General features: G+C 39.7%; 2 protein-coding genes and 3 pseudogenes across 2 annotated transcripts; 2 read left to right on the top strand and 3 right to left on the bottom strand.

Annotated features, from left to right (window-relative positions):
- Nucleotides 1-20,079: 20,079 nt before the first annotated feature.
- On the bottom strand, nucleotides 20,080-24,154 carry LOC138839390 (homeobox protein goosecoid-2-like). Its single transcript, XM_070038959.1, has 3 exons — nucleotides 23,162-24,154; nucleotides 22,022-22,067; nucleotides 20,080-20,254 (listed from the first exon to the last, which is right to left on the bottom strand). The coding sequence occupies exons 1-3, from the start codon at nucleotides 23,824-23,826 to the stop codon at nucleotides 20,165-20,167; spliced, it is 801 nt and encodes a 266-aa protein (XP_069895060.1). The 5' UTR covers nucleotides 23,827-24,154; the 3' UTR covers nucleotides 20,080-20,164.
- A 1,652-nt stretch (nucleotides 24,155-25,806) lies between these two features.
- Nucleotides 25,807-26,256, bottom strand: LOC138839389 (large ribosomal subunit protein uL11 pseudogene; annotated as a pseudogene).
- A 24,225-nt stretch (nucleotides 26,257-50,481) lies between these two features.
- Nucleotides 50,482-51,309, top strand: LOC138839760 (autophagy protein 5 pseudogene; annotated as a pseudogene).
- A 910-nt stretch (nucleotides 51,310-52,219) lies between these two features.
- Nucleotides 52,220-52,532, bottom strand: LOC138839388 (cytochrome c, somatic pseudogene; annotated as a pseudogene).
- Nucleotides 52,533-72,413: 19,881 nt separating this feature from the next.
- LOC138839759 (double-strand-break repair protein rad21-like protein 1) lies at nucleotides 72,414-143,922 on the top strand. Its single transcript, XM_070039321.1, has 20 exons — nucleotides 72,414-72,440; nucleotides 73,076-73,136; nucleotides 74,011-74,167; nucleotides 75,354-75,483; nucleotides 78,703-78,796; nucleotides 80,941-81,047; nucleotides 90,054-90,224; nucleotides 90,899-90,994; nucleotides 92,393-92,566; nucleotides 95,122-95,348; nucleotides 95,784-95,883; nucleotides 97,316-97,419; nucleotides 103,218-103,340; nucleotides 118,502-118,540; nucleotides 120,453-120,671; nucleotides 121,851-122,045; nucleotides 124,912-125,057; nucleotides 131,380-131,817; nucleotides 135,482-135,675; nucleotides 143,915-143,922. Exons 2-20 carry the CDS (start codon nucleotides 73,111-73,113, stop codon nucleotides 143,920-143,922), a joined length of 2,748 nt encoding a protein of 915 aa, XP_069895422.1. The 5' UTR covers nucleotides 72,414-72,440; nucleotides 73,076-73,110.
- The last annotated feature ends 257 nt before the right edge of the window (nucleotides 143,923-144,179 follow it).

The following is a 144,179-nucleotide window of genomic DNA, read 5'->3' as shown; positions in this document are numbered from 1 at the left end:
TCTGTTAAGTCCATTTGGGTTATGGTATCATTTAGTTCAGAGGCTTCTTTGCTTATCTTTTGTTTGGGTAACCTGTCCTTTGGTGAGAGTGGAGAGTTAAAATCTCCCAGTATTATTGTGTTTGGTTCTATCTTGTAAGTATGAGAATATTTGTGTAATGTATTTATGTGTTTTATTGTTTGGTGCATAGATACTGACCACTGTGATTTTCGGTTCATATATTATTCCCTTCGTTAATATGTAATGACCTTCCTTGTCTTTTTGTACTGATTTTAATGAGATGTCTATTTTTTTATCAGATATTAATATGGCTACTCCTGCCTTCTTGCAGGATAATTTGCATGGAAATTTTTTTCCATCCCTTTATATAGACTTTGTTTTTATCTTTGGCTATGGGATGGATCTCTCAGAGATAGTAAATGGATGGATCTGCTGCTCCTTTTTTTTGATTGGGGAAATTAGTTCATTAATATGTAGGGTAATTATAAAGAGATGTGTTGTGTTTCCTGCCTTTTTCTTGTTTTCCTGTATTTTGCTTCTTTCCTCTTCCTGTGCTTACTAAATGTAGGGATTTTTGTCTGATGTTTCCTTGATTTTGTTTTCTTCAGATTGTGTTCCTCCCTTTAGTATTCTTTGTAGTGCTGGTTTAGTATTCATCAATTCCTTTAATATTTGTTTGTCATGGAAGGTTTTAGTTTCACTGTCAAATGTAAATGATAGCTTCACTTGGTACACCAGTTTGGGTTGACAGTTGCTGATCTTCAGAGCTTCGATAATAACATACCAGGGTTTCCTTGTGTTGAGGTTCCATTGTAATTTAGCTACTTCTTTGGTTTTGCAGCATTTAAAATAAATTCCTTGATATTGAAATCTACTGTTTTTACTATAATGTGTCTAAAACTGTTTCTTCTAGGATCCTGTCTACTACATGTTCTATATGCTTCTGTTAGGTGGGTGAGATTTTTCTCCCTTGAGATGGGGGGAGGGAGTTTTCTCTACTTATCTTACTGAAAACTGGTTTTCCATGTCTCTACTTTGAAATTCTCCCCCCTCATTGATCCCAATTATACATAGATTTGATTTCTTGGTTGAGTCTGTCAATTATTTGATTTTCCTTTGGTAATTTCTGGGTGTTTTTTCCATACCTTTGACTTTCTGTTCCAGCTTCTCTGTTTTATCCTCGACTCCTGCTATACTATTTCCATATCACTCATTCTGTTCCTTATGGCTTCCACTGTGGTTTGCATTGTGGAAATTGACGCATTTATGCTTCGAATACCAATTCTCATTTTTTTTTTCGGTCGTGGGGCCTGAACGCTGGGCCTGGGTGCTGTCACTCAGCTCTTCAGCTCAAGGCTAGCACTCTACCACTTGAGCCACAGCGCCACTTCCAGCTTTTTTCTTATGTGGTGCTGAGGAATCGAACCCAGGGCCTCGAGCATGCAAGGCAAGTGCTCTACCACTGAGCCACCTTCCCAGCCCCTGTCATCGTTTTTTTAATGTTTCTTTTGCCCTCTGTTTCTTCTTCACTGTCACTGGAGTTTTTTCCTGGATTGCTATTGGCTTTCGAATTTGGTTTGCTGTCTTGATTGCTGGTGAATCTTGTAATCTTTCACTGTGATTTATGCATTTGGGTTTAGGGATTGTCAGGGCCATGGCCTGAGTTTGGCCTGTTAATGCTCGACAGGTGGCAGTCTTCATTTGTTCCAGGATACTTTCACTTGGTAGGCTAACCCACACGGGGTCCCCAGGACAGCCAGGCTAGCTGAAAGGAGCCGAGTCCAGTCTGCAGTGGGGTGGCGGGGGGGGGGGGGGGATGGGAAAATTAGATTCAGGCTCCCAGGATAGGCTTTGGCTTCAGGAAGAGTTAGGATCCTCACGGGTGCACAGTATTTTGTTTGTGCCTTGACTCCAGGCTGGTTCTCTCTCCACAAGTGGCAAGCACTTGACCTGCCCCATCTTGTGCATGGGTGCGTGCGTGCGTTTCGCGGCTCCCAACAGGGGCCAGCGCATGCACACATTTCACGGCTCCCAACAGGGGAGTGCTTTGTCAGTGACTGGCATGTATCTGTGATTCCTGGCTCCCAACAGGGGCTGATTTGCAAATGATTCAGGTGCCTGCATTTCCCAACAGGGGCCGGTGCCCAGGCAATTCGTGTGCACTTGCTTAGCGGCTCTGGTTGGGGAATGCTCTGCCAGTGGCCGGCATGTACATGTATTTCATGGTTCCCGGCAGGAGAGCCCACTGCCAGTAGCTGTGGGTTCAGACTAGTCTGTTATGGAAGGCTGGGAGGTGGACTCAGTCTGGGATCAAAGGGCGGGTCCCCGCAAGTGTGTGGACTTTTGTTCTCAGACTGGCTCTCCTGATAGTCAGGGCTGTGGAGGACACAGGGTCCTCGCGCATGTTAAGTATGAAAATCTGTGGCCTCACACTGGATGCTAACAGGTGGGGCGGAGCGGAGTGAGGAAGAGATCTGGCCTCCTTGTCTTCTTCAAGTGTGGTGTTCGTTCTTGAGTGGGAGGGAGAGTGATCCCGGTCAAGCCCCTTGGGTCACTGCCAGCGCTGGTCTCCCATGAGGATGGGGGTCATCACTGATTCTAGAACTGATTGTGGACTGACGGGTAGTCCTGTGGCAGATCTCTGTGTCTGTACGCTGCAGCTCACCAGTTTAGTGTGTCAGGCCACTGTAGGGTTGCTCTCATAGCATAGCTGTGGTGGTTGTGGGCTGTTTGGTGGCCTGGGGGAGCTCTCCAGGTCTGGATGTGGCAGTGTCTTGTTTCTGGTCTCTGTCTCTGTCTGTGATGTCCTGGTTCAGGCTGTGGGAGCTTTCTGCATCTAGATTCTGGAGTCCACTGGATCTCCTGGAGTCTTAGCAGCCATGGGCCACTTTAGCGGCTTATAAGTGCTGTTAGAGAGGGATGCGGGAGAGGCCTTCATGATTTTCCATTCTTACCTGTGTAAATTATGTTTTTTTTCAGTTCCTGTGATTCTCTGCTTATTCATTTATTTGTTGTTAATCTCTTGGAAGAACTGAGTGTTAGCACACCAAATCTTGTTCGGTTACGGAGAGTCAGGGTGTTTCACTATTGTTTCAGCACCATCTTCCCCTGAATCCTCAACAGCATTCTTTAATGAAATAGAAGAAGCAATCTAAAAATTCATATGGAATAATAAAAAACCCCAAATAGCAAAAATAATCCTGATCAGAAAAAAGTGTTGTAAGGAATATCAATACCAAACTCTGTTATACAGCCATAGTTATAAAAACAGCTTGGTATTGACACATGAACAGGCCTCAGGACTAATGGAATAGAATTGAAGACTCTGAAATGATCTCACAGACCTATGGCCACCAAACTTTGATAAAGAAGCCTAAAACATAGGAGGGATGAAAGACAGCCTCTTCAACAAGTGCTGCTGGCAGAATTGGCTATCCACTTGTAGAAAACTGGAGTTAGATCTTTCTATATCACCCTGCACCAGAATCAACTCCAAATGGATCAAAGACCTTGAGGTAAGAGCAGATACCCTGAAAATATCACAGGAAGGGATAGGGGATACACTAAGTCTCCTTGGAACATGTTGAAATTACCTTTAAAAAGATCCAGAAACACAACAAATAAAATAACAGCTAGATAAATGGGGTTCCATTAAACTACAGAGTTTCTGCATGGCAAAGGACATAGCTAGCAAAATCAATAGAAAGCCTACGGATTGGGAGAAGATTTTTATTAGCCATACAACGGACAAGGGTCTCATATCTAAAATATACTTAGAATTCAAAAAACTAAGTCCCCCAACAAGAAATCTTTAAAGAAACAACTTCCTGATAAATAAGTGGGCTAAAGACTTAAAGAGCAACTTCTCTGAAGAGGAAAGAAGTATGGCCAAAGACACATGAAAAAATGTTCAACTTGTCGAGTCATAAAAGAATTGGAAATCAAAACAACATTGAGATTCCACCTCACCCCAGTTAGAATGGCTATAATCAAGAACTCTAATAACAACAGGTGCTGGAGGGGATGTTGCCAAAAGGGAACCCTACTGTATTGTTGGTAGAAGTGTAAACTTGTTCAAACACTTTGGAAAGTAGTATGGAGGTTCCTCAAAAGACTCCACATAGAGCTCCCCTATGACCTAGCAATCTCACTTTTGAGCATTTACCCAAATGATCACAAACAAGGCCATACTAAAGCTACCAGTACAACTATGTTTATTGCAGCATTATTTACCATAGCTAAGATATGGAACCAATCCAGATGCCCTTCAATAGATAAATGGATCAAGAAAATGTGATATATATATATATATATATATGTATATGTATATATATACACATATGTATATATATACACATACATACACACACACACACAATGGAATTCTATGCCTCCATCAGAAAGAATGACATCACCCCATTTGTTAGGAAATGGAAAGACTTGGAAAAAATCATATTAAGTGAAGTAAGCCAGGCCCAAAGATAGGTCCCATGGTTTCCCTTATTTGCAATAACTACTACAAGTCTAGTACAAAAAGAAAAGGTCAAAATCTATGTACATATGACCATATAAAATTATGTTAAGTTAAATGAGCCCCAAGATATGGACACGAGTGTTTTTTTCTTTCTTGCTATTGTTTTTAACATTTAAAATGTACTACATGATTTTTTTTGTCTCTTGCATGTTCTTCCCCCATGGTATAACCCTTGTTTTCACTGTATTTGATGTTGGTGCCCTTCATCGTGTATATACATTTTTCTAATTTGGGGAGGGGAAGGGAAATAACAAAATGCTGAAATAAGGATACAGGTTGACCTATTGTAACAATGAGATGTACAAGACACTATGTTTAAAACGAACTTTACAATTTTCCAACTTAGGTGGGGGAGGGAATAGGTGGGGAGGTGGGGAGGGGAAGGGATGGTAGGGGCAAAACAAAGGAGGAGGTAACAATGCTGGATAGGAAATGTACTCATTACCTGTACTCATGTAACTTTAACCCCTCTGTACAGTATTTTTACAATAAAAAGCTTTAAAAGAATAGCCAATAGAAAAATGAGGAAATGTTCAACATCTCTGGCCATAAAATAAATGAAAATCAATAACTACACTGAGAGTCCACCTCAGCTCAGTTACCTCCACTAAATTTTTTGCTAAGTGGGAAGTGCCTTATCTGGTAACTTTCTCTACACCCATGGCTGTGCAGGTTCACTGTCATCCTCACTGGAATCACCTATGCCACGTTAAGCATCACCTGTTTGACCAAAATTCATGCACCCCTGAGCCCACTGAATCTCTGTTTCTCCAGATAAAGAAACTTGGATCCATCCTTCCCCAAGTCATTGAGGATCCAGAGGTCCTCACTGGGGGTAAGTAATGCCTCGATGACAGCTCCTTTTGGACACCAATCATCACTTGGCTTATGCCTTTTTGGGCCCACTAGTAATTTTTTTTGTCTTGCCTGTTTATGTATTTAATATTCTCAGAGAGGATCTTGACCAAGATGGCGACGAGGCAGTAGGGAAATGCCACAGCTCTCCCAACCAAAAAGAGAATTCGAGTTCCAACGCTTACTCTCCCCAAGAGACCAAGACAAACACCCAGAGAAAAACAGGAGGTGGAAAAAAAAGAGAGAAAAAGAAGAATTTCAGAACAGAGAAGCATGAAGACCCCTCCCCCAATCTTTACTGGCCACGCGGCAGCGCACCAAGCCATGGCCAGCCTGGTCCGGCGGGGGCTGCCGGAGTCCCAGAGACATAGGGGGTTGTCTGCAGATCACCTGTGCAGAAGCTGCCTGAGGTACTGGTGTTGACCTGCCTGATCATGATGAACAGAGAAACCTCCTAGCCGGGAGCTTGCACAAAGACCCCACCCCCACCCCTCACTCTCCATCTGAGCAGAGAGGCTACATCCTGCCAAAGCCACTTGACCCCACTGGGGGGGGGCAGGGGGCAGAGACAGAGGAGAAACACACAGAGCCATCCCCACCCAGCCCAGCCTGCAACCACCTCAACTGAACTCTGATTGCAATGGCAACCAATGACCTACATCACACAGAAACAACAACTAGCTCCAGGGTGAGTACCCTGCAGGGAACAGTGTATCCCTCAAGGGAGACCAGAGCTGGTGGGAATCCCCAGACCCTGACCCAGAACCCCTACCCCAACACCTGGACCCCAGGACCCACTAAAACTGGGAACTGCTCGAGAGCTCCACCAGCCCGCGGACCACACCCAGCTGGCCAGACTAGAGCAGGAGTGCCCCTGGAAAGGAGCTTAAATGCCCAAGCCAGGAACAGCGCCCCTGGGTCAAAACACCCAACAGTGGAAGAAATTTGAACTGTGTACTCCAGGCTGCATAACCTAGGTGGGATACACAGCAGCACAGGTCCAACTGGTGTGCCCCAGGCTGGGGGCTGGGACCAGGCCTGGGGATCCAGTGCCTGAGCAACACAATCAACTCCTCCCAACTGAAGTCAGAAGCTGAGCATATGCCTCAGCAGAGGGGGGGAAAAACAGGAATCTGCACCCCCTGGGAATCACACTTGTAACAGCAAAAGACCCAGGGGTTCAGGACAAGAGAAGCCCAAACCCCACCAGAACCCAACCCATATATTCTAGGCTGGGAATTGGACAACACAGGCCACCAGCACCTGATAATAGTCAGGAGCTCAGGCTGGTAAGGTGGCTCAGCAGTAGAGTGCTTGTCTTGGGTGCATGAGGCCCTGCATCTGATTCCTCAGCACCACATAAGCAGAAAGGGCCAGAAGTGGTGCTGTGACTCAAGAGCTAGGGTGCCGGCCTTGAGCTGAAGAGCTGAGGGACAGCCCCCTAGCCCAGAGTTCAAACCCACAACCGGCCAAAAAAAAAAAAAAATCAGGAGCCCATAGCAGACTCCAGCATCTGGGAGAGTGCATCCAGCACATCTGATCTCGCCAAGAGCACCTGTAGGAGCAAACAGGAGCAGTCTAGGCTGCTCAACCCATCTAAAGCAGGAACTGCCAGTGATCTACAGCAGAGAGCTGAGAACCCTATGTGGGTCAGACCAGCAGCTGTAGGTCGGCCCCCAACAGAACCCAGCTCAGGTACAGACTCTCTCTACCAGCACAGAAACAGCAACCAAGCAAAGACAGACACCTATTGACCAAAACAAAATTAAAGATTAGTCTCCAATAATCTCTGAATCCCCATGCGAAAATCAAAGGGAAAAATTACAAGGTTTATCAACACCCAGGATAGCAAGCTATCCCCAAAAGCCAGCAGCCACCCAGGGGAGAACCCCAGTGGGAGCAAAGCAGGAATGGAAGACAAAAGCTACATCCAAGAGATGCTGGAGGCAAGGACTCAAGAAATAAAGTTAGAGATGTACAAGTAGTTATGTCGAAAATGAACTTTACAACTTTGGGGGGGAAGGAGGACTGGGGGGCAGGGGGAGGAAGAAAGGGGATGGGAAGGGGAAACAAAGCAGGAGGCTACAATGCTTGATAAGAAATGTACTCATTGGGGCTGGGAAAGTGGCTCAGTGGTAGAGCACTTGCCTTGCATGCATGAAGCCCTGGGTTCGATTCCTCAGCACTACATAACCAGAAAAAAAAGCCAGAAGTGGTGCTATGGCTCAAGTGGTAGAGTGCTAGCCTTGAGCTGAAGAGCTGAGGGACAGTGCCCAGGCCCAGAGTTCAGGCCCATGACCGGACCCCCCTCCCCTAAAAAAGAAATGTACTCATTATCTTGCTCCTGTGATTGTAACCCCTCTGTACAGTATTTTCACAATTAAAAAAAAAAGAAAAAAAAAGAAATAAAGTGAGAAATAGACCAGAAATGGAAAGAACACAGGGTCAAAATATCAAAAGAGATGCAGGATATCAAACAGGAGATGCATGCAAAAATAGAGGCAATACACACCTCAATAAGAGGTGAGATTAGTGCAAAAATAGAGGCAATGCATACCTCAATAAGGGGTGAGATTAGTACTCTGAGAACCAACATCGAATCCATAAATGAGTCCATTTCCTCCATGCAAACTACAATGGAAGCCATAGTTAAAAGAGTGAACAAAATGGAATGTAGAGTGTCAGATACAAAAGACAGAATACACCAACTGGACCAAAAAATGTCAGATATGGAAAAATCATTTAAATTATGCCAAAGGGAAAATCAAGAGCAAACGGATAGTGCCAAGAAATTTAACCTTCATATAATTGGAGTGGACGAAGGTGAGGAATATCAAAGCAAGGGAATGCAAGACCTATTCAACAAGATAATCAGTGAAAATTTTCCTCATCTCAAAAATGAACATCTTACCTACATCACAGAAGCATATAGAACACCTAACAAGCAAGATCCCAGGAGAAACACTTCTAGACACATTATAGTAAAAATGATAGATTTGAATAATAAAGAAACAATCTTGCATGCAGCAAAAATGAAGAAGGAGCTATACTACAATGGGAAAAAAATTAGAATCACTGCAGATCTCTCCACACAAACACTGAATGCAAGAAAGGCCTGGGAAAGTACCTTACGAGCCCTGAGAGCCAATAACTGCCAACCCAGACTGATATACCTGGCAAAGGTAGCATTCACATTTGATGGAGAACTGAAAAAAATTTAAAAACAAAGAAAAACTAAATGAATACATAAACATTAAGCCAGCATTACAAAGAATACTAAGAGGAGGAACACAACCTGAAGAAAGCAACCAGGAACAGGGACCTGCACCCAGACAGGCATTAATCAAAGTCTAACTGAGCAAGCACAGGAGGAAAGGAAAGAAGAAAAACTTAGGAAAACAGGGAATGACAGGGACCACAATGCATCTCTGTATACTATCTCTTAATATTAATGGTCTTAATTCACCAATCAAAAGAAAAAGAACTGCAGTTTGGATCAGAAAACATGACCCATCCATCTGCTGCCTTCAGGAGAACCACCTTTCAGCCAAACATACAAACAAACTCAGAGTGAAGGGTTGGAAAAGGATCTACCAATCAAATGCCCCCAGTAAGAAAGCAGGTATAGCAATCCTGATATCTGACAAAATAAACTTTTCATTAAAATCAATACAAAAAGACAAGGACGTACACTACATATTAATACAGGGAACAATCCAAGAGGAGGATATTGCCATCATCAACTTATATTCCCCAAACATTGGTGCACCCAGATATGTTAAACAAATGCTCTCAAACTTACAGAATAAAATAGATCCCAATACAATAATACTAGGAGACTTTAGCACCCCACTCTCACCAAAGGACAGGTCTACCAACCAGTGGATTGGCAAAGAAGCTACCGAATTAAGAGAGGCCATACTTCAAGCGGAATTAACTGATATGTACCGAGTATTTCACCCTAAAACAACACAGTACACATTCTTCTCAGCAGCTCACGGAATTTTCTCCAAAATAGACCATATCATAGTTAATGCAAGGAACTTAAGCAAATACAAGGGGATCGACATATTCCCCTGTATCCTATCTGACCATGGTGGAATCAAGCTAGTTCTCAATAACAAAGCATACTGCAGAAATTACTCAAATACATGGAAATTCAACAGCACACTTCTAAGCAATGCCTAGGTAATGGAAGAGATTAAAGAAATTAAAAAATTCATACAACTCAATGATAATAAAAACACATCACAAAGAAACTTGTGGGACACAGCAAAAGCAGTCCCGAGGGGCAAATTTATTGCCCTCAGTGCCCACATCAAGAAAATAGAGACAGACCAAGTAAATAATCTCATGTTGCAATTAAAACAGATAGAAAAACATGAAAAAATGGAACCTAAAGTTACTAGACAGAGCCTGATAACCAAACTAAGAGTGGAGATTAATGAAATAGAGAATAGAAGAATCATAGCCAAAATTAACAAAACAAAAAGATGGTTCTTTGAAAAAAATAAATAAAATTGATGGACCATTGGAAAGATTAATTAAAACAAGAAGAGAGTAAACCCATATTAACAAGATTAGTGATGCCACGGGAAAAATTACAAGACTTACCCAAGATATCCAAACAATTTTAATGGATTACTTTCAAAAGTTATACTCTCGCTGGGAAGGTGGCTCAGTGGTAGAGTGCTTGCCTTGCATGCATGAGGCCCTGGGTTCGATTCCTCAGCACCACATAAGCAAAAAGAAAAAAGCTGAAAGTGGCGTTGTGGCTCAAGTGGTAGAGCTCTAGCCTTGAGCTGAAGAGATGAGGGACAGCGCCCAGGCCCAGAGTTCAGGCCCCACGACCGGACCCAAAAACACAATCAAAAGTTATACTCTCTAAAGAAAGAAAACATGGCAGAAATGGATGCATTTTTAGAGAAATACAAGTCGCCCAAACTGAGCAAAGAAGAAGTAAATCAATTAAATAAGCCAGTATCCTACAAGGAGATACAGGAAGCAATCAGAAGTCTTCCAACAAAGAAAAGCCCAGGACTAGATGGATTCACAGCAGAATTCTATAAGACCTTTAAAAAAGAACTAATACCCCTACTCCTCAAGCTCTTCAGAGAAACAGAGAAGGAGGGAGCTATTCCAAACTCATTCTACGAAGCCAATATCACACTCATCCCCAAACCAGGCAAAGACCCAACCCAAAAAGAGAATTACAGGCCAATTTCCTTGATGAACACAGATGCAAAGATCCTTAACAAAATTCTAGCTAACAGAATCCAGAAACACATTAAAAAAAATCATACACTAGGACCAGGTAGGCTTCATCCCAGAGATGCAGGGATGGTTTAACATATGTAAGTCAATAAATGTAATGCAGCACATCAACAGAGCCAAGGTCAAGAATCACATGATTATCTCCACAGATGTAGAAAAGGCCTTTGATAAAATTCAACATTCATTCATGCTAAAAGCTTTGGAGAAAATAGGAATAGAAGGAACATTTCTTAAAACAATAAAAGCCATTTACGACAGACCAATAGTCAATATTATACTTAATGGGGAAGAGCTACAACCAATTCTCCTAAAATCAGGAACAAGGCAAGGATGTCCACTGTCTCCACTCCTCTTCAATATAGTCCTGGAACCCTTAGCCAGGGCAATAAGGCAAGAAAAAGACTTTAAAGGGATCCACATAGGGAAAGAAGTTAAACTATCCCTTTTTGCAGATGACATGATACTATACCTTCACGATCCCCAAAACTCCATCCCCAAACTCTTAGAAATCATAAATCACTTTGGCAAAGTAGCAGGATACAAAAATCAACCTACAAAAATCAGTCGCCTTCCTGTACACTGACAATGTACAAGCAGAGAGGGAAATAAAGGAAGCAACCACTTTCACAATAACCTCCCCCAAAATAAAATATTTAAGAATTAACCTAACTAAAAATGTAAAAGAACTATCTAATGAAAACTATAAAAAGTTAAAGAAAGAAATTATAGAAGACACTAGAAATGGAAAGACCTCCCATGCTCTTGGACAGGCAGACTTAATATAATGAAAATGGCAATACCGCCAAAATGAATATACAAATTCAATGCAATTCCTATAAAAATCCCAATGACATACATCTCTGAAATACAGAAAACAGTCCAGAAGTTCATATGGAACAACAAAACACCTAGAATAGCCAAAACAATTCTAGGAAATAAAGACAACATGGGAGGGATATCCTTGCCGAACTTCAAACTCTACTATAGAGCCATAATAACAAAGACAGCATGGTACTGGCACAAAAACAGACCCAAAGACCAATGGAATAGAAGATCCAGAAATAAATCCACATGCCTACAGTCAGTTTATATTTGACAAAGGAGCCAAAGACATACAATGGAAGAAACACAGCCTCTTCAACCACTGGTGCTGGGAAAACTGGGCGGCCACATGCAGAAGACTAAAAGTGGACCCCAGCCTATCACCATGCACTAAAAATCAACTCAAAATGGATTAAAGACCTTAATATTAAACCTGAATCTCTGAAACTACTGCAGGACAGAGTAGGAGAGACACTTGAACTTATAGGCATAGGCAGGAACTTCCTGAACAGAGTCCCAGGGTCACAACAAATTAGAGAGAGACTTGACAAATGGGACTACCTTAAAATAAAAAGCTTCTGCACAGCTAAAGCTATAGCAACCAAGCTAGAAAGACAACCAACTAATTGGGAAAAAAATATTTACCAGCAATATGTCAGACAAGGGGTTAATATCCAGTATATACAGGGAACTCAAGAAATTAATCCCTCTCAAACCTAACAAACCAATTACTAAATGGGCAAGGGCACTAAAGAGAGACTTCTCAGATGAAGAGATAAAAATGGCAAAGAAACACATGAGGAAATGTTCACCACTCCTGGTTGTGAGGAAATGCAAATAAAGACAAGCTTGAGATACCACCTTACCCCAGTCAGAATGGCCCACATCCTCAAGTCAGCCGATGACAAATGCTAGAGGGGATACGGAGAAAGAGGAACCCTATTACACTGCTGGTGGGATTGTACACTTATACAACCACTTTGGAAAGCAGTGTGGAGGGTCCTCAGAAAGCTAAATATTGACCTCCCTTATGACCCAGTCATACCACTTCTAGGCATCTATCCTGAACAACAGGAACCAGTATACAATTGTGGACACATGCACCTGCATGTTTATTGCAGCACTGTTCACAATAGCCAGGATATGGAAACAACCCAGATGTCCTACCACAGATGAATGGATCTAAAAATTGTTGTATCTATACACAATGGAATATTATGCAGCCATTAGAAATGACAAAATAATGGCATTTGCAGGGAAATGGATGGAGCTAGAAGAAATCATGTTGAGTGAGGTAAGCCAAGAGCAAAGAAACAAGTGGTACATGGTCTCCCTGATAAGTGGATGTTAAATCCAAAATGTTAGGTGATACGACAAAATTAGCAAGACTTAAGAAACAAAGGACTTTCACTCATCTGGTCAAGTCACTATTAAATAACCCCATGGTGCTGATCACATGTATGGTATATATGCGTATACCGGAGGGGAACCAGGAAGATGACACAGAACTAGAGGGAATCAGGGAAAAACATACAACAGCGGGACCCATCAGGTGCACTGGACATTGACCAAAATGTACTAAGCAACTCAATGGCAGCGATGGGAGGGAGGGAACAAGTGGGAAAGGGAACAGCTGATGCTATGCAAAACAAAAGAAATGTACATATCACCCAATGTGGAAGAAATAACTGAATTGCAAAGCTCATAGAACTCATAAATGTTATAGACCATGATAGACAATCTACACAAGGAAAGTTAGAATGTGTTTGTGACTTTAACTGAGCATCACTATCCCACAATACTGTGAAATTTGGGAAATTATGTAACCACTTAATCACAATAAAAAATTTGGGGAAAAATATTCTCCCAGAGAGGATGAGGAGCTTAGTAATCAGACTGTCAACCAAAAGCTTCTCAGATGGTAGCTGTTGCTATTCCTCCATATTGATTAATTTGCCCCTTTTGAGCCGGAAGTAGTTTCAGAAGAAACTACCATCTCCCATGTTCTGGGCCCTGTACCCATACCTATTAAACAACAAAGGAGGGAATGTTAGTATGTCCTCCTCCATTTTGACTTAACAACCTCCATCTTAGGTCCTTAGCCCTTTCCCTGAAATCAGGTTACCAGACCAGACCTGACTGAAGTTGTTAACCCCCACCACAACACCTGATAGCCTCCAGTTGCAGCAATGGAATGCCTTCTGCTCAGACCTAACCACAATTGTTGCAATCAGTAAACCCTGCCCTGGTTATATGCTATAAACATACCCCGTTTGCACAAAGACAAATATTGCATCCAGCCTGAAAGGCACAGCCTTGTCAGCTTGCTGACAATAAACTTTGCTGACTTGGTGTCCATGTAGTCTTCTGGGCTGGAGCTTTCATACACAATGGAATTCTATGCTTCCATCAGAAAGAATGACATTTCCCTATCATAAGGAAATGGAAAGACATGGAAAAAATCGTATTAAGTGAAGTAAACCAAACCCAAAGAAACATAGGCCCCATAGTTTCCCCCTACCATGAAGACAAGATGCCAGACCTTAAATGGACATACTTAGGTACCAGTAGAACTTTTCCATCTAGGGAAGATAGGCCTTAACCTTCCATATAGGGTATGCTTAGAGGCTACTCAGAGGCTGGTGATTTAGGGAGTTAATCAATGCAGAATCAGAGCATTCTCTATTTGCAAAGCTTTCCTAAGGCTATGATTGCTGCATTTCTCTAAAGCAGAGCCCTCCTAGCTCATCTCCATTGAACCAGGCATCTGTTTTTCTCAGCTCTAGGCCTTGGAGCTGGGTGTACAGCTTAGGTACCAGGATGACTGCAAGAATTTATTTAGCTTCAGACACCATACTTCAATATGACATTATAAATGATGCTAATCAAAATGAACTCCAAGACATGGAAACAAGAGGTTTTTATTTTTGTTTTTTTTAAAATGTACTGCGTGAAGTTATTTTTTCTTTCGTTCCCCCCCCCCCTTTGGTCTATCCCCTGTTGTCACTGTTTTTGATTTTGTTTATGTGTTTTTCTGATTTGGGAAAGGGAACTGAAATCACAAAATGGTGAGACAAAGGACAAAGGGTGAACCAGTGCAACAGTGATCCTCACAAGACACTATGTTGGAAACAAACTTTACAACTTGGAGGGGAAGGGAGTCAGGGAAGGGGAGGGAAAGAGGAGGAAATAGAGAGGGGGTAACACTGTTGAACAAGAAATGTACTCATTACTTACTTATGTAACTGTAGCCCCTGTGCACATCACTTTTACAATAAAAGAAAATTAAAAAAGAAATCTTAAAATCTTGACAACAGATAAAAATAAGCTTGTAACTTTTTTTCCCATTAAAAACAACAACAAAAAAGGTGCATGGTCTTACTTGTCTGACTTATCTTTGGTTTAAGTCAGAGTTCCTCACTGAAGTGACAAGATGATTAGCATAGTTGGGTGAACATCACACTTGCCCTTGGGAGGACATCTCCATCCTCTGTGAAGTAGAAACCTAGGGTAACAACTTCTCTGTGAACCTGGTTGATATGCCCTCTTCTGCTCCTGTTGCCAAATCCAGACCCCATGAATAGGCCAAAGTCGCGGAACCCTTTGTCATCATTTTCTCCGCTGACCCTTTTTTTCCTCACTTACTATCAGCAGCCAGGGAAACTTGGTATTTTTAATTTATAAAACAAAAGCGTCTGGGTCCTCTGTCTCTGTTTCTTTTCTTTTTATTGTTATTATGAAGCAGTTGTACAAAGGGAGCAGGTGCTGGTGGTTCACACCTGTAATACTAACTACTTAGGAGGCTGAGATCTGAGGGTCGCAGTTCAGAGACAGCCTAGGCAGGAAAGACTATGAGACTTTTATCTCCAATTAACCACTAGAAAACTGGAAGTAGAGCTGTGGCTCAAGTGGTAGAGTGCTAGCCTTGAGCTGCAGAACTGAGGGACAGTGCCCAGGCCTAGAGTTCAAGCCCCAGGATGGACCAAAAAAAAAAAGTAGTTGTATAAAGGAATTACAATTATATGTCAGATTATGAAGTCATGAGCATGACGCTTCTTAGTGTTACCCCTTCCTTCCATTCTCCCCCATTTCAGATTTTTTTGAGTATGCTATTAACACCTTCCAGTTCTAGAGTCTGGCATTACATTAAAGTCTCTATGGACTGACAGGCAAGCTCTTGTCCTTCAACAAGGCCCCATGTTAATGCTGATGATAGCTGTTTGTCACTGGTAGGGCTGGTGGCCTGACTTGGTTGCCATTTCTCTTCCATTGCTGAGTAGATTCTTCTCCAAGTCAAACACCCACTTACCCAATACAACTTCCTTGATATTTAATGGGTAATTCCAAAGCCCCTTCCTTTCCAACTTGCTCATATGCATTGAACAGATGGAAAAAATGGAGGAGGACAACCAACCTTTAGTAATAACAAGACACCCCTAACTACTCCTAACAGGAACTCCTGTAGTTATTGTGCCTCCATGGGAATGTGTCTTCCTCTATCTTCCTAGCTGCTAGCTCAGGAGTTCAATAATATGATTGGGACAGTGACTGGCTTAGAAAAAGAAATGGCTCTTTGGGAGAGTTACAAGAATGGCTACTGAGTCTCAGATGGTTGACTTGACACTTCCCTGACTAGGTAGCTGGCTACCTGAAGGGACAAGGCATATCCATATGGTGGGGGTGACTTTGGTGGAAACCTCACACTCCCTTCCCTTAGGGTAAATGTAAATTGTTAACCACATGTGACATCAATTCAGGTGTCCAAGTACACTTCTGGGAAATTAGAAGTTGTCTTGGTGATGGTTAGCCATCTCTCATCTAAAGAAGAATTGCTCTTTAGGGCTTTCTTTGTGTGTGTCTACTTTCCCTTACTGCTTCCCTCATTGAAGTCCTAAGCAAGGGAATGAAAGAGCTATAAGCTTTATCATTTTTTCTATTTCTTTTACTTTTATCATTTTTGGGGCTTGAACTCAGGGCCTGAGCACTGTCCCTGAGCTCTTTTGCTCAAGGCTAGCACTCTACCACTTGAGCCACAGCTCTACTTCAGGTTTGCCTTTGGTTAATTGAAGAAAAGAGTCGAAAAGAGTCTCATAGACTTTCCTGCCAAGGCTGGGTTTGAACGGGGATACTCAGATATCAGCCCTCTGAGTGGCTAAGATTACAGGCATGAGCCACCAGCATCTGGCCTTCAGTGTTCTTTATGTGTGTTTTCCTAGTCAGTCTGATCACTAAATGGAAGGTGAAGTATGTAGTGCTGGTGGATAAAGGCAAATACTATCTATTAAGAGGCAAGGAGCTGTGTCTGAGCTATGAGGGGAAAGGGAGAAGAAAGGCACAGAGGGGAGTATATGGTACAGGATGACCCACAGCACTGGGACAGCATCAGGATCCTCCAACTACACAGAAATATGCTGTTCTCTTCTTCCAGTAACACCCAAGGTCATGTACAACATCCCAGGATCAGGACTCAGATGCTGGGGTCCTTCTGTCCTTGTTGCTTTTTACTAATGTCCTCACTGAGAAGCACAGAATGTCTTACCTGCTCAGTGCCATGCTCGGCAATGTTTCCCCCTGTAGGTGGCAAATTGAGCTGGGGCCTTGAACGTTCCTAGGCACTGACACCTTCCTTTATGTCATTTCCTGAAACATGGAAAGATTAGGCATATAAGCACATATGAACTATCCCCAGGCTTTAGCCATATCCTTAAACCCTCATGGTTCTCTATAGCCCATCCCTCTCTCTCCATTTGGACAGATAGAGTATTTTTTGTGTGTCTGTCTACCATTTCAGTATGGTGGCTCAGGATTTCTAATACATGCTTTAGACTATTCAGTCTGGCAGGTATAGATTCTGTCTTTGGATTCCTAACTGGTTCCCTGTTGCAAGTAGTCCTTTGTGGAAATTCCACCACCATTGTAGGAAAAATCCAAATGTTATTACATTAGTGACCAGTAACATGCCAGGGAAGAGGTCACCAAAAGGGTGAAGGTCTCTGCTTGGCCCTTAGGTACCAAGTTCCTGATGTTATCACAAAAAAGAATTTGAGGATACATCAAGGTATAGACCAAGGAAGTTTATTAGGAAATAAAAGCAAAGATAGACAGATAACATATCACCCAGATATGGATGTGGGCACATCTGATAACAGATGCAAAGAGTGTTCTAATGTCACAAGTATTTGTGGTTAAAAAACAAAACAAGGGCTGGGAAGGTGGCTCAGTGGTAGAGTGCTTGCCTTGCATGCATGAGGCCCTGGGTTCAATTCCTCAGCACTACATAAACAAAAAGAAAAAAGCCGGAAGTGGCACTGTGGCTCAAGTGGTAGAGCGCTAGCCTTGAGCTGAAGAGCTGAGAGACATTGCCCAGGCCCAGAGTTCAGGCCCCATGACCAGACCCTCCCCCCAAAAAAAACAACTCAAGTGGTTATGTCGAAAACGAACTTTACAACTATGGTGGGGGGGGGAGGAGGAGTGGGTAGAGGGGGGCAGGGGGAGCATGTGAAGGGATGGGAAGGGGAAACAAAGGAGGAGGCTACAATGCTTGATAAGAAATGTACTCATTATCTTGACCATGTAATTGTAACCCCTCTGTACAGTATTTTCACAATTAAAAAAATATTAAAAAACCCCACAAAACTAGGGTGGGATTTGGCTCCAATTCACCTTAGAGTAAGTGCTCCCTTTGGTTGTTAAACCTGATACATTCTCGTCATCCTGGATTTTACAATGCTTAATCAATTGGGCTCATAGACTTCAAGGTTATCTGCTAAACTTGGATGATTGATGTAGTTGGGACTTTTCTCCAAACTTGAGTCACTGATGTTAAAGGGTGGATTCTGATACACATTCCTTTCAAGACAGGTGTACATCTTCATTGCTGTTGTTGTTGGTCCTGGGGCTTGAACTCAGGTTCTGGGCATTGTCTCTGAGCACTCAAGGATAGTACTCTACCACTTTGAGCCATAACTCCACTTCCAGTTTTGGAATGGCTAATTGGAGATAGGAGTCTCACAGACATTCCTGCTTGGGCTGGCTTTGAACTACAAGCTTCAGATTTTAGCCTCTTGAGTAGCTAGGATTACAGGTGTGAGCCACCAGCGCCCGGCCAGGTATACATATTTGAGATAAATATTTTTCATAATAAACATTCTTGTGCCCAGAAAATCACTTTTCCCAGAGTAAATGTATTTTTTTCAGTCTTATAGTAATCAGATAAGAATGCAGGCAAGGTCAACTGGGAGAGAGCTGTTCTGGTTCTTTTTTTAAATGTAGCAACTTATGAGAGAATGTAAGGCTTAAGACAAAAAACAGTACTTATGTGTTTAAAGCAATCAATTCATTAATGTAGTAATTATCTCTAATTTATTAGCTGCTGTTTCCCAGGCCTTATCTTCCCTGATTATCCTGACTAACAAGCAGCTTGATATAATACAGGTAAATGTATTTTTGTGACTTTGAAAATATTTCAAAACAAACAAGTTCTTGAATTGTATGCAATCTTTTCATGTTTAGTTTTTGAGGAGCTAGGATTCATCTTAGGGCCTTGCTCATCCTAGGTAGTAATTCTATCCTTTGAGCTAGGGGATGAATTCCTTTTTATTCAAACTATCCTCTCTTCACTTCCACTTGGTTACAATACTCTTGCATTCTCCAAGAAAGAATTGTTACCATACATACTTTACTCCCTGTGCTTTGGTCCTAAATGCTTAGAATTTTATATTCAGCTTCAAACTTAGATCAATGAGGTTTAAACAGTGTACTACCTGTTGAAATAATGATCTAGGGTATGTACCTCTAGCATAACAAAATAATTATTATCTGGGTGTTGGTGGTTAATGCCTATAATCATATTCAGGAGGCTGAGATCTGAAGATTCCAACTCAGAGCCAGCCTGTGCAAGAAGGTTCATAAGACTCTTATCTAAAATTGCATAAAGCCAGAATGGAGGAGTGACTCCAGTGTCATAGCACCAAGCTTGAGTGAAAAAGGTAAGGGAGAATATTACAAGGACCAGAGTTCAAACCCCAGTGGGCCCAGTCCCATCCACTATCTGGAATTGTTATCTGGAAGTAATACACTAGTTCCTAATTACTTGACCATCAACCTGAAAGTGCTATTAAAATTTACCTCCAGCACAAGCATCCAGAATTTGGAGCAGCTTAGATTCAGCTGCCTCATTCCATGAACCCTGTTGGTAGCCTCTTAGGAAGTTCCTCTCAGAATCCAGGCTTAGCAGGAATTTGACAGCATGGACACAACTCAGCCCTGTGTGGAAACACATCTGTGCTCCAAAGAGGGCAGTTTAGAGGTTAGGATAGAGTCATGGTAGACAGAGAAGAGTGTGTAGGTCAATGTAAAGCGCCATGGCATTTGGGAAACTTCTGTGCTGTGCAGGACCTGTTGATGGTGACTCAGGGGGGTGACCTACCAAAGCAGACGTCTTTATCACTGCATTTAAATGGCATTCCCCAAACAATTTACACCATATCCTCCTAACACAAGAAGAGACACACACATATTGAGGATATGCCTCTTTATTTCTAATGAGAGTAAAAAGGATAAAATGATTTCAGGGTTAGCATAGGTGGCTCAGGTGTAGAAATCAGAAGAACTGATCTGCCTCTGGTTCCTGGAGATGACACTCTAGGGTTCCTCCAACCCCATAGGGATGATAATGTCTCAGTCGTCACTGTCATCACTCTCAACACATCTATTCATTATTCTCATCATAATTTTCCTATGTTTGACTCTCCTATTCTGAAACCAAACCTGAAATCAGAGTGAAAAATCATTGGTTCATTACATTGGACACTGAATATAATAATGGAGAAAATATACTATGCAACTTTATACATCCCTGATATTTAAACTTACACAGGGCATCTATTTTGTCATTGCTTTGATCCTTTGTCAGGGTATAAGGGTAGCTCAGTGTTGGGGACACATGGCTAGAATATGTGGGGCCATGGGGTCTATCCCCACCACTATCGCCACCACCATTGCCACCAACTCCTGTAAGAACCAACTCACCTCTCCTTTAGGTCACACATAGTGAGCACCTACTTTGTGCCAAGTGCTGGAAAAGGCTTAAGTTGAGTAATAGAAGTGGAGAAATTCTCTAATAAAGGTTGGGTATGCTGTAAGCTTCACATTGAATTTTGGCAATATATTGATAACTTCAAAAAGGAGCTGGTCAGCCTTGGCTGGTGGCTCAAGCCTGTAATCCTACTTACTGAGGAGGCTGAGATCTGAGGATCATGGTTCCAACCCAGCCTGGGCAGAAAAGACTGTGAGACTCTCATCTCCAATTAATCACCAGAAAACCAGAAGTAGCACCATGGCTCAAAAGAGGTGGAATGCCAGCTGTGAGCAGAAGAGCTCAGGGACAGCACCAAGGCCCTGAGTTCAAGTTTTGATACCAACAACAAAAAAGGAGTTGTACAATCATCTATGAAGTGCAAAGTAATGTCAGTGGGCACAAATTTAGTTTAATCATTTGTATTTGAAGTATGTTTTAAAAAATCACATATGAAGTTTTGTAACCCAAAGTTCACCTATTACTTTTTATCACTTTAGAATGTGAAAAGAAATAGCAAGCTATGCTTTCCACATGCAGTCTTCACTGCTCGTTTTCAGACTTCTGAGACATATTTGTTTAAATTAATCCACTCAAACGATGTAGAACTTCTATATGCTTCTTGATAAGTTCCTGAACACTAGTCATCATATATCAAGAATAGTTTCTGTGCAAATATTGGCAGTGAGGGAAAAATACTGATCACCTATAAAAAAATCACTTATTCATGTTTAAAAGAACAGGACCCGCACTGTTCTCTGTTAGAAAAGAGAGCATGTAAAATTAAATCATTTTATTACCTTATTAATATTATGTATGACATATTTACTCTTATTTATGTAATTTGATTATATTAGTTCATCTTTGAGAAGTTGGATAACCCCGTGAATGCCAATGGTGATTTAGTTTCTGTTGGTCCTCCTGCTCTTGGTTTGAGGAGCAGTAAGAAGCCAAGTAGTGCTAGGATCTGGTGGAGGTGATACAACTAGGAGGTAGCCAGATCTACTTGCCTAAGTAGAGCTTGATAATGCCATGGCCTATTTCAGGGCCCGAGGTGAGCCAGAGGGCAAAGGAGGCTGAGTAGCAGCTCCTCTCATCCCACACCAGATTCTACAGCCCTGTCACAACCTGATGGCTCTTGCTAGGACACCATCCCCTTCCTCCTATATCTAAGGTGCCAACATCCCATTTGTCACCATTGCCATCTTCCTCTTCCCTTCTACTTTTCTTTCCTCTATTTTTCATTTTCTTTCATTAGGATATCATATGGTCTTCAGTTGGGAAAAAATGAGAAGCTGGAGTTTGCTTATGCCTTTTTCTATCTGAAACCTTCCAAGATCCAGTGTCTATTTGCTAATAGAACTACAATAAAATCATACCAATCTAGGATATATCTGTCCTTGTTCTGAACCAGGGTTTTGATCGACTGACTACAAAATGTTTGTTTCAGGTTTACTGACCTTCACTCTGGCATCAGTCACACAGATGATTCTGGCAAGCTGACTCCTGTGAAGAGAAAAACACAAATGCTCAAGGTCCCTATTACTGATGAAAGGACAATTTGTCATATGCATAAATTTATACTTATAGTACATCCTCACAACTCCCAAGTATACTTTTCTGTAACTCTCAGAACCCATACTGCTTTACAAGTGACTCTACCTCATCACAAATCTACAGATTGCTTTGGACCTCAGAAATCAAGATAGGTGTTGTTAAAGCAATAGTCTATCCATTTATTTATTATTTATTTATTGTTACTTGTGGGCTTTTCCAGGCTGTTCTGGAACATGATACATAGACTGGGCTGCTCTAATACTTGATATACTCCTGTCTTAAACTTCCCAGTGCTGGAATTATAGGTGTGTGACACTATGCTTAGCATTACTACAAAATAAGTGCAAACAACAGCAGCAGCACACACAGCTGCAACACAGATTATGCAAGTAAAATAGACTAATTTTACTATGTCAAAACAATCGAGTATTAAGGCAAACACAATGGGTAAAATACGTGCAAAGCAGCCAGACACCTTTAGCTCAAGCTTGTAATCCTAGCTACTCAGGGAGCTAAGACCTGAAGAGTCACAGCTCTAAGCCAGCTACAGAAGAAAAGCCTGAGAGACTCCATCCCGATTTAAGCAGCAAAAATATGGGCAGGAAGTGTGGCCCAAGTGGTAGAGTATTAGCTGAGAGTAAAAAATCCAAGCAAGAGAATGAGTCACTGAGTTCAAGTCCTGTTTCAGGAAAAATAGTTACGTAGATAGATAGCTAGATATAAATAAATAACAAATGATATGACAGTGTGTTTCCAAATTAGTAACCAACCACTGCCCCCAAATCCCAACCCATACTTTGATTTGCCAGCTCTCATAAGCAAAGAAACCAAAAGCAATGGCTGCTAGTCATTTCTTAGACGTGTTTCCAGTCTATTCCTGCATGCACATACTGATTTAGCATTCCAAGGCATTCCTCCCAGGCCCAGTGCCTCGGAAGGCAAAACCTCCACTGGGTTGGGAGTAAAGAGGTGAAAGGATGGAAAATGACACTGGAAATGAGCCAAGCAACGGAGGTCGGATACCACCCAGAGCAACCACTGACCTTGTGGAGGCATCAGGATACTGAATTTCTTGGAAAACATTTTCCATTTCCTCCAGCTGCCAAGGTGAGAACTTGCGGAGTCGCCTGCGCCGGTGCTGCTCAGTCCTGCGCCGGGGCTTCAGAGTCGTCATGGCCTTGTGCATTGGCTTTGGGGCCTTCAGAGCCTTGGGAGCCTGTGGAGCCTGCATGGCCTGCGCAGCCTTCGGAGCCTGTAGAGCCTGCAGAGCCTGTGGGGCCTGCGGAGCCTGTGGGGCCTGTGGGGCCTGCGGAGCCTGTAGGGCCTGCCAGGGCTCTAGAGCCTGTGGGGACTGTGGGGCCTGCGGAGCCTGTGGGGCCTGCAGGGCTTGCGGCTGTTGAGGCACCTGGTACTTGCAAAGGCCATCGTAGGTGCTGGAGCCGCCAGTGCCACCGTCTTTGTTCACCACATCTACGCTGTTCTGGTCACCTTCATCATCCAGGTCAGCTATGAGCCTCATATAATCCTTGAAGGCCAGAGCTCCTTCTCGAAAGTGCCGGCTCTCTGCTCCACCTGGCTCGGGCTCAGCCAAAATTTCCGTCTCATAGAGCTCCCGTATGGTAATGGCTGAAGTCATGGCCGGGCCTTGTTCAGGCCTAGCCATCATCTTCATGGTGTAGGCTCCCCTGGTGACCTTGATTGGAGGCATAATTGCCACACGTTGCTGGAAGTCTGGCAAAGTCGTCGGGTGTCCACGCGATGCACCAAAGCTGTCCCAGTTGCAAATGTCCTGCCTGCACACACAGACTCTCCTTCCAGTGACTGCTATTGGCTTTCTAAACAGAAAGTCGCAGTAGGTAGGGCTTTCTTAGTTGTATGAGTCGGCAGCCTGGCAAGGGCCTGGAAGGAAACAAAATTTGCCAATCCAGGGCAGGAATGCAAGGGCTCCGTGGAGCAGAATGTCCTGTCTAGGGGACAATCACGAAATGATGCCTAACTTGACTGTGAGCTGACTACTCTACCTACATCCCAGTGAGGACCCTAAGGAAGAGCCTGTGCCGGATCCTTTGCTGTGTCCACAGGCTCTCTCCTTCTGGCCAATACTCTTGCCTTTTAAGCAGAAAGACACTTTCAGTAGGTGGGGCTTGCTTTGGGGCACAAGGAGCCAACCTGGTGATGGCCTGAACGAAAACAAAGTTTCCAATCTGGGGTGGGACTGCAAAGGCCGGGTGGAGCAGAATGTCCCCTGTAGGGAACAAGCACAGAATGGACACACTGTTCCTCTTTCTCAGCATTATCTGTTCATTTCTGTTCAAGTATTGAGATGCATGATAAAATGGAAGCTTAAGAATCTGTAGCAAGTAGCTCTGGAACAGCAGCAGTGCCAGGGAATGAGAGGATTTATAGGGGGCTTTTAAAGGTCTAGTTCGTTGTGTTAATTTCCAGATGTTGTTGTTACAGTCCAAAGATGAACAGCAAAACACCCATTTTACCTCTATAAGACAGCACAACTTAATGTTGATGTTAGGTATATGCCTAAGAGCTTGTTTCTGCGCCACATGAAAAGCAAGGGAGGGTGGACAGAAACAAGGCCATCTTCAACTTATTCTGGCTCAGAAGTACTAGAAAACATTAGTTATACCAGATAAGTTGGAAAAAAAAAAGAATACCACAAGGTTAAGACTTAACTCTCTGCTGATGAGCATACATACAAGTATAATCACAGAGAAACTGGGAAGGGAGGGCTTTGAGCAGGTTCCCTGTGAACCTTCATGGTAACATCAGTGTGTCCAGGTAACTGAGCATGGAGATTGTTGACTAGAACCATACCTATCTCACCTTGATCTTTGATTGTACTATCCCTAACTCCCTGGGGCAATGATTGATTACATGAATTGGGGAGAATATTATCCATACTTGTGAGAATCCTCACAGGATGGCATGGCATTGCCTAAGGAAAAGGCCAGGATGGGAATGGGAGCAGGAGAGATCAGATAATAGCAACTATTTAGGATGGATGTTATTTTTTTCCTGCAATTTTTAAAATATGGAATGTGAGGTCGTTGATATGGCTTGTTTCATTGCAGTTTGTGATAAGGACAGTAAAAAGGTGACCTCCAAAACTGAGTTTCTAGTTGTGTAGGTTCAGCTACCTCTTGATTCTGACAAGTTACTGAATTTTATTTCCTTCTCTGACAATATCAAAGGCAAGTAATTACAGCAATTAGTGTATCCCTTGAGGGCCCCTTTAAGACCTAAATGCTGTTCTGGAGCCCAGTGTCTTCCTGGTAGCTCCTCAGTCTAAAAAGACCTGTTTCTTTGATGCTGGTCCTGGGGCTTGAACTCAGGGCCTGGTTACTGTCCCTGAGTTTTTGTGATCGAGGCTAGTGCTCTACCACTTGGAGCCACAGCTCCACTTCTGGCTTTTTGGGGGTTAATTGGAGGTAAGAGCATCACAGCTTTCCTGCCTGGCCTGGATTTAAACCTCAATCCTCAGATCTCAGCCTTCTGAGTAACTAGGACTACTGGTATGAGCCACCAGTGCTCAGCCTCATCAATTATTTTGAATAATCGTAAGAGGAAATTCTTTTTTTTTTTTTTTTTGGTTGTCTGATTTTTTTAAATTGAAATTGTTTCTCTTGTGCTTCTTAACTAGCTGGGCATTCCACCGCACCACGGTTGATGCCATCTATGATGTCATGAGGGTGGCGACCACCAACATTTCACCCCACAGACTGGGCAGGATCTCCTTAATGGTTCCAGAAAGTTCTCTGGCTAAAGACTGGTGCCACATCTGCCGGGCAGTGTTGACAATTTCATCAAAAGAGTTGTTTTTACGGTGTTTAATGTTTTTCTTTTTCTTTCTGTCTCTTGGTGGCTCCTTTAGGGCTTTGATGATCAAGGCAGGGGCAGAAGGTACCACTTCTATCTGGGCCTGTCTGTTCCGAATGGTCAGCTTCACTGGAATCCTCAGACCCTTCCAGTCACCTGTCACCTTGGCAATGTCATCACCAACTTTTTTTGGAGACAGACCCAGTGGGCTGATCTTAGGGGCCAGGGCAAACATGGCATCCACCTCGCCAGCGGTGCACCTCAGGTACACGACTTTGATTTCATTGGGATAGAAGTTAGGTGGCATGATGGAGGTGGCTAGTGTCGGATGAACCCGGATTCGGGATAACGGAAGAAAGGTGCACCTTTGCCTCCTCCGAGCCGAAAGACAAAAAGGAAAAGGAAAATCTTGAATGCATCTTTAGAATTGTCAGGCAGGAGTTGGGCTGTCAGGGTCTTCTTGATATCATCACTCATCTAGTTGTGGGTTGGTTCCTGGATGCTTCACCAACCATGCTGAAACACATGTTCCTGGTCACTGTGAACTCACCTGACTGTGTACCCACAACTGGGCCTTTCCTAATGGAACATTTTGGATCCTGTCTGCTTGTACTCCTGCTCATTGCCTTGCATGCATACATTTCCCCCATATGCATATATATATATATATATATATATATATATATAGACAAAGGTTTTGACTTTTCCAACAAGTTGTTCTCTTTTCTTTTCATTTTTTTTTGGTGAAAATACCATACAGAGGGGTTACAATTACATGGGCAAGGTAATGAGTATATTTCTTATCAAGCATTGTTGTCTCTTCCTTTGTTTCCCCTTACCATCCCTTCTCATCTCCCCCCGCCCCGCCCCCCGCGTGCCAAAGTTGTAAAGTTCATTTTCAACATAACATCTTGTACATCTCATTGGCACAATGGGTCTGCCTGTATCTCTATTTAAACAATTAAGTTGCTCTCTTTTCAAATGCCCTCATCACACTTGAAATTGTGATAATTGTGCTTTTGTTTTTTCCTGTTGTTCCTTGGTATGCATCAAAAGCATATCTTTTCCAAACAGGGAGATGGTGCCATGTGACTTTGTAAGTCCAGGCGCCTGGCCAGGACTGTCAAGTGGGGTCATGGTTCACAAAAGAGATACTGGGGCTGTTTAAACCTTAATGTGTTCTTCTCCACTCCAAAAGCTCAGCTCTCCTATGGCAAAAGGAACCAAACATAGACCTACAGTAGGTTTGCTGACTGGTCACCTGAAAAGCTCCACAGCCTGCCTCCCTGACCGCCAAGATATGTACCTGCCCCCTTTCTTCTGTCTGTGGTCCTCAGTCAGTCATGGAAAAGGGTGTCCTATGCTGCATGTCCTCTAAAATTAACCCTTCAGTTAAGATCTCTTCTACTTTGCCAGACTAAATATGCCTTTTGTGTTGTGCTTCTCCTTTATAACATTCATGAGGCTAGGAATGCCAGTTATCAGGAATGAGAGCAGCCTGATGTTTGAGAATGGTCACATTTTATCTAATGGTGAACTACCATGAGATGAAGGTCTGAAAAAGACCTACATAAAGCCAGTGCTTTCCTTAGCTTTACACGAATGATGACTATCATTACATTTATTAGTCACTGAAATGGTAACAGCTGAGTCATAGGGTCCAATTAGTTCCTATAGATTTTTTTTTTAAATTTTATTTTATTTTATTTGAGAACATACTATACAGAGGGGTTACAATTACATGGGCAGGATAATGCATACATTTCTTACCAAGCATTGCAGCCTCCTCCTTTGTTTACCCTTCACCTCCCTTCCCAGCCTCCCCCCTCCCCCCCACCCAATCATACCCCCCTCCCCCCCCACACCGACATTGTAAAGCTGGTTTTGACATGACATTTTGTACTTCTCATTGTTGCAACAGGTCCACCTGAATCCTTAAACGACTTGTTTGTCCCCATCTCCTCCACATGTTATACTGACATCAAATATAGTGAAAGCGGGGGTTACACTGTGGGGGAGGGACATACAAAGCAACAAAGAAATAATCTTATAAATGCGTTAGAAACACATGCATGAAAGAAACGAAAACATTAAAATACATATTTAAGGGTTCATTTTCCTAACATCACATTATCTGACCTTTTCCGCTTGACTCATACCTATACTAGATATTGCAAATAAGGGAAACCATGGGACCTATGTTTCTTTGGGCCTGGCTTACTTCACTTAATATAATTTTTTACAAACCTTTCCATTTCTTAACAAATGGGGAAATGTCATTCTTTCTGATGGAGGCATAGAATTCCATTGTGTATATATACCACATTTTCTTGATCCATTCATCTACTGAGGGGCATCTGGGTTGGTTCCATATCTTAGCTATGGTAAATAATGCTGCAGTAAACATAGTTGTACTGGTAGCTTTAGTGTGGTCTTGTTTGTAAACATTTGGGTAAATGCCCAAAAGTGGGATTGCTGGATCATAGGGGAGATCTATGTGAAGTCTTTTGAGGAACCTCCATACTGCTTTCCAAAGTGGTTGAACAAGTTTACATTCCCACCAACAATGAAGTAAGGTTCCTTTCTATCCACATCCCCTCCAGCATCTGTTGTTGTTAGAGTTCTTGATTTTTGCTGTTCTAACTGGAGTGAGGTGATATCTCAATGTTGTTTTGATTTGCATTTCTTTTATGGCTAGGGATGTTGAACATTTCTTCATGTGTCTATTGGCCATCCTTCTTTCTTCTTCAGAGAAGCTTCTCTTTAAGTCTTTCGCCCACTTATTTATTGGGCAGTTGTTTCTTTGAGGATTTGTTGTTGGGTGGTTTAATTTTTTGAGTTCCAAGTATATTTTAGATATGAGACCCTTGTCCGTTGTATGGCTAGTAAAGATCTTCTCCCAATCGGTGGGCTTTCTATTGATCTTGCTAGCTATGTCATTTGCCCTGCAGAAGCGCTGCAACCTTATGCAATCCCATTTGACCAACCTTTCTTTGATTTGTTGTGCTTCCGGGTCTCTATTCAGAAAATTTCGGCCTGAGCCAAGGAGACCTAGGGTTTCTCCTATTCCATCCTGTAATGTTTTCAGAGTGTCTGCTTTGAGTTCAAGGTCTTTGATCCATTTGGAGTTGATTCTGGTGCAGGGTGATATATAAGGATCTAGCTTTAGTTTATGAAGTTGCTGCAGGTCTTCTTAAATAGTGGGTAAGTAGCAAAGGTGGAATGACAATGCAAGATTGATTGCTACATGGTGAGGACAAAGTGGCCTGTGATTATAGCAGGGAGAAGCATAGTGAGAGGGGAGGTAACGATGTGTGGCATGAAAGAAAGAAGCCTGGTCACATGTTCAATTTAGAATACACACATTTACTGATGAAATGATGTAAACTTTATGTTCTGTATCACAGAAATCCAGGGACAGATGGGAGTACATTGAAGAATTGATTAGTTTCTTCATGTAACAAAGTATCTTCATGAATAAGTGCTGAACCTGGTAACAAGTATGTGAGCTTCATCTTATAATCCTCTCTGCCTTTCATAGAGAAGGAATCATGTGGCACAATTTAAAAAGTTTTATTATTTCAATCTCATTGCTTGCTATAGTTGTTTAAATGTTTTATATCTTATTGGCTGCATTTTGGTAAGCCATACACATCTACATATGTATTCATTTTGTTCTTGATTTTCCAGTGTATTTGAAAAGAGCTTTTCAAAGATCACTGTGGCCTGGATGGAATTGTCTTGTTATTGTTCGGAGCAGTGGGACCTCTGGGCTAGAATAGCTCTTGGTGGCCTGGTCACTCCCAAGAAAAGGATGGCAGGGAATAGAATTTGGAGCTGCCTAGATTACTGTACAGCTGCTTCCTACCATGGATACTATGAGTAGCCTCTGGAGAAGTTTCTCTCTTCAGTATTGGACTGAACTTGGCAGTGTTGAAGGGAATGTAGCCTGTGTGGAAGCACACTATCCTCTCACTAAGACTTGCCCTGCCTTTCCTTGTACATCATATTTGTGGTCCCAACGAGGAAGACCACAGGCAAGTAAGGCAGATGGAAGGACAGAGAGAAAGTATGAGTCAGTGAAAACCATCATGACACTTGGGAAACATCTGTTCTGTGCCAGATGGTGGCTCAGATGTTACTTCACGAAAGCAGACCATGTCATTTTGTTTCGATGGCATTTTATGAACAATTTACCTTCATCTCTCTCCAATTCCAGAAGAAATAGACGTGTACAAATACACACAAAGACACAAACACTTTCATCTCTTTAATGGTCATATAAGTGCCAAGCCAATTATGGCGATAGGTTAGTATGGGTGATACATATGTTGGCGGCACTAGAAGAAATTATCTTCATCTGCATCTTGAAGGATAGCACTTTAAATCTCCTCCAAAGTTGCATTCTGGGGGTGAATTTGTTTATCATCACTGTTCATCGCTTCCTGCATCATTTTTCTATACTTCACTCTCCTATTTTTGAACCAACTCTGCAACCAGAAGGGAAAAGGATTGGTTTAATGTGCTGTACAGTAAATATAAGAAATAAAAAAAAGAAATAATACACATCATGTAACTTTATATGCCACTGAGTTCTTAAATTGCATAGAGAAGCTATTTGTCACTGCTTTAATCCTTTAAGGGGCTGTGTGGATTAATGATAGAGTCAGGGCTGGACTGTGTGGGCCCATGAATTTTATTCCTAGAATTACAATCACAATGACAACAGCAAGAATAACTACTTTAGGAACTACCACAAGGTTTCTCTCAGTTCAGCCACAATGAACACCAGCTATGTGACAGGCTCTGGAATAAGTTCAATACTTTCCTCCTTCTCCTTTTACTTTGACTATTTAGGACATAACGTCTTCTGCTTATATGATTTAGGCCTAGCTTATAATTTGTTTCACGTTAACTCAACATCTGGCAAGTAAAGGAAGTTCTGTATCCCGAAAAGTTCCATAGGATGTCTGCCTATTCTCAGGAATACTTTCATTTTGTTTCTGGGGAATTGAGAAGTCCCAGACTGTACGATCCATTGAAAGGGAGCTCCTCATCTTTAAAGCCAGTCTTAACATGAAGTCTGTAATAAGTAAGAGGAGCAGTTGCGAGTTCAAAGAGAAGACAACCTTCAAGGGTATCTAAGTGATACTGATCCTCTAAAAAGTCTCGAGAACTAGAAGGAAGTCTGGCAGGGGAAGCTTGCACACTGTTTTGACGTTGTAGTCCATAGCATTAGAAAAAGTTGCAACCAACTCAACCTAGATGAATGAATGGAAAATCTCAAATATCTTTCCTTTCTCAAAATTTAGGGAAAGTTAGAGGAGAGTACTTTTTAAAAAACTTTTTATGGCAAGCCTACACTCTCCATATCTTGCCATATTCTCCAAACATTTTGGACAAAGCTGATTGTGTTTCAGTTACACACCTGGAATCCTGACCCAGTACTCCTTGCCTAGTATCTAGGACACCCAGAGTCCTGCTGCTTAAGCAGCACATCCAAAGTCCATCCCTTATTCTAGATGCAAAATGGTGAAAATGGCATTTTAAGACGGTGGCCACCGATGTGGAGGAGTGGTCACACATATAATCCATATATCCTCTAAAAACTGCTATCTATGAAAAGGCAAATGGAAAATTACCTGTCAGGTGTTACTATTCTTTTAATGTTCAGCCTCCTAGTAATTAGGCTTCATTATATTTAATGACTTTGGAAAATTTCAAACTAAGGGACACAAAGGGATCTCCCCCCTCTCTCTTCTGATACTTCCTTCTGCTGCATGCTGCATGAATATGTAGTATGGAGAAGGCCAGTAGACCCTCCCATGGAGGGGAATTGAAGCCTACAATTGGTAAAATCTCCATGAACATAGAAACATGTCAGGTGGCTAAATTTTATGGCTGATATAATGCCTGTTTCCACAATGTTCAATACTTAATATGGATCTAATATTATGCTTGCCTATTATTATATACTATTGCATACGGATATTATGTTTTCAAAACAGAGGGGGAAGTTACACAATAAAGTTGTTGGGAAATTCATAGTGTAGGTTGTGGAAACAGGTAAGACTGAAAGTTTTTCATGTGTTTCCTGTGGATCATATTCTCTTCAGAAGTCCTGTGAGAGAACAAGGAAATCCAGGGAAAACCATTAACAGTCCATCAGTTTTCTTTTTCTTCTGTTCTTTTCTTACCAGCCTTGAAAACCTCTCTACTTTTCTCCATTGGAGCTAGACCTAACTTTTTTTTTTGGTTGGTCATGGGGCTTGAGTTCTGGGCCTGAACGCTGTCCCTCAGCTTTTCAGCTCAAGGCTAGCACTCTATCATTTGAGCCACTTAAGGTTTTCTGATGGTTTATTGGAGATAAGAGTCTCATAGACTTTCCTGCCCGAGGCTGACTTTGAACCTCAATCCTCAGATCTCAGCCTCCTGAGTAGCTAGGATTACAGGCATGAGCCAGTAGCACCCAGCTCAGACCTAACTTTTGATTGGGACCTGCTGTGTTAGGACACCAGTACTCACTGGCCTGGCTTATTGGAGGACTGCTGTTCTGGAGGCCCCACAACCAGATCTGCAGCCGGTTGATATCCCTGAACTCACACATGCACCTGAGCAGAGGGAACAATGAGGTCATCCTGATATTTTTTCTTTTTGCTGGTCCTGGGGCTTGAACTCAGGGCCTGGGCACTGTCCCTGAGGCTCTTTGTGCTTAAGGCCAGAACTCTACCACTTGAGCCACAGCTCTACTTCTAGCTTTTTCTGAGTAGTTTAATGGAGATAAGAGTCTCATGGACTTTCCTGCCTGGGAAGATTTTGAACAGTGATCCTCTGATCTCGGCCTCCTGAATAGCTAGGATTACAGGCGTAAGCCTGGCTTTTCCTTCTTTTTAAAAAATGGTGCCAGTTCTGGAGCTTGAACTCAGGGCTTGGGCACTGTCCCTGAGCTTTTTTTTGTGCTAGCATTCTACCACTTGAGCCACAGCTCCACTTCTGGCTTTTTTTGGTTCTCAATTGGAGACAAAAGTCTCAGGGACTTTCTTGCCTGGGCTGGCTTTGAACTTTTATTCTCAGTTCTTAGCCTCCTGAGTAGCCAGGATTACAGGTGTTGGCCTTCTTTTTATATTTGCTATTCTGTACTGTGCTTTGTCATCACTGTCTGGAGCAGTGAAAATTCTTGAAGACAGGAGTAAATCCTGAAATGAAGACCATACCCAAAAACATATTCCAAAAAATGCACAAAGGATAGAAAAACCTTTCTGTATTAGAAGTTAATGAGACAAGACTCACATATATTTCATGATGAATCTACAGGTTGTCTTTTGACTATGTGTAATTTCATCCTAATCTTTTTAGCTTTCTTAGATCAACTGAGTGTAATTCAATATGACTCTTTTTATTTGGCTCACTCTTTAGACACATTGTCAAAAGTATCAAGGGTGGTCCTCTTCAAAATATGTCACTTTGTGGGCAAGGTTTTCTTTTCTTTTTTTGTTCGGTCGTGGGGCCTGAATTCTGGGCCTGGGGGCTATCCCTCAGCTCTTCATCTGTAGACTAGCGCTCTACTACTTGAGCCTCAGCCCCACTTGAGGAAGGTTTTCAAGCAGGCACAACACACCATGATAGAAAATTAAAATTCTTGCCTGTCAATTTCTGTATTACATTACCAGAAACAAAGGAAAGGAGAAGCAATAAACATTTGGACTTTTAAAATTTCTGTCTCAGTCTTACATGAACTAAATGCTCAGTAATCCAAAGTGTGTGCTCTAGGAGTGAATTGTGTTCTTTTCTCAATATATCTATTACCTAATTCCTCAAGCCTGGCTTTAAATTACTTAGTAACATTGAATCCTCTTGTTATCTTGTTCCTCCTGTTCCCTGTGGGAATCTGAATACTTCCAAGGTCATACTGAGTTGCTGAATTCACATTGCAAAGCACATCTGGTTTACATACAACACTTGAAATTTAATCAATAATGATTAAATGTAATTATCTATTAAATTTAATTATTTAGTTACCTAGATACATATATGTATTATAAATGTATATAATTATGTTTTATGTTGCATATGTGTATGTGGTATAATCTGCATACAGAATAAAAGAAGCAACTTGTTACTTTTGCTTTGCTTTTTTTTTTGTTTTTTGGGTCCAGTCGTGCGGCCTGAACTCTGGACCTGGGCGCTGTCCCTCAGCTCTTCAGCTTAAGGCTAGCGCTCTACCACTTGAACCACAACGCCACTTCCGGCTTTTTTCTTTTTGCTTATGTGGTGCTGAGGAATCGAACCTAGGGCTTCAGGCATGCAAGGCAAGCGCTCTACCACTGAGCCACCTTCCCAGCCCCTTGCTTTGCTTTTTTACAAGGAAATTACAATCCCTCCAATAATGGGAAAGAACAAAGAACAAATGTGGAGTTTTACTTTGTTTTATTCCACAAAAACTCCAAGGTTCAATATTTCTCTGTGAATGTAAAGTAATAAAATACAATATACAACAATAAAATGCAAAATAACAATAATAAAAACACATGGACTTAAAAATGCCTTTGACAAAACTAAGTCTTGAAACAGGTTTTTTTTTTTTTTTGTTTTGTTTTGTTTTTTGTCAGTTGTGGGGCCTGAACTCTGGGCCTGGGCACTGTCCCTCAGCTCTTCAGCTCAAAGCTAGTACTCTACCACTTCAGCCACAGCACCACTTCTGACCTTTTCTGCTTATGTGGTGTTGAGGAATCGAACACAGGGCCTCATGCATGCAAAGCAAGCACTTTACCACTAAGCCACCTTCCCAGCTCCCAGGTTTTTGATTGACTTATTACAAAATGCTTGTTTCAGACTTACTGACCTTCACTCGTAGTTCAGTCACACTGATGATTTCTGCAAGATAGTTCCTGTAGGGAAAAATACACAAATGTTCATATTCAGTGTTATTGACAAAAATGTAATCTGTGACTCCTTTTTTTCCAGTCCCAGGGCTTGAACTCAGGGTCTGGGCACTGTCCCTGAGCTTCTTTTTGCTCAAGGCTAACACTCTACCACTTGAGCCATAGTGCCATTTCTGGCTTTTTCTGTATATGTGCTACTGAGGAATCGAACCCAGAGCTTCATGCATGTTAGGCAAGCACTCTACCACATTCCCAGCCCGGCTCAGTGGTAGAGCACTTGCCTTGCATGCCTGAGGCCCTGGGTTCGATTCCTCAGCACCACATATGCAAAAACTAAAAAACCAGAAGTGGTGCTGTGGCTCAAGTGGTAGAGCGCTAGCCTTGAGCTGAAGAGCTGAGGGACAGTGCCCAAGCCGAGTTCAGGCCCCATGACCGGACCAAAAAAAAAAAAAAAAGTCCCACATTCCCAGCCCTTCCTTCCCACACTTGGTTTTACACTTACAGTATCTCAAGTATCAAATCTACATTTTTATTTCCTAGAATCCATATAGCTTTAGAAATATTTCACTTCATCACAAAATTTAAGGTTGTTTAAGAGGTTGGTAGTCAAGACAGTACTTACTTTGTTGTTAAGGCTTTGTTTTACATATGAATTGTTCCAAGCTATCCTGGGACTTGATACATGGACCAAGCTGGCCCTGAATTCCTCTCTTAGACTCACTAGTACTGTGATGACAAGTGCATGCCACCGTGCTTAATACTATCTAAAAATAACAAATGCACAAATCAATGAAGTACTAATTTATACAATGTTTACATACAGGACGATACAAGGTTGTGGTTATACAACTGGATTTCATTCCTCTAAACATGATTCTAGTAAAATGTTACACACAGAGCAAACCAATAGCACAGGCAATAAAAGTAGAAATAAATACGTCAGACTATATCAGAAGTGAAAAGTGAGCCAGCGCAAGTGCATGACTCTGAGGTCAAACTCCAGCACTGCACAAAACCCCGAAAACTTCTGTGTACCAAAGAACTTGATTAGGACAATGAGCAAAAGAGCTCAGGGACAGCACCCAGGCTCTGCATTCAAGCCCTACAACTGATAAAAAAAGAAAGAAATATCAAATTGGGTAAATTAGGCCCAGAGATTCAATGAATATATGTTTTTTTCATATGTGGAAGCTAGAATTAATTTATAATGTGTTAATAAACCCTTTGGAGTGCTATGCTAGTATAACTGAAATAGAGTATGTTCAGGCTAAGTCACAGTCCAACAAAATATCAGAAAATGGGGAGCATGGCCAAAGGGATGGGGTAGACAAATGAAGAGAAAAAAGGGGGCAAGAATTGAGTCACAAAATTCATGAGGGATACTCACTAGACACTATGTTGGAAATAAATTATACAACTTAGGAGGAAGGAGGTCTGGAGGGGAAAAACTTGGAGAAAATGAGAGAAGGGGTGACACTGTTCAAAAAGAAATGTATGCATTACCCGACTTACATAACTGTAACCCCTCGGTACATCACATTTACAATAAAATATAAATTAAAAAAATTCAGCTAAGACAAGAGCCAGTGGCTCATCTGTAATCCTAGCTATTCAGGAGACTGAGATCGGAAGATCATGGTTTGAAGCCATCCTGGGCAGGAAATTGAGACTCTTATCTCCAATTAATCACAGATAAAGCTAAAAGTGGCACTGTGGCTCAAGTGGTAGAGTGCTAGCCTTGAGCAAAGGGAGCTCAGGGACAGTGCCCAGGCCCAGTCAAGTCTCAGGACTGGCAAAACATTTTAAAAAATTAAATGTATATCTTACAAAATTAAGAAAATTGGGGGAGGGAGAAGTTTTGGAATGATGGCAGGTACTTATGAAATACATTGTATTAATAAACTGCTTTGTTGAATGATAACTCCTTTGTGCAATTACTTAAAGATAGTAAAAAATAATTTTTTATTGTGAAAATACTGTACAGAGGGGTTACAATTACATGGGCAAGATAATGAGTACCTTTCTTATCAAGCATTGTAGCCTCCTCCTTTGTTTAAAGAATAATAAAAGGTATCCAATTGGGTTGCCACTAGGATAAAGGGTCTGGAGGTTCTTCAAAACACTAAATACAAAATTGTCATGTGACCCAGTTATTCCATTTCATGCTATACACATAGAAGAACTGAAAATTTGGACTTGATTAGGTATTTGTCTATCCATGTTCACTGAAGAAGAGCCACAAGGCAAACAGCCCAGATGACTCTCCACAGATATTGATGAAAGCAAACATGCTACAGCCATGCAGTGGAATAATAAGTCATTGATAATCTTCTGTGTGATTCCCTTTTGCTGCAATCCTATCAACTAGTAGCCAGAAAACAGAATGAGCATGAGTTTTGAATACAGCCCTAGAAATGTGGCCAAGAGCTTATCTCAGAAGCAAAAAACACAGAAGGTATGCAGGTGTGGCTCAAATACTTGTCTAGCATGTGCAAGGTTCAGGGAACAATCTCCAGTAGTACAAAATTAAAAATGAAAGGATGGAAACTCAGGAAATAGAAACAAGAGTTTTTCTTGTTTTCTTTTTGTCTTGGTTATCTGTCTTTGGGAGGGTAAGGGGGGCACAGCAATGGAGGGATAAGGAGTGAACAAATGTGGTAGTAGTACTACTGTTGAAAATGAACTATACAACTTGTGAGTGAGGACTGGAGGGAGAAAATAGGGGAGAATGAGGGAAAGGGTGACATTGTACCAAACGAAATGGACTCATTACCTGATTTATGTAACTAACTCCTCTGTGCATCACCTTTACAATAACAATAAAAACATTTACAAAAAAGGATGGAAATTTTATCAGTTTACAACAAATATAAAGTATCAGGACATTATGCTTGGTGAAGTGATTCTGTGATAAAAAGCACAAATACTATGTGACTGCTCAGGTATGGGCATCTAGAATAAAATTCAAAAAATGAAAATATGATTGATGTTGTCAGGGATTGAGGTAGAGTGGGAGAAAGGGATTGCTATTTAACGGGTATGCTCAGGTATGAGGTACCTAGAATAAAATTCAAAGAATGAAAATGATTGATGGTTGTCAGGGACTGAGGTAGAGTGGGAGAAAGGGATTGCTGTTTAATGGGTATGGAGTCTCTTATTGGCAAAATGAAGAGAATTATGGAAACCTGACCTCCAACAAGATGAAAATACTTTATAATAGTATGTTCTATGCTTCAAAAGTTGTTTAGAGGGGCTGGGAATGTGGCTTAGCAGTAGAAGTGCTTGCCTAGCATGCATGAAGCCCTGGGTTTGATTCCTTAGTACCATATAAACAGAAAAAGCCAGAAGTGGCACTGTGGCTCAATTGGTAAGCCTTGAGCAAAAGCAGCTCAGGGACAGTGCCACACTCTGAGTTCAAGCCCCAGGTCTGGCAAAAAAAAGTTGTGTAGAGAGTAAATATTGCTCAGTGTTTTTTTTAAAATCATATTTCAAAGCCAAAAGTAATCAAAATGAGGGGCTACCATTCTTTTTCCAGACTTGATATTCACCAGTATTTCAGGAAGATAGTGACTATGCTTTCCCCTCCCATACTAGCCCATTATCCCGTCCCTGTCCATGCAGGCTGAAGACCCAGTGTTCTTAGAACAAGAAGAGGAGGGACCAGAAGACAGGAAAAGGTACCAAGAAATGGGCCTGGGCTCATGGAGGTTAGAAACCTCCCGAAGCAACTACTGACCTTGTGTGAAAATTGGGGTATTGAGTTTCCTGGAAAACATGTTCCAATTCTTCTAGTTGCCAAGGTACCAGCTTGTGTCGGATGCATTGTGATCTTCTGCGCCTGCGCTGTGGCCTCCGCCCCACTGCAGGCAAGCAACCTGGCTTCTGAGTCTGCTGCTGTCTAGGGTCTCGGTTCTTTAGCTGGATAGGATTTTGTGGCTGCAGGTGCCCAGGATCTTGAGACAGCAGTTCTTCAGGCTCTTGAGACAGCAGTTGATCAGGCACTTGTGGCAGCAGATGTTCAAGCTCTTGATATAGCAGGTGTTCCGGCTTTTGACAGAGCAGCTGTTCAAGCTCTTGAGCCAGCAGTTGTTTAGGCTCTTGAGGCAGCAGTTCTCCAGGCACTTGTGGCAGCAGCGGTTCAAGCTCTGGACACAGCTGTTGTCCCGGCTCTTGACAGCGCAGCTGTTCAAGCTCTTCAAACAGCTGCTGTTCAGGCATTTGTGGCATCATTTGTTCAGGATCTTGCCACAGCCGGTGTCCAGGCTCTTGACAGAGTAGTTGGTCTGATTCTTGATATAACAGGTGTTTACACAGCTGTTCAGACTCCTGTGCCTCCAGCTGTTGAGTCATTTGGGGCAGCTGCTGACCAGGCTCCTGGCGCGTGCCGTAGCCTACATGGTTCTTGTCAACATCGTAGTGGTTCGCTTCCTTTACTTGCTTCATGTCACCTTCACAGCCCAGTTCACCTATGAGCCTCAGGTCATCCATGAGGCCTAGAGCTCCCTCACGAAAATGAGCACCTGCAGGTGTTCCTGGTCCAGATTCAACCGTCAATTCCGTTTCATCTACCAGCAGGAGGTAGAACTGAGAGTCAAAATGGGGATACCAGTCCGCCATGACTAAAAGTTTGCGGCCTCTGCAAACACTGTGTTGGCTGAGGACAGGCAGCAGATGTAGCTCTGAGTCTAGAACCTGGTAATAATCAGAGGCTTATGACGTGTACCCCACTGTGAGAAAATTCAACGTCAGCATGCTCTGCTTGAGTTTCAGTGGGCGGGGCTTGGTTAGTGTGTGAGTAAATGGGGTGTGGTCAAAATGATCAAGAAGGGTCCGGTGGTGCTAATTTTTGCCAGTAGGGGGCGTGGCGAAAAAGACAGTGTGGCCCAGAAAGGTGCTTTTAGCAACTGTACGCAGAATGTAACCAAACTTTGGGGCAGGGAAGGTGGCTCAGTGGTAGAGTGCTTGCCTTGCATGCCTGAGGCCCTGGGTTCGATTCCTCAGCACTACATAAGCAGAAAAAAACAGAAGTGGCTCAAGTGGTAGAGTGCTAGCCTTGAGCTGAAGAGCTGAGGGACAGCGCCCAGGTCCAGAGTTCAGGCCCCACAAAAAAAAAAAAAGAAAGAAGGTCCAGAGTTCAGGCCCCACAAAAAAAAAAAAAAGAAAGAAAGAAAGAAAAAAAGAATGTAACCAAACTTGGACCTTAAGCAACTACTCCACCTGAAGCCCAGTGAGGACTCCAAGGAAAAGAATGTGCTGGTCTCTTTCGGGGACTGCAAGCTGATTTCTTGATAGCCAAGAATGTGAGAGGGAGCAAGTCTTCGTGAGAAAGCTCCAATCTCTTGTGTGAACAAGCAGAGAACTTCTGGCCCCCATTCTCCAGATTTTGCAGCCTACACATAGCATGGACTGACATAATCAGCTTGACTGCGCCTGAACTCTGCAAGCACACGGAAAGTGTAGCGGGTGTTGTCCTTTAAGTATTGGATTCTGTTTGCACAGAATTCTGGGTAGACAAGCAGGTTCGTTAAGCAATGAATACAATTGAAAATCACCCTTGAAAATCTGATTTTTAGTAATGAAACCAGGTCAGTGTCCAAGAATTAGATGCCGTCCAGGGCTTATGAAATCTGAGAATGCAGACACGATCTGAGATACTTCTCTCTTCATGTTGTTGTAGAGATAGATGAGATAATCAGAAACTATTTCCGTGTTGCTACTGTTTGAACCCAGAGCCTTGTGCAGGACACTAAAGCACTCTTCTACGAAGCTATATCCCCACCCCAGAAACTATTATGGGTAATATCTTCCATGTTTATTTCTTTAATCATATGTTTAGTGTTGTTATTTTTGTGTTCAAAATGTTGATCAGCCTCACATATCCATCACCTCAGTAAATCCCATCACAAATTAAAAAATGAAGAAAGACTGTCAGGTGGCAGGGTATGGAGGCTCTGGGTAACATTTAAATTCTTTTTAGTTTCAAAATGAATTTCCATGCTAATTCTAAGTAAGCACCAATCTCCCATGGAATGTATCAATAAAACCTGTCCAAGACACATGTAGCAGTTTCTTGAGGGCTCTGAAGAACAAACACTAGCAAGGAAATTGAGAAGAATGCCACCTAGTGATGAGTTGTTCATTTTTGTTTCCTCTGATATTTCCCATCCTGATCTTAACACAGAATAAACTCTGAAGCTGGGAATCAACACAATGAAAGCTCTCAAACAGTAGGTCTGACATGAAGAGGAGGAATGGAGACATCTGGTGCTTTGAGTAAGAGGAATGGGAGTAATTATTCTTTGGTTTGTAAATATTTTCTCCATTTCCTCACAAACCAGTCCCCTGGTAATCAGCAGTGCTGGCTGAGATATTAGGAAGCCACAGGTAGATAAAACTCTGAGGGAAGATAGAGTTCTTTAATCAGAGTAGCTGTGATCCTGAGGTATGTTAACTCTTGTTGATATTTTGTCTTTTTCCCTTCTCTCTCTCCCTCTGGATCCTTATGCAGATGAAATTGTGGAAAGTAGGAATCAAAACATAGCAGAGAAAATAAAGGTGAAAGTTTCATTTTTCTGGTGAATTCCAAAGAAGATGAACCAAATAATGATATAAATAATATTTTTAATTATTAAAAAACTGAAAGTCAAGAAAATAATCTTGAAAAAGAAGTCAGAGACAGCCAGCTGACAGTATCTTGTGTCTATAATCCTATCTACATAGGCGGTTGAGCTATGAGGATTGTGGTTAAAAGCTAGCCCAGGCAGGAAAGCCTATGAGACTTTTTTTTTTATCACCAATTAACCACCACAAAGTTGGAAGTAAAGTGTGGCTGAAGTGGTAGCTTTAAGGGTAAAAAAAGCTAAAAGCTCAAGCCCCAGTATACACACAGAGAGAGACGGGGGAAGAGAAATGATGCATTTATTTTTATAGGAATAATGATTTGAATAATGGCAGATTTCTCATGGAAATATTAGGGGGCAGAAGGAGATAGAACACATTTAATAAATTGCCAAAAGAAAGCTGTCAACAGGATTCTATACCTGGTAGAGATATCTTTCAGGAACGAAAGCAAAATGAGGAAATTTTCAGGTAAAGAAAAATTTAGAGAATTTATTGTCAGCCAAACTTCTTTTAAAAGAACTTCTAAAGAAAGTTCTTCAGACAAAAAGGATATTTTTGCCAAAAGGAAATTTGGACAACAAATACATTAAATTGTTTAAATAGGGATACAGGTGGATCCATTGCAACAATGAGATGTACAAGTCCTTATGTCGAAAATGAACTTTACAACTTTGGTGCGGGGGTTGGGGGGGAGAGTTGGGTGGGAGGGGATGGTAAGGGATGGGAAAGGGGGAACAAAGGAGGAGGCTACAATGCCTAATAAGAAACATACTCATTACCTTGCCCATGTAATTGTAACCCCTCTGTACAGTATTTTCACAATGAAAAAAGAATTAAAAAGAAAATTATAATGTGTTATATAAATGTTAGGCTTTAAAATTGAATGTTAGCAAAAAATGCCTCCTATAGAAAGAACAACTAGTCTAGGCTTGCAGGTAGAAAAAAATTCACAGGACTTTAGGAGGCTTCAATAAGTTGAAAATGATCAGCCTATTAGGTTTCTTATCCTTAAAAGAACTAGGAATGGGGATGACTATAAAACAACATTAATGGTAAATGTAGAAATCCATTTTCAATTTTAATAGTAGAGGATTATGACTATGCAAACGTCTCCTAGTTTTTTTGTAATGATTGAAAATGTTGGTGTATTAATCAGAGAGCATCTCTGTACCAACTGGAAATAATTTAGATGCAATAAGTATTTAATAACGGATTTAAGATAAGTCCTTTTATGACAATTAGGACGTTGAATCAGCCTTCTAGAGCAGTATAGTTTTTAAGTTAGAGATACGATAGTGAATATGCATAGTATTATCTATGCCTATCATATGTCACTACAAGCTTTTCTCAATTCATTGAACAGATTAATAAATGAAATAGTTCATTGTGCTTTGTCTCAATCAAAAAATTTGGCTGAGAGGAGGTAACCTTTAGAAGCAGTATAGCCGACCTTAATTTATTTTCTCTTTGAAAGGCAGATGTGAATTGGATAGCTTTGTGTCCTGGGACAGTTAAATTGATATCAAGTATTCTTTTGAAAAAATTTTAGGGGACCAATGCACACAATTTAACATATGTGTTTATTTCTATTTCCTTCAGAAACATTCTAAAAGGAAGGTAAAAGAATAATAGGTGGTAAAAGATGAAGAAAAAAAAAGAAATAAGTGACTTAGAGTAGAGGAAGTTGAAACCTATTTATCAACAGGGAGGAAAGGAGGAAAAGCAAGCTAATTTGTGCTGTAGACCCTTGGGAAAAGTCAGGACACTGAGGCACTAGTGTCCTGGGAAGGATGAGGGGAGACACTGAAAACAGAGTTCCATGAAAGTGCACTTGGGAGGAGGTAGACCCCCTGTCCACTCCACAGTCTCACAGAACCAGAGACCATTAGGCACACAACAGGAGGTGAAATGGCTTCTATCTGGAGATGCCACTGAGGTTCTGGCCTTGAAACACCAACACTGTCTATAGGGAATGAGAGGGATCAGACCACAAGCAGGGATTAAAGCACATCCCACACCTGCTCAACGACAGAACCAACCTCTACCTTGCTTCCTGGTACATCCCAAACCATTGCCATCATGCTTCTATTTCCTAGGCAGTAGGTTTAATGACTGCTGTGATTGCCCTACCCATGTGTATAGAACTTCCAGATCAGTGTGTTGTTGTCTTACACTTAAAGCAGATAAAGATTCATTAGACATTTGGGTAAAATCTGTAATCTTAAAGAGCAAAAATGAACAGGTTCAAGAGGAGCAGAAAGCAGAAGGAATTTGTAACCTTCTGGGAAGTGATAAGGATCATAGGGAGTAAAAGCAGATCAATGGGTGCTTGAGGATAAGAGGTGTTGCATCATGGGAAGGATGGGCAAGGGACATGGAATAAACTGGGAATCTCAGGTATATTCATTATATTGGCCATGGTGATGGTTTCACACGTGTATGCATAAGTCAGAACATATCTAATAGTCCATATTTAAAGCACAGTTTATTGCCTGTTAACCATATCTCAACACTGAAAACAAGTAAATAATTCATTAAGCATCTTACCTGAAATTAATTTAATATCTGATAAAATTCTCAAGTACATCCCTCTGCCTCATTGTTTTGCTCACTTAACAATAATTGTTGAATGATTAAAAGAGAAAGTATTTCATACCAAATATTATTATTTGTCAACCATAAGGTTCACTGCTATAAGAAGCTACTAAACCACTGAATCTGGGCAAATGTGTTTGTACTCTGATAATGAAGAGAATAAGGCTAATACTGATAACCTTCAACGTGTGTTCATTTATACCTATACTCTCCCTATTATTAAGACCATGCCAAACAGGAGATGCTTTAGTCTTTTTGAAAAAAAAAAAAAGATCTTTAAGCTAAGTGCCAGTGGCTCACACCTGTAATTCTAGCTACTCAGGAGGCTGAGATCTGAGGATCTCCATTCAAAGCCAGCCCAGTCAGAAAAGTCCCCATGAGATTTTTATCTCTAATTAATCACTCAAAACCTGGAAATGGTCCTGTGGCTCAAGTAGTAGAGTGCTAGCCTTGAGCATAAGAGCTCACAGACAGTGCCTAGGAACAGAGTTCAAGCCCCACAGCCTACAAAAAAAGATCTTTCAGTAGGTTTGCAAAGGAGTTGTTATTCAACAAAGCAGTTTATGAAAATAATGTGTCTTGATCAATGTCACCCCTTTTCAACATTCCCACCCATCCCTCTCAACTCACCTTTTAAAAAAATTGTAGAATATACATTGCATTCTTTTTTATTTTTAATATATATTTTTATTGTAAAGATACTGTACAAAAGGTTTACAGTTACATGAGTAAGGTAATGAGTCCATTTCCTATCGAGCATTGTTAACCCCTTTGTTTTTCCCCTACCATTCCTTCCCTCCTCACCTCCCGAACTTCTCCCTCCCCCTCCAAGGTGTAAAATTTGTTTTCAACATAGTGTCTTGTACATCTCATTGTTACAATGGGTCAACCTGTATCCTCATTTGAGATTTTTGATATTTCCCTTCCCCTCCCTAAATTAGAAAAATGTATAAACAAGATGCAGGGCACCAGAATCAAATACAGTGAAAACAGGTGTTATAACATGGGAGAAGAACATACAAAAGAAAGAAAAAATCACATAGTACATTATAAGTATATTAAAAACAACAGCAACAAAGATAAAACCTCTTGTGTTCCTATCCTGAGATTCATTTTGCCTAGCATCATCTTATATGGTCATATGTCCATAGATTTTTACCTTTTCTGCTTGTCCTAGACATACACTAGTTATTGCAGATAAGGGAAACTATGTGACCTATTTTTTTGGCTCTTGGTTTACTTCACTTAGTATGAATTTTTCCAAGTCTTTCCATTTCCTAACAAATGGAGCAATGTCATTCTTTCTGATGGAGGCATAGAATTCCATTGTGTGTGTGTGTGTGTGTGTGTGTGTGTGTGTGTGTGTGTGTGTGTGTGTGTGTGTGTGTGTGTGTGTGAGGGGCATCTGGGTTGGTTTCACATCCTAGCTGTAGTGAATAATGCTGCAATAAATATAGTTGTGCTGGTAGCTTTAGCATGGTGATTGTCTGGGTAAGTGCCCAAAAGTGGGATTGCTGGGTCACAGGGGAGCTCTATGTGGAGTCTTTTGAGGAACCTCCATACTACTTTCCAAAGTGGTTGAACAAGTTTACACTCCCATCAACAATGCAGTAGGGTTCCCTTTTGGCCACATCCCCTCCAGCATCTGTTGTTATTAGATTTCTTGATTATAGCCATTCTAGTTGGGGTGAGGTGGAATCTCAATGTTGTTTTGATTTCCATTTCTCTAGCCATATAAGGCTAGAGAGGTTCAGCATTTCTTCATGTGTCTACTGGCCATTCTTATTTCCTCTTCAGAGAAGTTTCTCTTCAAGTCTTTAGCCCACTTATTTATTGGGCAATTGTTTCTTTGAAGATTTGTTGTTGGGGGATTTAATTTTTTGATTTCTAAGTATATTTTAGATATGAAGGCCTTGTCTGTTGTATGGCTAGTGAAGATCTTCTCCCAGTTCATGGGCTTTCTATTGATCGTGCTAGCTATGTCGTTTGCCATGCAGAAGCTCTGCAATTTCATGCAATCCCATTTGTCCAGTCTTTCTTTGATTTGTTGTGTTTCTGTGTCTCTATTAAGAAAATTTCAGCCTGTGCCAAGGAGACCTAGGGTTTCTCCTATTCCATCCTGTAATGTTTTCAGAGTGTCTGCTTTGATTCTGAGTCTTTGATCCATTTGGGGTTGATTCTGGTGCAGGATGATATATAAGGATCTAACTTTAGTTTTCTATAAGTAGCACCAGCACCATTTACTGAAGAGGCTGTCTTTCTTCCATTCTATTATTTTTGGCTCCCTTATCGAAGATTAGATGGCTATAGGTCTGTAGGTTCATTTCTGGGTTTTCAATTCTATTCCATTGGTCCTGAGGTCTGTTCTTGTGCCAGTACCAAGTAAATCCACTGATTTTTTTTTGGGGGGGGGGTCTGGTCGTGGGGCCTGAACTCTGGGCCTGGGCGCTGTCCCTCAGCTCTTCAGCTCACTTGAGCCACAGCGCCACTTCCGGCTTTTTTCTTTTTGCTTATGTGGTGCTGAGGAATCGAACCCAGGGCCTCAGGCATGCAAGGCAAGCGCTCTACCATTGAGTCACCTTCCCAGCCCCAAAGCCACTGATTTTTGAGGGTTAATTTATACCCTACTACTTTGTCAAAGTTTCAGATCAGCTTGAGTAACGTGGTAGTTGAATCCATGGCATGCTTTAAATACAAGATCATGCCATCTGCAAAGAGGGAGAGTTTTACTTCATCTTTCTGTGTTTGGATCCCCTTCATGTTTGCATCTTGTCTTATTGCTGTAGCTAGGCATTCTAAGTGGAGAGAGTGGATGTGTCTTGACTGCATGCTTCCCCTTCTCTTCATTCTGCTTCTGCCTATACTAGTGATACATCCCAGAGCCTTCTGGTCTTGTCTGCTTTGAAAAGTGAACTTGGAAAAGAGTATCACTTTCAGCTAGGATTCTCCTCATTCTGGTCAATCTATTTTTTTTTGAAAGGTGTAAATATAAACCTATAGATACTGTAGTATAAAGGCATTTATTTGAACTTCTTTGGCAATATAGAAACCCTAAAAGTAATTTGTGAGTACTAATTCGTGACAACCAAGTTTAGGAAACTTTCAGATTTCAATGGCTCCTTCTTATCCAAAAAAGACAACTCACTGCCTGTCCTATGAGCTATTTGAATAGGTTCATTCTTTCCATTCTTTAAACCTTAATCACTTTCAGAAAAAGTTCAACAATGAAACTAGAGAAGTTGAAATCCCTTTATAATAAACCACTCCAAGATGAGATGAGAACAGAAAGATAAAAAAGCACAAGCCTCCAAGCGTCAGGGAAGTAGCACAGAGCTGATCATTTTTGGTCAACTTTTTTAGGTTGGCTCTGACCACACCACCCAGCGGCATTTGATCAACCTTATCACATGTCCACTGTTTGTGTAGTTTTATACATAGTTGTGGAGCCCAGCTATTTCTTCTCTTTTTCTTTCTTATTGGGTGTGGGCTTGAACTCTGGTCCTTGGCATTGTCCCTCAGCTCTTCAGCTCAAGGCAAACAGTCTACCACTTGGGCCACAGCACCACTTACAGTTTCTGGTGCTTAATTGGAGATAAGAGTCTCATGTCTTTTCTGCTTGGGCTGGCTTTCCTTGGCTTTGAACTGCGATCCTCAGATCTCAGCCTCCTGAGTAACTAGGATTATAGGCGTGAGCCACCAGCACCAGGCTTCTTTCTTTCTTTCTTTTTTTTTTGGGTCTAGTCGCGGGGCCTGAACTCTAGGCCTAGGCACTGTCCCTCAGCTCTTCAGCTCAAGGCTAGCACTCTATCACTTGAGCCACAGCGCCACTTCTGGCTTTTTTCTTTTTGCTTATGTGGTGCTGAGGAATCGAACCCAGGGCCTCATGCATGCAAGGCAAGCACTCTACCACTGAGCCACCTTCCTAGCCCAAGGCTTATTTCTTATCATTTTTAAAAATATTATCAACGTGATGTACAGCGGGGTTACAGTTACATAAGTAAGGAAACACATACATTTCTTGTCAAACTTGTTATCCCTTCCCTCATTTTTCTCCTACTCTCCCTCCCCTCAATCCCCCCCTAAGTTTTACAGATCATTTCCAACATATTGTCTTGTGAATATCGCTGTTGCATTGATTCTCACCCTGTCCTTTGTCTCACCATTCTGTTGTTTCCCTTCCCTTCCGTAATTCAGATAATACAGATACAATACCAGGGTACAAAATTCAAATACAGTTACAACAGGGGGTAGACCATAGGGGGAAGAACATACAAAAGAAACAAAAAAATCACATAGTACATTAACAACAGCATAATCAACAACAAAGAAAAACCTCTTGTGTCCATGTCTTGGAGTTCATTTCACTTAGCTTCATCTTATATGGTCATATGTACATAGCTATTGAGGTATTTTGCTCATTTGCTAGCATTATCCTAGACGTATCACAAAAAGGAAACCATGGGACTTATGTTTCTTTGGATTTGGCTTACTTCACTTATTACAATTTTTTCCAAGTCCTTCCATTTCCTTGCAAATGGGGTGGTGTCATTCTTTCTGATGGAAGCATAGTATTCATATATCTATATCTATATCCATCTATGTCACATTTTCTTGATCCATTCATCTACTGAGGGGCATCTGGGTTGGTTCCATATCTTAGCTATGGTGAATAATGGTGATAAACATAGTTGTGCTGGTAGCGTTAGTGTGGCCTTGTTTGTTATTATTTGGGTAAATGCCCAGAAGTGGGATTGCTGGAGCCTAGCTATTTCTTTAGAGTGCTTTTGATTGTATGGACTCCAACATGGCTTCACAGAGTTCCAGAATGTGTCTGACATTTTAAAGTACTTGGGCTACAGACACACTTTGAGGAGGCCTAGAAACTACTCAGCCTCCATTCCATTCTCTCCAACTGTGCTGGCTTCTTGGTCGTTCCAAGGCTCTATTATTTCTTATACCCCCAACTATTCTGCTTTGAAAATATGATACCCATCTTTTGAAAAGTTTTTCAAAAATGTCAAACCTCGTTATTTTTATTCCATTTTACATCTGTTCCTGGGTAAATTAGTTCACTTGTTTATTCATATGGGTTTTCTTGGTTAGTATTATTAAATGATATTTCTGACATCTAAAAAGCTCTTTGCAAAAGATCCATGAGACTACAGCTTCTCTTAAAACACAGAATTAAACTAACATAAAAAAGCAGCTCAGAATAATAGCCTTTATATTTTGCCTAGGACTGCCACATTTGATCTCTCTGCACATCTTACAACAGCATCCTTTTTGTGGGATTTCCCATGGATTATTAGGATGTCTAAACCTGTACTGTGGTGTTGTTTGGTTGACCATGTATGAAAATACACTGTGTCTATGGGAGCAATAAAAAGGTCAAAATAAACAAAGTCACTTCTAGTTAAGATCTTCGGATGTTCCAGTTAAAAACTTTGGGCTATTCTTTCTGTCCTAGATTAGAATTCAGTGTAATCTGTAGGTACATGAAAATAATCTAAAGGAACAAAGACATAAAGGAAGAAGAAAAAAGAGCCAAAAATCCTCCATGCCCTACCACCTCCTTCCTTTGCATTGCTATAAAGTCTGAAGGTTCCTTTCTTTTAAATCTTCAACCTATCCCTCCAAGCCCCTTTCTCTAGTGCCATCTCTGATCTTGAAAAGACCTTCCTCTAACACTGTTCCTTTGATTTTTCATTAAAGCTTTTTCAAAGTTTACTGAACACAAAGAATTGTATGTTATTCTTCACACATTTGTGGAGTCTTATCATGTTCTCCCTTAATCTTTGTGAATTTTCTGTATTTTATGTACTCTCAAGGTTGCATTATGTGTATATAGAAGCTCTGTTTTGTGAAGATTTGAAAAGGATTTATCACAGTGAACATTTTCTTGCCTTTTCAAACTGACTGTGTCTCCACATATCACTATATATCACATTTGCCAACCAGTTTGGAAGCAAAATTCTAAGAGATAGAAAGGCTCAAAGCACAGGACAGAGTGAAGGATAAAAGGTTGACTAGATCTGGTACACTGACTTCGTTCCTTATTTCCCAGTCAAGTCTGTCAGAAAAACCTATTTTGTTAATATGTTTACTATGCTAACTGCACTCCTATTTTCCTTCAAAAGAATCACAAAATTAAAAAAGATTGTCTAATCCTAATTTCCGCAGGTACTTTCTAAAAATGCTGGACAAATAAGGAAGATAGTATTGGTAACCACTGTGTCAGTATTCAGTTAATTAGAAAATAATCAGTGGGGGCTTGCAGGTTTCTGCGGTTGTATTCCCTGAGGACCTTGGAGCTGGTGCTTTCCTGTGGCTGCGCGAGCTCTCGGGACTCCTAGTCTCTGTGTTTCTGCAGGACTGTGTGGGTCAAGCAGGCAGTGCTGGGATAGTGCCACCTCACCGGTGCGGGAAGCGAGAAGGAGCCGGTGCTCAGAGAAGTTTGGCTTTGATTGAAGAAAGAATTTAGCCTATATGTACTGCTTTAACCACTGGAAGAATGACAGATGACAAAGATGTACTTCGAGATGTGTGGTTTGGACGAATTCCAACTTGCTTCACTCTGTACCAGGATGAGATAACTGAAAGGGAAGCAGAACCATATTATTTGCTTTTCGCAAGAGTAAGTTATTTGACATTGGTAACTGACAAGGTGAAAAAGCCTTTTCAGAAGGTTATGAGACAAGAAGACCTTAGTGAGATACGGTTTGAATATGAAGGCACACCACTGAAATGGCACTATCAAATTGGTTTGCTATTTGATCTTCTTGTATTGAGTTCAGCTCTTCCTTGGAATATCACAGTACATTTTACGAGTTTTCCAGAAAAGGACCTTCTGCACTGTCCATCTAAAGATGCAATTGAAGCTCATTTTATTTCTTGTATGAAAGAAGCTGATGCTTTAAAGCATAAAAGTCAAGTAATTAATGAAATGCAGAAAAAAGATCACAAGCAGCTTTAGATGGGACTACAAAATGACAGATTTGACCAGTTTGGGGCCATCAACCGGAAACTCATGGAATATCCTGCAGAAGAAAATGGATTTCATTATATCCCTTTTAGAATATATCAGACAAAGACAGAACAGCTTTTTATTCAGAAGCTATTTTGTTCAGATGGGCAGCTGCATACACTAGGAGATCTCCTCAAAGAAGTCTGTCCTTCTGCAGTTACTCCTGAAGATGGGGAAAAGAAGAATCAAGTCATGAATTCATGGAATTGAACCAATGTTGGAAACACCTCTGCAGTGAGACTAGAACAAACCAGAAAAGTACTCATTTATTTTTACCTGGTGTTTGTAGTGTTTGTGCAACTAGGAATGCAACCATTAAGAAAATATTTTATGGCTGGTGCCAGTGGCTCACGTGTATAATCTTAGCTAGGAGGGATAGGAGGATCATGGTTCAAAGCTAACCTGGGCAAGAAAGTCTATGAGATTCTTATTTCTAATTAACATATAAAAAACCAGAAGTAGAACTGTGGCTCAAGTGGTAGAGCACTTGCCTTGAGCAAAAAGCTCAGAGATAGTGCCCAAGCCCTGAGTTCAAGCCCCAGAGTCTGATGGACTTTCCTGTCCAGCCTGGCTTTGAACTGGTCTCCTCAGATCTCACTCTCTTGGGTAGCTAAGATTACAAACATGAGCCACTGGCACCTGGCTTAAATTAAGCTGGTAAAGTTAGATGAGTTTCTAAAAGAACTAGTTATATATGACTTTCAAACTTATTGTTTATTCCTAAAAACATTTTAAATGTTTCAAGTAAAATGATACAGGACATTATGCCTTCCTTCTGATCTTTTTGCTTTATTCTGAGACAGTGAAGGGATTTCCTCAATATTTAAAGATATTCTCATAATTATCTATATAAACCTGAATATAAAACCAATCTTTAACATATTTGGCGATGGTATTTATTTATCTTGCTGAAAAATTGAACATTAGTAAGTCCAATCATATGACAGAAAGGGGAAAAGAAAGTGACAGTATTTTTTAAGATAATATTCACTTAGCCACAAGCCAGTTTTACTTAAATCAGGACTGTCCAAAAATATTCTGCCAGCCCTTCATGATCTGAAATCTGATATTAGAGATCAATGGAATTATGGTACACATTAAAAAGTCATGAGACTTTTGTTTTGCAATAAATAACTAAGGCAGTGGTATTACTCACTTGTAGCTTTTTTGACATGAGCTATCAAATCTGCCTGTTCTCCCTTCTTAATCCCAGTGAAGATCATTTTGTTCCAGGGATGTACTTTTTAGGATTCTCCAAATACTCCATCAGTGTATCCTCTCCTCAGGTGATGCCTTTGTTCTTGTTGGCATCTGTGTAAGTGAATCCAGCTGCTTGTGCTGTCTTCCGACCAAACAGACCATGGAGATTAGGCCGAGCCTTGTGCTTGCCTCCCTTTCAACGGTGTGGCATTGGGCACACTTCTGAACAAAAATCTTCTTGCCTTTCTTAACATCACCCATTTTCAATTCACTCTTTCCTTGCTATCACAAGAAGGATAACAGCTCTGAAGCTAGATGTTCCTCTTTCTCTTTCACATTGTTTTTAATCAACCAGCACAACTATGAAGGTGGTAGAACTTGTAGATGAAAGTGCCCCCCAAAAGTTTGCATGCCTGGATTGGAGGAAAATGTTAACAATCAACTTTGCCTTCTCACTTTGGACCAAAGGCAGGTATGGAGTTTAAGGGAAAGGCAAGTGTAGGAAGAATGTCAAAATAAGAAAAAGTATAGCCAATCACAGACTAGTGGAAAGTAAAATAATTAAACCTCAAACTCCTAAAAACGAAAAAGGAAGGAAGGCAAGAAGGAAAGAAGAAAGGATGAAAGAAGTCTTAGCCGGGTACTGGTGGCTCACGCCTGTAATCCTGGCTACTCAGGAGGCTGAGATCTGAGGATCACGATTCAAAGTCATCCCAGGCAGGTAACTCCTTGAGACTCTTATCTCCAATAAACCACTATAAAACTGGAAGTGGTGCTGTGGTTCAAGTGGTAGAGCGCTCGCCTTGAGCTGAAATGCCCAGGAAAAGTGCCAAGGCCCAGAATTCAAGCCCCATGACTGACAAAAAAAAAAAAGAAGGAAGAAGTCTTATGTTGACACTATCAGAGTAGGAGGTCCCTTACACTGAGGTAGAGGAACTGGATTGTCTATCCTGGCCCCCCGTTTTGGGTTTTTATTTTCTCTTTCTCTGTTTTCCTCTCCCCTCATGATGAGATCCCCTAGCAAGACAAGTGAAGGATCCTTCACATCCATCCCAGGGGACCACATGGAGGCAAGCAGGCACAGGAGAAAGATTATCACAAAGTTTATTAGAGGAACCATATTTCCCCCAAGAGGGAGCACATGGCACCTGTCCCTATCCAGGTAGCAGGAGGGTCTGGGGGCAGGAAGTGAGGTAGGTGGGTCTGGGTGGAGAGAGGGAGGGGCTAGCTGTATGGCGGGAACTCCAGGGCTGGGAGGAGCTCAGGTCTGGGTGGAGCTGAGGACCAAAGGTGGGCATAATGCTTACATTCCTCCCTTTGTTGTTTAATAAAAATAGGGGGTACCAGGCTGGGGGTTATGGGTTGAGGTCGTTTCTTCGGGAGCTACTTCCTGCTGTAAAGGGGCGAAGTAGTCAGGGGTCCCTGCTTTGTTGCTCAACTGGGGACCATCTAAGAAGCATCTGCTTGACAGTTTCGTTGGTAAAGGTCCTCCTTTGTCCATGACAGTAGTTATCTAAAATGCAAGACACAATTAATAAAAGGCAAAATTGCTGTTAAAGCAAAGCTGCTGTTAGCAGCCCAAGAGATGTATAAGCCAGGGAGGGATGGATTCCCAGAAGGGACTATCAAAGACCTAAAATTGCCTTTTCTGTCTTGGATTGGAGACAGCATGGTACTCCTGACATCCTGGAGGAGGGAGATTAAGACTTTTCCTGCTTTACTACCAGCACAACTTTTTTTTTTTTTTTTTTTTGAGTCCGGTCGTGGGGCCTGAACTCTGGGCCTGGGCGCTGTCCCTCAGCTCTTCAGCTCAAGGCTAGCGCTCTACCACTTGAGCCACAGCTTTTTTCTTTTTGCTTATGTGGTGCTGAGGAATCGAACCCAGAGCCTCATGCATGCAAGGCAAGCGCTCTACCACTGAGCCACCTTCCCAGCCCCCAGCACAACTTTGTTTATTGCAGCATTTTTTACCATAGCTAAGATAGTGAACCAACCCAGATGCCCCTCAGTAGATGAATGGATCAAGAAAATGTGGTATATATACACAATGGAATTCTATGCCTCCATCAGAAAGAATGACATTGCTCCATTTGTTAGGAAATGGAAAGGCTTGGAAAAAATTATAGTAAGTGAAGTAAGCCAAGCCCAAAGAAACATAGGTCCCATGGTTTCCCTTATTTGCAATATCTAGTATATATATGAGTCAAGCAGAAAAGGTCAGCTAAGGTGATGTTAGGAAAATGAACCCTTAGATATGTATTTAAATGTTTTTTTCTTTCATGCATTTGTTTCTAACGCATTTATAAGATTATTTCTTTGTTGCTTTGTATGTCCCTCCCCCACAGTATAATCCCTGCTTTCACTATATTTGATGTTGTTATAATTTGTGGAGGAGAAGGGGTAAAACAAGTCGTTTAAGGATACAGGTGGACCCGTTGCAACAATGAGAAGTACAAGTTGTCATGTCGAAAACGAACTTTACAACTTTGGTGGGGGGGGGGAGGATGGGGTGAGGGGGCGGGGGGAGGCTGGGCAGGGATGGGAAGGGTAAACAAAGGAGGAGGCTGCAATGCTTGATAAGAAATGTACTCATTATCTTGCTCATGTAATTGTAACCTCTCTATACAGTATGTTCACACAAAAAAAAAAAGACTTTTCCTGCTTTAGGATCACAGTGACCTGAGGAGGTAGTAGAGGTAGCAGAGATATTTAAAGGTACCAGAGTCAACAGGTGTCATGGGCTATCATGGCTACTTCCTGCTAGCCTTGGGGCATCAAGGAGTCCTTGGAGCTGGGGTCTTTAGGGTCCGGGTCTGCTCTTGGCATGGCAAGGCAGGGCAGTGTAAGTGAAGTCACCAGTTGCCTTCTAGGAACGGGATGGCCTTGACTTGTTCCCAGGTGGTGTCCTAGGTGGGAGGCTGTTATCCTGCTAAAAGAAACTTTTTTGGACAAGTTGTCATGTTGAAAACGAACTTTACAACTTTGGTGGGGGGAGGCTTGGAAGGAATGGGAAGGGGAAACAAAGGAGGAGGCTACAATGCTTGATAAGAAATGTACTCATTATCTCGCCCATGTAATTGTAACCCCTCTGTACAGTATTTTCACAATAAAAAATAAGAAAAAAATAAGAAACTTTTTTGGGCTGGGAAGGTGGCTCAGTGGTACAGCGCTTGCCTTGCATGCATGAGGCCCTGGGTTTGATTCCTCAACACCACATAAGCAAAAAAGAAAAAAGCCAGAAGTGGTGCTATGGCTCAAGTGGTAGTGCGTTAGCCTTGAGCTGAAGAGCTGAGGGACAGTGCCCAGGCCCAGAGTTCAGGCCCCATGACCGGACCCCCCCCAACCCCCCCAAAATAGAAACTTTTGGAAAGCTCAGGCAAGAAGCTGACATGGTGACAAGGTCAGTTAACATGAATGACATAGGAGAACAGAACACACATTGGCCATGGGCCGGAAAAGTTCCATTTGGAGTATAAGCCTAGTTGTGGCCCATTACAGGGGAGGAGGAATAACTGGACTTGGGGCAGAAAGGCAGAAAGGGGGTGTCTAGGGTCTTTTGGGCAACTGGGTAGGGGACAGCATAATGGAGAGGTTGGAAGTACCAGTTAGAGGCTATTATAAATACAAATATTAGGTAACAAAGGCAAGACTAACTTTCTGTCCAGTTAGAAGGTAGGTGGGTATAGACATTAGGTGGGCAAGCAGCTATTTCTCTTGATCTCCTGGCTCTGATTAATTTTGAAAGAACAAGCATAAAGTGACTCAATTTAGGATGTCATCTCCTCTTATTCCTCTCCATGGTTTTCCATTGTCAGGACTGACTTTGTCCTGGGGGAGTCTCAGCGTCCATTGCTGGGATAGCTTGTCCCAGTTGGCATTTATGGAGTTTGGACTCAAGGCCTGGGCACTGTCTCTGAGCACTTCTGCTCGAGGTTAGTGCTCTACCACTTAGTCACAATGCCACTTTCAGCCTTCAGCTGGATACTTAGAGGTGAGAGTCTGGAGCCATGCCTCCAGCCTGTCTCTGTGCTGTTTAGCTGGGAGATGGAGGTTTAGAAGGATTCTTTGTGCCCGAGATAGTTTTGAATTGTGGCAACAGGAGTCTTTGTTACAAAAGTCTCTTTTATTTCCAATTAAACTAACAAGGAGATCAACGAGATAGAGGTCACCTATAACTTGTGACTAACAATTACTTGCCAGAGTTTTGTAATAAAACCCAGTAGATGTTTTTAAACTACAACTGATTGGCACTCTAAGTACGGCCCATTGCCTCTGGGCAGCCTGTTTAAAGTAGCTTATATACAACATTTGACTTTTAATAAATGTACAGATCTTTTCTTGGGCTACAGCAGCATAGCCTGTTTAACACTCTGGCTGGTTTAACATTTTTCTGGCTGGCTGAGGAACCTGATATCTAGTGGCCCCAACAATGCCTGCCTTTATACAGGTCTTTAGACAGATCTTAATAGGACATAATCTCAGGTTTACAAACTTCTTTCTTAACAGGTGAATTTATGTGGCTGGTGCCAGCTCAAAAGTCACTGCCAATTAGGACTTTGAGCAGATACAGGGAGTTTGGGATTTAAATTATCCCTCACATTTTTCAACCTTAGCTTTTACTGCCCACTATCACAGATGACTGGCAAGTTTCTGCCCAGTTAGACCAACATGGGCATTAGACATGTTTACAAACTATCTTCCCATGACTCCTGGCTCTGATCAATTTTTGAAGGGACAAGTTCAAGTGACTCCAGGATCTGACACCATCTCTGCCATCCAAGCAGTGGCTTGTAACTGCCTCTGGATGCTCCATCCCAGGAGTGCCTTTTTCCATGCTAGGATAAATGCACCTTTGGCATTTTCCTTGGTCAGTTGCTGGACTTGAACTCAGGGTCTGGGCACTGTCCCTCAGCTCTCCAGCTCAGGGTTAGGACTCTGCCACTTTGAGCTCCAAAGCAACTCTGCTTTTGAGCACCTGCTGACAGGTTAGAGATGACAATCTCACAGGGACCTTTCTCTTCCTGGGCTGGCTTGAACCAGTTTTTACTTATGGCCATTTTAAAAAGTGACAAAGATGGTCATTGGAAGTAGTTTTATAAGCATGGTCCTACCTGGAACCTATTAAGGGCCAAAATTACATCTGACAAATTTGTTCTCTGTCCTTTACTGTGGGCCTGCTGGAAACTGTTACAGAAAACCCATAAGGGCAAACTGGAATGAACAATCATTTTGGTAACCTTACTTTGAAATAAGCCTTTACCTTATAAACTTTTGTCTGGGAGGCCAGCCACTTCCCAGTACGTTACAAAGGGGGCGCCATTTTTAATCCCTTTTTAAAGTTACTTTAATTTGCATTTAAATGCTTCATTGAAACATTGGGCTACACCCTTTACCTCTTGGTGAAGGTTTAGATTGGCTACTTTTCTTTTCTGTAGTCTGAGTTATCTTTAGGAAATTAACAGTTTTCTTTTTTTTTTGTATGATTTTCTATCGTAAAACTACTGTACAGAGGGGTTACAGTTACATGAGTAAGGTAATGAGTACATTTCTTATCGAACATTGTTACCTCCTCCTTTGTGTTTCCTTGTTCCATGTTCACCTATGCACATAGATCAGTAGGAGTTTATTTGTACTCCTTATCCCTCTCCCTTAACTCAACCCCTCTCTTTACTAAGCATACCCCAGTCCAGAGTTGTATCAAATGCCCAATGTTCTTTTCTTTACACTGTTCTTGAAACAAAGCAGTCTTACAACTGAAACTTCCTTGTAAGTTAAATTACTTTTGTACTCTGCAGAAGTGTACTTGTTAAGGAGAATCTCACTTTGGGTATGAACTACAAGAGTCTAGGGTTTCCTACATAACAAAAGAGGCTCCAGAGATAAAATGGCTAGGAACCTCTCTGTAATTAACATCAAGTAGGGGGGTTCTCAGCCTGAATCCACAGTGTAACTTTAGTAGTGTAAAGCTTGGATTTTAAGATTGTTCTCTTTCTCCCACTAGCTGGAATACACTGATATATTCCAAGTCCCAGAGCAAAAAAGAAGATGGACAAACCCATCCATTTTATAGAGCCCAGCAGGCAGTTTTTCTTCTTCTTTTTCACTGATAGCTTATTCTACCTTTCCTTCTCTTTATTACGCCGGTCTTTTCTGTCCCTTTGCCCAGACATAATAGGAAGCTTAAATCTCACATTCCATTTTCTGAGCCTTATCACCTTATCTTCCATATTCTATATCCTTTCTCCCATTATCCCTACTCTCCATTGCTAGGTATGATCCCCTAAGTATAGTACCTTTATCCTTCTGATCCCCTACAGTACCATTCACAATCCCTCATGCCCTTTCTTTCTTTTTTTTTTTTTATTGTGAAAATACTGTACAGAGGGGTTACAATTACATGGGCAAGATAGTGAGTACATTTCTTATCAAGCATTGTATCCTCCTCCTTTGTTTACCCTTCTCATCCCTTCCCATCCACCCTCCCCCCCAATCCTCCCCCCCCCAAGTTGTAAAGCTCGTTTTTGATATGACAACTTATACTTCTCATTGTTGCAACAGGTCCACCTGTATCCTTATTTAAACGACTTGTTTTTCCCCTTCCCCTCCACAAATTATACCGACATCAAATACAGTGAAAGCAGGGGTTATACTGTGGGGGAGGGACATACAAAGCAACAAAGAAATAATCTTATAATTGAGTTGGAAACAAATGCACCCTCATGCCCTTTCTATATAACCTGTTGGTGTTTAGATTTGTTCATAGGCAAGGCATCTAAACACACATTTCTTGAAGGAGGAAGCACAAATGGCTAATAAATACATGAATAGATGCTCAAGATCCCTAGACATAATGGAAAGACAAATCAAAGCAATATTAAAATTTCATTTTAGTCAAAATAGCCACTATAAAGAGCACAAACAACAAAACTGCTAGCAATGATGAAGGGAAAAAGGAACCCTAATATATTGTTGGTGGAACTGTAAAATTGTATAACTGCTATGGAAATCAGTTTGAAGGTTGTCTATGAACTAATATATTACATACATGCATACACACATACATACACTCAATACCATATAGTATTTGATGTATAATGTGAGGTACCATGGTAAAAAATCTCCTTGAACAATTAACAAAGAGTGTAAAGAAAAGAACAATGGGCATTTGATACAAGTCTGGACTGGGGTATGCTTAGTAAAGAGAGGGGTTGAGTAAAGGGAGAGGTATAAGGAGTACAAATAAACTCCTATTGATGTATGTGCATATGTGAACATGGAACAAGGGAACAAAATAAGACTGACTGTGGATGGGGGAAGGGAGGAATGAAAAGGAGAGAGGGGCTGATTCTGATCAACATGCATTGCATTCCTAGATGGACCAGTTATAATAAAACATGTAAAAAAAACTGATGCTAAAAATATGATCAAAAACTCACCTTGAGCTGGTGTTCTTATCACAAAGAATAAAAATTGTGCTGAGAAAAAAAATCATGCCTGAAGAAAAATAGAAAAATAGAATTTTCAGACTAATTTGTAAAAGACTGTCCAGGACAGTAAATAATAGGACTATTATATATATATATATATATATATATATATATATATATATATATATATATATTTAATCAATGTATTACATCCCTAAGCCTAAGGTAAGAACCTATAAGAGGCCCATTCTATTCACAGTATAATCAGTGCCCTGGTGCTATTTCAAAATAAAGTAAATACATCCATTAGAAGTGAGTGTTTAGAAAGTTTTTTTTTGGGTCATAGTGCTTGAACTCTGGGCCTGGGCACTGTCACTGAGTTCTTCAGCTCAAGGTGAGCACTGTACCACTTCAGCCACAGCGCCACTTCCAGTTTTCTGGTGATTTATTAGAGATAAGAGTTTCAAGGCCTTTCCTGCCTGGTCTGGGATTTGAACCATGATCCTCAGATCTCAGCCTCCTGAGTAGCTAGGATTATCAGGCGTGAGCCACAGGCGCCCAGCTTAGAAAGTTTTATAGCAAAATAAAATAGTAATTTTATGCTGACTCTAAAATAAAACAAGGTTTGAATTGCTTTCACAATTTTAATGTTTCTAAAAATTCATATTCAATTCTGATCATTCATTCACTTTATATGACAAAAAGTATAATACAAATTGATTATAAATTGGCAAAAGTTATAAACCAACCCTTCAGATAGCAAGAGTCATAGAAGGAGAGGGTGAGAAGTGGAGCTTAGCTTAGAGATGTAGATCCAGCATTACTTTCTCTACCTGATCTCTTCTCTGATCCAAGCAAATTTACACTAATCTTGTCCTATGCCTACTAATTTGAAACTATAACATGAACAAGACACAGATTCTACCATTATGAACTTGTAGGCCACCATGAACTTATAGGGAAATATAAAGTATAGATGCCAGGAAAAGAACAAATATTATGTAGCTGAATTTGAACATACCATTTATACCTTGCTTAAATATTTTAACATTTAAAATCAGTGTTTGAATCTATGCATTGTCACTCATTCTTGTAATCCTAGTTACTCAATAGATTATGAGATCATGAGGAACACATTGGAGGCCAGCTCAAACTAAAAGTTTGTAAGACTCCAATCTCAAGAAAACACAAGATGCCATTGTTCTACCAGCTCTGGTGAGAAAGCATTATTAGAGGCTGGTAGTTTAGGACAGCTAGTCCAGAGAAAAACAAAATTTTTTTTTGGTTATCAAAAGTAACCAACAAGGGCTGTATATGTAGCAAAAGGGGTCACTCCCCTGCCTAGCAAGCAAATGGCTCTGAGTTCAAACAAACCCCAGTATCACAAAACAAAACACACAAAAAGTGCAATTTTGTTTCATAAATGTTTCATAAACATTCAATGTGGTGATTATTTCTTCCTGCTGACCGCCAAGTCAACTTAACATCTGTATTTTAGACCTAATAATCATCATAGAGTGGAGGAAATATGCTATTTCAAGGTATTTTGTGCAGTATTCTGAGAAAACCTTCTATATAGTTAATCCAACTATAGCATCTGTCTCTTTTCCAAGTCTGAAGCTCTCTGAGAGCAGGATCTGCTTTTTAAAGCTGTAGTACAGATGTCTATGACAGCCTCTGACATATAGTAGGAATTCATTAAAGTCTTGTACACAGAGACAGGAAGAGCATCTTAAGAACTGGCATTGACATTCTTGCTAAAAATGGCAAGGAAAGTTTTATTGGGGCTTGTACTTAAACAATAAAATATCCATTCTATAGATAGTTCTACTGGCTTTCAGTACAACAATGCAACTAAAATTATGACTTATACTTTTCATTTCTCAAATTTTCTCACCAAGGCTGCCAGCTTGAAAATGTAGACTATAGCCATAATCATATTTTTTTCTTGTCAAAGTGATGTACAAAGGGGTTATAGTTACATAAGTAAGGAAATAAGTACATTTCTTGTCAAACTCGTTACCCCTTCCCGGCACCCAAATTGTACTCATCATTTTCAACATATTGTCTTGTGAATACCTCTATTGCTTTGGTTCCCTCCTTGCCCTTTGTCTCACCATTCTGTTGTTTCCCTTCCCTTCCCTGATTCAGATAAACATATTTACAATACTAGGGTACCAAAATGGAATATAGCAACAACTGGGGATAAACCAGAGGGGGAAGAACATACAAAAGAAACAAAAAAAATCACACAGTACATTAAAAACAACAACAACAAAGAAAAGCTTTTTGTGTCCAGGTCTTGGACTTTATTTCACTTAGCATCATCTCATACAGTCATATGTACCTAGCTATTGAGCTATTCTGCCCATCTAATGAGTTTATCCTAGACGTATACTAATTATTGCAAATAAGGGAAACCATCAGACCTATGTTTCTTTGGGTCTGGCTTACTTAATATGATTTTCCCAAGTTTTTCCTTTTCCTTACAAATGGGGTGGTGTTATTCTTTCCAATGGAAGCACAGAATTAATATCTATACCTATATCTATCTATATAGATGTCACATTTTCTTGATTCATTCATCTACTGAGGGGCATCTGGGTTGGTTCCATATCTTAGCTACGGTGAATAATGCTGCAATAAACATAGTTGTGCTGGTAGCTTTAGTATTTCCTTGTTTGTGATCGCTTGGGTAAATGCCCCAAAGTGGGATTGCTGGGTCATAGGGGAGCTCTATGTGGAGTCTTTTGAGGAACCTCCATACTGCTTTCCAAAGTGGTTGAACAAGTTTACACTCCCACCAACAATGCAGTAGGGGTCCCTTTTGGCCACATCCCCTCCACCATCTATTGTTATTAGAGTTCTTGATTATAGCCATTCTAACAGGGGTGAGGTGGAATCTCAATGTTGTTTTGATTTGCATTTCTTTTATGGCTATAGAAGTTTAACATTTCTTCATGTGTTTATTGGCCATTCTTATTTCCTCTTCAGAGCAGTTGTATCTTTGAGGATTTGTTGTTGGGGGATTTAGTTTTTTGAGTTCTAAGTATATTTTAGATATGAAGGCCCTGTCTGTTGTATGGCTAGTAAAGATCTTCTCCAAGTCTGTGAGCTTTCTATTGGTCTTGCTTGCTATGTCCTTTGCCACGCAGAAACTCTGCAGTTTCATGCAATCCCATTGGTCCAACCTTTCTTTGATTTGTTGTTTCTGGGTCTCTATTAAGAAAATTTCAGCCTGTGCCAAGGAGCCACAGAGTTTCTCTTATCCTTCCTGTAATGTTTTCAGGGTGTCTGCTTTGACTCCAAGGTATTTGATCCACTGGTGCAGGGTAATATATAAGAATCGAGCTTTAGTTTTCAACAGGTGTTTAACCAATTTTGCCAGAATCATTTAGTGAAGAGACTGTCTTTCTGGGGCTGGGAAGGTGGCTCAGTGCTAGAGTGCTTGCCTTTCATGCCTGAGGCCCTGGGTTTGATTCCTCAGCACCACATAAGCAAAAAGAAAAAAAGCCGGAAGTGGCGCTGTGGCTCAAGTGGTAGAGCAATAGGCTTGAGCTGAAGAGCTGTGGGACAGCGCCCAGGCCCAGAGTTCAGGCCCCATGACTGAAACCCCCCCCCCCAAAAAAAGACTTTTTTCCATTCTATTTTTTTTTGGCTCCCTTATCGAAGATTAGGTGGCTATAGGTCTGTGGGTTCATTTCTGAGTCTTCAGTTCTATTCCATTGGTTCTGAGATCTGTTCTTGTGCCAGTATCAAGCTGTTTTGATTACTGTGGCTTTGTAATAGAGTTTGAAATTTGGTATTGATGTTCCTCCAGCACTATTCTTTCTGGTAAGGATTGTTTTTGTTATTTGGGGTCTTTTATTGTTCCATGTGAATTTTTGGGTTGCTTCTTCTATTTCATTGAAGAATGAGGTTGAAATATTGATAGGCATTACACTGAATTTGGATAGCCTTTGGCAGTATTGCCATTTTCACCATGTTAATCCTCCCAATCCAGGAGCATGGGAGGCTTTCCAATTTCCTTAGTTCTGCTCTAATTTCCTTTTTCAGGTTTTTACATAATCTTCTTCAATGGTAATTTCTTCTGCTTAGCTTTGGTGCTGTGGTAAGTGTTCTAAAGCATTAAGATCACTAAAAAGAACTACAGGTTTGAAGAAAACATAAAAAGAACACAGTTATTGAAAGTATGCTGAAGAAGTGAGATCAAGTTTTCATGAAGATGAAGGACAGTTTTGTAAATTGTTTTTGAATTTGCAAGGTTTTAATGTATGATATACATAAATAATTTTCAGGCTGCCAAATCCAGTTCTGGTTCTCATTACTTATTATAGTTGTGCTCACCACAGCATCTGGAAGAGATGTTCACCCCTGCTATGGTCTGAATGTATGTGTTCTCTCCAAATCCTTATGTAAAACTTTATCACCAAGGTGATGATATTAGGCCTTTGTGAGGTGACCAAGCCATAAGGGCTCTGCACTCTTTTTTGTTTGTTTGTTTGTTTGTTTTGGTCCAGTTGGGGGCCTTAACTCTGGGCCTGGACGCTGTCCCTCAGCTCTTCAGCTCAAGGCTAGCGCTCTACCACTTGAGCCACAGCGCCACTTCCGGCTTTTTTCTTTTTGCTTATGTGGTGCTGAGGAATCGAACCCAGGGCCTCAGGCATGCAAGGCAAGTGCTCTACCACTGAGCCACCTTCCCAGCCCCAGCTCTGCACTCTTGAATGGCATTAGTGCCCTTAGGATGGCTCAGGTTACTATCTACTTATTTTCATTATTTGAAGACAAAGGGAGAAAGAAGACTGCCATCTATGAGCCAGGAAGAGCAACCTCACCAAACCCTGAATTGCTGACATTTTAACTTTTATCTTCCCAGGCTTTGGGGTTGCTATAACAAAATACATTGCATTGGGTGTGGGTGGCTCATGCCTGTAATCCTGTCTACTCAGGAAACTGAGATCTGAGGAAGTTCAAAGCCAGCCCAGGCAGGACAGTCTGTGAGACTATCTCCAATTAACCACCAGAAAACCGAAGTGTCACTATGGCTCAAAGTAGTAGAGCGCCAACCTTGAGCAAAGAGCTCAAGGACAGCACTCAGGCCCTAAGTTCAAGCCCCATGACCAAATACACACACACATATATATGTTTATATATTTATGTATATATATATGCACTGATTAATTTAATGGCAGAACCTTCTTGAGCTCACTGTTCTGGAATTTAGGAAGGCTGAGATCAAGGCGTTAGCAGATTGAGTGACAAGTGAGTCTTTTCTTCATAGTGGGGCCTTCTTGGTCTATTCTCAGGTTGTGGAAGGTGTATAGAAGCTTCCTCCAGTCTCATTTCCAAGGGCACTGATCCCATCCATGAGGACCTTCACAACCTAGTTACCCCCCCCCCCCGGTCAAATCCTCATTAAAAAAAATACCATCACTTTAAGTTTCACCGTCTGAATTTAGGGGAGCACACACATTCAAAGCAAAGCCATCCATTGTCCAAAACCTAATTTTCTTCTCTTCATTTTGAAATTTAGAATTCCCTAGGTATCTTAATTTTATTAGACAGTAACTTCATCTTCCTTCCCCAAATCAGAGTTATCATTATTTCCCTCAGAGCCATACCCAATTCATCAGAAAATCTCGATGGCTCTGCCTTCCACACACATTCATAATTTGACGGCTACAACCTTCTTACGACAAAGGCTGAGAATTCATCACAGATACTCTCTTCTCTCAGTGGTTCATCTTACTACAAGAATCTTTGCACAGGTTCTCTACTTCCTTTCCCTCTTACTGTAAGCAACAGGAGGAGCATGGTGAGCACAAGTCAGATCTGGCCATGCCTCTATTTTGGATTCAAAACCTGTCTATGCTTCTTGTCTGGGTAAAAGACATACAATGCTCCACATCATCTGTATTCCTGAAGATCCTCTGAACTCATTTCTTTACCACTCAGCCCCCATCCTGTCCACTTCAATCTCACTTGTTTTGTTGCTATTCCTTAAACATGTCCAATGTGCCTGAGGACCTTTCCACTTGTTCTACCTGGAGCATTCTAGTTTCACATTATTGAATAATTTGTCTTTTTAGGTCCTTCAGATTTCTATAATTACCTTATCAAAACTACTTTTCTGATTATCTTAACATTTATTTTACTTCTTATTTCCCTTCATATTTGTTATCTGATCATCTTCTGGAATACTGTAATTTTATAAATTTTATAAATACTGGAATACTTGGTAATTTTATATCACTCTACTCCAACTAAAATGTAAAATAATTGAGGTCAGGAGTTGTATTTTGCATACTATATTCTATGAAAAAATAGTATTTTTATTGTTGTAATTTAGAATTACAAACTAAATTTAGCTCATTGTCTAATATATATGTACTTGTTCAATAACTACATTCCATGAAAAGTGGCTAGGAAAAGATTTAAAAAATCAAGAAATATAAACTAAGGAAAATATATAACACGTTATATTATTGATTTTGAAATCATGAAATTCTTCTGTTAATGTGATATGATTGTAATGTGCCTGAGAGTTCTCTTTCAGTAGATCAATTAATCCTGAAAAGTATAAAAACCTATTCAATAAGCAATACTGTGATATAAATACAATTTTTTCAATTAAATTTTTATTGTCTCTCACTGAACTGTTGTTCATGCTCTAACTAGTTTCTCTGTATCCATTCGTGCCATTCTGCAGTCCACTCTCAAAGCATAAGCTTTGAAAAGCAAACAGATGAGAAAATTATGTTTAAAATGACTTAGCAACTTATTTTATATGTGTAAATTAAATAAAAAATTAACCCGGACCCCTTTTAGCCCTACCAGCATAGCAGGCCTCATGTGAAGACACTCTCTCATTTACTTACTATATTCCACTGGACTAAACTTTTTCTTACCTCAGAGTCCAATGTTTCTTCATCCTAAAAGATTTGCTCTTGCAGGTTCGTCTCCTAATATGCCACTACCCAGGGACTATTTTTTTTTTAATTTTTTTTTTATTGTGAAAATACTGTACAGAGGGGTTACAATTACATGGGCAAGATAATGAGTACATTTCTTATCAAGCATTGTAGCCTCCTCCTCTGTTTTCCCTTCCCATCCCTTCCCATCCTCTCCCTGCCCCCCCACCCAATCTTCCCCACTCCCCCCCTCAAAGTTGTAAAGTTCGTTTTCGACATAACGACTTGTACTTTTGAAGCTAGGCACTTCTCCTTTTTCAAGTTTGAAATTGAATTCTCTCTTCTTGCAAAGACTTTTCCTAAAGATCCTGATCAAGATGGACTTGCCTATTATTTTACATTGCAAAAATATGTTTGTTTTCTTTTATTGCAGAAGCTCAATTTACAACTCCTGTAACAAATTTTAAAACATTTTCATTATTTGGTTTCTAACCAGAGTGAAAGGAAACTTTCTTCCCTTGTTTGTTCTTTTGTCCCACAGCCTAATATGTTTGGCACACAGTATAAGATCAATAATTATTTATGCAATATATAAATGAAATAATAATTTCATTGGTGAGCCATTCTTGAAATGAGTATGAAGCTACATGAGGCTTCTACTAATGTTTTGAGCAAAGACTATAAAAATGTCAGTCCTGTTTGGCAAAATGTGTTTGAGGTACTCACATGTAAGGCATTACAAAGATACTGTAAGAGATTCAGAAAATAAGCTGGTACCAGTGGATAATCCTAGATAATTTGGAAGGCTGAGATTAGGAGGGTTGAGCTTCAAGGCTAGCGTAGGTAGAAAAAAAGTTCATGAGATCTCTTCTCAACAGATAGCTTGGTGTGGTGGCGCATACCCATCATCTTGGGAGTCTGAGAGCGGGAGAATTGCAGTCCAAAGCATCCCAGGGCAAGACACCCAAGAGACTCCACCCTGATAGAAAGAAGTTTGCTGCGGTAGGGGATAACTGTCATCTAAGGTATGATGTGAAGCCTAAAGTAGGTGGACTGTAGTCCAAGAACATAAGTAGGCAGGCAGATAGACCTTATCTAAAAAGTAATCAGTGTAGAAAGGGCTGGAGGCAAGCCTCAGTGGTAGAGCTCCCACATAGCCAACAGGAAGCCAGTGCCACCAAAAGAATAAGTGATTTAGAAAGTGATGATGAGAAAGATGCCTTATTCATGGATCTTGACGAGGTAAGACTTGTATCTAAATGCCAGTAGGTGGAAAATGATGATTGTTTTCAATGTTGAATAAATGTTATATTAATTAAAATTTGACGACACTATTTCAAATATTTATATATCTGTAGCACTTTGAAAGGCTTAGGGAGTTTGATAATATTTTATAAATAGGTAACACAATAACAAGAGTTGTCCACAAGGATAATTACTAATATTTACACTCTGATCAATCATATTATTTCTAATTTCTTTCATAAATGCAAAATCATTATAACACAGAATACCAGTTTCTTACACAAAGGCAGTGGGTTTAAGTGTATTTCTACATAACTACATAAAAGTATTGACTATACAACCCTGTGCAAACACAGGAAAGGAATAAGGGAGAGAATATAATTTATCCTTCACCATCAAAATGAAGCTTGCATTTACTACTCTCATCTGGAACTACAGCATGCTTCCAGTTAAGAGTCCACCTGACACAAAATGCAAAGGGAACTAGAAAGAAGGAGATAAATTCACATCACATGCTCACCTGGTTGAAATGCCATCTTAATATCAACAAATGCTTTTTTGCAGTCTAACAAAAAGTACTTGGCCTTCCTATTATAGAGTCAAACAACTCCCAAAAGAAGATCTCCTGAAATTTGAAGTACAATGTTCACCTTTAGACAATTTTTGAAAGTGTTACAATAATAAAAATTAAGTTAAGTTCTGTTTTGAAATTATAACATTTTTCTTTCTTTAAAAAGTCGTCTATTTTTTTTTTTGTTTGTTTGTTGGTCATGGGGCTTGAACTCTGGGCCTGGACACTGTCCCTGAGCTCTTCAGCTCAAGGCTAGTGCTCTACCACTTGAGCTACAGAGCCACTTCTCTTTTTCTGGTGGTTAATTGGAGATAAGAGTCTCATGGACTTTCCTGCCCTGGCTGGCTTTGAATCGCTACCTCAGATCTCAGCCTCCTGTGTAGTTAGGATTACAGGTGTGAGCCGCCAGCACCTGACCTGCATTTTCTATTCTTATTTAAAGAAAACCGCTTTGCTTTTACCTCAAGTTGTAAAATGATTAACATTCTTTGGTTTATTCAACAGAACTAATCTGAAATGACATTTAAGTGAAGCATGTTATTGACTGTGTTATGGGAAGAATATAGGCTCTGTAGTGAAGTAAACTTTGGTTCAACCCTTGGCTCATTTGCTGATGCTGAATTACATAACCTCTCTGAACTTCAGTTTAATAAAAAATGGGTAGAATTATTTGAATACTTATTTTGTGCTAGGCATTGTTCAAAGAGCTCTTTATACATAAATTAATTTTGGCAACATCTATTTACAGAAAAAAAAGAATTATCTTGCCCATATAATTGTAACCCCTCTGTACAGTATTCTCACAATAAAAAAAGAAGAAAAAACAAACTCAGATGTGTTAAGCCCAAAGAAAAACAACTATTAGTCAATTAAATAAAGATTAAATAAAAATTCGACTAATGCAAAAGTTTCTAATAACCACCACACTTCACTGAGTCTGAAAGAGCTGATTTCAAGGTCTAGTTTAGTTGTAAAGATTAAATAAATTGCGGGGTGGGGGGGAAGGGGAAACAAAGGAGGAGGCAACAATGTGTGATAAGAAATGTTCTCATTACCTTGCTCATGTAACTGTAACCCTTCTGTACGGTATTTTCACAATAAAAAAATTCAAAAAAAGATTAAATAAATTAATTAGCATAAAGTCTTGCCTAGTGCAGCCTTTCAATTCTAATGGAAAATACTTGTTCTTACCTATTAAATGTATTAAGATATTTAAATTGAGATGCAAATTTTAGTAACTGTTTATAGTATTATTTTACTGTTTATGACATTACCTTCTGTTTAATTTTAATCCATCCATTTCCTTTCTCTCTACTCTCATTCATTCATCCACTCATTCTTTCCTAAGCAATGTATATTAAGGAGATACACCATACATAGCATTATTTTAAAGGATAATAAAAATATTACAAAATATAAAGTGTGGCCTTCATTCTTCAAGACCTAAACAATATTTTTTTGTCAGTCATGGGGCTTGAACTCTGGGCCTGGGCGCTGTCCCTGTGCTCTTCAGCTCAAGGCAAGTACTCTACCACTTGAGCCACTATGCCACTTCCAGTTTTCTGGTGGTTAATTGAAGATGAGTCTTATGGACTTCCTGCCCGGGCTGGCTTTGAACCATGATCCTCAGATCTCAGCCTCCTGCATATCTAGGATTACAGGCGTGAACCACTGGCACCCAGCAAGACCTAAACTATTTTTATAAATAAATAAAACAACTAACTACAAGAATTCATATTTGCTTATGTTCAGATGGTAAATGATGTAAGAATTAAAAAGAAATTTAATTTGAATTCTAATTTTAAAGTAAAATTAATTTTTTCATTTTGCTGGAAATTATTTCAAAATTAAAATTCTCTTGGAAATATATTTCATGATATACATGTATTCTAGTTGCTTTCCTTCCAGAAGACATGGCTAATATAAACATTAAATTTAATCAGTAACATACTTGAAGTGAAATAATTTTCCTAACTTATGTCTCCAGATTATATTCAAATGCATTAGCCAGTATGAGTTTCTTCTGCAAAAGAGCTGCAAGCCATACTTTGGCCAATTGTCCTCATTTACTCAAAAGCACATGGTTGTAGAATGTGTCATATGGTTTCTTTAGTTATATTTAAGGAAGCAGACAGAAAGTGCAAAGAAATGTACAATTTGATAAAACCTTTCAGTGTTAATGTTCAGCAATCAAAAGCACATCATTGATTCTACAAAATAACTCAGACTATCACCTGTGAATATATTATTCACAGCAAAAATTGTTTTCTGGTAAAAGTATTTAGGATATAAGACGATAAACCTATGACATAGTTCTAATAATTGTGAAACATACATGCTAATCAATGTTATCTTCTTAGATTTTTTTATTTTTATTTATTTTTTTGGGGGGGGGTCCGGTCATGGGGCCTGAACTCTGGGCCTGGGCTCTGTCCCTCAGCTCTTCAGCGCAAGGCTAGCGCTCTACCACTTGAGCCACAGCACCACTTCCACCTTTTTTTTTTTTTTTTAAATCTTTTTGCCTATGTGGTGCTGAGGAATCGAACCCAGGGCCTCAGGAATGCAAGGCAAGCGCTCTATCACTGAGCTACCTCCCCAACCCTATCTTCTTAGATTTTTAGCTATTCTACAAAGGATGGGAGTTCTGTTATTCTATTTGTTAAAATAATAGAATTTCAAAGGAAAATGAAGAAAACAGAAATAATAAAAGAAAATCAGAAGAGAAGAAACAAGAATCTAACTCAAATAATTTGAAACAAGAATACTAAAAGAAAACTTTACTTAAGACATAAGAAATAAACAGCCATACACCATTTGCTCATGCCTGTAATCCTAGCTACTCAAGAGGCTGAGATCTGAGGACAGTGGTTGGAAGGCAGCCCTGGCAAGAAAATCTGTGAAACACTTATCTCTAATAAACTACTCAGAAAAACACTTTGAGCTGTTGCTCAAAGTGAAGAGTGCTAGCCTTGAAGACAAAGAGACTCAGGGACAGCACTTAAGCCCTGAGTTTAAGCCCCACGACAAGTTAAAAAAGAAGGAAAGAAAAGAAAAAAGAAATATATATAGCTTTTAAAAAGTCTACTACTACCAATGCTGGGAATGTGTCTTAGTGGTAGAGTGCTTGTCCAGCATGTTTGAAGCCCTGGGTTCAATTACTCAGTACCACATAAACAGAAAAAGCCAGAAGTGGTGCTGTGGCTTAAGTGGTAGGGTGCTAGCCTTGAGCAAAAGAGGCTCAGGGGCAATGCCCAGGCCCTGAGTTCAAGCCCCAAGACTGGCAAAATAGGAAAAAAGAAGCATTGAGCACTTTATATGGACGTGTTAAATTGTAACTGCATTTGAAGCTCAGAAAAAATAAATTTAAATTAGAAAACCCAGCTTTACAGTCTTGTGTTCTATTTTTCTGAGATTTTAGTTATTGACATTACGTATTGAAAACTGTGTTATTTATGGATGGAAAGTACTGTCATGAAAGGGCAAGTCAATAAGAATGATCTGTTTCACAATGATAACCATGATAAAGATATATAACTTTATGAAGCACCTATTACAGGCTCTTTATGCACATCATCTTATTTATTTTTTACCATACTTTGTGTTGCATTTCCATCGTATCGATATGAAAACCTGAATTTAAAGGGATTCAATAAGACCTCTAAGTAGTAAGTGGAAATTGCCGGACCATGTCTACAAAAGTGTTGAGAAATGAAGAGGCAAGGGTAGCTTTTTAGTGGAAGATTATAGGGCCAGTGCCCTGTACATTCTGTTTGTGAGCAAGTATTGAAGGAGTTTCCAGAGCAGAAGCATGGCACCTGAAACTGACCAGTAGGGATGGGGTTCCCTGTGTCCTGTGTCTTTGTTCTCTGTGAGCCCCTCACCCATACACTTTCTCTTCTTCATCCCATGCCCTCATCATCCTGTTGGATGACTCCACCCAATGATACTCTGCCCCTCATGCCACGCCCCCTCACGTGGTTAACGGTCAGTGCAGACCCCCAATGCGGAATGCTTGGTAAGTAGGTTCTCTTTGAAGCTCCTTAGGCAAGCCTTATCTCAGATCCTTTGCCGAAAAGAGGGCACAAATTGTGGGACCTCGTAGGCTGAGGGCAATATGCAGGCGGGGTGATGGGAATTAAGGGGTCCCCTAACAAGCAGTCCGGCTTCAATCCTCAGCTCATGGCAAAGGCCAGACCTGAGGATAAATGGCCACGGGCCTTCAGTAATCCAGAGACCGGAGGCGCCTCCATGATGGTTTCGGTGTGGGGGCGGATGATAGGGGGTGTCACATGTTCACTTCTGCTGGCCCTCTGGCCTCGATTTCTCTCTCTTAAGTAACCACCCGAGGAGGGCGCCCTCAGCCTCTTGCCCTAGGCCCCACTCTTCATCCTCTCCCTCCCTCTGGGGCTTCCTCCTATACAGCTTCCAGGTTGACCGTTAAAAGGTCCTCAACCTCTCCATCTTCTTCTCCCGCCTAGAGGTGGGCCCCGTGACCTCCACCCTCCCACGCAATCCTCTAACGGTCCGCCTGCCATCCTTTGTGTTTACGTTGGCTTAATGTTCTCCTTATAGAAACCTTAGAAAAGAAACTTCCACAGTGGCATTTTAAGATTATTTACATGTTATCAATATTTTTGTTTTCGTCTCTAGGACTGAAGTAAAGTGCTTCGTAACTGAGCGCTACAATGTTATCAGTACAGTTTAGAAGAAGGTATGATAATATTATGTGCTTTAAGTGAGCATTAGTATGCTTGTTTCAAAATATTTCAGTTTGAGGGCTGAGAATGTGGCCTAGTGGTAGAGTGCTTGTCTAGCATGTGTGAAGCCCCTGGGTTCGATTCCTCAGCATCACATATACAGAAAAAGCTAGAAGTGGTGCTGTGGCTCAAGTGGTAGAGTGCTAGCCTTGACCAAAGGTAGCTCAGGGACAGTGCCCATGACCTGAGTCATGGACTCAGGACTGGCAAAAAAAATCTGGTAAACTATTTCAGTTTCATTCTTGTTTGATTTTTTTTTTTGTATTCTTTATTTTCTTTTACACTATGTTCCTTTGGAATTCTATTTCAACAAATAGAAAACTCCCATCATTTTTATGATAATTAAAATCTAAAAACATGACATTGGTTAGCATGTATTGAAAGTATGTTTTACAACTCATTAGGATGATGACCTTAAAATTATAGGCTATAATTTTATATTCTAACTACTCTTTCTTTTTTTCTTCATGCATTTTTTGTTATTATAAACATAATATACAGAGGGGTTATTAGACTTAAATAAGTCAGATAAAGAGTACATTTCTTTTTGAACAGTCACTCTTTCCTTTGCTCTCTCTGTTTTCCCCTTCGGTCCCACTCACAAGTTGTATAGTTCATTTTCAACAAAGTGTCTAGTGAGTGCCACTGCTATAAATACTACTTTTTTTACAAAAATTGCTTGGAATAATATGTTGAAAGTCAATAATCGAAACATTATTTTATGGACTCAAAGAGGTGTTTGGTTGCAGAAAATTTGCACTGAAATGTGTCATTATCAAATTCCAAATTTCTTTGCACTTTCTTCCTGTTTCCTTAAATATAAACAAGGCGCACAAGCAACACATTCTACAGCCAAGTGCTTTTGAGTCACCAAGGATCATTGGCTAAAGTATGGCTTGCAGCCCATTGGCAGAAGAAACTCAGAAAGGCTGATGTAATTGAATGTAATCTGGAGACAACAGTTGCACAAATTATTTCAACTCAGGTATGTTACTGGTTAAAATATCATAGTAAATATTAGCCATAACTTCTGGAAGGAAAGCAATTAGAATACATGTATGTCATGAAATAATACTTCCAAGACAATTTTGCTTTTGTAATGATTTAGTTCTGATGCATTTTACTGATTATTAATATTTAAACTATATTAATAAATATTAAACTATTAACATCAAAACATTGAAAATAACAAATTAATAATCAGTAGATATAAATACCAATAATTATTATATACATTAATAAAGTAGAAAATGTTCCATGTATTTATGAAAATAGATTAGTCCCTGAGGGATGAAGGGTATATTTTATATTTTTAACCTTTCATTATTCTCTATATAAATACTACTACCTAATAACTGTTCCTTAGCAATAAATGAGTGAATAAATGACTAAAAAACAGAAACTATGAAAGATGATTATATATAAAATAGTATGGAATGATCATATAAGCATAAAATAATACTATAAAATAGCTATTAGAATTTGCATTAAGTATCAATATTTTTAAGGTATAGTATGTATAATTTCTAATAGAATTCAAAGGCTGTTATGTGTTCGTCACTGGGCTACACTTTATGTTTCCTATTGTATTTAATTTTCACATCTAGCCTTTGAAATAAACTCTTTTTAACTCAATGAAGCATGGTGGTTATTGGGAACCTTTGAGTTGGTAAAAATTACGTTTAGTTCTTCATTAGTTAATAGTTATATTACTTTGGGCACACCACTTAACGTAGGTGTGTCTAGGTTTTCTTCTCTTGTAAATAGATGTCAAAATTAAATACATTAATGTATGAAAAGCTCTTTGGACAATGGCTAGTGCCAAGGGAATATGTAATGAATTATAAATATTTTGATTAAAATGAAGTTAAGGGAGGTAATGTAAATCAGCATAAGTTAATGAGCCAAGGCTTTACCCCGTTTGCCTGACATCAGAGCCTATATTCTTTCCATAACACTGACAATAACATGCTCCACTTAAATGCTGTAGTATCAGATTTCTTCTGTTCAATAAGCTAAAAAATGTTTATTATTTTACAACTTGAGGTAAATGCAAATGAGTTTAATTTCAATAAGAATAAGATGCTTTTTAGAGAAAAGAAAATGTTACAATTTACAAACAGGACTAATGAATCTAATTTTTATTTTAATACCTTGAAAATGATGAAAAGTTGAACGTTGCACTTCGAACTTCAGCACATCTTCTTTTGGGAATTGTTCGAATCTATAGCAGGAAGGTCAAGTACCTTATGGCAGACTGCCAAAAAGCATGTGTTGCAATAAACACGACGTTTCGCACAGGTAAGCTTGCAGTGTTAATTTATCTCATCCTTCCTGGTTCCTTCTGTATTTTCTTTGGCATAGACTCTATTAACTGGCAGTATGCTGTACTTCCAGATGAATATAGTGAATGTAAACTTGAAGTTGATGAAATGTTAGCTTCCATGGTTTAGGACAAATTATATTCTCTCACTTGTTCCTTTCCTGTGTTTATACAAGATTGTGTTGTCAAAAACTTGTAATAAGAAATACACTTAAGCCCACCACACATGTAGGAAACTGGCATTCTGTATTCTAATGGTTCTTCTAGTTTGTCATATATTTTTGCATTCATGAGAGAAATTAGAAATAGTGTGACAGACTGTAAATATCAGAAATGTCATTGTCTTTGGAATTCTTTATATTCTATGTTGCCTCCTATTTATGAAATATTATCAAAATTCCTAAACTTTCCAAAGTGCTGTATATATATATATATATATATATATATATATATATATATATACATGTATATGAGTATTTAAAATATAGTGTCTTCAAATTTTAATTTACACAGCATTTGTTCAACATTGAAGACAATCATTTTCTACCTAGTGGAAAAGTCATTTAAACCTCAACCTTAGTGAAGAAGCCATCTTTGTCGTTGCCATTTTCTGAGTTATGTTTTTGTACCTGGGGCAGGACATTTTTCCTGAGCTTTTTTGCTCAAGGTTACCTCTCTACCACTTGAGACACAGCTCCACTTTTGGTACCTGATAGGAGATGAGTCTCACTGACTTTCCTGCCTGGGCTGGCTTTGAAACATGATTTTTAGTTTTCAGACTCCTGAGTAGCTAAGAGTATAGACAAGCACCACCTGTGCCTGGCTAGAACCATTTATTTTTTGGAGGTCTTGGAGTTTGAACTAAGGGCCTCCTTATTGGCTAGGCTTACATCTTTCTTTCTCTCTCTTTCCTTCTTTCTCTCTCTTTCCTTTCTCCCTTCCTTCCTTCCTTCCTTCCTTCCTTCCTTCCTTCCTTTCTTTCTTTCTTTCTTTCTTTCTTTCTTTCTTTCTTTCTTTCTTTCTTTCTTTCTTTCTTTCTTTCTTTCTTTCTTTCTTTCTTGTCGGTCATGGGGCTTGAACTCTGGGCTTAGGCGCTGTCCCTGTGCTCTTCAGCTCAAGGCAAGTGCTCTACTGCTTGAGCCACAGCACCACTTCCATATCCAGCCCTTTCTACACTGGTTATTTTTGAGATAGGGTCTACCTGTCTATCTAGTCATGTTCTTAGAGTGCAGTCCACCTATTTTAGGCTTCACATCATACCTTAGATGACAGGTATCCCCTACCACAGCAAACTTCTTTCTATCAGGGTGGAGTCTTTTGCGTGTCTTGCCCTGGGATGCTTTGGATTGTAACTCTCCCGCTCTCAGACTCCCAAGATGATAGGTATGCCTCACCACACCAAGCTATCTATTGAGAAGAGATCTCATGAACTTTTTTTCTACCTAGGCTAGCCTTGAAACTCAACCCTCCTAATCTCAGCCTTCCAAATTATCTAGGATTATCCACTGGGACCAGCTTCTTTTCTTTTTTTTATTTTTATTTTTATTTTTTTTTGGGTCCGGTCGTGGGGCCTGAACTCTGGGCCTGGGTGCTGTCCCTCAGCTCTTCAGCTCAAGGCTAGCGCTCTACCACTTGAGCCACAGTGCCACTTCCGGCTTTTTTCTTTTTGCTTATGTGGTGCTGAGGAATCGAACCCAGGGCCTCATGCATGCAAGGCAAGCGCTCTACCACTGAGCCACCTTCCCAGCCCGGGACCAGCTTATTTTCTGAATCTCTTATAATACCTTTGTAATGCCTTGAATATGAATACCTCAAACAAATTTGGCCAAGTAGGACTGATACTTTCATATTATTTACTTAAAACATTTGTAGAGGGGCTGGGAAGGTGGCTCAGTGGTAGAGCGCTTGCCTTGCATGCCTGAGGCCCTGGGTTCAATTCCTCAGCACCACATAAACAAAAAGAAAAAAGCAGGAAGTGGCGCTGTGGCACAAGTGGTAGAGCGCTAGCCTTGAGCTGAAGAGCTGAGGGACAGCGCCCAGGCCCAGAGTTCAGGCCCCACAACCGGACCCAAAAAAAAAACAAAACATTTGTAGAGGCTTCATGTAGATTTACACCCAAGTATGGCTTACTGATGGACTTATTTCATTTATAATATTGCACAAATAATTATTCATCTTACGCTGTGTGCCAATAATATTAGGCTGTGGGATAGAAGAACAAACAAGGGAAGAAAGTTTCCTTTCACTCTGCTTAGAAACCAAATAATGAAAATATTTTAAAATTGTAGCAAGAGTTGTAAATTAGGTTTCTGCAATAAAAGAAAACATATTTTTGCAATGTAAAATAATAGGCAAGTTCATTTTGATTAGGATCTTTAGGAAAAGCTTTTGCGAGAAGAGAGAATTCAAGCTCAAACTTGAAAGAAAAGTACCTAGCTCCAAAATAGTCCCTGGGTAGTGGCATATTAGGAGATGAACCTGCAAGAGAAAAATCTCTTAGGATGAAAAAACATTGGACTCTTTGAGGTAAGAAAAATTCTAATTGTGTGTAATATAATGAGTGAAGAAGAAAGTGTCCTCACATGATACCTGCTCTGCTGGTAGGGCTAAAAGGAGTATTGTTAAAATTTTTGATGTATATGAAATAAGTTGCTTGCCAGGTGCCGGTGGCTCACGCCTGTAATCTTAGCTACTCAGGATGCTGAGTTCTGAGGATCATGGCTCAAAGCCAGCCTGGGCAGGAAAGTCTGTGAAACTCTTATCTACAATAAACCACTCAGAAAACCGGAAGTGGTGCTGTGGCTCATGTGGTAGAGTGCTGGCCTTGAGTTGAAGAGCTGAGGGACAGCGTCCAAACCCAGAGTTAAAACCCCACGACCGTAAAAAAAAAAAAAAAAAAAAAGAAGTTGTACAAAGGAGTTGCCATTCATCAAAGTAGTTCAGGAATACAGTACATCTTGATCAATGTCACCCATTTCAACATTCTGTCCCACCCCTCCCAACCTACCCCTTCCCTTACTTTCAAAGCTTATGCTGGTTACTTTATAGAGAATGGACTGCATAGGGCCAGGAACAGGTATAGGGAAACCAGCTAAAGAGAATAAGCAACAGTCAAGTGAGGGACTGTAAATACTATCTGAGTTCTTATTTTATGTAGCATCCCTGTTTATTGAATGTGTTTTTCGTATACTTTTCAGAAGTGATTGATCTCCCAAGACAGCACTTGGAAGCACAATATGATTCTATCACATTAAGAGAAGAATTTCATGATTTTGAATTTGAGAATATAAAGTAAATCACATTATTTTCTTTATTTTTTCTTTGATTTTCTTAATGTTTTGCTGTTTTCATATTCACATTTCTTTGAGGTCAAGGGAATTTAGGTTCTGAACAAGTGTATATGTACATCTATATTTATGTGTATGTTTGTATAACTGACAAAGATTTAAAGTTAGTGTGGAATGTCAGGTTGCAGAAATAAAATGCATCATTGTACTTAATATAATTTGCAAAGTTAACAGTATATTTAACAATTCATTCATGGGTGTTCATTGTATGCTTCTCCTGTGCCAGGTGCTCTTTCAGGAACTGAAGACAAATCCATGAATAAAACACAGCTTCTGACTTCATGGATTAAATTTACAGTTATTTTGAGTACACTAACAAAAATCAAGCAAATCTATATACAATATTCCAGGAGAGGATTAGATACTCAACATGAAAGGAATTAATAAGTGTTGTAAAATGCAAAAGACTTTGTGTTAGGATGATCAGGAGAGAATTTCTTTTCTTTTCTTTTTAGTCATGGGCCTTGAACTTAGGGCCTGGGTACCGTCCCTGAGCTCCTTTTTCTCAAGGCTAGCACTCTACCACTTGAGCCTCAGCTCCACTTCTGGGTTTTGATTGGAGATAAAAGTCTTACAGTGGCTTTTCTGCCAGGGCTGGCTTCGAATTGTGATCATCAGATCTCAGCCTCCTGAGTAGCTAGTATTACAGCCGTGAGCCACCAGTCCCCAGCAATCATGAAAGAATTTTATAAGTTGAGAATACATCATTCAGTAAGGTCGAGAAAGAATGCTTCAGGCAGAAGAAGCGAAAAAGGTCCTAAGCAAGAACGCAAGTAATATTGGAGTGGAGAATGAGAAGCTGACTGGTAGAGAAATGAGGTCAGAGAGGTAGCAGGAAGTCCAGGTCATATGGGATGTTGCAGATACAGTGAGACTTTTATTAAATAAGGAAACATAGGTGTTAAATAGAGAACAGAATCTGACTTAAGCTTGTTGAGCTTACATGCTCCCTCTGGCTTACTGTTAGAGGGTAAGGAAACAAAGAACCTGTGAGAAGATTATTGTAGCAAGAGGATCAACTAAAAGTAGATAGTATCAGTGATGAATTTTCAGCCTTCATTTTAGAAAAGTTGTAGCAGTCAAATTATGAATATGTATGAAAATCAGAGCTATCAGTATTTACTGATGAATTGAATAAGGCTCTGAGAGAAAGAAGTAAAGGATGACTCTGATTGGGGGCAAGAAGATGAAGTTACTACTTAATAAAATTAGGACACTTAGGGAATGACCCATTTAGAAAGAGAGAGAAGGAAGCTAGGTTTTAGATAATGTCTGGCTTTGCTTTGAATGTGTGCATTACATTTCATATGTTGAAACTAATGCCTAAGGTGATGGTATTAAAAATGGGGATTTGGATGATTAAGTTTGAAGGCCCTCATGCCTAAGGCAGCTTCTTTACACCTTCTACCACTTGGGAATATAACAACAAGGTGCCTCTGTGCAACTGGCCCTTACTAGACACTGAATCTTCTGGCACCTTGATATTGAACTTCCCAAAGTCCAGAGCAATGAGCTCAAGAAGTTTCTGTTGCTTATAAATTACAATGCGTGCAATGCATTTTGTTACAGTGCAATGCGTTTTGTTACAACATCTCCAAGTCTAGGAAGGCAATTTTCCAGGTTCCAGAAATCAGAGTCCAGTGAGGTTATGCTTCCTGGCTCATAGCAGCCTTTTCCCTGTGTCTTTCTATGGTGAAAGGAAGGGAGATAGTAGCAGGAGCCATCATAAGGCCACTAATATCATTCATGGAAGCAGAGCCCTCATGACCTGGTCACCTGACTAAGGCCTAATACCATCACTTTGGTGATTAGGATTAACATGGATTTGGAGAGAACTCACATTAAATCTACAGCTGCTCCAAATGCTGTGGGTGAACACAGGTATGATAAAGGCTGAGAATCAGCACTGAGTTTTCCAGGCTGGAATTTATTTGTGCATATCATATATTAAAACCTTGTATGACAAAAAGAGTATTCAAACTCTCCTATATCTTTATTATAAATCTTGGCTTGTTGTAAAATTTCTTGGCATGCTTTAAAATAACTTTTCTTTTAATATGTTTTCTTCAAACCTATATTTTTCTTTAGTGTTCTTGATGTTTTAGAACAGTTATCTCACCACCAAAGCAGACCAGAAGAAATTACCCTTAAAGAAGATTATGGTTGTGTTCTATACTTTCAGGCTGACAGCTTTGGTGAGCAGAATGAAAATTATGTCATAATCAATTTTAGCTGTATTTTTGTATTGAAACAACCAGTAGAAGTATCTATAGAATGGATATTTTATTGTTTAAGTACAAGCCCAATAAAATGTCAATGCCAGGTCTTAAGATGCTCTTCCTGTCTCTGTGTACAAGACTTTAATGAATTCTTACTATATGTCAGAGGCTGTCATAGACATCTGTACTACAGCTTTAAAAAGCAGATCCTGCTCTCAGAGAGCTTCAGACTTGGAAGAGAAACAGACAGATGCTATAGTTAATCCATATAGAAGGTTTTCTCTGTATGCTGTACAAAATACCTTCAAATATCATATCTCCTCTACTGTATGATGATTATCAGATGTAAAATACAGATGTTAAATTGACTTGGGGGTCAGCAGGAGGAAATAATCACCACATTGAATGCTCAGAATATTTATGATACAAAATTGGACTTTTGGGGTGTTTTTTATTTGTGATACTGGGGTTTGTTTGAACTCAGAGCCATTTGCTTGTTAGGCAAGGGAGTGACCTATTATGCTACATATACAGGCCTTGATTCTTTGATTACATTTTTTTTGCTGCCAGTCCTGGGGCTTGAACTCAAGGCCTGGACATACAGCTTTTGTGCTCAATGCTAGCACTCTACCACTTGAGCCACAGCTACCCTTCTGGCTTTTTTGGTTTCCTACCTTGGCTGGATCTTCAGATCTTAGCATCTTGAGTAGCTAAGATTACAGATGTGAGTCACTAATGCCTGGCATGCTTTGATTACTTATGATACAAAAAAGGGTCTTGGCTTTTCTTTTATAAAATGTGTGAAGGAAATTTTGTGCTATTTTGTTGCAAGTTTCCTATGGCTTTAGCTCTTGAATATTATTTTTCACATTTCCCTATCATTCACACACTTGGTCTTTTAATAGTGCAGAAATCCTCTCCAATTCCTTTTTAAATTTTATTTTTGTTTTTAAAATATTATATATATATATATATATTTATTGTCAAGGTGATGTACAGAGGAGTTACAGTTACATAAGTAAGGTAATAAGTACATTTCTTGTCAAACTTGTTGCCAATTCCTTACATACTCATTTTTCTTTGACTTTTTATCTGTATTTCATTTGCCTTTTCTACTATGTTTACTCTGTCTTCAAGACCTGATATTTTATGCTCTTTCTATGCTCTCTGTGAATCTTTCTATTTCATTTTTCATCTCCAAGACATTTTTTTGGGGGGGATTTCTACCTCTTTCCTGAAATTCTTTTTGCATGTATTGCACTGAGTTCATTTATGTATATCTTCGTTGAAGTCTCTTAGGTATTTAACTGTTTTGTCTTTGAGCTCATTTAGCTGTTTATTTGTATTTTCTTAGTATTAATTTAAATTTTTATTCATATTCTTGTTGGATTTCGATTTTTGTTTGTTGTCTCTTTGTGTTTATATATATATATATATATATGCTTTTTAAATTGGCTTATATCAGTTATGCAGTTGAGCAGATTTCATTGTTTCATCTCCATACGTTTACATTGTATTCCAATCAATTTCATCCCCTCTGTCACATTCCCTGAACCATTCCCTCTAAGAAATAGCATTTCCAGTAGGTTTCTTTGCTATGTTTTCTAGGTGAGAATAATCTACTTTGACCCTATGTGATCTTTATCCTCCTTTCAGGCATGCCCTGCTCCCAGCAATCCCTACCCACACACAGTCTATTTCTCTTAGTTCCCCTCCTTCTATTGATCATAAGCTTTTGTGAAGTTTCTCTGTGCTATTCTCATATATATTTGCCATAAGTTACAAAGTTAACTTCCCCTTTCCCTTTCCTGAGTGGTCTCCTAACTTGGTTCATGTTTTATATTTAGCCATGTAAGTATTTATGTATAAAGATACTTATTCTTATGTACAGAAGTATGAAAGTCCTTTAAGTTTAGTTATCACAAATAAGTGAAAACCATTGATATTTCATGTTTTGTGGTTATCTTGTCTTGCTCAGTAGGATATCCTCTAGCCAGATCCAGTTTTCTACAAATGAAATGGTTTCATTTTTCTTTATGGATGCATGCTATTCCATCATAGCTTCTTAATCCACACATCTATTGTTGGACACCTCAGTTGATTTCATCAATTGGTTACTGTGAACAGTGTTGCAATAAACATGTTGTTTTTGGTATATTGATATACTCTCCTTCAGATATAAGCCCAGAAGTGATTGATGGGGTCATGTGAAAAACCTATTTTTAGACTTTTGAGGAATTTCCATACTGATCCCCCCAGAGGATGCACTAGTTTACATTCCCAACAACAGTAAACCAGGGAATGCTCTTTGCCAGTACCCTGTCTAGAATTTTTTTCCTTGGTAGCTGTGATTCTGGCTGAAGTGAGGTAAAAGTCTCAGTGTTGTTTTGATTTCAATTTCTTTTTTTAACCTTATTATTGAGATTAGGTGATTACATAAATTTCACATATTTCACAGTATTGTGGAATAGTGATAAAGTCATAAACACATTTTAACCTTCACAAGGCAAATTGTCATTATCATGGCCTATAAAGTTTGTGAATTCTATGAACTTTGACAATACAACTATTTCTTCCACATCAGGTGATATGTACATTTCTTTCCTTTTGCTTAGCGTAAACTGTTCCCTCTTTCCCTCCCATTGCCGTCTTTTGAGTTGCTTAGTTCACTCTCATCTATGTCCAGTGCAGCTGATGGGCCCCTCTGTTGTATGTTTTCCCATTTCCCTCTGATTCTGTGTCCTCCTCCTAGCTTCCCGATTCCTTCCATTGCACCCATATATCTATATATCTATAGATATATAGATATATAGATAGATAGATAATCTTTATATCTATCTATCTAGATCTTTATATCTATCTATCTATCTATCTATCTATCTATCTATCTATCTATCTATCTCATATATGTGGTCAAAAACATGGAGTCATTTAACAATGATATGACAAAATGAGCGGCAGTGCTTTGTTTCTCGAGTTCTGTTTACTTTGCCATATCTCCTTGCATTTTGGCTTGCATTTTGGCTTTAGCATCCACATAGCAGGGAGACCATGTGCCGTTTGTCTCTTTGCTCTTGGCTTACCTCGCTCAAAATGATTTGCTCTAGTTCCATCCATTTCCCTGCAAATGCCATTATATTGTCCTTTCTAATGTCTGCATAATATTCCATTGTATATAGGTACCACAATTTTTGGATCCATTCATCTGTAGTGGGGCACCTGGGTTGTTTCCATATCTTGGCTATTGTGAACAGTGCTGCCATGAACACAGAAGTGCATGTGTCCTTGTATCCTGGTTCCTGTTGCTCAGGGTAGATGCCTAGAAGTGGTATGGCTGGGTCATAGGAGAGGTTTATATTTAGCTTTCTGAGATATCTCAGAAAATGATCCTATCTCAATAAGATCATTAAATAAATCATTTACATCCTTGGTTAGGTTAATTCCTAGATACTTTATATTTTTGAGGTTATTGTGAATGGGGTTGTTTTCTTGATTTCCCTGCTTTCCAAAGTGGTGGTATTAGTGTATGTATTCCCACCAGCAATTCAGTAGGATTCCTCTTTCTCCACATCCCCTCCACCAATCGTTGTTGGCTGAATTTAGGATGTGGGCCATTCAGACTGCAGTAAGGTGGTATTCTCAGGGTTATTTTTATTTGCATTTCCTTTATAGCCAAGGATGGTGAACATTTCCTCATGTGTTTCTTTGCCATTTTTAACTCTTCTTCTGAGAAGTCTCTCTTTAGCTCCCTTGCCCATTTCGTGATTGGTTTGTTAGATTTGGGAGGGGTTAGTTTCTTGAGTTCCCTGTATATAGTGGATATTAGGCCCTTGTCTGATATATTGCTGATAAATATTTTTTCCCAATTAGTTGGCTGCCTTTCTAGTTTGCTATTTGTTTAGCTGTGCAGAAACTTTTTAATTTAAGGTAGTCCCATTTTGTCGAGTCTCTCTCCAATTTGTTGTGACCCTGGGACTCTGTTCAGGAAGTGCCTGCCTGTGTTTATAAGTTCAAATGTCTCTCCTACTCTGTCCTGCAGTAGTTTCAGAGTATCAGGTTTGATGTTAAAGTCTTTAATCTATTTTGAGTTGATTTTAGTGCATGGTGACAGGCTGGGGTCCACTTTTAGTTTTCTGCATGTGGCCGCCCAGTTTTCCCAGTACCAGTAGTTGAAGAGGCTGTGCTTCTTCCACTGTATGTCTTTGGCTCCTTTGTCAAGTATCAACTGACTACGTATGCAGTTCTATTTCTGGGTCTTCTAAACTTTTCCATTGGTCTTCGGGTCTCAAAGACAGTGCCAAGCTGTCTTTGTTATTATGGCTCCACAGCAGAATATGAAATCTGGTATTATGATCCCTTTGATATTATGGCTCTATAGTGGAGCTTGAAATCATGATCCCTACCACGTTCTTTCTTTTGTCTAGAATTGCTTTGGCTATTTTAGGTCTTTTGTTGTTCCATATGAATTTTTGGACTGTTTTCTCTATTTCAGTAAAGTACATCATTGGGGAATTGCATTGAAATTTTATGTATCAATTTTGGCAGTATGGCCATTTTCACTATATTAATTCTGCCTATCCAAGAAAATGGGAGGTCTTTCATTTTCTGGTATCCCCTATGATTTTTTTTAGGCTTTTATAGTTTTCATTAGATAGATCCTTTACATCTTTAGTTAGGTTAATTCCTAGATACTTTTTTTTTGAGGTTATTGTGAATGGGGTTGTTTTCTTGATTTCCCTTTCTGCTTGTACATTGTTGGCATCAGAAAGGCAACTGATTTTTTTGTGTTAATTTTGTACCCTGCTACTTTGCCATTATTGTATTTGGATATATCTTTTCCTGTAAGTTTGAGAGTCTTTGGTTAACATATTTGGGTACATCAATGTTTGGAGAGTATAGATTGACAATGGTGATATCCTCTTCTTGGATTGTTCCCTATATTACTATATAGTGACCTTCTTTGTCTTTTCATAAAGATTTTAATGTAAAGTTCATTTTATCAGCTGGCAACTCCTGCCTTCTTGCTGGGAGCATTTGCATGGTAGGTCTTCCTCCATCCTCTCACTCGGAGTTTGCTTTTATCTTTGGCTGTGAGGTGGGTGTCTTGAAGACAGCAAATTGATGTATCTTGTTTTCTTTTTTTTTTTTTTTTTTGTCGGTCGTGGGGCTTGAACTCTGGGCCTGGGCGTTGTCCCTTAGCTCTTCAGCTCAAGGCGAGCGCTCTACCACTTGAGCTACAGCGCCACTTCCATGGATCTTGTTTTCTGATCCAACCTGCAGTTTTTTTCTTTTGATTGATGAATTGTATCAACTAATGTTTATGGTTACTATAGAGAGGCATATTGTGCTTCCTGGCATTTTCTTGATTTCCTAAGTTTTTTTCTTTCCTTTCCTCCTGTGTTTACTAAGTTTACTAAGTTGGTATGGATCCCTGATCTTGATGTTTTCTTCGGATTGTAATACATCTCTTAATATTCTTTGTAATGCTGGCTTATTGGTTTTGATTTCATTTAGTTTTTCTTTACTATTTAAAATTTTAGTTTCACTGTTAAATGCGAATTCTAGCTTTGCTGGATATACCAGTCTGGGCTGTCAGTTATTGGTTCTCAGGGTTCATTCAGATGGTACTTTCCCAGGCTTTCCTTGCATTCAGTATCTGTGTGAAGAGATCTGCAGTGATTCTCCCTTTTCCCCATTGTAGTATAGCTCCCTTTTTGCTTTTGCTGTGTGCTAAAATCTAGAATTTTTACTATACTATGCTTAACAGTGTTCCTCCTGGGATCTTGCTTGTTAGGTGTTCTGTAAGCCTCTGTTATGTAGGTAAGATTTTCTCTTTTAAGATTGGGGAAATTTTCAGTGATGATCTTATTGAATAAGTGTTGCATTCCTTTATTCTGGTATTCCTTCCCTTTGTCCATCCTAATTATATGAAGGTTAAATTTCTTGGCACTGTCTGCTTGTTCTTAGACTTCCCTTTGGCATATTTTGAGTGTTTTTTTCCATATCTGTAACTTTTTTCCCCAGTGCCTGCATTTTGTCTTCAGCATCTGATGTTTTATTTTCCATTTCATTCTCACTCTATTAACTGTGGCTTCCACTGTGGTTTGCATGGAGGAAATTGAATTTTGCATAGAGGAAATTGAGCAATTTATAATTTCTATGTCATTTCTGAGTATTATCTTTTAGCAAGGTGTGTACTGCATCTAGTTTTGAATGCATTTCTTGCTTGAATCCCAGATATCTTTTGATAATTCATTCCTTTGTTCTTTAAATTTTGGAACCATTTTTCGTTTTAATTCGTGAGTCACTGCTTCTATTATCTCTTGGATATAGCATTTGTCTTCCATTTCTTTTTTTGCTTCCACTGGTGTTCTTCCCTGGGTGGTTGCTGGTCTTTGGGTCTGGTTTGCTGTCTTGGCTATTGATAAATCTTGTAATTTTTCGCTGTGATTTTCCTATGTGGATTCAAGGATTATTGGAGACCAATTCCAGACTCTGTTTTGGTCACTAAGTGGCTGCCTTTGTTTTGTTCTGGATTTGTTCCTGGATCAATTGATGTAGCTTGCTCTTGGCCCTGGGCTGGTTGAGAGTACTTTACCTGGCCTCAGTTCTGTTGGGGGAGGGGCTGTTTTCCAGCTGCTGGTCTGACCCACCTAGGGATTATTCTTGTTAGATTCTGGTGAGCAGACACACTCTACCCTGAGCTGTGGTGTGCGCTCAGATCCTGACCAGTCAGGAACAAGTGGTTAGGACAGCTCAGACTCCTGCCTGGGACACAGGTAGGGATTGTTCTGGTGGGCAGACACACTCCACCATCTGCTTCATTGCTCACTCAGATCCTGACCAGTCAGGGACAAGGCAGTTCCCTCCTTCAGTCAAGGACCAGCAGCCTAGATTGCTCTCCTTCCCTCCCAGGGGCACTCTTGGTCAAGCCTGGAGGGCTGGGTGTGCTTACTGGTTGCTAGTGTGGTTGTGCAATTCCCAGCTTCCATATGACCTGTAACCTAGGTGTTGGGGGAGGGGTCCAAGTCGAGTTCTGGGGGTTACCACCAGTACTGCTTTCCTGTGGTGGGGGTGGGTGGGGTAGGGGTAAGTGTCCCCCGTGGGGTACTCACTTATCCTGGAGCTGGTTGCGAGCTGTCCAGCAGTGCTGTGGCAGATCACTGTTTTCGTGCACTGCAGGTTGCTGGTCATCAGTTCATTGAGATGCTTGTAGGCTGTGCTGGGTGGTGGTGTAAGCTGGATCTGTGTTTCAGTCTCTGCCACTGTTTATGCTCTCTGGGTCAGTGCTGCAGGTGTTTTTGCAGTGGCCTTCTACGGGTCAGGCTGCTGTGGTTCTGGGGTCTCCACCGCTGCCGCGGTCCGGGTTGCTTCTGCAGGACTGTGCAAGGCTGTGCTGTGGGTCTGGAGTTCCCCTCCACTGGCACAGACCTAGCTGCTTCCACAGGATGGAGTGGAGAGGAGTTGAGCTGCAGCGAGGGGTAGGGGAGCAATCTTTGTGTGGGTTCTGAGCTCCAAGTTTTCTGTTTGCACTATCCGGGTAGGCGCCAGCTCTTGGGGTGTCTTCTGGGACTCTTTGGACCACTGTGGCTCTGTGGGCCCTAGTGGGCCCCAGGCTCGGTCGCTTGGGTGGCTTGGCACAGAACAGTGCCACCAGCAAGGGATGGAGGAAGGGTTTTCCCTCTTTACCATCTTTGTATAGGTTCTGAAGTTATTTTTCCTTTCCTGTTTTTTTTTTCACTTCCTGTATCTCTCTGAGTATTCACCTTTTTGTTGCTGTCAGTCTCTTGGGGAAATGGAGTGTTGAAACCCAAACTCTATTTGTTTGGAGAGAGCTGTGGTGTTTCCCTACTGTTCCCTTGCCATATTGGCCCCCCTCCTCTGATTTCTATTTCTTTATGGCTAAAGATGTTCAATACTTTTCCATGTATGGGTTTGTCATCTGCATTTTTTGTGTCATCTGTTCAGTTTTCTTGCCATTTGTTGATAGGATTGCTTGCACTTTGCTCTATAATTTCTTGAGTTTTCTGTATATTTTGGATGTCAGTCTTTTGTCTGTTGAATAGCTAGCAAAGATTTTTCTCCCATTCTTTGGGTTGTTGTTTGGTTCATATGGTTTGCTCTTTGGTTGTGCAGAAATTCATTTATTTGATACATTCCCATTTGTCAACTCAAGTTCCATCCTCTTGGGGTCTGGACTCTTCTTTAAAAATAATTTATTGTGCCTTTATCTTCCAGGATTTTCCCCACATTTCCTGTAGTAGATTTAAAGTTTTAGATTTTACTTTGAGGTTCTTCTTCAACTAGACTTAATTTCTGTACAGAGACATAGAGGTCCAGTTTCAGTCTACTGCAGCAATATTTGTTGAAAAGAATGTCTTTTTTACCTCATGTATTTTTTGCTCTTTTGACAAAAATATGTTGGCTGTGTGTGACTTTATTTCTGGATCATTTTTTAGCTGTTATATTGTTCTTTGTATTGAAATGAGTATTTAATAAAAAAATGTAGCTTCTTGCCGGGTGTGGGTGCCTTATGCCTGTATTCCTAGCAACTTAGGAGGCTGAGATCTGAGCATCACAGTTTAAAGCTAACCTTGGCAAAAAAGCCCATGAGACTCTTAGATCCAATTAGCTACCAAAAAAAGCCAGAAGTAGAGCTGTGGCTCAAGTGGCAGAGTTCTAGCCTTGGGAAAAATATGTCAGGAACAGACAGGCCCTGAGTTTAAGTCCCAGGACAGGCAAAAATAACTAGCTATATGTATATATATGTATGTATTATATATAGTTTTTATATATGTATGTGTATATATATATATATATATCAGACTCATTAAGTGTCCTCAGTTGCATAATTGAAATAATTTCTTCTATTTTCCTTTTCCTTTTCCTTGGACTGAGACTGGATTGTATTAGATATCTCAATTTCTTCTTACTCCTAAAGTATTGCCTTATGACTAATTAGCATTAATGATATTTATTTAGGGGGAGAACTTGAAACTGTAAGAAGCCATAGCTTAACTGGTGACAACATGTTGCTGAACTCTAGTTTACCATCACTTGAACATAGTCCTGAAAGCCACGTTAAACAAAAATCTTTCATTTGTGACCTTGGAGATGGATTTGGAGATGAAGGAAATGCAGAAGCAATGATAGGTTTGTTTTATTTTAATTGTATAGACATAAAATCTGTACTTAAATCAAATTATTAAAGTATATTAGTGGATTTATTCCATTGTAACATAATTAGTTTTGTCAAAATAAAGTTTCTAGGTTATACATCAACTAATTTTTTACATGACTTTCCAAAGAAATCTATGATATAATTAGACCTAATTAGTCAAATCTGTAACACATTTGCCATTGAGGTTGCAATTTAGTATCTGTTCTTATATTTTATGAATTGCTCATTGGTGTAGATGAAGGAATAAGTATATGCCTCACAAAGTATGTATTCTAAATCTATTTAGAAATCAACATTATGTGTAAAATCAATGTGTTTGCATTTCTAAACATATTTAGAAATCATAATCTGAAATATCACAAATTGTGGGAGCAGCTATGCTAAATTATTTTCTATTATTTGATATAATATTTTCATATTTGTATTATATGTATAAAATTACAGAAATATTGTTGGAAAATTTTGAGAAATTATATTGATAAATTGTATAGACTTCAAACTGTATCAAATGTATTGTTAGAATTTTAGTTTGTTTAGAAACAGTTTATCTCTTCACAAAGCTTTTCATAAAATAACGTACATAAAACTTTAGTGAACAAATGACAATTTAAGTCTGTATGACAAAGGTATTTGTTGGATTTTAAAGATAATTTACTGCAAGGATATCAGAGTGACCTGTTAGAAGACATTCATTTCAACGTGAAAGTTTCACCGATTGCTGGTCCTCCCAATATTACAGTTGGTATGATAAAGCTCTTTTGGTGTATATAAACTTTGAATATTATTCAAATTAAGCCTCAGAACTTTAGAATTTGAGTAACATGTTAGTATAGTGAAAAGTATTAAGTAGGATCATACCTTTCATTCCCTTATTTTGCCTCCAGATTGTATAGAATATGGCATTGAAAAATGTTCATTGAAAAGTACTTGGCTAGAATTCCATTAATTTTGAAAGTACAGTTAAATATGTTGCCCAAATAATGTGCTTTTAAATCTTGATAATTATATATATGCTATATATGTCGTATATGTTATCTATAACACACACATATATCATATAACATAAAGCTAGAGGCTGGTGGTTCTTGCTTGTAAACTTATCTACTAAGGAATCTGAGACCTGAGGATTGCAGTTCAAAGCCAGCCTAGGCACAAAAAACTATGAGACACTTATCTCCAATTAACCAGCAAAAAGCCCCAAGTGGAGGCATGCGTAAGCTGTAGAGCTCTAGCCTTTAGTGAAAAAGCTGAGCCAGATTGTGAGATCCTGAGTTCAAGTCCCAGTACTAATCAAGCTCTGTTACATAGTAAGAAAAATCTATCATTAGTAGGATATGACGATCTACATAATTTGAGATAAATTAGAAGTGTGGTAATATTTTCCCAGCTTAAAAATTCTTAAAAAATACTGAGGATGAGTTGAAGTTGAGGGTGAGTTTTCTTCAGAATTAAAGTATAATTAGGCTTCACAACAGTTGCTCATGTCTGTTATCCTAGCAACTCCATAGGCTTAGATCTGAGGCTTGTGATTGAAGCCAGCCTGGGCAGGAAGTCCATAAAATGATTATCTCCAATAAACTACCATATAAAAGCTGGAAGGAGAGCCATGGCTCAAGTGGTAGAGAACTAGCCTTGAGAGAAAAAAATACAGGGATAGTGTTCATGCCCTGAGTTCAAACTCCAGAACTGGCACCAAAAAATGTGTAATTCTCCCATTTTGAATTTTCTTCATTTTGATGATTTATTATTTTTCTAGCACAATGATAGAAATAGAAAATTTAAGGAAAAAGTTAAAGAATTATATGTACTGATTGGTAAATGATTAAACAAAATTTGTTTTGCAGGAGATGTAGTGTCTGTCATTTATTGGCAGTGCTACCAGTACTTTTAATGTTGTAATGAAGGTGGCCCTGCCTTAGATATCACAGGTGCAAAAAAGGAGCATACAGCTGACTCACCAAAGTATTGTGTCTAGAAGACTATGAGACTATTTCTCTGAAATATATGAATCCAAGAATTCAGATAAGGCTTTAGTTAACAGTATAAATTTCAATTTTTTTCATTTTCACTTATATATAGTCTTCTACTTTGCAACATAACCCTATGTTTTTCTACTTACTTCTATGATGATATTAATTAGTAGAACCAGATAATCTAGAAGATCTATTTATACCTATAAATGACATAATGGAGGAAGATTCATCAATTGAAGAACAAGGATTTATTCTTGAGTCAACTGCCTTGCCAGATCAGAGACATCTTGAGCCAACTGTCCTGCCAGATCAGAAACATCTTGAGCCAACTGTCGTGCCAGGTAAGAGACATTTGTGTTATTTTTGTCTTTGAATTACTAGTATCTTAATTCTCTTGAAGTATGTCAATAATCCAGTAGACACCATAGAAAGGGGTCAGTGTAGTAATAGCATTTGTAAGAGAAAAAAGGTGTGAAGGAAGTTTGAGATTATTTTTTTCATCCAATTTAGTCTTGTTCAGGAAATTCAGTCTTCTTTGGTCTGATTCAAGAAATTGGATAATTTAAAACTGGGTCCATTTCAAGGGTGTTGAGACATTATTGTGTATTGGGCAAAAAGCAAGGAAGATGAATCTCTTGCATTTGTAGAATTTTGGACAATAGTAGGCATGGTGGTACACTCCTGCAATTCCAGCACTCAGGAGGCTGCTATGCAGCCCAGACTGTATAGCAAGGGGAGCAGTTTAGAATGCATAATAAAGCCTTATCTGGTTAAAAAAAAGGAATGAAAAGAAAGAAGAGTTTCAATTTGATCACGATTAATACATAATCATCGAATATAAAAAAGCAAAATAAAATGATAGAAAGAGATACAATGCTCTCTTTCATTTAACTGGAAATATTTAACACTTTTTAGCAGTAAACAATGAATTTGAATCTAATACATCATTCGGTCTTTTAAGAAACATCAAGCTTGATATAATTGATATATGTATATATATGTATAATGGATATAATCTATAGTATTACATAATAGTATAAACCCAAATTGAATTTGTGTGTATAAGCTAACATATGCTAGAAATAAAATATTCAAAGATTCAAAGTTTTTTTCCTTGACATTAACACTGAACCTCTATTTGACAGTGGTAGCAGAAAACTCAGTCCTCAGAGCTCCCCTCCCTGAATTAACCATGGTAGTACTAAATTTTGGGGAAAGAGTGAGGAACAGGCTGTAAACTCCTGATCACAGCCACACCACTTTATAGTACCAAATGTCCAGCTACACAGTCAGCCCCTTGAGGACCTTTTGTTCCCAGGATTCTACTAAAGCACATCAATATGCAGGTTCCTGTTCCTCTGGCTCCATCTGAACTCAGATTTGCATCTGGGAAATCTAATCCCTTCTTTCCATTTCAGCTTTACTAAACAAAAGCTAGCCTCAGCTTTTTCCTCTTACATTTCTTTAAAGAGGTTAAGTCCTATGTACCTAGCTACCTGCTGTGAATTTACATATGATTTTCAGTGTGAGAGGAAAATTAATCAGGACAAATATAAATTAGTGTTTCAAAAATTTATACTTAGCTGGGCATCAGTGGCCTATAATCCTAGCTACTCAGGATGCTCAGACTTGAAGACTGTGGTTCAAAGCCAACCTGGGCAGGAAATTCCATGCGACTCTTACTCCAACTAACCACTAAAAAGCTACAAGTGGACATATGGTTTAAGTGGTAGAGTGCTAGCCTTGAGCAACAAAACAAACAAACAAAAAACCACAGGAACAGTGTCTAGACCATGACCATCACACACAAAATAGTTATCCTCTAACTCAAGTTTTTTACAAAGCCTCTAGATAGGTTAAGTTCCCTTTCAGTGTAACCTCTGCTCCATGTTTGCTCAGGGGTACATCCAGCAGGTCACCAAATCTCTCCTAAGCATTTTTTTCATTTTCTTCTTCTTCTTCTTTTTTTAATTTAATTTAATTTTATTTGTGAACATACTGTACAGAGGGGTTACAATTACATGGGCAGGATAATGCGTACATTTCTTACCAAGCATTGCACCCTCCTCCTTTGGTTTACCCTTCACATCCCTTCCCAGCCTCCCCCCTCCCCCCCAATCCCAATCCTTCTCCTTCCTCCCCCTCCCCCCCCTGCACCGACGTTGTAAAGCTCATTTTGGACATGACAACTTGTACTTCTCATTGTTGCAACAGGTCCACCTGTATCCTTAAACAACTGGTTTTTCCCCATCTCCTCCACAAGTTATACTGACATCAAATATAGTGAAAGCAGGGGTTATACTGTGGGGGAGGGACATAAAAAGCAACAAAGAGATAATCTTATAAATGCGTTAGAAACACATGCATGAAAGAAAAAAACATTAAAATACATATCTAAGGGTTCATTTTCCTGACCTCACATTATCTGACCTTTTCCGCTTGACTCATACATATACTAGATATTGCAAATAAGGGAAACCATGGGACCTATGTTTCTTTGGGCCTGGCTTACTTCACTTAATATAATTTTTTCCAAGTTTTTCCATTTCCTAACAAATGGGGCAGTGTCATTCTTTCTGATGGAGGCATAGAATTCCATTGTGTATATATACCACATTTTCTTGATCCATTCATCTGCTGAACTCCTAAGCATTTTTATACAACAATTTTAATAATGTAGCAGGTTTTGGTTTCTCAGGCAGTCTATCTGTGCAAACACGTGCAAAACTTATTGTCAGAGAATGGAAGGATTTTGTTTCAGAGAATAGAAAGATTGTCTTTCCAATGTGATTTTACAGGTATAGTGTGGCACCTATTTCTTAAATATGTACTGTCTGAATATAGTTTTACAAGGTTGTACAACCGATCACACTTATGATTGTTTCTTATATTTAAGTCATTGCTGAAAGAGTAAAAAAGAAAAGGAAGAAAGCATCCAGAGATCAAGACACAAATATCAGTATGGAAAGTATGCTTGAACAGATTTCTGCCTTTGAGAACGCACCAAGGCATTTGAAATTTCTACCTCCTAAGCGAAGATTGATTGTACCAAACATGAAAGAAAATCCTAAGACTCTTTTATCAGTTCCTTGCCAGTATTTGGCTCATGATAAATTGAAAATGGTAATAGTTCCCATTCTTTTATATGACTATACTGTTTATAAATCACTCAATCCATGTTTAGAATAGAAATAGAACTTGTGAAATGACATTTTCATTTTAATTTGTTGAGTATGTAAGTATGGGTTATAGTTCTTACTTTATCCCACATACACTTGTGTTTTATTGTATTGTTTTATTAGTACAAAAAGGAAATGAAGGGGCTGGGAAGGTGGCTCAGTGGTAGACCGCTTGCCTTGCATGCATGAGGCCCTGGGTTCGATTCCTCAGTACCACATAAGCAAAAAGAAAAAAGACGAAAGTGGCGCTGTGGCTCAAGTGGTAGAGCGATAGCCTTGAGCTGAAAAGCTGAGGGACAGCACCCAGACCCAGAGTTCAGGCCCCACGACCGGATCCCCCTCCTCCAAAAAAAAGAAATGAAAATGCATCTTTTTACAGTTGTTTGAAAGGTGCCTTCGGCCACGTGGCTTTAAACCTGGATCATCAGCACAGAAGGTGCCAGTAAGGAAAAGAGTGAGAGACCAAAAGAATATCGTAGGTGAGATATCCTAATTCTGTTTATATGGAGGAGAATTTTGTGGAATCAGACTCTTGTTTTATACTTCAGAACAAAACTGAGATCTAATTCTGTATTTTCAACTGTAAATACTATATTTAGAAGAGTAGTATAACTTAAAATATAAACTTCTATTTGGCATTTTTCCTGTTTTTTTGCATCAAGTATGCCCACAGTGGCTCATGTTCATAATCATAACTACTCTGAAGACTGAGACCCAGAAGATTACAGTTCAATGCCTACCTGGGAAGCAAAGTTCACTAGACTCTGATAGGTGCCAATGGCTCAAACCTGTAATCCTAGCTACTCAGGAAGCTGAAATTTGAGAATCATGGTTCAAAGCCAGCCTGGATAGAAAAGTCTGTGAGATGCTCCAGTTAACTAGTTAACTAGCAGAAAGTTATAAATGAGCTGTGGCTCAGATTGTTAGTGTCAGCTTAGGAAACTTGAGGCCTTCAGGTCAAACCCTAGTCCTCCAAACAAATAAAAAGATGAGGTAGTGGAACATGTAGGTTGCATACGTACATGCTTTTGGGAGGTAAAAATACAGAGTTATAGAAATCTAAGGCTATCCCAAGAAAAATATTATCAAGACCCCCATCTAACAATGAAGCTGAAGTTTGCTGTTTACACTTTATTCTCTGCTACAGAGAAGCATTATTGGGAGGATTTAGTACTGAGGACAGTCCAGGCAAAAAGTGCAAGATTACATTTGAAAAATCACCAAAGAAAATGGGCTGAACTATGGCTTAAGTGATAGAATGTTTGCCTAGCAAATACAAGGGTCTGATTTAAACCTCCAGTACTATCAAAAAACTGATAAAATGTATACACTATGTAGAACATTTTTCCATTATTGTTTTTTCCCTTCCCCTTCCTCTAAGGTAGTATCCACAAACCCTCAAAAATATCTATCTGACAAGATAATGATTCTCTTTAAAACAACTAACTTGGAAAATCAGATAGGAATAAGAACTGTGTTTATACAATTAACTCAGCATGGAGTACTTATAATGTTGATTATTCTTGTGACAATTATAAAGTAATATAGCCAACTCATGTGGTGAGAGAGTCTCCTGTTCCTATCATGTTTCATGGAGGCATTAGAATCTGACAATCCACCCCAGTGAGCTTGAACTACCCAAATTGTCCTGTGAGTAACTGTGTAAGAGTATGTAAGAGAGTGTGTGAAGGGGATGGTGGAGAAGATGAGAAGTGAGGTTATCAGAGTCAGAGAAGGTTAAGGGAAGATGAATATGTGAGACTTTGAGGAGCCCAAAGAAAGTTTGAGCACCATTTGCTTGTATTCTTGGATACCAAATTGTCTACCTGAAGCCTTCTTAGCAATAACCATATCCCAATTCCAATCTGAAAACATGTTAGTGAAATATTCTTTACTTCCTTGCTAATTCAGAGACCTTGAAGAGGAAAAACACAAATGCTGAGGAAGAGCGTAAACAGCCCAAAATTAGGAAGCATGTGACTGATGCAAATACAGGTTTCTCTTCTCATATCAAGGTAAATATGAACTTTGTGGTAAGAAAACCAGAGAGAATCATAATATTTTTCAAGCACAGCTATTGATAAGGAACATTGGGATTTTGATATATCTCCTTACATGTGCAGTGAATGCTTCATCTCTTACTCTTCTCCAGTTTTTTTTAAAAAGTAGTGATAATGGCAGGATCTCACAGGAGTTTCATCTGCAAGGTACTCTTCTCTAGGAGTTTAGTCACAAGTTAAAGTAATTTTACACCGAAATAGCATTTTTTAATTTTAATTTTAATTTTTTGTGAACATACTGTACAGAGGGGTTACATGGGCAAGATAATGAGTACATTTCTTATCAAGCATTGCAGCCTCCTCCTTTGTTTACCCTTCACATCCCTTCCAAGCCTCCCCCCGAAATAGCATTTTTCATGGTACATTCAAGATATGATTTCTATACTTAAATCTATGAGCAGATATTGTGTAGGATACTATTGTGTTAGGATACTAGCCAATAAACCTGTATTTTATTTCTCATCATAAATTCACCCTTCTTCCCCTGAATTAATATGTTTTAGACATTCTAATTATCTTGCCTTGTAATCTTAAATACTATTACAATTCCTATGACAAAAGAAATTTTTAAATTTTGAAAATGCTCTTCTCAAAAATAATTTTTTTACTTGAAAGGATAACTATTTGAGAATACAGTTGGAAATCATGGGCTTTGAATTTTTACAATGATCACTTTCCTGGTGGTACAAATACAAACATGAAGTAACAATAAACATGATTTTCTGGTATATTCTATCCTTACTGTATTTTTCTGGTTGCCTAGGGAACTCAAAGTTAACTCACATTGGAACCCAGTGCCCGAGAACAGTTCCACAGTGCATAAAACAATGTGTTTTGCTCAATATTTAGTAATGCAGTAGATATGAATTGACATGGTGTGTTGCTAGTACTATCTCTTCATTTATGTTTGGGCATTTCTTAGAACACACCTATTAAAATTAGGATTAGACAATCTTTAGTTTTATGATTTTTGGGAGGAAATTAGGAGGGCAGTTATCATAGTAAACACATTAACAAACTAGAGTCTCTCTATGTGTCAGGTCTTTTCAACCTTTCCTCCTTCACCTCACGAATTGTATTTGTCTTTCTTTCCAATTAAAAAAATTGCCAATAGGAAACTCAAAATGGACATTCCTTTCTCAACATTTATGAGGTCTAGGGCTTATATCTCCACAAGAATTTGAGAAATCAGTAAAGAAATAGTTGTGCTCAAAGATAAACAAGTAAAATATGATCAGCCTGGCTCCCTAGGTGTTGGTTAATGTTTTGTTCCTTAGTCCTTGGATCTGAGTACTGAAGTCCTTAAAAGATAATCAGGAACATTAGTAAAAGTTTCTTGGCAAATAATCTCAAAACACCCACTAATATGTGATATGAATTTGGTTTAAAAGAAGTTATCTTTACAATGAGCTCTGAGACTATTGTCCCAAATCTGGAAAACAAACTGAATTCTCATGACAATCTAGGACACAATGAATAGCCTGCACTTTTTATCTGAAACAGCCAAACAACTGGATTCATTTTCATGTTGTTTCCATAGGTATTTTATTTAAATATATGGTTAAGATGGTCTGGGAAGGTGGCTCAGTGGTAGAGCTCTTGCCTTGCATGCAAGAGGCCCTGGGTTCTATTCCTCAGCACCACATAAGCAAAAAGAAAAAAACCGGAAGTGGCACTGTGGCTCAAGTGGTAGAGCGCTAGACTTGAGCTGAAGAGCTGAGGGACATCGCCCAGGCCCAGAGTTCAGACCCCACGACTGGACCAAAAAAAAAAAAAAGAAAATAGCACAAACTCAACCATTTTCACAACCCACTGGGATTCCCACAATAAGGATGCTATTGTATAGTGTGAGAAATATCGAATTGACTGGCGTTTGCAAAATGTTCAGGTTCTTCTTCTTTTTTTTGTTGTGGGGCCTGAACTCTGGGCCTGGGCACTGTCCCTCAGCTCTTCAGCTCAAGGCGAGTGCTCTACCACTTGAGCCACAGCGCCACTTCTGGCCTTTTTTTTCTGCTTATGTGGTGCTGAGGAATTGAACCCAGGGCCTCATGCATGCAAGGCAAGCACTCTACCACTGAGCCACCTTCCCAGTCCTCAGGTTATTATTCTGAGCTGCCTTTTCTCTTAGTTTAGTCATGTATTTTGAATGAAGCTATGTTTTTGTGGATCTTTTGCAAGGAACATTTTATATTTCAGAAAAATAATCTAATATTATTTAGCAATGAACATTAGTAAGTGACTGAAATATTTTACCTGGGGATAGACCTAAAAGGGAATAAAAGTAACTTGAGGTTTGAGAGATTCAGAAAACTCAGAAAAACAGAAAACATTTTCAAATCAATATAGTTGGGGTATAAGAAATGATAGAGCCTGGGCACAACAAGGAAGCTAGCACACTTGGTAAGAATGGGGACTCAATAGTTCCTGGGACTCTTCAAAGTGTCTTTGTAGCCCAAGTGCTTTAAAATGTCAGACAGAACATTCTGGAACTCTGTGAATCCATGTTGGAGTCCATAAAATCAAAAACACTCTGAAGAAATAGCTGGGCTCCAGAGCTATGTATGAAACTAGACAAACAGTGGGCACATTTGATAAGGCTGATACACATGCTACTAAATGTTGTGGTCAGAGCCAGCCTGGGTAAAATGACCAAATCTTCACCATTTCTCTGCTACCAAGCCTTGGTGGCCAGGGCATTTTTGTCGGTCCTGGTGTTTGAACTCTGGGTCTGGGGGTTATTCCTGAGCTTTTTTGCTCAAAGCTACTGCTCTACCACTTGAGGCATGGCTCCACTTCTGGCTTTTGGTGGTTAATTAGAGATAAGAGTCTCATGGACTTTCCTGCTCAGGCTGGCTTCAAACTTCAATCCTCAGAACTCAGCTTCTCAAGTAGCTAATGATTACAGGCCCAGGTGGCCTGTGCTTTTTTTTTTTTTTTTTTTTTTTTTATCAGATCAATCAATACCTTTCTTATGCTTTTTCTGTTCTCAGTTTATAACATGTTAGTTTGTAAGGGACTGGAGTTGTTTCTTATAAAGGGATTTCAACTTTGCAATTTTCCATGTTGAGTGAGGTATTTGTCAAAGTGGTTAAGGTTTAAAGACTGAAAAGAATGAACGTATTGAGATAGCTCACTGGACAGACAGGTAGTGAGTGTATTTTATTTTATTTTATTTTTTGATAAGGAAGAGCTCTTCTAATCTGAAAGTTTCATAAACTAGTTGTAACAAATCAGTACTCACCAATTACTTTTAGAACTTTTATATGGCTATGATTTACAATGCAGTCTTTTCATACGTTTATATTTACTCTTGTCAGCTGAATTATATTAACCAAGACTAGGAGAGTCCTGCCTGAAAGTGGTCCTTGCTGAGTTTACTTTTTGGAGTACAATAAGGCATCATGCTGTGAGATGCATTACCAATAACGAGGGCAGAATGTCCTGTTTGGGTCCTCTCATTAGTATGGATAGTATAGGTACAAATGAGTATAAATTGATGTATTAGTTTTGTCCTCCCCATTATGAGAGTGTAAGTCCTTTACTTGGCAGAATTTGGTGTTATAGTGGTGCTTCATGCAGCAGCTAATACTGAGTTTTGCAAATAGTATGAATTGATTTACTTTTGTCAATCATTCAGCAGGAGTCATGGCCCCATAAACCAAACAATGAGGCAGAGAGATCTAATCACAGAGCACATAAGATGTTAAATACATTACGGGTAAGATGCTTAAGTTTTAAATGTTTTCATATGTTACTGAGGTTTGACTAACATACAATAAACTGTACATGTTTAAATACAGAATAATAGATTAGGTAAATTCTGACTTATGTATACAACTGTGAAACTATTAGCGCATTCAATCTCAAGTTTCCTTTGTCCCTTGCCCATCCTTCCCATGATGCAACACCACTTATCCTCAAGCACCCATTGATTCTGCTTTCACTCTCTATCATCCTTAACACTTCCCAGAAGGTTACAAATTCCTTCTGCTTTCTGCAACTCTCTCCACAGTGCTCCTCTTGACTCCATTCATATTTGCTCCTTAAGATGACAAATTTTACCCAAATGTCTCATGGATTGTTCATTATCTGCTTTTATTTAAGTGTGAGACAACAACACACTGATCTGGAAGTTCTATACACATGGGTAGGGCAATCACAGCAGTCATTAAACCTACTGCCTAGGAAATAGAAGCATGATGGCAATGGTTTGGAATGTACCAGGAAGCAAGGTAGAGGTTGGTTCTGTCGTTGAGCAGGTGTGGGATGTGCTTTAATCCCTGCTTGTGGTCTGATCCCTCTCATTTCCCATAGACAGTGTTGGTGTTTCAAGGCCAGAACCTCAGTGGCATCTCCAGATAGAAGCCATTTCACCTCCTGTTGTGTGCCTAATGGTCTCTGGTTCTGTGAGACTGTGGAGTGGACAGGGGGTCTACCTCCTCCCAAGTGCACTCTCATGGAACTCTGTTTTCAGTGTCCCCCCTCATCTTACCCAGGACACTAGTGCCTCAGTGTCCTGACTTTTCCCAAGGGTCTACAGCACAAATTAGCTTGCTTTTCCTCCTTTCCTCCCTGTTGATAAATAGGTATCAACTTCCTCTACTCTAAGTCACTTCTGTCTTTCTTCCTTTCCTTTCTTTTTTAGGCCCTCATCCCTTTAATCAACTTTTTATTCTTTTACCTTCAATACAGATTTGTGAAGGGAACAGAAATAAGCACATAGGTAAATCTTGCAAAATAATCTACCAAGAGTTGTTCCAAGAATGTTTTAAACTAACAAGTCTGCCCCTAAAGGAAAAAGCCACCCCAAACCTCATTTATCTCTCAAGAGAATAAAATAAATGAAGGTTGGCTATGTTACCTCTAAAGGCTGATGCTCCTAGGCCAGATCTTTGGTTAAAATAAAGCACAGTGGAATATTTCACTTATTAATTGGTTAGGTGTTACATTCTGTTAAAAACTTGCAATGATATTTATAAAAGTTTTTTTGATAAATATATGGATACTAGCCTGTATATATTACCATAGTTCTAACTAAAAAGCAGAAATGTAAGAATCATATTCCAACTCTCAGACTTCATTAAAGGAATTATTTTCATCTATTATTAAATACTTTATTACATCTGAATGTAATTCCCAGTAGGCAGGCAAATGCTCTATGATCATTATAATCATTATAGTGCTCTATAATCATTATAAAGAAATGGAGAGATATAGTCACAATCCTCTACCACTGAAGTTTAAGTGGACTTCTACATTTACTCCTAGAGTTGTTTTGTATTCATGGCCGCTCCTAGGTTGCTTTAAGGATAAGAAACCCCATAGGTTGATCATTTTCAAGTATTTGAAAGGCCCCCCCCCAACCCCAAATACGGAGGATACTTTTTTGGCTCTAATTCTCTCTCAGGTTCACTCTCAAGGAATTCTGGTTTCACTCTACTCATGTCACTTGAATGCCTCAGTTTCCTGACTTTTGTATGTTCCAAAGAAGTATTTTTTTTAAAGCCCTAGCATTTGAATAACACACTTTAAATTTATATACCATTTTGGAATTTCTCTGCATTTTCTCAATGAACCACATTTATCCTAAGTGACCAATGGCCGTTTTATAACTTTGTTAGTCATTTGTGTGCATCATATAGTAAGTCACTTTTTATAAATGCCAGTACATTGTTTGCTATGCATCCAGAACCTACTTTCCTTCTAATGACTTTGCTTCCCTTTCACTTCTTTTTTTCCAATTATTTTCCCAGAAATCCAATAAGATGGGAAAGGAGTCCTTTAGTCTGATGGAGCTCTGCAAGAACAGTAATCGCAAACAAGCAGCTGCTGCATTTTATAGCTTTCTTGAACTAAAAAAAGAGCAGGCGATTGAGGTGAGCCAGAGTGCTCCCTATGAGGATATTGTAGCTACAGTGGGACCGAGGTTCCATGATCTGTGAAGGAAATCCAGAACCTACAGGCTGTGTCACCACTGGCTTTTCTGTGTGGGTTGTTCAATGTAATGCAGAAGCCATGTGGAAGCAGCTGAAGGTCTGATCCATTTCATAGACAGGCTGACCTCCTACTCCCTCTCTGTAAAGTTAGAGCAATACCCAGAACTGGAAACCTATATATTTACAGAATTGTTTCTTAGATGACTTAATGTATTACTTTTACCATTTTGTTCATTTGAATGTTATATTTAAGATTCATTTAGGATATTTGTCTAAAATATTATATGTATAAGTCTGTTTTACATTAGATTCTCAATGCTACTGCTGTTAACATTAGTGGATAAATTTCTGTCCACATGTTGATATTTTTCTTGTGTCGTCGAATTGCAAGGTGACATAATAAATTTATGTTTAACTTCTTGATGAATTGTCATGCTATTTTCTAAAAAGCTACCCTCTTTCATATTTCCACCAGTAGTGTGTTAGAGCTCCAGCCTCTATATCCTTTCACAAACTTGTTATTGTCCTTGTTTTTGTTTTTTAAACTAGAGTTATCCTAGTGTGAAGTGATATCCATTCCTTCATGATAAGGAGATGAGCATATTTTCATGTGGATTTTATAATATTTTGATAAAGGTATCTGTATCCTTTCTATGTACTGAACTTTTTCTGGTTTTGTATGAGTCATGCTGACCTTACAAAGTAACATGAGAAATGCTTCCTATTCTACTTTTCAAGAAAATATTAGATTTACATTATTTTTTTTCTTTTAAAAATTAGTCAAAAAATGCCAGGTGCCAGTGGCTCACACCTGGATGCTGAGATCTGAGGATTGTGGTTCAAAGCCAGCTCAGGGAAGGAAAATCTGTGAGACTCTTATCTCCATTAAACTATCCCAAAAGCTGCAAGTGAGAGGTGTAGTTCAAGTGGTAGAGCCCTAGCCTTGAGCAAAAAGAAGCTCTGGGATAGTGCCTAGTCCCTGAGTTCAAGCCCCAGGATCAACACAAAAAATGGATCAAATTCACATTACACAATCATTTGGATCTGGAGATTAATTGAAACTAGTTATTAAAAATTTTAAATTATGATAAAACTAGCAATTTTCTATTTTATTTTGGGTAACTGTATTAGATTCTTATTTCAATGAGTATATCTGCTTCATCTACATTGTTGTATTTTTATGTGTAGACTTGTTTCAAGTATTTTTCTGCTACCATTTTTATGTCTGTGAAGTGTATAGTAATAACTCTTCTCATTCTAGGTATTAGTTTTTATCTTTTCTCTCTCTCTCTTTTATTATTGTGAAAATACCGTACAGAGGGGTTACAATTACATGGGCAAGGTAATGAGTACATTTTTTTTTTTTATCAAGCTTGTTGCCTCCTCCTTTGTTTCCCCTTCCCATCCCTTCCCATCTCCCCCCCCCTCGGTCCCCCCACCCGCACGTCAAAGTTGTAAAGTTCGTTTTTCTTTTTCTTTTCTTTCTTTCTTTATTTTATTGTGCAAAGTTCGTTTTTCAACATAACGTCTTGTACATCTCATTGTTGCAAGGGGTCCACTTGTATCCCTATTTAAACAATGTGTTTTTTCCCTTCCCCTCCACAAATTATACCAACATCAAATATAGTGAAAACAGGGGGTATATCGTGGGGGAGGGAAATACAAATCAGCAAAGAAATCATCTTATAAATATGTAAGAAACATCTTTTCTCTTCTTTTTCTTGCTTCAAGTGATAGAAATTTTATTGTTTTTTTTCAAAGGAACATTTTATTTCATGGATATTCTCTTGTTTTTTCTTATTTTCAATTTCATCAATTTCTTCTCCTATATTTATTACTTTGCTCCTTTGACTTTATGATTATTTTTTCTTATCTCTCTGGATTTATTAAGGTGGATACTTAGACAATTGGTGATCTGCTTCATTTCTAAGACACTTTTTTAAATTAAATATACATTTTTATTGTAAAGATACTGTACAGAGAGGTTAAAGTTACATGAGTAAGGTAATGAGTACATTTTCTTTCCAGCATTGTTACCTCCTCCTTTGTTTTTCTCCTACCATCCTTTCCCTCTCCACCTCCCCAACACTTCCCTCCCCTCTCCCCCACAGAGTTGTAAAGTTCATTTTCAACATAGTGCCTTGTACTTCTAATTGCTACAATGGGTCAACCTCTATCCTTATTTTCAGCATTTTGTTATTTCTCTTTCCTCCACAATTAGAAAAATGTATATACAAGATTCAGGGCACTGGAATCAAATACAGTGTAAACAGAGGTTATATACCATGGGGGAAGATAATACAATAGAAACAAAAAAATCACATAGTACATTAAAAACAACAGCAAGAAAGATAAAACCTCTTGTGTCCCTATCTTGGGGTTAATTTCCCTTAGCATCATCTTATATGGCCATATGTACATAGCTTTTGACTTTTTCTGTTTGTCCTAAACATATACTAGTTATTGCAAATAAGGGAAACCATGGGACCTAATGTTTCTTTAGGCCTGGCTTACTTCACTTAATATAATCTTTTCCAAGTCTTTCCATTTCCTAACAAATGGGGCAGTGTCATTCTTTCTAACGGAGGCGTAGAATTCCATTCTCTCTCTCTCTCTCTCTCTCTCTCTCTCTCTCTCTCTCTCTCTCTCTCTCTCTCTCTCTCTCTCTCTCTCTCTCTCCACACTTTCTTTTTAAATATGTTTTTATTATAAAAATACTGTACAGAGGGGTTACAGTTATAAGAGTAAGATAATTAGTACATTTCCTATCAAGCATTGTTACCCCCTCCTTTTTTTCCCCAACCATCCCTTCCTTCCCCATCTCCCCAATTCCTCCCTCCACCCCAGAGTTATAAAGTGTGTTTTCAATGTAGTGTCTTGTACATCTCATTGTTACAATGGGTCAACCTGTATCCTTATTTCAACATTTTGTTATTTCCCTTCCCCTCCCCAAATTAGAAAAATGTATATACAAGATGCAGGGCACCAACATAAAATACAGCGAAAACAGGGGTTATACAGTGGAGGAAGAACATATCAGAGAAACAAAAAAATCATACAGTACATTTAAAATAGTTAAAAACAATAGCAAGAAAGAAAAAAAACACTGTGTCACTATCTTGGGGTTCATTTCACTTAACATCATCTTGCATGGTCATATGTACATAGCTTTTGAGCTTTTCTGCTTGTCCTAGACTTATACTAGTTATTGCAAATAAGGGAAACCATGTTTCTTTGGCCTGGCTTACTTTACTTAATATAATTTTTCCAAGTCTTTCCATTTCCTAATAAATGGGACAATGTCATTCTTTCTTATGGAGGCATAGAATTCCATTGTATAAATATACCACATTTTCTTGATCCATTCATCTACTGAGGGGCATCTGGGTTGTTTATATATCTTAGCTATGGTAAATAATGCTGGGATAAACATAGTTGTGCTGGTAACTTTAGTATGGTCTTGCTTGTGAATGTTTGAGTAAACGCCCAAAAGTGGGATTGCTGGGTCATAGGAGAGCTCTATGTGTAGTCTTTTGAGGAACCTCCATACTACTTTCCAATGTGGTTGAACAAGTTTACACTCCCACCAACAATGCAGTAGGGTTCCCTTTTGGCTACATCCCCTCCAGCATCTGTTGTTATTAGATTTCTTGATTATAGCCATTCTAGCTGGGGTGAGGTGGAATCTCAATGTTGTTTTGATTTGCATTTCTTTTATGGCTAGAGAAGTTGAGCATTTCTTCATGTGTAAGACATTTTTATAAGCTGTATAATTTGTTCATTTAAGAATGTTTTCCAATTTTCCTTAAATCTTACTATTTGACCTGGAAATACTTAGAAGTACATTGTTCCAAGGGTGATTTTCCTGCTATCTTTCACTAATGTATTTCTTGTGTCATTCTTTTGTACTCAGAGAACATACTTTAAATCATTTTGATTCTGTTAATTTTAGGGCTTACTTTATGAGCTAGTACAAGATCTGTTTTTGTGATTGATCCATGGATATTTAAAAAGAATATATTTTAATTGTTAGAAAGTAAAAGTATAAATTTAACATTGCTACTTAAAATGTTGCAAAGTTCTTCCAAACTTTCTTCATTTTATGTCTACTGGTTATGAGAAAGGAGTGCTTGCTTCTCCCCATATTTTGGATCTTTTTATTTCTCCTTTTAGCTCAGTAAGGTTTTCTTTGTGTATTTTCATGCAAATTTATTTACAATTATTTTATCTTCTTATGAAGTGAACCTTTATTATAGCACTATAATTTTATTTATTTCTGATAGTCTTTTTTGCTCTGAAGTCTATATTTTTAATGTTAGTATAGCCATTCCACATTTCCTTTGTTTAGTGTTTGCATGGCATATATGTATTTCAATTTTTAGTATAGTATAAAGTATATTTAATGTGGCTTTTTGTAGCTCACATCAAGCAATTTTATTTTTATTTTTTGGAAAAGTTTACCCATTTGCCTTTTTACTCATTAAAAAAATTATTTTAATTTTATTATCAAGGTGATGTATACAGGGGTTACAGTTACATAAGTAAGGTAGTGAGTGCATTTCTTGTTGAACTTGCTAACCCTCCCTCATTTTTTCCTATTTTCCCTTCCCTCTCATCCCCCCACCCAATTTATACAGATCATTTCCAAAATAGACATGGACACAAGAGGTTTTTCATTGCTGTTGTTGTTTTTAATCTACTATGTGATTTCCTTTTTCTTTTGTGTTCCCCCCACCCTCCATGGTTTGTCCCTCTTGTCACTGCATTTGATTTTGGTGCCCTGGGTATTTTTTTTTCTTTTCTTAATTAAACTTTATTTTATTAAATAAAATTTCAGCATTATTCTTGATTTTAAAGAATTCTTTGCACTTAAATTGACTCTTACTCATCCGATCACTTTGTCATAAGTAAATGTAAACTCTTGAATTTTGTAAATGATATTAACAAAACATCGATTTAGCAATTTAAAAGTGGGATAAGCAGTAATACTCACTGGATCCTATGTTGAAAATGTACCATATAATTTGTGGGTAGAGACAGGAAGGAAAAACTGGGAGAGACAAAAGGAGAGGGTGACATTAGCAAAAAGAAATGTACTCATTACCTCACATATAACTGTAACCTCTCTGTACATTACCTTTATAATAACAATAAAAACAAAAAAGAAAAGCAGGGTAACTTTTTAACTATTGTTTGAAAAATAATTATAGTTGGAACATATTTTGAAAACCAATGATATAATTATTGTAGCAATACAATAAGTTTTTCAGCCTGGCTATGTTGTATATAACTAACTGTGTACAGGGTAACATTTTTTACTGCTTTCAACATTTGGATGGAATTATAACAATTCCATTCAAGAATTAACTCCATTCAACTTCCATTTAAGATGGTTCTAATTATAGAAGCAAACCTTTTCTCCAAATTATATCATGTAACATATTCTAAAACTATTCCATCTGAGTATCTCTTCACTTTCAGAGTATTTACCTTGCATGGTTCTCTCTGCATGGACAATGAAAAAGAGGAATCAGAGAGAAAATGAAAGAGAGAGAGTATGAGAGTAAGAGAGAGAAAGAGAAAGGAGAGACACCTGAATGATCATCTGAATGCTGTCTATTGAAGGAAAAGTCCAACCCTCCTCACTTAGCTCTCAACACTCTTCCTTCACAAATACACATTTGTCCTCACACATTTATACCAGTCCTCAAGCAAATTTATTTTTATACATTCTAAATGATCTCTTTTCATTTACTTACATAACTTTCTTTTAATGTGATGTTCACTCATTTTAATTTAGATCTGCTATTGTGTTTTCCCCATTTATGCACTCTATTTTAAAAATCATTTTTCAAATTATCTTTTAAGTAGTTGTACAAAGGAACTGTCATTTAATAAAGCAGTTTATGAATACAATATATCTTGATCAACGTTACCTATTTTAATGTTCTCACCCATTCCTCCCCCACCCACCCATTCCCTCTCTTCTTAATTTTGTAGGATATACATTGGATTCTTGTCTGCATTTTCTCTCTCTTCTCTTCATTTGTCTACCCCTTTCCCCTTAACCCCATTCACCCTTTTCAAGTGCCTGCTTCCTGGTGTTTCATTTTACTGGTCTTTGATTTTGGATTTCTGAGGAATTACACTATTTGAGATCTATCTTGAAGCTACCATATATCGTATATCAGTTAAAGCATTTGTGTGCATTTGCATTCCACCAATGGAGTTACTTATGAATTTGTAAGATAAACGTAGCTTCCACATAAAAGGGAAAACATGTATCATTTATCTCTCTAGGCCTAACTTACTTCACTTAACATATTTTTCCCAAATCTTTCCATTTCTTTAAAAATGGAATTCTTTCTAATGGGTGAGTAAATATATACACACATAATAAATATATACACACATAAACATATATCACATACATATATACCTCTCTCTCTCTCTCTCTCTCTCTCTCTCTCTCTCTTTCACACACACACACACACACACACACACACATCTTATTTTCTTGAGCTATTCATCCATTTGGACTGATTCCATATCTTGGCTATGGTGAGTAGTGCCGTAATAAACATGGTTGTGCTGGTGGCTTTAGTGTGGCCTGGCTTGTGGTCATTTGGATAAATGCTCAAGAGAGAGATTTCTGGGTCATTGGGAAGTTCTATGTTTAGTTGTTTGAGAAACCTCCACACTTCTTTCCAGAGTGGTTGAAAAAAGTTTACATTCTCACCAACAGAATAATAGAGCTTCCTTTATGGTCACATCTCTGCATACATTTGCTATTGTTAGTTTTCTTGATAATGACCATTCTAACTGGGGTGGTGTGGAATCTCAATGTTGTTTTGATTTGCATTTCCTTTAAGGCCAGAGTTGTTGAGCAGTTCTTCATATGGCTATTGGCTATTTTTCCTTTTTATGCTAAGAAGACTCTAGCTTATTAGCCCATTTACAAAGTACAAGTTAGTTTTAATGCTCTTACTTAGAATCACAGTTTTCCCACTTCAACTGTATAAAATCTTACATGATATAGATTCTTTTATTATTCCTGATTTATACTGTAATTGTCTTATGTATTTCATCTATATAAAAATTTAAACCCCAGAAGAAAATGAAACAGTTGATACTTTCCACAATTTCAACTGCTAAAACATATTTTAAAGAATTCAAGTGAAGGGGCTGGGAAGTTGGCTCAGTGGTAGAGCGCTTGCCTTGCATGCCTGAGGCCTGGGTTCGATTCCTCAGCACCACATAAGCAAAAAGAAAAAAGCCAGAAGTGGTGCTGTGGCTCAAGTGGTAGAGCGCTAGCCTTGAGCTGAAGAGCTGAGGGACAGCGCCCAGGCCCAGAGTTCAGGCCCCACGACCTGACCACCCCCCCCCCCAAAAAAAAAGAATTCAAGTGAAGCACAGTCAATAATCGATTAAATTTACTGAGATATTTACTGGTTTTGTTACCCTTCTTTCTTGTTGATGTTCCAAGTTTCATTTTGGCAAAATGTCCCTTTTGTTTGAAGAAGATTCTTCAGCAGTTCTTTTAAAGCAGTTGTGCTGGCAAAAATTTCTCTCCATATTCATTTTGCCATTTCTGGGGCTTGAATTCAGGGCTTGGGCACTGTCTCTGGGAGTCTTCTTCTCAAGGTTAGTGCTCTACCACTTGAGACACAGCATCACTTCCAGTCTTTTCTGTGTAGTTTATTGGAGATGAGAGTCTCATGGACTTTCCTGCCTGAGCTGGCTTTGAACTGCAATCCTCAAATCTCAGTCTCCTGAGTAGCTAAGATTACAGGTAGTGAAACACTTATGCCCAGCTTCTCCATTTTCTTTTACTTGAAAATATTTACGTTTTACTTTCATTCCTGAAAGGTATCTTTACTCTATTTAGAATCTTGTTGACAGCTCTTTTGGGAAATTGTTGAGTATGTTCTATTTCCTTCTGCTCTCCAAGGTTTCTGATGAAAAATCCACGATTAACTTCCCAATCCATTGTTTCCAAATGCTCAGAAGAATTGATTTCTGGGAACATCATTCCTCATGGAAATGGGGTGAAGGAGTTGCCTTGCCTGGGTAACATTTCAGGAGGGATTTCTGCAACATGTAGTCTTCTAACCTGCCAAGTGAAACAAAATGGGTGAAAGACCAAAAAATTGTTATATGACATTAAAATTTTTCTTCTGCTAAATAGTGATTATATGACTTCTTTTGGTATGGCAGAAAACATAAACAGGACACATACAATTAAGGTGGGCAATATGATACATAAAACATTTCAACAGTTAACTTGATAATATAGCATTAGTTTTTTTTCTACAATAGCCCATTACATTTTATAAGGCCTTTTCAACTATAATTTCCTACATCAGTTGAAGTACCTTGCTTTTCCACAAGGCATAATATACTGACAGCTATCTGATAGGAAAACTTTCCATTAATTAGATAAGAGAAAAAAATATAGCCAGGTGCTAGTAGCTCATGCCTACTATACTATATACTCAGAAGGCTGAGCGCTGGGATCACATTTGAAGCCAGCCTAGGCAGGAAAGTCTGTGAGACTCATCTTCAGTTAACCACCAAAAAGCCAGAAGTAGAGCTGTAGCTCAAGTGGTAGAGAGTTATCCTGGAGAAAAAGAAAGAAAGAAGGAATGAAAGAAAAATAAAAGAAAGAATGAAGAAAAGAAGGAAGAAATAAATTCAGGGACAGTGTTTATGGCCTTAGTTCAAGCTCCAGGACTGGCACAAAAAAGAAAAAATTACACAGACATTTCTTTTTTTAATATATATTTTTTATTTGAAAGATACTGTACAGAGGGGTTACAGTTACATGAGTAAGGTAATGAGCACATTTCCTATCAAGCATTGTTACCCCTCCTTTGTTTTTTCCCTACCATCCCTTCCTTCCCCACCTCCCCAACTCTTCCTTCCCCCCCACAAATTGTAAAGTTCATTTTCAACATAGTGTCTTGTACATCTCATTGTTACAGCGGGTCAACCTTTATCCCTGATTCAACATTTTGTTATTTCCCTTCCCTTCCCCAAATTAGAAAAATGTATATACAAGATGCAGGGCACCAGAATCAAATACATTGACAACAGCGGTTATACCATGGGGGAAGAACATACAAAAGAAACAAAAAAAATCACATAGTACATTATAATTACATTAAAAACAACAGCAAGAAAGATAAAACCTCTTGTGTCCCTATCTTGGTGTTCATTTCACTTAGCATCATCTTATATGGTCATATATACACAGCTTTTGAGCTTTTCTGCGTATCCTAGGCATATACTAATCATTGCAAATAAGGGAAACTATGGGAACTATGTTTCTTTGGGCCTGGCTTACTTCACTTAATATATTTTTTCCAAGTCATAGACACTTCTTGTCAAATGAAACCTTGTAGATTTACTGTCAGAGCTACAGAAAAAGATTTGTGTTTGATAAGTAACAGGAATATCAAAATAGTGATTTCTTCATATGCTTTGTAAATATTAGCTACTTCCCACCAGAACAATGCTATAGAGTCATGTACAAATTCTCTTGGAAAATTCAGTCTGGGTGATTGTAAAAAGGGAAATGTTTTGAGGATAGAATCAATAGTATTGGGAGAACAAAATGACAGGTCAGGATGTGTTTGAATATTATACAAATACATTATGTAGATTAAATTATGTTACTGAAACCCACTAAAATAGTTAAAAATGTGGGCAGGAGGGAAGGGGGAAAAGAAAATAGTGAATTTCATATAAGTACATCATATGCATATATGTAAATATCATAATGAAACATTTGTATAATTAATTGAAGATATGTATTCAAATGTTTTTTTCTTTCAGGTGATTGTTTCTAACACATTTATAAGATTATTTCTTTGTTGCTTTGTATGTCCTTCCCCCATGGTATAACCCCTGCTTTCACTGTATTTGAGGTTGGTATAATTTGTGGAGGGGAAGGGAAAAACAAATCGTTTAAATAGGGATACAGGTGGATCCATTGCAACAATGAGATGTACAAGTCGTTATGTCGAAAAAGAACTTTACAACCTTGGTGGGGGGGGGATTGCGTGGGGGGGTGGTGGAGGGAGGATGGGAAGGGATGGGAAGGGGAAGCAAAGGAGGAGGCTACAATGCTTGATAAGAAATGTACTCATTATCTTGCCCATGTAATTGTAACCCCTCTGTACGGTATTTTCACAATAAAAAATTTTAAAAAAGCATAAAAAATGTCAGCTTGGGTTGGAGAGGAGAGGGTACCAAGTTCAGTTTTGGTAACAGATGAAAGATTGAAAGACATGAGACTTTAGACAAAAGGACTACCAGGATGGCATCTGGCTGAATAACTGACATAATATGTTTCCTCTCATGAGAATTCACTCAATTATTACTTATTAAGCACCTACTATGTGTTTGCAGCAGGATTCAGGGACCCCACTACTTAAGTCCTAGGTGTTCTACATGGTCTTGTATGTGACTGGGAAAACAGCAAGTTTCTATGTAGTTGGAGGATCCTAATACTGTCCCAGTGCTGTTGGTCATCCCCTCTGTGCCTTTTTTCTCCTTTTCCACTCATACCTCAGACATAGTCACCTCTTTGGCCTCATGACTTTGCATCCAGTATGGTCTCCACCAGCATTATACAATTCACCTTCCATTTAGTGATAAGTCTAATTAGGAAAATATACATAAATAATATAAAATAAACTGATAAAGGTTATATATTTCATTCTCTTGCTTAGGACTTTGACCAGGGAAGCAGTAGGGAGTAGTGTACATAGAGGGAAAGGCATTAAAGAACAATTCCCTTAGATAAGAGATGGAAAACCATCACAAAAACTGCTGCCTCCAATTTTCCAGTAAAGTGCTTGTGAAGACTTCTGAATTGATGTCATGTGTGGTTAATATTAAGGGAAAGGGAGTATGAGGTGCCCACGGTAGTCACCACCACCATATCTATTCTGCACTCCTCCCAAAGGGCCATTTCTTCCTCTAAGCCAGCTTCGGTCCCCATGATATACCCCAGCTCCCAAGCTGGCAGCCAGGAGGATGGAGTGAGACACAGTCATGTGGAGGCACAGCAGGTACAGGAGCTACTGATAGGAGCCATAAGGGGTGACCTGTGGACATCATGGTCTAAAATATAGTCTCTGTGCAAGTGAGCTGGCAAGAAAGGAGTCATCTGCTGAGTGCCAAGTACGTTTTATGGGGAAAGTAGATGTTGGAGAAAAATCACTCAGCAATGGCAGTGGTAAACAAGTAGCTTTAGTAGTGCCACGAGGCCTCACTGGAAGGCAGGCACTAACTCTACAGACACTTTAGTGTCAGAACCAGGATCCAGATGGGACTTAAGGCCTAACTGTCTCCACAGACACCTGCTCCATCCCTCACTGTGTCATTACTTCACTGATGCTGGCAACAAATCTTGCAATCATCCTCTGTCTTGTGGTTTCATGGTAACAGTCCATGTTCCATGTCAACTTTATTGCCACATCCAGTTTTAGTGAAAATAGTTATTTTATATACAATAAGATACTCTCAATATTTGGAAAGTCAAGCTCCTTTTCTCCCCCCTCTCCTTTTCTTAAATGCCTATTTTGACAACCTTATCTAACAGATCCAACTCATTGGAATTCTGACCCTTCCTCCTCCACCGGCCCTGGGGCTTGCCATTCATCTTGCAATTCAATCTTGGTGGAGATGGCCATAACAGTTTGATGTTTCACCAAAACCTGATTCATGGTGGCCTGGCCACATGTAATTTTTAATGTAAAGTTTGTACTTATGATTACTTGACAACAAACAATACATTTCAAAGAAAAATACTATATTGGGAAGCAGAAGGTCAGGTTTAAAGGGGAAGACGCACTGGCCTCGCCTGTGATCTACATCAACATACCAGGAGTAATCCTTAGATACTGCTCATTTCACTCAAGTGACAGAAAGTGGCACAAAGGAGAAATTATGTAAATAATGTAAGTTGAAACTGAACATTGCTTTAATGTGAGAAACTTAAATGTGCTTGCTCCATGACTAATTTGAAATAGTTCTGAGTTGGGAGCCAGGGAAGTACAAGAGCAGATGAAATTATAGGTGGACAAATACATGGTTTTTCATATTTTGGTTGACAGTTCATTTAGGACCATGGTTTCTGATTCTTTAAGTTCTGGCTTGGGAATCTGACAAAATTATTTTCCCAATAAGTTTGTAGTATTTCTGAAAACAAAAGTGAATATCTGATTTGGTTGTTGCCTGGCTCAAGTTTTGGGGACACAATTTATCTAGACCCTTCAAGAAAATCACTCTGCTCTCTAGGCAACATAATGGGAGCAGCTTTGCTCCTCACCCTCCCATCATGATATTCTGATGCATCATGGGGCATAAACAACAGTCAGATGAGGAAAGCCTCTTGTCTATCAAAGCAGTTGTCTTCTTTTCTGTAAATTTTGAGAGAATTTTTTTCTGAAGGGTCCTGCTTTGGCCAGGTGGCTAGAATGTTGTTAATTATATTTTAGTTAAGTACATTCTTTTCCTTGAGTTTTAGTTACATCCTGTTAATTAAACCACATCCTTTTTGCAGATTGTGAGCCTGAGTTCAGCAATGTGAGCAGGTAGGGCAGGGCCTGTTAGGTTAGGGATAAAAAGGGAGCAGCCTGTCTATTCTATGTGCTTGCCTGCCAGGGTTTTGGCTGATGGTGCACCCTTCTGCAGAAGAAAACTTAGCCTTGCTGAGTTCATTTCGAGTTGGGGTGTTTATTTCTATGCGACACTCCAACATATTTGTAACACAATGGACTGAAACCTCTGTAACTATTAAGTAAATCTTTCCTTCCTTAAGATGTTCTCTTAGGTCTTTGTCACAGCTATAAAAGGTCTGACTAACACATATCAGAGATATAAACTTCTAACAATAACCATGGAAACAACTCAGTTATTATTCATGTGTACTTCCAGTCACTCCTCTCCCACTATACTCCATAGTACTCCCACCTTTTGCAACCTAACCATTCTTTCAGCAGCTCTGTAGCAACTTCATGCTAGGTATAGAAAACTAGGAACTAATACTAATTGGACTGTATGTCTCAGCCACTATCATTTCAGGTTGCAGACTAATAAATCTAACAATAATAATTGATTTAAACCTAAGAAAAAATTGTTTTCATCTACTCTTTTTTTTTTTGTCAGTCATGGGGCTTGAACTGTAGGCCTGGGCATTGTCCCTGAGCCTTTAAGCTCAAGGCTAATGCTCTATACTTGAGCCACAGTGCCACTTCCAGTTTTCTGGTGGTTTATTGGAGATAAGAATCTCATGGACTTTCCTTGCCTGGGCTGGCTTTGAACCACAATCCTCAGATCTCAGCCTCCTGAGTAGCTAGGATTACAGGCATGAGCCACCAGCGCCCGGCCATCTACTCCTTTTTTTTTTTTTGTCAGTCATGGGGCCTGAACTCTGGGTCTGGGCACTCTCCCTTCAGCTATTCAGCTCAAGGCTAGCACTCTACCACTTGGAGCCTTAGCGTGGTGCTTATGTGGTGCTGAGGAAATGAACCCAGGGCCTCATGCATGCAAGGCAAGCACTCTACCACTGAGCCACCTTCCCAGCCCCATTTACTCTTTTTTTGAACTCAGGGCCTATGTGTTGCTCTGAGCTTCTTTCTGCTCAAGGCTAGCACTGTTCCACTTGAGTCACAGAGCCACTTCTGGATTTTTGTAAGTAGTTTATTGGAGAGAAGAGTCTCATGGACATTTCTGCCTGGCTGGCTTCAAATCGTGATCCTCATATCTCAGCTTCCTGAGTAGCTAGGGTTACTGGCGTAAGCCACCTGCACCCAGCTTATTCTGTTATTTTTCAGCCCCTTTCCATTTTATTCTTAGGCCACTGAAGGATTAAAAGGTACCTGTCATCAAACACAGAGTCTTTCCTGGCGGCCTCACATGCTGTCATGTCCTATAGTACCAGTGTAGATGAAAGTCTTTACCTAACCTATTTAGTGGTATGGATTATGAACCTTTTTCCCCCTATTGCTCCTGAGGATTGAACGCAAGGCCTAAGCACTGCCCCTAAGCTTTTTTGCTCAAGGCTAAAACTCTCCCACTTGAATCACAGCTCCATGTTGGGTAGTTTATTGGAGATAACAGTCTCATGTACTTTCCTGCCTTGGCTAGTTCTGCCTGCACTGCTGAACTAGGATCCTCAGATCTCAGCTAGGATTACAGGCATGAGCCACTGGTGCACTAACATCTTATTACAACAACAGATATAAATGTAGTATGAGAAAGAATGGCTATTCAACCTCACTGATTCAACCACTTTTCTTCAGCTTCCTTATTTAACCACATTATTCTGGATATTATTATCTTCCTTAAGTTACTACTAAGTTACCTTGTCAACAAGACCAAGCACAATCTTCATGTGGTGAGGGGGAGGACAATTACATGTCTCATTTGTGTTTTAACCAGGGGAAGTGTTGCCACCTGGCCTGAAGAGAAAATCAGTAGGGAGAGCAGACTCATCTAAAGAGTCACTACCACGGAATGGCTGAGCTAGTGAGGATTTTACCATGGATATAATGCACAATACCTAATTTCTGGGGGCATGGTGAGGATTAACTGAGGTGAGATTTTTCAAATTGACTTCAGCATGCAGCCTCACATTTTCTCATTTTTGTTCACAAGGGCCCAAGAAAGGAGAGAGATAGGGTTACTCTCTGGTAGCATATGAGAAACATGAAGTGTGTTTATAAAACCACATGATCTGTGTTGTTTTAGACTGACAGGGCGCGGGTGAATTAACCTCCAGGGCTGCTGCCTGTGTGAGGCCTGTGGCAGGAAGTGTGCCAGGAAAGTGTGGGTTTTCCTCAGAGGACACATTTTCTCTCTTGGCATAGTGTGTTGTTTTCTTACTAGGTGTGAAAAATGATAATGTCCTACTAGTGTCCTTAGATTCAGTCTGATCTAATTCCAATGCAAGGAGAAACACTGTAATATGGTAAGCAGGTGCATGATAGGATTTACTTCACATGTCCATCCCTGCATTCTGCTGGTCAGGATGGTCATGGTGTCATGGTAAGTCAGTGTGGAGATTAATGTTGATTCTTTGCATCTAGGGAGAGAAGAAGTCAGATAAGAAGGAAGGTGTAGTGAAGGTAACAAGACAGTTTATTAAGAAAAGAGGGCACACCACACTGCAGCACAGGCAGCAGACCCAATTGGAAACTCAGTAAACATTAATCCTGAGAAGAGCTCCAGGCTGGGCAGTGTGAGTATCTCAGAAATAGCTCCTCAGGGAAAAGCTACTGATGCTGACAGGCCTCTGCCCTGTCTCTGTCGTTAATCATCACTGACAGTGGCTGGCTGGCTAACATACTGGACCAGTTTCTCTTTTACTGCTTTTCCTTTTACTGCTCTTTTCCACACCCCCAAATGTCTTTGGGACTCAGACCATAATTCAATTATTTTCTCTTTCCTGAATCCACCCACGTTGGTTATCTGAATTCTTAATTTCTCTCTTAAGCCAAACTTCTCTAGGAGGCTACAAAATAAAAATCCCTCCCTTTCACCTCTTCCCTATCTGGATACCTCTATCCAATCATCTCCTCTCATTAAAAACCTGCTCAGCAACCTCTCCCCCAAGTCTCTTTACTGGCCTTGAAAACTGACACCTAGGAAGAGACAAAAGACACCTGGTGGGGTTTCTACACCCTCCCCCACTCTTCCACCAAGCTAATTCTTCATTCTTCTTGGTGTTAAATGATTTCAATTCATATTCTGATGTGCCTTGCTAACAGAATTACTACCTCTCTTCATAGGCCATGTAAACTGAGACATAACCACATTTTGTTAGCAAAGATGTCTAACCTTATTCTATTGTTAAATTAAAATCAAAGTCTACTAAGTGTTATGCCCCCTTCTGCAAGAAGGCAGTTGGGAGTATGAAGTCAGCTGAGAGCCTGGTTCAAACAACTAACCAAATGCCTTGCTAACACAATCAAGCCCTGGAAAAATGAGCTCCAGCTAAAGTGTTTTGTTAAAAAAGGTTTTGGCTTAAATCTTGATCTCTGCAAGAATAAGATTGGAAAAAGGTCTCTTGCCACTAAAACTTTACTCACACATATGTATACATAGTTAAGATAAAAACTGTCAGCATGGTTAAAAAGGAGTCCCACCAGCTGTGATGAAGAAAACCACTAAGAAAAAACGTAAACCAAGATTTTATATATCTGTATATATATGACTTCCAGGTATATTTTAGATATGAGACCCTTGTCTGTTGTATGGCTAGTGAAGATCTCCCAATCCATGGGTTTTCTATTGATCTTGCTAGCTATGTCCTTTGCCATGCAGAAGCTCTGCAATTTCATGCAATCCCATTTGTCCAACCTTTCTTTGATTTGTTGTATTTCTGGGTCTCTATTAAGAAAATTTTGGCCTGAGCCAAGGAGACCTAGGGTTTCTCCTATTCCATCCTGTAATGTTTTCAGAGTGTCTGCTTTGACTCCGAGGTCTTTGATCCATTTGGAGTTGATTCTGGTACAGGGTGATATATAAGGATCTAGCTTTAGTTTTCTAAGAGAAAAGTTAGCAAAAAGGTCTTGAAAAGGGAAACTGAGGGAACACCTTTGGATAAGAAAGTATTTGGAAAGTAAGAATTATCTTAAATGTTTGTTCCAAAATAGAAAAGATAGAAATTAAGACAAACTCCGGAAGGTTCTAGTAGGTGGCAGATGGTATGAGCGTGTCATAAATTCTTAAAAGATAATGCTTATTAAAATTGGTATGTAATTAAGTTAGCTGTGATTTAAATACTGATGTAAAACCAGCATGTCATTCTTTATTTCCATCTAAAGTCAAGTGTCTTTAACCAGTCTGTGTATAAATTTGTAAGCAACTGAGCAGGAGATCTGACAATTGGACGCAGTCTCGCCCAGATCCTGCCTGAACCATCCTGACTACCTCCACCATGGTAAACTGGACTCCCGCCTGACTCCATCACATGCAGCTGATTCTTGGTGAAAGAACTGCTTTAGATTTACAAAAACTAAGACTCTTGTGGGACAGTCTGCAAACCATACCCATCCTGACCTGAAATCGCTGGCTATGATGTTGTGCTATCGAAACATGTGTAGGCCAGGAGAGCCTCTTGTGAACTTTGGTTACCAGATTTTCCACACAGCCAAACTTTACTATATCTATGCTAAAAGTCTCATCCTACCTGTTGAGTTTTGTCATTGCAGAGTTCTGGCAAGTATTCGTTGGTCAATTCTGAAGAGAGTACAGGTAAGTTCTACTTGTTCCCATTGATCTCCTTGTTGCTTTAATTAGAACTAACAAAGTGTTTTTGTGGCAAAGATGGCAGTTCAAAGCCAGTCCAGGCAGAAAAATCCCTCTGAAACTCTATCTCCCAACTAACCACCAAAGATCCAGGCTGGAAGCATGGCTCAAGAATTAACCATCCAAATGCTAAAAGTGGTACTGTGACTCAAAGTGGTAGGGTACTAGCCTCGAGCAGAAGTGCTTAGGGACAGTGCCCAGGCCTTGAGTTCAAAGCCTGTGACTGCCAACTGGGATGAGTTATCCCAGCAATGAGCAAATGCAAGGATGAGTCCAGTCCTGACAACAAGGAACTGTGGACAAGAGTAAGAGGAGATGATGTCACATCAGCCACTTTGTGCCTGCCCTTTCAAAATTAACCAGAGCTGGGAAGTCAATGGAAATAAGTTAAGAAGCTTTTCCATCTAATGTCCATACCTGTCTACCTTCTAACTGGACAGGAATTTACATTTTTGCCTTTGTTACCTGCTATTTATATCTATAATGAGTCTTGGACTCAGGGCTGTTAGCCTTGGCAGCTCTCTGGGTCTCCCATACATACCCTGTAATCCAGACATTGCCCAAGATCTCCAGTCAAGCCTCTTAACCACCCCAACCCAGCCCAAGCTTCAGTCTAACCTGCTCTTCCCTACCTAGTTGTCAGATGTCCAAAGTAGCTAGGGACATTTTCCACCAACTCCAGGACTGCTTGGAATGCAGGAGATAAAAACTAGCCCATCTATCCAAGTCATCCAATTTTTAATTTTCTGCCCTAAATCCTTCCTTTTGCTCTTTGTGTGCTCTCTAATATTTTTATTACTGCCCAGCCCCTGCCTCATGAGCTTTCTTCCAGACTTCATTCAAAGACTCACGTCTACCTCCAAGGGACAGGCTGCTGCTTACTGCCTTCTCCCAGAGGGGACCACATCTCTGCATCTCTGCCTTTTACCCCTAATGTCAATGCCCCTTCCCAGCAGAAAGCTGTGTCCTCTTCTATATCAAAGGGCTGGAGATGTTAGATCCACCCGGGAAGGGCCCTGTGCAAATCCCTGTCTGTAAAGGTCCAAGGCTGCCCCTCTACTGGATTCATCTTGGCACATTGAGTGCCACTGGCCTAACCAGCTTTCTCACTCCTGGATCTACCAGACCAGACAAACCAACTTGGATTCATCTAGTCGCCCTCATGTCACAGAAATACCAGGTACTAAGGATATCAAGGGCAGAAACAACATCATCAGCCACCCTATCCACCCCAAACAAGTAATATCTAACCCGTTTCCTCTTGGGATGGGTTTAGGAACAGCAGCCCTGCCAGACTGGCCCCTGTCTCATCAGATATTGGTAACATAAATATCAATATGGAGAATCCTTCTCCTTAGAGTCCTTGCAGGACCACATGCATTATTACATCTGATTTCACCTGTCCCGAACTTTTGTCTGACGCAGGAACTGGAGATGGGACATGTGCTCAGGCCTTGCCTGGTTCTGGTGTGCAAATCTGTGGCAGATATAAATACCATCTATGCTGGCTCCTATAATTGGGGAAAGCCTTCACATGAAGGATCAGCAGATGCTCTGATGTTATGCACTGCCCCCCTCTTCTCCCTCCCCCCCCGTTATACTGTCAGAAGATGCTCTGATGTTATGCACTGCCCCCCTCCTCTCCCTCCCCCCCGTTATAATGTCAGAAAATAACATTTGTGCCCAGGTTCAAAATTGCACCCTTGACTGTATAGAAGTAAAGAGGGACAACTGTGCTTGTGCCAACTATGAACACATCTCATATGCTAAGGGCCATGTTTCTTTACCCAATGGCTTTTTTTTATTAGTGTGAAAATACCATACAGAGGGGTTACAATTACATGGGCAAGATAGTGATTACAGTTCTTATCAAGCATTGTTGCCTCCTCCTTCATTTCCCCATACCATTCCTTCCCCTCTCCACCTCCCACCCCCACACCCCCCACAAACATCCCCCACCCCTCACCCCACCAAAGCTGTAAAGTTTGTTTTTCAACATAAAGTCTTGTACATCTCATTGTTGTAATGGGTCCACCTGTAACCCTATTTAAACAGTTTGTTTTTTCCTTTCCCCTCCCCAAATTATATCAACATCAAATACAGTGAAAGCAGGGCTTATACCCTGGGGGAGGTACGCACAAAGCAACAAAGAAATCATCTTATAAATATGTTGGAAACAATCACAAGAAAGAAAAAAAACATTTGAATCCTTATCTTGGGGTTCATTTCGCCTAACATCAACTTGTCTGACAGTTTATGTTTGTCTCAGACATATACTAGTTATTGCAAATAAAGGAAACCATGGGACCTCTGTTTCTTTGGGCCTGGCTTACTTCACTTAATATGATTTTTTCCAAGCCTTTCCACTTCCTAACAAATGGGGCAATACCATTCTTTCTGATGGAGGCATAGAATTCCATTGTGTATCTATACCACATTTTCTTGATCCATTCATCTATTGAGGGGCATCTGGGTTTGTTGCATATCTTAGCTATAGTAAATAATGCTGCAATACACATAGTCGTGCTGGTAGCTTTAGTATGGTCTTGTTTGTGATCATTTGGGTAAATGCCCAAAGTGGGATTGCTGGGTCATAGGGGAGCTCTATGTGGAGTCTTTTGAGGAACCTCCATACTGCTTTTCAAAGTGGTTGAACAAGTTTACACTCCCACCAACAATGCTGTAAGGTTCCCTTCTGGCCACATCCCCTCCAGTTATTAGAGTTCTTGATTATAGCCATTCTAACTGGGGTGAGGTGGAATCTCAATGTTGTTTTGATTTGCATTTCTTTTATGGCTAGGGAGGTTGAGCATTTCTTCATGTATCTACTGGCCATCCTTCTTTCCTCTTCAGAGAAGTCTCTCTTTAGGTCTTTAGCTCACTTATCAATCAGGTGGTTGTTTCTTTGAGGATTTGTTGTTGGGGGATTTCATTTTTTGAGATCTAAGTGTATTTTAGATATGAGACCCTTGTTCGTTGTATGGCTAGTGATCTCCCAATCCATGGGCTTTCTATTGATCTATGTTCTTTCTATTGAGCTATGTTCTTTGCCATGAAGAAGCTCTGCAATTTCATGCAATCCCATTTGTCCAACCTTTCTTTGATTTGTTGTGTTTCCGAGTCTCTATTAAGAAAATGTGGCCTGTGCCAAGGAAACCTAAGGTTTCTCCTATTCCATCCTGTCATGTTTTCAGAGTGTCTGCTTTGACTCTGAGGTCTTTGATCCATTTGGAGTTGATTCTGGTGCAGGGTGATATATAAGGATCTAGCTTTAGTTTTCTACAAGTGATTAACCAATTTTGCCAGCACCATTTACTGAAGAGGTTGTCTTTCTTCCATTCTATTTTGTTAGCTCCTTATCGAAGATTAGATGGCTATGGGTGTGTGGGTTCATTTCTGGGTCTTCAGTTCTATTCCATTGGTCCTGAGGTCTTTTCTTGTGCCAGTACCAAGCTGTTTTATTACTATGGCTTTGTAGTAGAGTTTGAAATTTGGTATTGATATTCCTCCAGCACTGTTCTTTCTGTTAAGGATCGTTTTTGCTATTCGGGGTCTTTTATTATTCCATATGAATTTTTGGATTGCCTCTTCTATTTCCTTGAAGAATGACGTTGGGATATTCATAGGTATTGCATTAAATTTGTAGATAGAAACAATGGCTTTTTTTAACCTATGAGAGTTATACTCTTAATTATATCCCTGCCAATCTGCTTCATAGCTCCCAATGCTGCCTAAGCAATCTACATGTTTTACCACCCTACAAGGAGCTCTTCCAGCCTCAACAAGTGAATAGCTGAATAAGAGTTATATATTGCACTCACTTTTCCTTGCTTGGGATACCAGGGATGGTGGTAGGAGCCTATATATTTGGTATGCATAATGGAAAAAAAGCATTAACTATACCTCCTCTGCCATTGCACTGCTATCCTCGAAAATAATCTTGCCTTGATTACTGTTACTCCACCACCAAGGGTGCGAGGAGATTAAAACATGTCCTGCTGTGACCTAACTGATAGAAGCTATGCCATCTAGGAACAAGTCAAACATCTCAGAAAACTTGAGGAAAGTATCCAGCAAAATGATGGGGGATGGGACCTCTTCTGGTGGCTTACTCCCTGGCTCATGCCTATCTTGGGTCCCTTAATTGCAATTTTCACCTCATACTAATTGTGCCTTGCTTATTCAGGTGCATGAAGAACATCCTTATGGGAAAGATGAGACTTTTCACCAGTCAGTCAATCAGATGCTTCTAGGAGAGGACCCAGTGGAGTGTCCCCCATTGAGCACTTTGCCCCTTTCTCAGCAGGAAGCAGCTCCAGAAGAAATGACCAGGTGCCATCCTCATTCAATTATTAAACCAAAGAGTGGAGGATGTTAGCCTAGAGGCCACCTCCCTTGAGGCTTAACATGCTCTTTTTCTAGGCAACACTAGGCCCAAGTAAAGGCAACAAATAATCAGTCCCTACCCCCTTTCCCTGAGAGAGCACCCTGATGGGATAGCTATGACCTTATAAGGCAGCAAGATGCTCCAAATCCCAGAGGTTATAAAAAGTCACCTGAGATAATAGCCAACACTTCTTACTTCCTCTCACCTGGTCTCCTTACTGGCAATAAACCTTTCCTTTGATCTTCCTACCTGGAGTCTGCATGGTTTTCTGGCTGAGTCTAATTTACTCTAACAGTGTGCATACTTAGATATCGATTACTGAATTTACAAACTCTCAGCCCTTTATGATGAAAGCTCTGGAAAATCTAAGAATCCATGGAACATTCTTCAATATAATAAAGGTTGTGTATGACAATCCTACAGCCAGCATTACACTTAATGGTGAAAGCTAAAGCCATTTCCTTTAAATTCTGAGCAATAAGACAAGATGCAAACAAAGGGGATCCAAAACTTTAAAAACCTGAAAAAGGATATTAAGGCAGAACTAAGGAAGGAAGTGTAAAAACCTCCCATGCTCCTGGATTAGAAGGATCAACATCATGAAAATGGCAATACTTCCCAAGGCTATCTACAAATTCAATTTCCAACCTCATTCTTCAAGGAAATAGAAGAAGCAATACAAAAATTCATATGGAACAATAAAAGACCCCGAATAGCAAAAATGTTCCTTAACAGAAAGAACAATACTGGAGGAATATCAATACCAAATTTCAAACTCTACAACAAAGCCATAGTAATCAAAACAGCTTGGTACTGGCACAAGAACAGACCTCAGGACCAATGGAATAGAATTGAAAAGCCAGAAATGAACCTGCAGACCTATAGCCACCTAATCTTTGATAAGGGAGCTAACAAAATAGAATGGAAGAAAGACAGCCTCTTCAGTAAATGGTGCTGGCAAATTGGTTAATCACTTGTAGAAAACTAAAGCTAGATCCTTATATATCACCCTGCACCAGAATCAACTCTAAATGGATCAACGATCTCAGAGTCAAAGCAGACACTCTGAAAACATGACAGGATGGAATAGGAGAAACCCTATGTTTCCTTGGCACAGGCCCACATTTTCTTAATAGAGACTCAGAAATACAACAAATCAAAGAAAGGTTGGACCAATGGGATTCCATGAAACTGCAGAGTTTCTGCGTGGCAAAGGACATAGCAAGCAAGATCAATAGAAAGCCCATGGATTGGGAGAAAATTTTCACTAGCCATACAATGAACAAGGGTCTCATAACTAAAATATACTTAGATCTCAAAATATTAAATCCCCCAACAACAAATCTCAAAGGAACAACCGCCTGTTTGATAAATGGGCTAAAGACCTAAAGAGAGACTTCTGGGAAGGGATGGGAAAGGGAAACAAAGAGGAGGCAACAATGCTTGATAAGAGATGTACTCGTTATCTTGCCCATGTAATTGTAATTCCTCTGTATGGTATTCTCACAATTAAAAAAAAGAATGGCCAATAGACACATGAATAAATGCTCAACTTCTCTAGCCATAAAAGAAATGCAAATCAAAACAACATTGAGATTCCACCTCACCCCAGTTAGAATGGCTATGATCAAGAAATCAAATAACAACAGCTACTGGAGGGGATGTGGCCAGAAGGGACCCCTACTGCATTGCTGGTGGGAGTGTAAAGTTGTTCAACCACTTTGGAAAGTAGTATGGAGGTTCCTCAAAAGACTCCATATAGAGCTCCCCTGTGACCCAGCAATCCCAGTTTTAGGCATTTACCCAAACGATAACAAACAAGGCCATACTAAAGCTACCAGTACAACTATGTTTATCACAGTATTATTCACCATACCTAAGATATGAAGCCAACCCATATGCCACACAGAAGAGGAATCAAGAAAATGTGATATATAAAAATATATTTACACACACACACACACACACACACACACACACACACACACACACACAATGGAATTCTATGCTTCCATCGGAAAGAATGATACTGTCCCATTTGTTAAGAAATGGAAAGACTTGGAAAAGATTATATTAAATGAAGTAAGCCAGACCCAAAGAAACATAGGTCCCTTGGTTTCTCTTATCAGCAATAACTAGTGTATGTCTAGTACAAGCAGGAAAGGTCAAAAGCTATGTACATATGACCATATAAGATGATGCTAAATGAAATGAACCTCAGGATAGGGACACAGGAGGTTTTTATCTTTCTTGCTGTTCTTTTTAAATGTACTTATAATGTATTATGTGATTTTTGTGTTTGTTTTGTATGTTCTTCCCCCATGGTATAACCCCTATTTTCACTGTATTTGATTCTGGTGCCCTGCATTTTGTATACAAATTTTTCTAATTTTTGGAGGGGAAGGGAAATAACAAAACACTGAAATAAGGATACAGATTGACCCATTGTAGCAATGAAATGTACAAGACAGTCTGTTGAAGATGAACTTTACAACTTGATGGGGGAGGGAGGAGTTGGGGAGGTGGGGAAGGAAGGGAAAGTAGGGGAACAACAAAGGAGGGTAACAATGCTTGATAGGAAATGTACTCATTACCTTACTCTTGCGACTTTAACTCCTCTGTACAGTATGTTTACAATAAAAATATATATTAAAAAAGAATAAAATGTTGCAGACAAGAAAAAGAAAAAAAGTGGGCAGCTGGGCATGGGTGGCTCTTGCCTGTAATCCTAACTACTCAGGAGGTTGAGATCTGAGGATCGTAGTTCAAAGCCAGCCCGGGCTTATCTCCCTTTAACCACCAGAAAACCAGAAGTGGCACTCTGGCTCAAGTGGTAGAGTGCTTGCCTTGAGGTGAAGAACTGAGGGACAGCGCCCAGGCCAGATTTCAAGCCCCATGTCCAACAAAAAAAAAAAAAAAGAAAAGAAAAGAAAAGAAAAGAAAAGAGGGTAGAGGGGGGATTATTATGTTTCCTCAATTTATTTTTAGACATCTTTAGGGTAGCTTCTCACTACTGCTGGTCGTCTCCTGTTCCTCATTGCAATAGCTTAGTGTTACTGGAGGAGATTTTCAGCAGGTCTCTTTTCAGGATCTCGATTTTAGGTTCCCTGCATCCCAAACAAAAAGAGGGGCAGTACAGTAAAGGGAAAACACATCCAGTGGAGTTTAGGCAGTTCTTCATTGGACACAAAATGTGATAGACTGTTGATTGACAGGTGAGCTTATGCAACAAACGTGCAGCTGCTTATGCCCAGGTTCTCCAGGGTGGCTGAGTGCTTGTTCCTCATTGAGACTGGGTAGTATCAAAGTTAGGTACTGAGCATCCTGGGGCCAAAAAAGTCATTGTAAGGTCATTGTCCTTGTCCCCTCCCAACCTTAAGTTTGCATAGTAGGTGAAGGCTCTGCTTTGTCAAATAGTTCTAGTCATCAGGACCTAGCTCCTTTTGTTTACTGGCTGCAGGAATTTATCAGTATGTTTTTATTTGCACATTTATTTCACTGTTTAGGGGACTTTACACAGGACAGAATCTATGGACAATTCCATGGGCGAGCTTTGCAAGTGGCCCTGGTAACCATAGACAATAGTTCCGCCTGTTGTCATGGCAACCAGGGAACCTGTAATATCTGCCTGCCTCAGTAGGAGATGTAAGATACAAGCAGGGAGATAGGAGGGTCCTGCAGTCTTCCAGGCTTGAGACAACACTGGTGAGTTTGTAGGCTTGTCAATGGGAAAGTGAAAGATTTGGAGATGTCCTTTTTGCATCCAGTGATAGGATTTGATGGGAGATTTGGGATGGGCAAGTAGAAAAAAGGACACCACAGGCTGTGAACATTGATGTCTTAAGCCTGAGGAAACCACTGTGATGTGTCCACTGTTGTCTACCTGATCTTACAGTTGGGAAGCTGAGAATCAGACACATCATTCAGGATCTTAGGATACAAGAAGCTCAGGTTTAGACCTATGTTCCCACTGGCTACCTCCTCCTTCTCCTGGTCCTTTCCTGATCCTTGCAGTACACTGCTCTTCCTGTTTCCCTTTTATCTTCTTATTCTTTTATTTTTACCCTTCTGTTCTGGATCTTGTTGAGGATTAGATTCCATGGGTCTTTAGGAGTCTGTCTTTAATTACACAGCCCCAAAGTTAAAAATGATCAAGTAATCCATGGTTAAACATAAATTCAGGAAAAGTGAACATAACACTAATGAAGAAACACAAAAGATTCCTGGGTTTTCCACCTCCAGAATGGGCCTTCATACCCTTTCACCCAAACTGTCCAGTGTGTGTTCATTTTGGTGAAATTTATTGGGATCATGGAAGGGGAGGCTATTTGTAAATCTCTGAGGTGAACATGTGTTCCTATGTCCAGTAAGTTGCATTTCCACAGATAATCTAAGAATTGGAAGTGAGATTTTTACCAGGGATGACCTTAACAAGGATTCACCCTGTATCATCCCCCTAATTTTGCTAACACGGAGGACAATCCTGGCCTTGTATCCTGTTTGCTTTTCTAGTTATACAGGTCTTTCTTGCTTACCAAAGAAATTCACTCTAGAGCATCAGAAAATGTCTGACGTTTACTTGAATCCCAAATTCTTATTTAAAGGCTGCTTGTACTTAATCAAGAATCCAACTGCAAAAAAGGCCTAACCTACTCAAGAGTTAGGCCTGTGGATTTCAGACAAATCCTTGAATTTTCAAACAGTGAATTTCACATTTAAACAGTCACTTGTACAAGGATATTATTCTCAGAACAAATCCAGGCAGGCCTACAATTGCAAGGCAAAATAGGCTATGTTCGAAATGTGTTCCTCGGTTACAGGAATCTGCCCCCACTGGAATAATAATGCACTTTGAGTCTAAGAAAATATTAACTACCACAGTTTCCCTCCTCATCTCACTTAAAATCTTCTGCCTGTTTGTTTGTTGCAATTTTTGGGTTTGAAACCAGTATTTCACATATGCTAGGCAAGGACTATTTACCACTGTGATATAAACCAGCCACAGAGTGGTAGCCTTGTAAGTAAGTGAGTGCAAAATTATCTTTCACATTTATTTCTTTAACCATATGTGTGGTGCTTTCTGTGGCCAAAATATTGTTCTTAATAGTTTCTTCAGGCTCGACATGTTGTTTTGTGTTAGAATGCCTGTGTAGCATGGACAAGGTACTGGGTTCAAACCCTAGCACCACAAACACAATTGCTGGATACTAACTAGTCTTCCTCCACAACACCATAGTGTCAGCATTCAGAGATTTCATAAGCTCTGGGCAGAAATTTATTCTTGAATGGTGGCTTGGATTCATTATGAAAAATTGGGTTTTCAAAGGTAACATTGGGTTCATTACATAATGGGCATGTCTAGCCATAACACTGTACAAACAGAACCCAGGACTTGGAGGACAATGCCCAGAATTGGAGGTGTGGCTCGTGTGGTAGAGTACCAGCCTTGAGGAAACAAGCTAAGTGATAGTGTAAGGCTTGAGTTCAAAGCCCTAGTACTGCTATAAAAAAGATATTCAAAAAATAAAGAAGGCAATGCCCATTATGGTTCCAGTATGCGTTCCAATTTCAGAAGCAATCGATGTCCCAGCTGATCACATCAACCTAATTTCCAGCCCAGGATTTGTGTAGATGGCAAAGTATGGAGAGTGGGGCCTGAGAAGTTCTTTGCTTATTCTCATAAGAGATCTCGACTTTCTCAGGTAAGCTCACCCCTTCCCATACTCTCAGCCACCAAGACATCCTGTACTCCCTCAAAAGACCAGCATAATCCCTTCCTTAGTGTTCTCACTAGGCAACAGGTGTAGTAGTAGTAGTAGTAGTAGTAGTAGTAGTAGTAGTAGTAGTAGTAGTAGTAGTAGTAGTAGTCAGCTCAACTTTTCTAAGTTAGGCACCATTTTGTGATCACCCCCTAGAAGGGACATTCTATTCCACCTGTCCCTAGCAGTCTTCACCCAATTTGGCAACTTTGTTTCCTTCCCGACCCTTTCCACTTTGCCCACTTCTGTGCCTAAATAAACCTCCTCCTCTCCCCTACTACCAAGTGTCTGTTTACAAAGGTAACAGCGGTCACCAGAAAGGGAGCCTGGATAGCAGGACGTGCACAACTAGGAGAACTTCCTCATAGCCTGTGCAGTGTGCAACGTTGGAGAGCTACTGTGTCCCCTGGCCAACCCTGGTGTGGCTTTGGCGCATCCATGGACACCTGACGGCTTTGGCAGACTTTCAGCAATGGCATTGTGATATGCCTACTATGCCTTCAATTAGGCCCACTAGGGGAGCCTACACCATGAAGATGATGGCTAGGCCTGAACAAGGCCCGGCCATGACTTCAGCCATTACCATACGGGAGCTCTATGAGACGGAAATTTTGGCTGAGCCCGAGCCAGGTGGAGCAGAGGGCCGCCACTTTCGAGAAGGAGCTCTGGCCTTCAAGGATTACATGAGGCTCATAGCTGACCTGGATGATGAAGGTGACCAGAACAGCGTAGATGTGGTGAACAAAGACGGTGGCAGTGGCAGCTCCGGTGCCTGTGAGGGCCCTTGCGGGTGCCAGGCTCTTCCACAGCCGCAGGCCTCAGAGCCCATGCAAATGGCCACGACTCCGCAGCCCCGGCGCAAGCGAATACGCAAGTTCTTGTCTTGGCAGCTGGAGGAAATGGAAAACCTTTTCCAAGAGATTCAGTATCCTGATGCTCCCAGGAGGTCAGTGGTTGCTCTGGGTGGTATCCGACCTCCGTTGCTTGGCTCATTTCCAGTGTCATTTTCCATCCCTTCACCTCTTTACTCCCAACCCCCTGGAGGTTTTGCCTTCCATGGCACTGGGCTTGGGAGGAATGCCTTGGAATGCTAAATCAGTATGTGCATGCAGGAATAGACTGGAAACACGTCTAAGAAATGACTAGCAACCATTGCTTTTGGTTTCTTTTGCTTGTCAGAGCTGGCAAATCAAACTGAACAGTATTTACTTTCGAAACAACCTTTCTAATACAGAAATGATCAGTACAAAGTTGTTTCACATTGTGGTGAGTCAGGTTTCCAGAAGTCTCTTCATCTTGCCAATCTTAAACTTTATATGCATTAAACATCCCTCCCCTACATACACACTTTTAACTCTCTACTCAGTCCCTGACAACTACCTATTAATTCTTCATTCTCTAAATCCCCTTTTGAGGGATCTCATGATAAGAAAATCACATAAGATCTCTTCCATGTACATCATGGCCATTCATGGATTTTTCTGGAGAAACATGTTACCTATGCCTGTTTTAAAATGTGGCTGTATGGTTACTGATTCCCCAACATCATATCATATTTTGAATTTTATTCATTTAGTTATTTAACCTGAACCAGGGCCTTAATTCAGTGCCTTACCTTCTTGCTCAGATTTTCCATTCATAGCTGGTGCTCTACCATTTGAGCCACATCTCCAGCCTAGTTTTTACTGGTTAATTGGACATAGAGTCTCTCAGACTTTACTGTTGGAGCTGGTTTGGAATGGTGATCCTCTAGATCTCAGTTTCTTGAGTAGCTAGAATTACAAGCATGAGCTAAGAAGGCCTGGGTGATTTGCAAGTATTTTCATCCATTGTATGTTTACTTTTGAGATCTTTAGTACACAGAAGTCACTTTTGATGTAGTTGAACTTGCCCATTTACTCTCATTAACTGCATTGCTGGCCTATTCTGCACATAAACTTTTATTAGAATAATGTTTAAGGAAATGACATACTATCATATAATTTCAGTCCTGTACCATTCACGTGTGCACATTTGTCTTAGAAGTTTGCATTTGTTATTATGTTGAAGTCACATCCTACGCATAGGATGGACAAATTAGATATCATTTCATCAGTAACAGAGACCAAGAACATTTGTGGTGTTCTCTCCACAGGAAACAACTTGCAAGAGATATAGATGTGGCTGATGCCAGAGTGAAGGTCAGTAAACCAGAAACAAGCATTTTGAAGTCATTTGATGAAATACGTGGTTCAGGATGAGGACAAATGTACCCTTAGCAATTTTATTTTGGTGTGATTTTATTGTATTTTCTATTGGCAAACAGAAATTGAATTTTGGAATGTCTCAGATGGAAAAAAGTGTAACCAAACTTCAGTTTATCATTATTTCCCAACCAGAGGCCATGTGATTGCCTAGTGAAAAATATAAAAGAGAAAAAACTTCCAAAAATGTAGAAGAGAAGAAAATACTAGCAGGGACAGGTGGGGTGATTGTACTGGAGGTACAGGAGGAAGGGGAGGGCATACAAAGTAGCAAGGGCTTGGGGCTGGGAAGGTGGCTCAGTGGTAAAGCGCTTGCCTTGCATGCTTTAGGCCCTGGGTTCAATTCCTCAGCACCCATAAGCAAAAAAAAGCCAGAAGGGGCGCTGTGGCTCAAGTGGTAGAGCGCTAGCCTTGAGCTGAAGAGCTGAGGGACAGCGCCCAGGCTCAGAGTTCAGGCCCACGACCAGACCCCCCTCCCCCCAAAAAAAGCAAAGTAGCAAGGGCCACCAGATATGATGGGGTTATGGAAATTGGTGTGGGTGACCAGGAACTGCTCCTTGGCCTCCCTTGGCTTCTGGCTCACTTTGGCCCCTGGAAGAGGACATGGCAGTGGTGGATTCTACACGTGGATGTGAATATGGCTACATTGTGGCTATACCACCTCCACCAGATCCTTGTACTTCTTGGCTTCTTTCTGCTCCTCAAACCAGGGGCAGGAGAACCAAAAGGAACCACTGTCAATACTGGCATTTATGGATTGTCAGGACTCTCTCAGATGAAATAATAGCATAAAATAACATGAATAAATAATAAAAAGTAAATCATTTATATATTTCTATATAAATATAATAATAAAGAGGATTTATTTCTACATGTTAGCATTTGTAACAGAAAATAGTACCAGTCTTCTTAATTTAAACACGAGTAAGTAATTGTTTTTGATAGTTAAATAGTTATTTTTGCTCACGGGTAATTCTTGCCAAGAATTTATTCTTGCTGTTTCATGGACAACACTGAGAAATTCTTATTAACCATTATACAACAGTTTTGCATTGTTTTAGTGTATTGCATTTGGAAAGCATGGATTTACATTCATTGCTTTTCAGGTTCTAAAGTGATGAAAAGTAATGGGTGAACTTTGGATTATAAAACTTCATTTATGATTTATTTTTTTATTTATTTTAAATGTTATTTTCTTGTAAAGATGCTGTACAGAGAGACTACAGTTACATTAGTAAGATAATGAGTACATTTCTTGTCAAGCATTGTTACAAAAGTTCATTTATGATTTTTAAAATAATTTTTAAACTAAATTTTGGTCCAATGACATTAGTTTGTACTTCATAGCTGATTTTACAGCTTCATTCTGAAATATCAATTTATTGCAGAACTTTTGTGTAAAGTTCTAGCTTAACTAAATTTATTAGAGATTTTGTTCACTTCCATTACTCAACGTAACTCTGTTCAAGAGCTTGGCACATAGTAGGTGCTCACTATGTGTCACCTGAAGGAGGAAGGTGTTAATTCTTACAGGTGTTCAGGATAGACACTGAGACCGCACATATTCCAGCCATGTGTCCCAACACTGTACCCTCACAAAGGATTGAAGCAATGACAAAATAGTTGCCTCCTACAAGTTCAAATCGCAGGGACTTATGAAGTTGTACAATATGTTTTCTACACTATTATATTCACTATTATAGTAAATCAATGATTTTTCACTTTGATTTCAGGTTTGGTTTCAGAATAGGAGAGCCAAACATAGAAAAATTGTGAAGAGAATAATGAGAGGTCATGAGAGTGATGACTGAGACATCATCTTCTCTGTGTGGTTGGAAGAGCCCTAAAATCACTTCCTCCTCCAGGAACCAGAAGCAGATAATTTCTTTTAGTGCCTCTATACTTGGGCCACCCACACTGCCACTGTAACCATTATATCATCTTTACTCATATTAGCAATAAAGTGGTGCACCCTCAACATTTGTGTGTGTATATCTCTTCTTGGGTTAGTGTAAGTTGCTATGGAAGGGCCATTTAAATTCAGTGTTAAAGAAGTCTCCAGAGTCACCATCAACAGGTCCTGCACAGCACAGAAATTTCCCAAGTGCCATGGTGCTTTACACTGTCCTACACACTCTTCTCTGTCCAGCATGACTTTATCCTCACCTCTACACTGCCCTCTTTGGACCACAGATGTGTTGCCACACAGGGCTGAGTTGTGCCCATGCTGTCGAATTCCCTCCCAGACTGAACTCTGAAATTTCCTGAGGCTACCAACAGGGTTCATGGAATGAGGTAGCTGACCTTTACCTAGATGCTCTAAATTCTGTTCCCTTCTGAAATTCCATTCCTTTCTTTCTCTTTCAGGAGTACAAAGGGCACTAAAATAGTCCAATATGGTGACATCAGAATGCCTGTGTTAGGGGTGAATTTTTTATATCAAGAGGATAGAGGGGAACACATTCATGGAGACACAGAAGCTGATAGGAGCAATAGAGGGTGTCTTGTTTTCAACATAGGTTGGGATGGCCTTTTTCCTCTTTGCCATATACCAGATGCAGGTGAGTTCAGGAAAAAAGGGGCTGCTAAGTACTGAGAGACTTCTTTTGGGATAATGGTGGCTGTACTTGGAAAATAATCTGTAGAGCAATGGAATCCAAAGGGCAGTCAAGCCAGGCCACAGGCCCTACCAGTGAAGGTCAGCTATCATCAACCATGCTGTGGGGCCTTGCTGAAGGACAGGAGTTGGCACCTGTTGCCCTGAGACCTTAGTGTGGATATCAGGCTCTCAAAGTGAGAGGACAGAAGGAAATAAAGGCAGCACAATTGAATAGAAACTGAGGGGTAGGGGACCTAGTGTTTTTTAAAACATAGAAAATATAATATCAGGTATTTTTTCCTTTTCTGATTTTTTACAAAATAAGTTTTTTATTGTGAAAATACTGTACAGAGGAGGGATTACAGTTACATGAGCAAGGTAATAAGTACATTTCTTATTAAGCGTTATTGCCTCATACTTTATTTTTCCCCTACCATCCCTTCCCTCCCATCTCCACAACTACACTCCCTCCCCTGCCCCAGCCATGCCCCCTACGCCTCCCCCTTGCCAAAGTTGTAAAGTTCATTTTTTGACATAGCGTGTTGTACATTTTATTGTTGAAATGGGTCAGCCTATATCCTTATTTAAACAATTTGTTTTTTCCTTTCCCCTCCCCAGATTACACCAACATCAAATACAGTGAAAACAGAGGTTATACCATGGGGGAGAGGCATACAAAGCAACAAAAAATCACCTTATAAATATGTTAGAAAAAATTGCAAGAAAGAAAAAAACACTTGTGTCCTTACCTTGGGGTGCATTTTGCCTAACATCATCATATCTGACCTTTTCTACTTGTCTCAGACATATACTAGTTATTGCAAATAAGGGAAACCATGGGACCTCTGTTTCTTTGGGTCTGGCTTACTTCACTTAATAAAAATTTTTCCAAGTTTTTCCATTTCCTAACAAATGGGGCAATGTCTTTCTTTCTGATGGAGGCATAGAATTCTATTGTGTATCTATACCACATTTTGTTGATCCATTCATCTACTGAGGGGCATCTGAGTTGGTTCCATATCTTAGCTAGGGTAAATAATGCTGCAATAAACATAGTTGTGCTGGTAGCTTTAGTATGGTCTTGTTTGTGATCATTTGGGTAAATGCCCAAAGTGGGATTGCTGGGTCATAGGGGAGCTCTATGTGGAGTCTTTTGAGGAACCTCCATACGACTTTCCAAGGTGGTTGAACAAGTTTACACTCCCACCAACAATGCAGTAGGGTTCCCTTCTGGCCACATCCCCTCCACCATCTGTTATTATTAGAGTTCTTGATCATAACCAATCTAACTGGGGTGAGGTGGAATCTCAATGTTATTTCGATTTGCATTTCTTTTATGGCTAGGGAGATTGGACATTTCTTCATGTGTCTATTGGTCATTCTTATTTCCTTTTCACAGAAGTTTCTCTTTAAGATTTTAGCCCACTTATTTATTGGGCAGTTGTTTCTTTGAGGAGTTGTTGTTGGAGGATTTAATTTTAGATATGAGACCTTTGTTTGTTGTATGGCTAGTGAAGATCTTCTCCCAATCCATGGGCTTTCTATTGATCTTGCTAGCTATGTCCTTTACCATGCAAAGATTTGCAATTTCATGCAATCCCATTTGTCCAACCTTTCTTTGATTTGTTGTATTTCTGGGTCTCTATTAAGAAAATGTAGGCCTGTGCCAAGGAGACCTAGGGTTTCTCCTATTCCATCCTGTAATGTTTTCAGAGTGTCTACTTTGACTCTGAGGTCTTTGATCCATTTGGAGTTGATTCTGGTACAGGGTGATATATAAGGATCTAGCTTTAGTTTTCTACAAAGTGGTTAACCAATTTTGCCAGCACCATTTACTGAAGAGGCTGTCTTTCTTCCATTCTATTGTTTTAGCTCCCTTATCGAAGATTAGATGGCTATAGGTCTGTAGGTTCATTTCTGGGTTTTCAATTCTATTCCATTGGTCCTTAGGTCTGTTCTTATGCCAATACCAAGCTGTTTTGATTACTATGACTTTATAGTAGAGTTTGAAATTTGGTATTGATATTCCTCCAGCAGTGTTCTTTCCATTGAGGAGTGTTTTTGCTCTTCGGGGTCTTTTATTGTTCCATATGAATTTTTGGATTGCCTCTTCTATTTCCTTGAAGAATGAGGTTGTATTGCGTTGAATTTGTAGATAGCCTTGGGAAGTACTGCCATTTTCACGATGTTAATCTTTCCAATCCAGGAGCATGGGAGGTTTTGCCATTTTTTAAGTTCTGTGTTGATTTCCTTTTTCAAGATTTTAAAGTTTTCATCATAGAGGTCTTTCACTTTTTTAGTTAAGTTAATTCCTAGGTATTTTATTTTTTGTGGAGCTATTACAAATGGCGTTGCTTTACTAATTTCAGCCACACTTTTCTCATTGTTGGCATATAGAAAAGCCATTGATTTTTGGGGGTTAATTTTATAACCTGCTACTTTGCCAAAGTTTTGAATCAGCTTGAGTAATTTGGGAGTGGAGTCTATGGGATTCTTTAAATACAAGATCATGTCATCTGCAAAGAGGGAGAGTTTTATTTCTTCTTTCCCTATTTGGATCCCCTTTATGTCTGCATCTTGTCTTATTGCTGTAGCTAGGCATGCTAATACTAGATTGAAGAGAAGTGGAGAGAGTGGGCATCCTTGTCTTGTTCCTGAGTTAAGAGGAAATGGCTTTAGTTTTTCACCATTGAGTATAATGCTGGCTGTAGGTTTGTCATATACAGCCTTTATTGTATTGAGGAATGTTCCATGGATTCCTAATTTTTCCAAAACCTTCATCATAAAGGGGTGTTGGATCTTGTCAAATGCTTTTTCTGCATCTATTGAGATAACCATGTAGTTCTTATTCTTGCTCCTGTTGATGTGATGAATAATATTAATTGATTTGCGTATATTGAACCAGCTTTGCATCCCTGAAATGAATCCTGTTTGATCATGGTGTATGATTTTTTGGATGAATTGTTGAAGTCGATTGGCCAAAATTTTGTTGAGAAGTTTTGCATCAATGTTCATCCAAGAAATGGGTCTGTAGTTCTCTTTCTTTGATGAGTCCCTTCCTGGTTTTGGGATGAGGGTTATGATGGCTTCATAGAATGTGCTGGGTAGTGAGCTTTCTCTTTCAATTTCATTGAAGAGTTGGAGGAGAATTGGTGTGAGCTCTGCTTTGAAGGCCTTGTAAAATTCTGCTGTAAAACCATCTGGTCCTGGACTTTTCTTAGCTGGGAGGTCTCTTATTGCTGTTTCTATTTCAATGCTTGATATGGGCCTGTTAAGCTGGTTTAATTCATCTTGGTTTAGTTTTGGCATGTCAATATTTGCTAGGAAAAGGTCCATTTCTGTCAAGTTCTCAAACTTATTAGCATAAAGTTTTGAGAAGTATTCCCTTATAATGTTCTGAATCTTGGTTGTTTCCGTGGTGATGTTTCCATTCTCATCTCTGAGTTTATTAATTTGGGTGTGTTCTCTTCTTTTTCTGATAAGATTTGCTAAGGGTCTGTTAATTTTGTTAAGTTTTTCGAAGAACCAACTCTTTGTTGATTCTTTCTATAGTTTTTTTGGATTCTAATTCATTTAATTCTGATTTAATTTTGATTATTTCTTTCCAACTACTGGATTGGGGTTTATCTTGCTGCTCTTTTTCAAGGAGGTTTAGATGTGTCATTAAATTGCTAGTTTCAGATATCTCCAATTTGTTGATGTAGGAGCTCAGAGCTATAAACTTGCCTCTGAGTACTGCCTTTGCTGTGTCCCAGAGGAGCTGGTCATTTGTGTGTTCATTTTTGTTGAATAGCATGAACATTTGAATTTCCTTTCTAATCTCTTCCATGACCCACTCTTGATTCAGCAGTGTGTTATTCAGCCTCCATGTGATACCGGACTTTCTTTGGTGGCTTTTGGTGTAGAGTTCTAATTTTATTCCCTTGTGGTCAGAGAGAATGCAAGGTATAACTTCAATGTTTCTGAATTTAGACAAGTTTGCTTTGTGGCCTAAAATGTGGTCTATTTTGGAAAACGTTCCATGTGCTGCTGAGAAAAACGTGTATTCTGATGCTGCTGGGTGAAATGTTCGGTAGATGTCTGTTAAGTCTAATTGATCTATGCAGCTGTTTAGATCTGCGGTTTCTCTGTTGAGTTTTTGCCGAGTTGATCTATCTAGTGGGGAGAGTGGTGTGTTAAAATCCCCAACAATGAATGTCTTTGGATCTATATGGGATTTGAGGGAAAGTAGTGTTTCTTTGATAAATTTGGGTGCTCCATTGTTTGGTGAATAGATATTTAGAATTGTAATATCCTCCTGAAGGAGAGATCCTTTAATTAGTATGTAGCGACCTACTTTATCTCTTCTCATGAATTTTAATTTGAAGTCTATTTTATCTGATATTAGGATTGCAACTCCCGCCTGTTTATGGGGGCCATTTGCTTGGTAGATTTTGTTCCAGCCTTTAACATTGAAAAAGTGTTTGTTTTTACGGGCAAGATGTGACTCCTGCAGGCAGCAGATAGAAGGGTCTGGTTTTTTAATCCAACTAGACAGTCTATGTCGCTTAATTGGAGAGTTCAGTCCGTTAACGTTAAGAGATAGGACTGAGAGGTATTTGGGAGTTCCTGGCATGTTATCCACCTTCTTGGGGGCTGCGAAAACTGGGTTCTTCCTATGGTTCTTGGATTCTCAGTTTGGGTGCAGTTTCTTGGCCTTTGTTGCGGTCTTGTTGGTTTTCTATGTGTAGGACATCTTTAAGAATCTTTTGTAGGGCTGGTTTGGTGGAGATGTATTGTTTCAATTTTTCTTTGCTATGGAAGGTTTTTATTTGGCCTTCAGTTATGAAGGAGAGTTTAGCTGGGTACAGTATTCTTGGTTGATAGTTGTTTGTTTTTAGGGCATGGCATATATCATTCCAGGCTCTTCTTGCTTTGATTGTCTCTGTTGAGAAATCTGAGGTGATTCTAATTGGTTTCCCTTTATAGGTGATTACCCTTTTCTCCTTTACAGCTTTAAGGATCTTTTCCTTGGTCTGGGTTGATCCTGTGTGGATTATAATGTGACAGTGGGATGTCCTATTCTGGTCTGGTCTATTTGGGGTTCTAAAAGCTTCTTGTATCTGAATAGGCCTATCTTTTTGTATGTTTGGGAAGTTCTCTGCTAGGATCCTGTTAAACAAATTTCTTAGACCATTAACTTCTGTTTCTAGGTGCTCCTCTACACCCATTATCCTTAGATTAGGCCTTCTGATGGTGTCTTCCAGGTGTTGGATAGATCTATCATATTTCTTGGACTTGTCTTGGATGGTTGTATGTTCTTTCTCTATAATATCTAGGCTGTCTTCAATCCCTGAGATTCAATCTTCTGCATGGTCTAACCTGCTGTCAAGACTCTCTACTTTGTTTTTTTTATCTCTTTTCCTTCTAATTGGTCAGCTTTGATGGCTTCAAGTTCTTTGTTGAAGCTCTGTTTTAGGTCTTGTATGAATTTCTTTACTTCCTTAATTTGGTGTTCAGTGTTTGTTCTCAAATCACTTAGTTGATTGGTTATGGTTTCTTTGGACTCCCATGCCTTCTGTTGGGTTCCATTCAGCATTCCCTTTGTGGTCTCCCTGACTTCCTTCAGCTCTTTGTTAATGGATTCCATGAATGCCTTTAGTGATCTTTGTGTATTCTCTACCTGGTCTCTCAATTCCTGAATTACTCTTTGATTAGCTTCCTCCCGTTTGTGGGATTCCTGCAGTTCTCTTTCCTCCCGTTCGTGGGATTCCTGCAGTTCTCTTTGAGTGTTCTCAGCCTGCTCAGGCCATTCCTCCCTTTCTCTTTGAGTATTCTCAAGTTGTTCACGCAAATCCTGTATCAGTTTTTGAGTAGCTTCCTCATGCTTATGATATTCCTGTATAAACTTCTGGGATGCCTCCTCTCTCTCCCTATCACGCTCATACAGAGTCCTTTGTACATTGTCAAACTTCTCATTTATCATGTTTGCCACCAGTGTTTGTAGAGCTATTTGGGAACTCTCCTCTGGATTGTTCATTATCTGATCTGACCCCTGATTATCAAGATTGGGAATTGAGATACCCGGATTTGCCATTTTTCTTGTGTTTTTCCGGCTTACTCTGCCCATTTGAGATGAAAATAGCACCAGTTTTGTGCTAGAACACTATCTTAAGGCAACCATCAACCAACGTTTGCATTTATACAGTCAATAGTCTATAGATACAATCTAGTTCAACAGATACATCTATTCAACATCAAACAATTATATGTTTATGGGCTTCGAACCGCAGAGAAGAATTTGGAAAACCAGAAATTTTTAGGGTTAGGGAGAGATGTGGGTAAAAAAATAGGAATAGATTGGTGTGGGGAGGCACAAGGAGAGTTAACTATGTCTTAATCTCAATGCAGGAAATAGGTTGGGTAGGATGTAAGTAGAGAGAGAGAGAAAAAGAAGAAAGGGAAAGGGAAATGAAAAGAGACCAGAAAAAAATAGAAACGTAAAAATTAATATAGTTATGGATATTGAAAGACCATCTATTTAGAGAGGAATGTGAATATATTGAGAAAACAGGAGGGAGATAGAGGAGATGTGAAAAACTTAAAAAAAATGCTTAAAATATTATATAGGTATAAAGAGGTAGTACTGCTATTAAGGAATTTAAGTCTCAGAGGTTTTGGATTGAGTAATAAATTTGTGGATTAAGTGTGTACACAATGGGGGATAAGGTCTACTAGTTAACTATGGGTTTATCTGAGGATGTGCAAGACAAGAGTTGAGTCACATACAGAAGAACAAAAGAGAGGAAAAGGTTAAAAGGATAAGAAAGGGAGAAAAAAAAGATCAGAAGTTCAGTAGAGCTAGACAAAAAACAAAAAGATAATTAAGAAAGAAAGAAAAAGAGAAAGAAGACAAGAAAAGAAAGGAAAACGCACATTCACGTATTTCTAAAATAAAAATTATAAGAGGGAAAAAAAAGTTCCTGGAAAACAATTATTTTTTCAAAAGAGGCAAAAATTAAAGATTAATAAAAGTTTTAGAAAAGGAAAAAAAAATTATATATATATATAAGGTACCAAAAAAAAAAAAAAAGAAAGAAAGAAAAAAGAAAAGAAGAAAAAAAAAGTTCTTTGATTTTTTTTGGAGGGGTGGGAAGAATCCTGTATCTCCGTTTTGTCTGTAACCAGCCTCTTGTTGGAGTCTCTGGTCAGCTTGAGGTCCTGTGGCTTGATTGGTTTCTTAAGTCAGTTTGTTCGAACAGGCAGAAAAATGCTCTGCTTTACCCAAGATTTTGAGATCCCCCTCCCAGGTTAGGTTAATGGGAGGGTGATCTGCTTTGAGAATCACAAAAGAGGGGTGATGAGGCTAGGTTCTGGTAGAGCTGAGGCCTTTCAACATACAGTAGCTCTTCCCTGGGGCTATTTTGTGAAAAACTCACAGAGCCCAGCCTGGAGCCATTCTCAGGGTTTCTGTTTTTCAATTGATTGTGGAGGCTGCTAGAGGGAGGGGCAGCCTCTGGCTCTGGTTACCCAGTGAGGAAAGCCACTCCAATGGCTGGTGCCTGAGCTGGGTGACTTTTCCCTGGATGGAGCTGAGTCTGGCAGGTCACTTCGCCGTTAAGTTCTTGTGACCTGCTAAATGACTCGTTTTATTCCAAGGCCTGAGTTGGAGCTAGCAGCTCCTCCAAGCTTTGTCGGTATTCAAGATGGAGATCACCGGTGCTGGGGGGGGAGGGGTGGCCTTCCCTCCTCTGCTCCCTGAGAAGGAGTGAGGACGTCGGGCTTGTACTCACGCCGAGTCTTGGATCCTGGGTCGTCTCTGGTCTGCAAACTGCAGGATGAAGATGTCCGCTCCTTGTCGGTTCTTGCTGGTGTTGAGTAGAATCCTCTCGCCTGCTGCGTCTGGCTCCTTCGTCCTGGACTGTCTGTGTGAGCGCTCAGGTATGGCCCGGGCTGCGGTCGCTGCTGCGACCTTGCCGCTACCGTGGCAGCTGCTGGCAAGCGCTCAGATGTGTCTCCTTGTCTTGGCTTCCCCTCTCTTGTCTATCTCTCTGTCCTGTGATGGCACACTTGGTGTGATTCTCTGGCTTAGGACTGTTCACTGGAACTCTAAAACTGCTTTCTATGCGAGAGCTTGTTCAGATTCTAGCTTCTCCTCTGCCATCTTCCCGGAACTCGATCTTTTTACACTTTCTAAATTCTGTTTTGATTTCCTTTTTCAGGTTTTTAAAGTTTTCATCATAGAGGTCCTTCACTTCTTTGGTTAAGTTAATTCCTAGGTATTTAAATTTTTGTGGGGCTATTACGAATGGAGTTGCTTTCCTGATTTCAGCCATACTCTTCTCATTGTTGGCATACAGAAAAGCCATTGATATTTGAAAGTTAATTTTATACCCTGCTACTTTGCCAAAGTTTCCAATCAGCTCCAGTAGTTTGGGAGTGGAGTCCATGGAGTTTTTTAAATACAAGATCATGTCATCTACAAGG

This window comes from Dipodomys merriami, unplaced genomic scaffold (genome assembly GCF_024711535.1).
Source record: "Dipodomys merriami isolate MVZ:Mamm:240054 unplaced genomic scaffold, mDipMer1.0.p SCAF_3, whole genome shotgun sequence".
Classification (NCBI taxonomy): domain Eukaryota; kingdom Metazoa; phylum Chordata; class Mammalia; order Rodentia; family Heteromyidae; genus Dipodomys; species Dipodomys merriami.
The sequence above is the reverse complement of the archived record's forward strand: the minus strand, read 5'-3'. Positions and strand labels throughout refer to the sequence as shown.

What these genes read in the sequence shown, in the direction of transcription:
- LOC138839390 (XM_070038959.1), bottom strand. Translation starts at nt 23,826, where the DNA reads ATGCCTCCAATCAAGGTCACCAGGGGAGCCTACACCATGAAGATGATG. An exon ending in TATCCTGATGCCTCCACAAG is followed by an intron (nt 22,068 to 23,161) that starts GTCAGTGGTTGC and finishes TTCTCTTCACAG; the next exon opens with GAGTCAGCTTGCCAGAATCA. An exon ending in TGACTGATGCCAGAGTGAAG is followed by an intron (nt 20,255 to 22,021) that starts GTCAGTAAACCT and finishes CTCTGATTTCAG; the next exon opens with GTTTGGTTTCAGAATAGGAG.
- LOC138839759 (XM_070039321.1), top strand. Translation starts at nt 73,111, where the DNA reads ATGTTATCAGTACAGTTTAGAAGAAG. An exon ending in CAATTCTGAAGAGAGTACAG is followed by an intron (nt 120,672 to 121,850) that starts GTAAGTTCTACT and finishes TGGATCTACCAG; the next exon opens with ACCAGACAAACCAACTTGGA. An exon ending in GCTCCAGAAGAAATGACCAG is followed by an intron (nt 125,058 to 131,379) that starts GTGCCATCCTCA and finishes GCCTTCAATTAG; the next exon opens with GCCCACTAGGGGAGCCTACA.